The 130232-nt window shown below is 32.3% G+C and overlaps 3 protein-coding genes and 1 non-coding gene across 4 annotated transcripts; 3 read left to right on the top strand and 1 right to left on the bottom strand.

Moving 5' to 3' along the window:
* The first annotated feature begins 42294 nt into the window (after positions 1–42294).
* LOC132745013 (major facilitator superfamily domain-containing protein 8-like) lies at positions 42295–58322 on the top strand. Its single transcript, XM_060733843.1, has 10 exons — positions 42295–42418; positions 44495–44633; positions 45215–45458; positions 45896–46009; positions 53291–53479; positions 53785–53935; positions 54338–54472; positions 55410–55528; positions 57141–57637; positions 58028–58322. Exons 1-10 carry the CDS (start codon positions 42336–42338, stop codon positions 58220–58222), a joined length of 1866 nt encoding a protein of 621 aa, XP_060589826.1. The 5' UTR covers positions 42295–42335; the 3' UTR covers positions 58223–58322.
* On the bottom strand, positions 51125–51197 carry Trnat-ggu (transfer RNA threonine (anticodon GGU)). Its single transcript has one exon. It is a non-coding gene; the product is annotated as a tRNA-Thr (tRNA).
* Positions 58323–63790: 5468 nt separating the features above from the next.
* LOC132745015 (major facilitator superfamily domain-containing protein 8-like) lies at positions 63791–67183 on the top strand. Its single transcript, XM_060733844.1, has 3 exons — positions 63791–63929; positions 64463–64959; positions 65347–67183. The coding sequence occupies exons 2-3, from the start codon at positions 64510–64512 to the stop codon at positions 65539–65541; spliced, it is 645 nt and encodes a 214-aa protein (XP_060589827.1). The 5' UTR covers positions 63791–63929; positions 64463–64509; the 3' UTR covers positions 65542–67183.
* Positions 67184–100787: 33604 nt separating this feature from the next.
* On the top strand, positions 100788–107078 carry LOC132745012 (NFX1-type zinc finger-containing protein 1-like). The gene is made up of 2 exons (XM_060733842.1): positions 100788–106350; positions 106512–107078. Exons 1-2 carry the CDS (start codon positions 100788–100790, stop codon positions 106706–106708), a joined length of 5760 nt encoding a protein of 1919 aa, XP_060589825.1. The 3' UTR covers positions 106709–107078.
* The last annotated feature ends 23154 nt before the right edge of the window (positions 107079–130232 follow it).

The raw sequence follows: 130232 nt of genomic DNA, 5'->3' as shown, positions 1-130232 counted from the left end.
TAAATGCGATTTTCGTCAACGTTATTAAAGGGTGTTCATTGTTTTTTCAACTTTATTACGCTATAGAAATTATAGAAAACAACATGGGACCGGTTATGTAAAGAATCTTTTTTTGGATCATAAATAAAATACTAATGATTCCAAATTTTAAAATAATAAAGTATTGTTTGATTTATAATGCGTTTTACATGAATATTTAATATGTTTTGTCTATTATCTTAATTTTTATTAACATCGGGTCTAATAGACATCTGTATCACTGTTGATCCCATTTTAATTCATGTACCAAGCTTTATTTTATAGCATAAATATTTGTTTTCTACATGTTATCATAGTTTTTGCCCTAAACGCCTAAGGTTTTTTCGCGCTTTTACGCTTTGTTCCTTTATGACGCCGCTTCCGGAAAATTTTATTATTTTTTCCCACTGAAAAGGGCCCATATACCGAAACTTTTGCAATAAATTTAATTCAAAATGTCGTTTTTTTGGGGCTTTCGGGAATTAAAAAAATTTAAGAAAAAACTATTTTTTGTAAAAAAGTACTTAATATGGGGAAACCTATTTTAAACCCTACCCAAAAATTTATTTTTACTGCTTCATTTAAAAATATCAAAATTAAAAAAAGGGGAAGGGCCCTAACTCTTTAAAGCAGAAAACCCTTTAAAGCAAAAAACTATTTCTTATTTTCTTTTTAAAATTTTTCTTAAAAAAGCATTTATTTTTTAAAAGAATAAAAATAAAAATTTCCCAAAATTTTTTAAAAAAAAAAACATGTTTTTTTCCGGGAAACCCGGGAAATTTTCCCTTTTTCCCTTAAACCGGGCCCATAAAACAGGCTCAATCAAAAGCGAGTCTAAAAAATTATATTTTGTTAAGATTTCTTTTTGGGATCAAGAGTTGGTATATTTTTTATACTTCATTTCAAGCCTTTAATTGCACTATTGACCCGTTGATTAACTTCATTATAATTTAGCCGCGTCACGATCCATTCTATTCCCGCTATCATAGTTCTCTATTTTGAAATTTGGTTTGTAAGCGAACAGCATGGATCCTGATTTAAGACTGGCGCAATGCAAAGGCTGGTCTGGATCCATTTGCTGGCCGAAAAACCCATCATGGTTGGTTTATTGTCGGTGACGCGAACTCATATATTTCCCCCTGACAAGCATTGCGGTGAATATTGGCTTCTATAATTTAATTCAAGACGTACAACACTTCATACTTTTTATGCTGCAGCAACCTTTTGTCTCAAATTTTCTTAATTTTTTGAATGACTTATGATTTAAGATAATGTACGATAATGTTTTATTATGGTAAATTACAATCATGAAAGTCCCGAAAACTCTCAACTTTTATCCTTTGATGGTCGAAAGAGTGTTTCAAGAATGTTAACATGTGGTTGTCCTGAATCAAGATCCTGCATGTTGTAATTGAGGCTGTATACACAACTAACATGAAATTATTATAATATATGAACGAGTATATAATTATGCTTATAAAACAATTTTCAAACATATAACTGGCATTCGAGCAGTTCCGTACAGAAGCAGTAACCCGTATTTTTCATTTTTAAACGCTTGATTTTTTACATGCATTCTTCAAAAATTCATTTCAAATCAAAGTAAGCAGATACATAATACGAGACAAAAATCTAAAGTTTGTCAGTTCGGCAGTAGTATAAAAAGTCTCATTTTAAAAAATCACTTTCACCTGTGCGTTGTCAAACGTTGACCTTGTTTTACTGGGGGAATTCCGTCCTTGCGCGCATGCGCAAATATACTTACACGTGAGGCATGTTAAAGGGTTTTTTCCACTAAATACCACTTGTTTACAGATAAGAAGGGCAATGTGATTGAAAAACTTGTTAATTATCAGAAATTTTGACCAATATTACTATATAAAAATAATTTAAAATGGCTTTTGATTTGCGCAAAATATTATGCATACAAGCATGCCATCGCATAGTGAAATGCGTTTGGGGTAATGGTACCGGGTAATAGATACACGCGTTTAGTCTGCTTTCTATTTCCTGAATTACATCTATTTATCTCTTAGAAAATAGTTCGTTCAACAATTATAAATTGAAAAAAAAGGTCCGATATAATAAAATTGTATAATTATAATGGGTTATTTTATGTACGGGAACTACTTCTCTTCATACAAAATAATGGATAAATTTCTGTACCCCCATATGAGGCCTCAATAACTAAGGGTTATTCTCCTGTTTCAGAAACATGAGGAATTCATGATTTTGTGACGAGCTTGAATATTCGATGTGTAACATTTTAATTTTGGTGAGTGAGCGTAATAAAAAATAATTGTTTAATAACTACGATTTTTTGTACGGAACTGCTCGCATGCCAGTATTACTGCAAATATGTGAACATATTATATCAAATAATTAAAATATATGCATTCATTTCTTATAGAAAAAATTGACTTCCGTTTTTTTATAAAAATAAATCATTTATAACCTCCCTTATTATCATGAAATGTTAATTTTGGTTACTATCTTTTTTGTATTAATCGCTTTTTTTGAACTAACAAAATTGCTAAACCTAATTTGAGCATATATTTATGATAAAACCCAAACAAAAATTAAATTGTGTTTCAGGATCTTTAAACAAAAATCCTTATGCATATGTTTCGTAACGATCATCCTTTAAAGCAAAACGTATGTTGTATATATTGAGCTTTGTTTATTAAGATGTTTGAATGTGAAAGTGTGTTCCCAGATGCACAGTATCTTACCTGCATTTACAAATAAATACTTTCTGTCTTGTCATGCAATACATTGTTTGTTTTTTATGGAGTATATTTACAACCTCTAGTTTATATATACCTTCAGTCAGTGATTATATCATTATCTGTATAGACAATTATAGATACACATGTTTAATATCGTACCGAAATAAATATATTTTGGCAAATCCAAAAGTCAAGTTTTAAAATGATTTTGTTGCAAAAGGCCTTGTTCATATTGCTTGATTATTGAACATTAAATGTGACACATGTTAAACGACATATAATCATCCACTGTAATTGTTAAAAAAGGTAAAGATTTAGTGGTGTTGTTTGTTTGTATTGGTTTTACATCGTACCGACACAGCATAGGTCAAATGGCGACTTTCCACCTTTACTCGTGGGTGCCCTTCCGTGCAAGATGGGTACCTGAAAAGACTTAACGACGTCCGTAAACTAGCTGGAATGCTTTCTCGTATGAATCAATCCAAAGATAATTACGGGATTCGAACCCACAACCGTTAGGGGCAAGAACAAGTAAAAACAACTAAAGGCTGGTAAATTGTTGCAACTCTCAAATAATAAAATTACCATTTCATTGCTGCCATTTCAATTAAATATCAAATCCCAGAAAAGTACAAAAACAATAAAGCACCAACTATAGGAGTATGAAATCAATATGTTTCCCCTAAATCATGATTTTTCACTGACTGAAGTGTTCGTTTTTTTTAACCGAATATATTACTGAATTATTATGTACAATTGTAAAAAGAATACATTCCATTTTTTTTAAATATATCATGTAAACTTTATGTAATCATTGTACTTCAGTTCACGCCGATCTTGATGAAGGTTAAAGCCATAATCATCAGAGATTGTGTAATTATATGTTATGAAGATTAGCATATAATCTAAAGAAGACCGTAGTGCGATTGTTTAGGCATACATGTTTCGTCACATTGTCATTCCTAGATAAACTTTTCGGCATTCGATGCTGAATTACATTACATTTTACAGAATATATTCTTACTAAATAAGCGGTCTCATGATAGTCATTAACTTTTACTCTAGTTGAAAATGATGTAACAAATAACGTTACTCACTGTTGCGCTAAGATTTAACGTATTTTATCAGAAACAAATCAAGATACAGGATACTGGCCGACCGAGATAAAAAATACAAAAAAAGAAATGAATCAAATTAGACCAGATAATGTACAAGTTACAATATTAGAGGGATCCATTATTTTCGGGAGTTTTCATATAGGCAAAATTAAAGCTGTTTTTTTTTTTACTTGGCACGATGAAAAATATGATAATAGATACATTTAAGCGAAACTAATTTGGGGGGTCCCCGTTATCACTTCTGAATTATCTGCCCTTGAATCCGATTTTTTTTTTACTAATTTGAGGTCATCTCAAGTACAGATAACTTATACGTATGTATATTAAATATTGTTTTTACTTCAAGATTATGGCTTTTTATTTGTTTTTTATTGTTGACCACAATACATATTACAGGTACATGCTATTCCGTATCCTATTTCTGATAAAAAAAATTAATATGAATGAAGGGCTTTAAAATTCTTTAAATATGGACCTATTTTTAAAGAAAAAGTCACATGTTTAGAAAAGAAGGAAAAAAGTCAATCAACTTTTTATTCTTTATTGAAACTCTGCACACTGACTCAAACAGAAATAAACTATATAAAATAAGCAAATAATAAGCATTACTTACCTTGATTGAGAATTGTCTGTCCCCAATTTAAGCAAAAAAGATCAACTCAGAGGTAGATACCTCAATTACGAGTGCGGTGACCCCCCAGGTATTTGGCTTTAAATGTTTTATCATCATATTCTATAAACATTCCAAGTTTTAAAGGAGCTTTACTGAGGTGTGACAGGCTATTAAATGTCCAAAAATTGTAAACAAATTTCCACACAGATCACAATATAATAACTAAAATAACAATACTTAACATAATAATCAACCCTTTAACAACAATTACGCTAGAAAATGCATTTTTTCACATTAGTTTATGGTGTACATGTACAGAAATTACACACAATTCAGCGGGTATGGCTAAAATTCGCAACGTATATATTTTGGGGGTAACGGAGTAAACGGCGCAATTTTTTTTTTTTTTTTTTTTTTTCAAATCTAAATTACCGTGCTTATTTAACTTGAATAAAACGAGTAAACATTCAATGTAGCAATACGTCGCACAAAAACAGTGTAGGTCATTTTACAGAATCTTCAGCTTTACTGGTGGAAAAAGAACTTATGTGCCACTCTTTGCAAGAACATTTTTAGTACAATGAGTGACGTTTCGTAAGCTGCCTTGATAGTATGTACAAACATGTTCCAAATACACACATTTCTGAACATTATATCAAAATATGATAAAAAAGATCAACAAGGAATGGCGGGGTTCAATGAACGCAAACCCACACGATCCATCAACAAGAGCCAGTGGCAAGGAGCCCAGGAGGACATGAAGTGTATGTTATTTAACGTTTATGATTCTGTTAGAAACATGAATCTTTATGACGTTTCGGTTAAGTTGTACTATAGATAAGATCAAAGTACCGAAAGCACTGAACAAGACAGATAAAGTAACAAATTTTCGTTCTAGTTCCACAGGTAATAAATTCTATATCTAAGGGTTTATGTCCTATGAAAACTCCATTTCATTTAATTCTGCCCATTGTTTTCTCGTTTAGGGCACACGAATTATTTTAATTGGGGGCCATATGCCGTTTTTAACGGAATGACACTTACGTGTCACTTTAACGGTTCCATAATAACCGCCATATGAAAACATCTGCGGATGTTTCAAATTTCCAAATTATACCAGTTCATGTCAAACTCTGCATAAGCTGGTGCTAGGGGCGTGAAAAGTAGTTTGCACTTGACAGTACCGTCCATGTACAGGCTCAATTAAAAAAATCTGGTAACAAAATGACCCCTGGGAAGCATTTATCACAAAAAAAATACAAGAGAATTGCAGACTCGCTGCACATGAAGGATAATGAATACGTGCAACATCCCAAACGCCCATTAGCATCTGCTTGAGCGGTACTCAATTCTCAACATTTAAACCGAGCCTGCAACATTTTTAATTTTGCCGTGTTGGGCTTTCTTTAGGGATTCTTATTTTCTCTGTTTTATGCTCCAGACAAGATTTTTCTTAAAGGGGTAATAATTCAAAACGGAGCAAAATAGAGTTATAATTCTTTAACACTGCACTCCGCCCAAAATGCCCTCTACCACTGTGTGCAGTTTAAACAAATTATTTCCAAGGTTTTTGAAGTTATGCTCCGGCAAGCACAACGGATGGACAGACGGACAAGGCGGCGACAATATGATTTATCTTCCGGGAGCATAAAAAGATTGTATAACCACTTTTGATACGACTTTCCAGATTTTAATTACTGGAGCTGCATCTGCAGCCTGACTACTACAAAGTGCGAGTCTATGTTCCATACAATGTATTTGATATGAGATTAGGCTTAAATCTTATAAGTAAATCTTTGTCTGTCATGAACACACAACACTGGCTCCATCTGAACCGACGCCATCGATATAAATATCTCTTTGTTAAATTCACCAGTAACAATGTGGCCATACCACGTGACTTTTCGGGTACGGAACACGCCGATTTTTCACCATATTCAGGTATGTTTTATTCACAACTTATTTATTACTCAACCGATTTTTGATCAGATAAGGCGCACAGTACCCGTAATTATATCAGTTATCCACGGTATATAAAAATTCTGAAAACCCCTGAATGGTTTTTGAGAACATTCGAGTACAGTTTTCTTTTCATAGCCTTGGCCGAGGGGAACGGTACACACTCATTTGGCATAACAGGCGATTTCTAGCAAGTCATATGTTTTTTGACACTATTTCATAGAAAAATACATGTTAAATCTGATATGTTTACTATGTCCAATGTGTCAAGTGAATGCAGTGATGTTTAAGCATATTTTCATAAAGTTATGTTGAAATGATACGGAACACACTGTTATTTCAAAAGATACGGTACACACACAATTTCTGTCTTTGAAACAATTCTGAAATAAAATATATAGAAAAATTAATTTAAATTATAATGTGAGTGATTTTTTCATAGTTATACATTTTATTAATTTAAACGAGAACCCTTGGACCTGTTTTGCAAAGTGTCATTATGCCTACAGTTTGAGGTAAACAGGATTATTAAAAAAATAAAAGAACATTTTGAGAGTACGTTGCACAAAACTCGATTTTATATGTTGAGCAATTAATATTTAACTATAAAATGTTAAAATTTTAGGGAGGGATACGGAAGACATTCAAAATTTTGTTTTGTTTTGATTTTCATTTGAAACGATTAGGTATATTTTTTTGGATTATAAAACGAATTGTGAAATTCAAGGACATCTGTTATGTGCGATTATTATTTCATTTAATTTGTTTGTTCGAATATATAAATGACTATCTAAACGTAGTATGAATATATAAACAAACAAGAAGTTAGGAGTAAGTTGGAAATATATGTTCCTTGCAAAATGTTGTTTAAATAATCGAATTTGGAGAAAAAACGCTGGTTTTGATGTAAGTGGATTTTTTTTAAATCACGGAAAGTTTTTTCGGCCACATGATATTTAGTATGAATCATCTGCCAGGGTCCCAAATTAACTGCATGTATCTAAATTATCAAATTATCTACATATGGACAAATATATTTCGCAGTTTTACGTGCAATCAAAATTAATAATTTGATAATTTGAAGAACCCATATGGGAACAAATTGAAGCCTGTTATATAACGTAACGTAGTTTATTCAAGGTAACCTTGTTACATATACATGTAAGGATATACATGTTAGGAAATTTGGTAAAATAATGCTTATCTTGGACTTTCATTTCAAGATGCATTTAACACTCGAGTTCATGGATATGTGTGCTTGCGTGTTTCTGTTAAAAATAAAATGATATTTTAATAGTACCCATTTTGTCAATCAAATGCTATGGATTTTGGAGGCTGCGTTCTGTCTTATATACTACATGAAGTAGGTACGAGACCACAAGTGACTTCGATGTTCCGACTTTTTTATGTGAGAAAGTTTTCTTACTACAGTACAGAATGTCGATCGTTTTACTCAGGTGCCCGTTCGTTCTTTTATTTATACCCAGAGGGGCACTTGTAAAACTCGAAAGTCGCCACATGATAATGTCAGTTTTATGAGCCGTGAAACCAAACCAAAACTGACCTAATTACATGAATTAAAAGTTATTTTTGATTTGATTTAATTAAACATGACCATGATATTGCAAAATTGTACCTAATAACTTGCTTATTATTAACAAAACATAAATATATATAAATTGTTATCAAGTAATGATACTTTTCAGCGATTTAGGTCATGACCTTGTTTTATTTTTTCAGGATGAAGCAAAAAGACATATCTTACTTCACTTAAACTAAAATAAATAAAAAACAACAATAAACATAGCATTTTATAACATTTTCTTTCTATAGAGCGCAACTACCTGATTCTGTGAAGATCGAAGTGTTTAACATACCCTAGGTGATTTTAAATAGGACAATTACATGGAGGTTGTAAATGTTAAGCGTGATCTCTTGAAATATAGTGTACAAATACATATAAACATTAAAAGTAAGCATTATGATACATTGCAAAACAGGTCCCAGGGTTCTCTTTTAAATTAATAAAATGTATAACTATGACAAAAATCACTCACATTATAATTTAAATTAAATTTTAATATATTTTATTTTAGAATTATTACAAAGACAGAAATTGTGTGTGTACCGTATCTTTTGAAATAACAGTGTGTTCCGTACCATTGCAACATAACTTTATGAAAATATGCTTAAACATCACTACATTCACTCGATAAATTGGACATAGTAAATATATCAGATTTAACAAGTTTTTTTTCTATGAAATGGCGACAAAAACATATGACTTGCTAGAAATCGCCTGTTATGCCAAATGAGTGTGTACCGTTCCCCTCGACCAAGGCTATGAAAAGAAAACTGTACTCGAATATTCTCAAAAACCATTCAGGGGTTTTCAGAATTTTGATATACCGTGGATAGCTGATATAATTACGGGTACTCTGCCCCTTATCTGTTCAAAATCGGTTGAGTAATAAATAAGTTGTGAATAAAACATACCTGAATATGGTGAAAAATCGGCGTGTTCCGTACCCGAAAAGTCACGTGGTATGGCCACATTGAGTAATAACACTTTTCAACCAAACAAGGTGCCATCTTCATATCCAACATCAAGTTAAAAATAGTTTCGGGAACAACAGTTCAGAGTTTATAATTTTTGCATTTAATGCAATTTAATTACTCGCGCACTCGATGATTTCATCTGAAAGTATCGTAACGAAGGAAGAATTGTGTATTTGCACGTCAATTTCTGTGTCGGTATGTTAATAATTCATAACCTTTATAATAACAACCATACAACACACGATAATTATATTTTAAACTATTCAAATCATTACAGTAACTGCTATTTTCTTTCAAAAGATGAATTAAGCTTTCAATTTTAGAAAGTTAATTAAGTTAATTAATGATAAATGCGTGGTACATGTATTTATGTTGCTAATTACATATACTGCAATAGTAAAATGTCTCTTGATATAAACTATGCCATAAATCTATGACAAAACAGGAGAATGAAAATAAGAGCTATTTTTGGAATAGAAAGGTTACAGGAAATCTGGGACTAGAAAAAGTAATAATTAAATAAATGAAACATCAGAATGATTGATATGTTGAGGTAACGTAACCCGATATCGTACCTTATTCAACATTCTTGGTCTCTCTCTCTCTCTCTCTCGAAGTTTGTTAAATAGATATAATGATTGAATATAGGATATCATACCGTGTATATCTGAAGAAACAAGAAGAAGCTAAATCAATCGTTGTAAATCTGATATTGTAAGGATTGACTTAACAAATGTGTGCCTAAGGGTGAATGTTCTAAATAAGTGCGCTAAGTTTGAACGTATTGTTGAAAAGAACGTGATGCAGCTATACGATATAGATAAATTGCGTTTGGCAAAAATAGCTATTATAATAAAAAAAACGTGTATTTCACCCTTTATATTAAAATGAATTATCTTTTCCTAAGTAGAAGGGACAATGTCAAAATCCCAATTGACAGATTATTAAACGAAATTTGAATATTTTAAGTCAAAGGTAGGTAACTGATGACGGAGAATGTGTCAGTATGAAAGTAAGGACAATCCAAACTAGTGACACTATTTGCAAGGAAAGAAATGATTAACTTGAACATCTTTCATGCGGAAAAAGTATAGGTGTTTTTTGTTGTTGTTTTTTTGTGTTTTTTTTTTTTGTTTTTTTGTTGTTTTTTTTTGCCTTTTTTTGGGGGGTTTTTTGTTGTTTTTTTTTGTTTTTTGTAAAACAGACATACAGAATGACAGACAGACCAAACTAATACAGATTCACGAAGCATAAACAAATGTTTGCAGATAAGGCTGCAATTCATTTAGCTTTGTACCACTTTCATATAACAGTAAATACTACGGAAAGTCACAAATTTTATCATAAAACATGAAAAAATTGTGCATTATTTAGGCAATCCTAGTACAATATCAGTCAAGTGCACTTATGTCATCAAACAAGTAAGACAAGAGTCCATTTCATTTTAACCGATACATTTTTCTTTTATTTACGTTGTTTTACTATATTAATACCTGCCACGGTTAATTTAATAATTTTATGAAGTAAAGTAAATTATCAAATAAACATGTAAAAAGGCGTATGAATTTATTCTTTTTACAGTAATATTAGCTTAGTAAGTCGCACTCAAATTTTTACGAATTATGATTTTCCTACACTGAACTGCATATCTGTGTAAATTTATTTGACTTCCACAGGCGGTTGAAAAAGTTATGGAACGGACACGAAATATATACTCAATAAGACAAAGGTGACATGGGTGATTAGGTTATGGTTGTAATGCACTATACGTCTAGGTAAAAAGTTATGCCTAAGATTGGTAATTTCAAAATTCCTTGATAAACGGACCGGACACGAAATGTGACAGACAGACGGACGGACGGGCATAAAGACGGAGCCTGTTTAATTTTTTCTTCTTTCTTTCTTCTTTTTTTCAAAAGCCTGTGGACAATTAGAATGTCAGATACCTGTAACATTCATCTTTAAGGATTATTTTGTATATATTTTGCTAGTACATGACACCATATATTCGCAATGTAATTACATTTGAGAAAAGACAAAATATCATAAAAAATGTTTTAATACCAATGCAGCGACATTTCATAATAATGTCATTGAGGAGGAGATGAAATTGGAATTCAAAGACTGCTATCAGATTATCCATAAATTGTTTGATGTTTGCATTTATTACGCCAAAAATGTTGCAATAAGTTTATTTGTTTTCTCCATTAGTTAATTTGACATGAGCAACATGATTTAATATGAGGGAAAAATTACTCTGGATGAAATGAAAACATATAACAACATATATGAAATGCAGCAAGAGCTTAATAATTCCAAAGTTGATATGATAAGAAACATCTTATAAAATAATTCTATTAATTGTTTTTTTTAAGGTATGACGTCAAACGTGTTATAATAGGGTTCAGGTTGCTAATAGTTAATAATGTGCAAAAAGTGATAATGAAAAAGAAAAGAAAATAAGCATGTTATTTGATGTCAGAAAAACAAATGAGCTCGAATTTGTTACTATTATAAATTATCACGAAAAGGTCATTAATAAGATTAAAATCGGACGTCCCTTATAATTACACTCATAAGAAAATATTGATGGCATTTTTATGGTTTTTGTTAAACATCTTTAATTCACTAAAATCTTAGTAGAAAAATTGCTATCTAATCTCAAAATAACTTTTAAATCTTCAGTGTTCAGATGAAAAATAGTATCATTATGCATATTCGTCGAGATAAGGCCTATTTTAATTTTTTAAGGCATAAAAAAACCTTAAAGCGGTTTCCTTTACTTTACTTGAGAACACTGGATTTCAAAATAAATATTAACATATAATTTAGCATTAGCAAAATAACTTCCACTTGATCGAGTTAAAGTATCAGCAAAAGCTGCATCATTTTTTATTAAGTTAAAATAAAACACATACGTCTTTCGTTTTCAAGTATCTTATATCTTAGTGCTCGGACCAGATAAAGTATTTATGTAATACATTGTAATGACATTAAGGGATAAGCAAAGATAAAAGCAATAAAAAGAATTTATGATATTTGAGTCACAAAAATTACTTTTGACATTAATTTTGTAATTTCAATGGTTGTGTCATATATTTATCCGCTCAGATGAGACTTTGGTCCAAGTTCCAGGAAAATGAATATAATCATGATGAACTTCATTTTGCTGCACATGTTTACACGTGTCACTGTTTGTTTGTTTGTTTGGATTTTTACGGCATGTGTTAACATACATTTGTCTATGATTGTTAACGTGAGATCATTTTTAATCCTACGTTAATGGATATACATGTGTCTTGGACCAGCTCGTGATTTGGGCACAATCTTTTTAGTTTGCATATTCATATCCGAAGTTAGCTGCTATTTATAATGGTAAATTTCATATAATAACAATATTTATGCATGCAGTTTATCTTAAAGAACATCCTTTTTTTTCAAAAATTGTTCACAATTTATACTAATTAAAGAACAACCATGCTAAACAACCTCAGCAATATCACTGAAAATATTCTTCTTTTTGGAATAGAATCTCTCGACTCGACAAAAACGAAATCGTCATTACGCATCTGCATGTCTTTATAGCACATACACAAAGATTTAAGCGCTAAATAAAACTCACTATCGCTTTGTCCTTGAAAAAGACTCCCACTTCTCAAATCTTTTTCCATCCAAACATAACTTCGTGGACTTCCGTTACTTTAACCTCTTACTTTAGCTAAAAAAATTATATGAATAAATTTTTCTTTTTGTATTTTTTTGGTGTGTGACTTTTATCTTTTTTCTTTTTTATTCAAAATCAGGTCTACAAGTTCGTTTATTTATTTTGTTCCGGTTCATAATTGTTTCAGATGAAGTTACATCGTCAGTGCAGATTATTATGATAGACAGAATCGAGGCTTAGCATAAGCTACAAAGCTTTATCCTCTATTCTGTATGCTTTACACACAATGACTATTTTTATTTTATATCTATTGTTATTACTCGACTGCGTATTATTATATAAAATGGGTGTAAATATATTTGGAAAATAGATATTGTTTAAAACAAGTATGCAGTAATTTAAGAATTTTATTATGTTTTTTTAATTGATTAGTCTTGACGTTAATTTATATTAAAAATAGTTTGCATCATATTTAAAATAATACTCGAAAGTCAATGAAATATGTTAAATGATAAATCAAAAGCTTAAAACAAAACCATTGTGTAACTCATATAGAATACATGTATAACATTACTTTAAAATGAACTTTCACTGTTTCTCCGTTGCAGACACCACACGTAATATTTGCCAACCAAAGAAGACATAAATAATTTGACATTTGAAAGGTGGAATTATGTTTGAACTAATGGAAAATGGGAACGTCTTAAGAAAAGAAGAAAAATATAAAAATCAGGAACATATGCGTTTTGTTATTTAATTATAAATTTTATTACGCTGGCTATGTTTGGATTCAAAGAGAAAAAACTAAGAAATTTAAAATATTCTATGCTCATTTTTTGAGAAAAATATTTTAATCACAGAAATTTATTGAAATCTATGAAATTCATATTGAATATGTCTTCTTTCAATAAAAGAGTGATTAAAGTATGTATGGGAAGCAGCGTTTATAAGTACAGACCATTTAAAGTTGGTACTGAATTTTTTTATTAATATTTTTGAATAACAAATTTGTGAATAGTATATTTATGTGGTAAATCTCCTGTAAGCCTTGTAGTTTGCAAACGTTGCCGAAGGTTTGGAATAGAACGGCTAGAACAGCCAACAGTGTTAGCAACCTTATTCGTCGCTCATTACCAATATCAAAAACACTCATTTTTATCATCTGTTTTTTTTTTTTTTGTTTTTTTTTGTTTTTGTTTTTTTTGGCACCGAAGTCTATTAAATGTGATTTAAACTCCTGTGTGTGTTTTCATTATTTTAGTCCTTCTTTCAATATTTTATCCTTGGAAAGGCTCATTTTTGGTTACGCTATATATGTATTTTATGAATGAGATAAGTTCATACGCTTAAATGCCATAAAGTGGGGCGTCCGTGGCCGATCGGTTAAGGTTGTTGACTTCAAACAACTTGCCCCTCACCGTTGTGCGTTCGAATCCCGACAGAGACTTTGGATTCTTTCATGTGAGGAAGCTATCCAGCTAGCTTACGGAACGTCGGTGGTTCTACTCAGGTCAAATGCATATGTTACTTAGTGATTTAAGAAATTTAAAATTGCTTTAAATATGGGCGCCCTCGTAATTTGAAACATGTATTACATACGTTACATCCATAATTCATATTGGGAACAAAACCGCTTTACACAACAGCATCAAAAAGGGTTGTTTATGTAAAATTGAAATTCATTTGGCCTTGCCTTAAATGAGACATTAATCTTCTAACTAAAGTCAAAATCCATAAAAAAGTAACCAAAACATTTACAATAAAGACTTGGAATAATCAGGCAAAATAATTTCACTGTAAGTTAAAATGCTGTTTTTGGAAATGCATTGAAATCCATAATTGTTACTGAATATGTTTAATTTGAATAAAAGAATAAAAAACTATGAATGGGAAGCTGCATTCTTTATTACGGGTCAAGTAAAGTTGGTCTACTGGCAGTTTTTTTAACGACACTATTGAGACCACCTATAGTGCGTAGAGTTAAAAACATAACATATCTACTTTAAATGAAGTCGAAAGATGTTCATTTTATACATACAAAGAGATTGTTTAGCAATTGTCAATAATTTCAAAAATCAAATTTGAGCATAGTATATCTTTAAATAAGGCCCAACACGGTTAAATTATAAAAGAAAATGTTGCAGTCGCTGTTTGATTGAGCCTGATCATGGACGGTACTGGAAAAAAACAACAGACGTTGATCTTGCAGAGTTATGGTAACGTATAGTCTTTGTTACAGATTTGAATGATCGCTATGAACCGATATTATAAAGTAAAAATAATAAGTTTTCTTATACCCGCAGATAAATTATGGTTTTATAGATTCGTTTCTGGGTGTGGGGTGATAAACGCTCGTATGTTGTAGAATGAGTAAGGTAAGTTTTCTACTTCCGTTAACTGTCCATATCTTATGTAAGAAAGTTCACCTTCAGAAGAAAGTCATCTTGTAGTGTTATATGTCTTTAAATAAATATATGTCTGATCATGAAATACATGCACAAACTATTATATCATTTATCTAATCTATAATAATTTTACCCTGTTTCGTTTAAGTAACTTTAGTCTGCACCAATTTACATTCATGGTAGATGGCTGTTATTGGTACATTCTTAAATTTCTGCCTTTTTTCATAAACTCAATACTTGCAAATGTTTTACGAATTTATCTTGTCTTTATTGTGATAAATCTTATGGATCCTATTTTCAAAAATTGATTTTAAACATATATTTCATGAAAAAGAAATTTCTTAGGGTAATATATAAAAATTGAAAACATTTATAATTATTATTTTATTATTATTATATACCACATTTCTATAGCACTCTTTTCATAAATAATAAATGTTCAAGAGTGCTTTACATAAATCCGATAAAACATAATCATATATATATATAGACATAATGTACAACATTAATTAAGTAAACCTATTAAACAATAATGATAATCTAAAACCAGTAAAGGATGGTAAGAAATACAGACACATTTAGTTTAAAATCAAGGCTCAATTAAAATTAACACTGATAATATAGCAAAAGTAGTACATGTATGATGATTTATGAACTAACGTCCATAGAACTTTATGAAATAATGTGAAGTAACAGTGCATTACAGTAGTCTAACCTAGAAGTAACAAGTGAATTTACTAGAGATTTGGTTGCTTTAACAGTAAGATAGGGTCTGATGTGACCGATTTGTCTTAATTGTGCATAACAGTTCCTACAGACATTATTTACATGTTGTTCCATCCTCATGTTCGAGTCAAGAAATGCACCAAGATTGCGCACACTAGATGATTGGCTAATTTTCGAACCGTCGACTGTTACTGTAACATCTGAAACAGGTTGTGCGTTATGTTCAGATGAGAAGATGATCAACTCTGTTTTGCGGGTCATATGGGGGTTGCGTTCATTGAACGCCGCCTTTCCTTGTTGATCTTGTTTTTCATATTTTTTGAGAGCTCTCTTAAAACATGGCAAGGTATTACAGTCTCTAATGTCAGGTGGTAACGAGTTCCATAATTTCGCTGCGGCTGTCTGGAAGCACCTGTCACCATATCGTACTGTCCGAGATTTAGGCACAACTAATGTCATTGAGTTATTCTGGGACCTCAGGTTTCTGACTGGGATGTACACGTCTATCATGTCTTTTATATAGGCTGGTGATTGATCGATGAGGGATTTATATGTATAAGTCAAAATTTTATATTCGACCCGATACTCTACCGGAAGCCAGTGAAGCTCACGTAAGATAGGTGTTATGTGGTCATATTTGAGTGTTTTGGTCACAATTCTAGCTGCTGTATTTTGAACATGTTGTAACTTGGTCATTGACTGCTTAGAGACTCCATATAACAGTGCATTACAGTAGTCTAACCTAGAAGTAACAAGTGAATTTACTAGAGATTTGGTTGCTTTAACAGTAAGATAGGGTCTGATGTGACCGATTTGATTTGTCTTAATTGTGCATAACAGTTCCTACAGACATTATTTACATGTTTTTCCATCCTCATGTTCGAGTCAAGAAATGCACCAAGATTGCGCACACTAGATGATTGGCTAATTTTCGAACCGTCGACTGTTACTGTAACATCTGAAACAGGTTGTGCGTTATGTTCAGATGAGAAGATGATCAACTCTGTTTTGTCGCCGTTTAGCTTCAGCATGTTGGCATTCATCCAACTTACAATATCTTCAAGACATCTTTCAATACGGTTTATATTCTCCTGAATTGAAATATAAGTCACTGGTTTGAAGGGTAGATAGAGTTGTGAGTCATCTGCGAAGAAATGGTTGTTTAGATCATGTTTACGGCAGATTTCTCCGACAGGTTTCGTATACATTACATAGCTCTTGGGTCCCAGGACAGACCCTTGAGGTACACTATACTCCATGTGGACTGGCTGTGATAGTTTGTTGTTTATGCATACAGTCTGGTATCGGTCGGTCAGGTATGACGTCATCCATGCGAGTGGCTTGCCTGTAATTCCAAAGTGTCGTTCAAGGCGGCGAAGGAGCGTTCCGTGATCAATTGTATCAAAAGCAGCAGACAAATCAAGCATCACGAGAATAGTCACATTGTTATTATCCAAACATCGTAGAATGTCATTTTGAACTTTTAACAATGCAGTCTCGGGCGAATGGAACTTGCGATAAGCAGATTGGTTGACCTCGTGTAGATTATTTGTCTTCAGATGGCTCTCAATTCGTATGTCAACGACCTTTTCCAAGATTTTAGACAGGAATGGCAAGTTAGACACAGGCCTATAGTTTTTCAGTTCGTTAGGATCTAGATTTGGTTTCTTTAGAAGTGGTCTTATTCGTGAGTGTTTGAACATTTTTGGTACATAAGCAGCATCCAAGGACACGTTTATAAAACTGGTTATCACTGGTGTTAGTTCATCTAGGCATTCTTTTAACAGCCATGTTGGAATGGGATCTAACTCACAGGATTTGGTGGCTGATTTTTTAATCAATGCTTTCACTTCTTGCTCTGTGGTTGGAGCAAACACAGTATATTTGACACCCGTATATTCAGATTCCATACCTACATTATCAGGTACCGATTGTGTTTGAGAACGTATGTTATTCCTTATTGTTTCAATCTTTCCGATAAAGAAGTCACTGAATGTCTGGGCAAGGCGCTCTGAAGATGAATCAAATGGTAGAATCACTTCATTTGTATCTCCAAGTAGACCTTTGGTAATCTTAGATAGACTTTTATGATCATTGCCACAAGACTCTATTTTACTTGTATAGTATTCTACACGAGCTTGTTTTAACATCTTGTTCACACTAGAACAGTGTGTTCTGTAGATCTGATGGTCTATTGTAAGTTTAGTTTCACGCCATTTCCGTTCCAGTTTACGTTTTTCATGTTTGGCTTCGTGGAGTTGCTCTGTATACCACGGACAAGCAGGTCTCAATGTAATAGTCTTGTTAATCATCGGAGCATGTTTATCCAAAATAGAGGTTAGACTGTCTGAATACTCCATCATAAAACCATCTATGTCAGAAGGGATACACTCTTTGTTAAACAATTCCATTTTCCGTATGTCATCTCGAAAAGAATCAATGTCAATTGCGCGAAGTTTTCTGTAAGAAACCAATTTCCGTACCGGTGCAGGTTTTGAGGCTTTGACATCAAACGTAACAGCAAAATGGTCACGTAAGATATTTCCACTTGAATCAGAGAGTCCAGGATCTACGACCTCTATGTTTGATACAATGTTGTCTGTTTCCCTTGATATCATAACGTCCAATGTATGACCTGCAACATGGGTTTGTTCTTGTACATGCTGATGCATACCACATGCATCAAGGTTACTTGTAAATTTTCTCGTATCGTTGTTGTCTGGTATATCTAGATGAAGGTTCAGATCGCCTACTATGATTGCAGAATTGTCAACTGTAGCGTTCTTAGTCAAGAAAAGGGGCTTCTCATGATCAAGGAAAGTGTTTGTATTCAAGCCGTTCTGTTTAGAAGGAGGTGGTCTGTATATTACCGCTAGCCTCATAGAGTACCGCCCAATAACTACATTACAGTCCATGAACTCAAATTGTGAGAATTCCTTGCTTTGACTTGACGACTCAGTGGTGACTTGTATAGAAGCTTTATGGATGATAGCTACACCACCACCTCGCCTACCAACACGCGGGACATGTTTCATTTTGTAGCCAGGAGGTACAAGTTTACTGATACACACATTATCAACGGAACTACCTAGCCATGTTTCAGTTATGGCACATATATCAAACTCACTGGAGAGAATAAAGTCACATATGGATAGGGTTTTGTTTTTCACTGAGCGTGTGTTCATTAAACATATTTTATGTTTGTTTGGCCTTTTACTGTTGTATTGTGTTCAAGATTTACCCGGATTAAGTTTTTCACATTGCACATGCTGAGTGATTTTTCTACAGGTCTTCTCTGATTAACTTTTGTTATTTCTTGGGGAAGTAACTGTAAATTGTCAACATTCACACCATTGTTACTATCCCAGGCTCGCCTAATCCTATATTGCCCACCTCTGTTTCCTCTGTATTGCATTAACTTAAGTCCTTTCAAAGTGTTGATAATAATAGGATTAAGTCCTTTTATACAGTTACAACTTTGTATTGATGTACAGAGGTAATAGAAAATATTCATTATCACCATGAGGCTGAAATTCCTGACAATAAAGAAGTTTCGGTCTTATTTAGGTTTCCCTTTTTTCTATCTGTTATGCTTATATGGTCGATAATTTTGATATAATCGAAGCTGACTTATCATTTTCGTTTTTCATTATCGTCAGATTTTCATTATCCCTCATTTACAGACTCAGTCTGTACAATTCTCTTGTAATTTTGTTGTGATTAATGCTTCCGAGGGATCACTTTGTTACTGTACAACAGCACGTGTCAAGAGCTGTGTGGCAGCTATAAAAAGTTGCCCCGTACATCACTTCAGTGTTGTTATATTTTTCTGCTCCTTCAGAATCAGTGATGTCAGTAATATTATGTGTTGAGAATTGAGTACCGCTCAAGCCGGAGCTAGGGGTGTAAAGGATGTTGCACATTTTCATTTTCCCTCATGTACAGACTCAATCAAACCAAGTCTGAAATTCTCTTGCAATTTTGTTGCGAGGGATCACTTTGCTTTAAAATTTTAATAAACACAGAAATAATAAAACTCGTCGGCGTGCAATGATTTCTTCTTTTTCTTCTACGTCTGATACAGATGCAAATTATTGCCACTGAAATAAGAGATGCAATCGAAATCTGATCGTCCTTCACGAGATCATCAACGTTTAGAAGACAATGATATGGAACGATTTTTTAGGGAAAATAGAAAATCATTTGTTTAAACATATTTATCCTTCTAAAGGAAGTAAAGAAAATATGTTATCTTTGCAATGACGTTCCTTAAATTATCATTTAATGTAAATTAATACAACATTTACTTCTGGTCGTTAGCGCATCTATCTAATTAGGAAAAAAATCTCTAATTTATTATGTGGTTCGGACAGAAAGCAAAAGATATCTATCTATTGTCGAGTATCAAACTTATTTCTGTTAAACAGATACATTTGAGATTGTGGAATAGCAGCAAAATTGAAGGGATACCTACAGGTGAAAACAAATCATTTAGGATTATTTTTGTCCAAAATTAAGTAACTGTTATTTTATACAAAAATAGATCATGCAAGTCATCGAGTTAAACGGATGACATTTAAATATGTTTTCCTTGAGACGAAATTCCGTTAAAAGTCAAAACGATAATTTGATCATAAAATTAATGTAGTTGAAATGGCAATAAAACTCCCTTAAAGTTTCTAAAAGAAGTTTGGTGTTAAAAGGAATTCACAACAAAAATATTATAAATATTAGCTGACAATACTAGTTTTGAACTTTATTGCTTTTGATTGTTTTTATAGTCGTTTTAGAAGATAAAAAGCTTTTAGAAGGAAACGTTTTCCAGTTAAGTAGTTGAGGACACTCTTAATACTTACCTGAAAAATGTCGTCTTCTGTGTTTTATGAACAAAACAGTGCTTGTCATAATTCTTATTTTCAAAGAAATTAAAAATATGTGTCAAGCTCTTAAACTTTTTTTTTTCGTAAAGCTACTAATCGGTAAAGACTTATTATAACCTTTTAACTGTTATATTTAATGATATCAATAAACGGTCTAAATAATTAATATAATAATTATATTATAGCAAACAAAAACATATTTATGGATATAGATACTCTGGTGTTAAGAAAATATTGCCTGAGTAATTAATCAATGAACTACAGTTGAACTATAATCACTGTTGCCATCGTAATTGATTGGTTCAAGGCTGATATCGCTTTACGTTTTACTTGCCACTTAGTGTCTTAAGTATTCCTTCCTGCAAGAAAATACGTAAAAGTCACCATATGACCTATGTATTTTTATAGATATCTCCTCTCTCACTATCTTAGTGTATGTTTCTTAATATCCCGTCATTAATCAATGCCCTTGAACTCAACAGTAAATAAATATAATTATATCGATCGAGTAAAGCAAAACCAATGATTACTGTTTATAAGCTATAATTTAAATAAAAGACTGTATTAATAGTAATGGTAAAATAATACGGAGAGATAGGTTGTGGTTTGCTAGTCTATTTTTGTAATTAAATTGCATTTTAAATTTTGTCATAAATACGTGAAAATGTTAGGGTTGTCTTGACATTTACCGCTTCTGATTGAACAAGATATGGTCTGAATACAAAACTGTGTTTAATGTGAAAAGTATGAAATACGTTCGCTTTAGCGATATATTACTAAACCAGGGTTGCATTATAAATAGTAAACACATTTTATGTGAAAATGTTAAGATTCGAAATTCAACATGATAAAAAATATAATTGTATATGTACCGAAATAATAACAACACATCTTTGCTCTTGAATTCAGGCTTAAATCTAATCAAGTAAAACAATGATAGAAAAAATAATATACTGAAGAAAATGTTTCTATAACTCCATTATTAATTTTAATACGGGGAATGCATTGTGACATATTTAAATGAATGATAACGATGATGTGTGCGTGGGGGCTGCGTGTGACCTAGTCTTATTATGAATAACGTTTTCTCATAAATTGGAAGATAAAAGGGTGGAAATTTTATTATAAAGGCAATAAAAAGTAGAATGCCTTACATTACTTATGCACTTGCAAGAAATATTACAAATATTTACCAGAAGTCGCCGAGTGTCTTTAAATGGAAGATTTACAGACAATTTACTGAAAGAATACTACCTTCAAAATAGATTTGCCATGTCTGCATCACAATGAATGTAATATATGTGATTACTTTTGTACTGTTTAAAGTACTGTAATATTATTTTATATTATTTCTATTTTAATCATTTAAGCAATATCTAACGTGGATTGACCTTTCTTCAGAATATTCATATTCGACCTGACCATTATAGATTCAAAAATTGTACGTGATTGTTTTAACTTGTACCTGTAAGTATTTTATGCATGTTTATAAAGGTGACAACACTTGTACTACAATTTTTGTTCTTATTTAGATTTGGTTTGTTACTCATTGACAATCGTTAATCTTGCAAAATTATAAAAGCTTGAAAATATCTTGAGTATTTTATATTAAAAGTAATCGTTTCATTTAGTAATGATTGTACATAATGCATGACTGTCGGCAATTTTTGCAGGTTAAGGGAAGGATACTGTTTTAAATATATTCAATTATTAGCACAGCGTTAAAATAAAAAAAAATTGATAGCGCATTCCACAACATTGCTTCAACCCATTAAAAACACGTATCTGATACAAAATATTGGACCTATATAAAGTAAGAGTATGATATAGTCATCAAATAGGGAAAGTATGTAATTTGAGATATCGTAACATTTTTTTTAGCTGTCTTCAACTTCTTTGGCTTTCTTTATCTTTACATTGAAATATCTTCATAAAATAATGTGCTTGAAGTTTTATTTCACATCTATTAAACAAAATAAAACTAAAATGGTTTTTAAGCTGTACGAAAAGACAATGGAGTTATAATTGTTCCTAAGAACTTTATTCCACATTTTGCCTACTTTTTTTCTTTTGGTTAGCAATTTTACATAAAACATGATTGTAATAGCTTACAGAACATAGAAAACTACTTAAAGCTTAAAGTTGTCGACCCATTACCTTCTTGCAAATTGCAATTAGATGCTTTGTTCTCGTTTCTTCATAATAAACACATACTTCCGCCATATCTCTAAGATGGCAATTTGTTTTAAGTTATCCATATATATTATTCTTTGTAGAAATAAATCTGTCATTGATATATGATTACCTACATGTATATCCAGTACAATATTGTTAACACCTATATAATTACATATTGTTTTCAACATTGATTGTTATATTGCTGCATGTACGTGGGCAATAAATGGCTTACTACTTAATAAAAGATTGACTTAATAAAAGATTGAATTGTAAAAAGAAAATAATTGTATAAACAAACGCGGAGCAAGTGCAATCTAAAAACATATTACATTCTATTCTATGACTAAATAAATGATTCCCATTTTGTACAAATATACTTCTTATATAATATATATAATAGCGCTGATATTATGCTTGACGCTACGTATTATATATTTGTTCAGAAATCCCCAACGGGATCTTAAAAGTCTGGTTTCAGGCATTATTATATGTGTATTATTGAATCATTTGCAGCTCAATAATTGCAAGAAGGTTAATGGCTTGTTTATTAATCCCCATTGTAGCATGTCATAAACTCGCAGCTGGTCTTCAGACAGTTCATGACCTACAGTGTTGGTAAAAGTTAATATTTGTTTGACCGTATCAAAGATAAGAACTGTTAATCATCCCGTGATTTTGTTTGTTTGTTTGTTTGTTTGTTTCATTTTTACGCCTTTTCCAACAGTATTTCAGTCATATAGGTGGGTAGTTTCCTAACCATCGTTCCTGGAGAGTTACACCAGTACTAGACTACCTTCTTCCGCGCTAAACTACCAAAGCATCTCCCGGGGATCGAACCAACGCCAGAGAGGTAACTTGATTAGAAGTCATCGACTCTAACCCCTCGACCACGGAGGCGGTCAATCATCCTGGGAAGTTGACGTGTGAAATTATATATTCATAGTAGTTTAATGACAGAAAAGTTAGTTTTTAGTTTTCTTTTCATCAGATTCCAATAACGTTGTTAATATATATATAAAGACAAGAATAAAGATCAACAAGGCAAATGCAACGTTCACAGGACACAGCCTCCGATACACCCAAAACTGGTATAGAAAGCAAAAATAGAATACATCACGAGATATGTTCGACTGACATAAAATGAAGATGAAAAAAAGAAGTTTATATAGCACGTCAAACAATGGGAATTGTAATGTCAATGTTGGGCCATATTCGCTGCACTGTGTAAAAGAGAACAAAAGTTGCTTTGCAATTCCTTTATTTCTCAAAAAATCTATTTTTGTTTTTTTGTTAAAGATGTAAAAAGAATACTCATTTGCAACATAGATGAACTGTGTTTAACTTCTTTTGCTCTGATGGAAATGTGTAATATCAGTGCAAGACTATTGTTTTTGGAAGTCAAAAAACTACTTTATTTACATTTTGCTTCCTTAAAGACAATATACGCACATGCTCTGCAACTTCTTTTTCAGTTGTTAAACATCTAGTATGCTCTAGATCCATTATTAAAACATTACTAAACACATGTTTCACATGTGTCTGAAGATTTTTTTTAAAAAATATGGATTTCTGAGGCATAATGTGCCTTGCCTTTTATTTTGTTTAGATAGATATTGATATATATATGTTAATCTTATATGATTGATACAATACATTACACTTTTATATTGCAATGCTTAATTCTCCAAGTAATCTCGATTAGATTTAATCGATACATGTAACTGATCCAATTTTGTACAGAAAAGCGCTCTTGATAAAAGATACGTTTGTGGTGCTTAGATGTTGAAAGTTGTCTTTTAAATATTTGATAAATCTTTGAACTTAAAACCATTTCTACGGGATAAGTTACAATCCTAATTGCAATAACTCATTCAAATCATTCAAATGTCATAATGCTCATTTGTTTTTTCATTGACAAAGTAAAATATATTGAGTATTTATTTCAAAAATATTAGTTGCCATAATGGTGATAGAAACCAACATTCGATATAGGAAAATGTTAAGGATAAAATGTAAATATGATTTTGATATAAAAGGACTGCCCCATTCTTTCAAAAAGTTAAACGTTACAGGTAAATACCGACGGATATTTACAGAAATGTCATTGGGTCTCGTAAGGTTTTGATTGTTCATTCATTCTAAACCTGAAAGTAATTGTTGCAAAATGTAAACCTATTTTTATTTTCACCAGTTCCCTCACTATATACCCTTGAATGGGTATGTCATTTTAAAATGGAATTATAAATGTTTCAAAATACATTTACATTTTCGGCAACAAATTTACATTTAAAACTCTTAAACATATCTTATTAATTTTAATGTGTCTTAAGATACTACTTAAGAACTTTAAAAAAAACGATTGTATTGATACTAACTAAAACTGAATTGTTTATTTGAAGAAAGCCTTTAATTCATTTCATTGACAAACAAGTTATGTAGAACATGGTCAAGGGTCATAAAGATTTTTTTTAACCCCAAACCAAGATCTCGGTTATCTGACTGGTTTAAACATCGCAGAATTAATGACCACTGAAAATATGAAGAACTAGAAAAAGGTTGGCTGGATGTTCAAGTCATGGCGATAGTGATATTGCATCAATTTGTAGAAAAATATAGAAATTTAAACATTGAATTATTTATGATGTGAAATACAACATAACAATATCTAATACATCTAGAGAATTCTGTCTTGAAAACTTATTTTTAAGTAGTTGCTACTACTTTACATTCTATACGACTATTTATCTAAATAATTTCCGAGAGTTGTAAAGGAATCAATTATTTTCCTTTGTTGCAAGAACAAAGTATAATGACACAATGGTGTTCATTTGATATTTATTGAATTCACTTTATTCATCTGACAAAGAGTAGTATTTTTGTATACATTTGTTTTTGTCAAAATGAATCTATTGTTTTTTTCTTGCCAGACTGTATCAAATGTATTCATTTGCATGACAAGGTCTATTATATTCATTTAACAGAGCAGACTGTATTTATTGTTTTATTTTGCGACACTTCAGAACTTTAATCTGAATATTTAAAAAAGTATATAAAATAATTGATATTTTTTTCAATATTCTTTCCCATCATCTTTGCATAAGTGGGCACCTCAAAAGAGCCACAAGCCTTCCGTAAGGTATCTGGATAGCATTAAGAAATAGAATTCCCTGGTGAGATTTGAATCAACAGTTGCCAAGGTGAAGTGGTTCGAAGTCATCCGTATATTAGATGGTGTAAAATCGTTTCTTATTTTGAAATACAAATGTATGTTAAGCAAACATTAAAGATATGTGGTTTACTGTTCCCGACATTGTAGAGGCAACCATTAGCAAATTAATAAAATGTTGCGCTAAAGCATTTTTAAACTGAGTACAAAGATAGATCATTGTATCAAAATTTGATTGGGGAACTTTTTATTATCGTATAAAAGGTACATTATGCGCAGTGACTAGCTCATTATTTCATTTTTTATTCCAAAATACAATCTAAAATATATGGTAACAACAAATTTTGTCTTCGCCCCATAAAGTTTAACTAGTATAAAGTGACCACGCAAATATTACTGCTTACATTCGAACGTTAGCAGTATCAAGATAATTTTGAAAAACAACATTCACCTTTATAGAACTTTATTCTGAAGATTTGATTTAAACAATCAATATAATAATCATTTATATAATATTATAATTTTACAAGCTACAACTTTTCTTGTCTGTTGTGCATATCACATGCAGCCTAGAATATAATCTTGCAGAATACATCTTCATGACCTTGAGTACAACATTACATTCAGATTTATAACATTTTGCCCTGTTTCTGCTTTACAATCAATACGTAAGTAAACAATCTCGTCTAACATTGATGGCATGTTGGATTACATATACATGTATACATTTTTTTGTTTTTGTTTGTTCATTGCCACACCGTTAACCAAGGTTGTCTGGCGACTATTATTCATAAATGCAAATTTAATTAAATATATCTCAGACCGCATGTTGTTGATTTTTACAACCAATGACAAAAAACACCCCTATTGTTTATTATCTGGTTAAATAAATGTCTATACTTTCCAATGACAAAAACAATGTGTTGAACACTAGCTATTAAAGTCAACAGAAGTTTTCTCTGTTTATTGTGTTAAATTTATTAGCAAGCTACAAATACTTGGACTTGTAGCTCATGTACAAGTACAATATAAATGTAATAGAGCTTAAGGATTTGAGCATTCCATTTATAATAAAAAAACACTCTTTATTATTTATTCTTTTGTTTACGGTCAACGTTTTGTTAATGAAACATACATAAAAGCATAATAAATGTATTATTAGATAAACATGTTTTTAATACAAACCATTATTTTCAAAAAAGGAGACTAGTAATTTTTATCCTTGAAGAATACTGAACGCCGTATCTAAAGCTGGGGATTGCAAAGTGAAGTAATATCGCAATACACTGCGATATTATCAGACGTATTGCAATATATAACGATCTACTGTCGACTATTTAATATTAATGAAAATCAAGGTAAAATCTACATTACCAATGTTTAACTGTGTTAAAAGTGACATTTTTATGAAGGAGTTTAAACAATTGCAACTTTGTGCAAATCCAATTAGAGGGCAAGTTATATAGAAGTTGAGAACACACTTCTATCTTAAAACTATGGGTACTCTATTTAAATTTCATAGCTTCGATAAAGTGCGAAATCTGAAATTTATTGCGATATGATATTGCGAGATAAAATATTGCGATATATATTGTAATATGATACATTGCTCCTTCATTCTTTACAATGGGTGCATTGTTATGTATTAAATGTGGTTTTGAACTTGTTTGTTCCTGAGCTATCATCGTTTGCGTTAGAACATATTTCTTATGTTGTAAATCTCGTCGACAATCATCTAAATACTGAATTTAGAAATAAGATGTGATGTCGTTTCCTGATTATTTAAAATGATGTGTCTATCTACTATGTAACAGCATCATATAACTTCATAAGTATTTCATCATAAATGTAAAAGCTTGATTTGTTAACCATTTACTAAATTAAATGTTTCAGAGACAATGTTATCATAAAATAAATGAACTGCTTGCATAATATTCTATGTTGCATGTAATGAATACTATTATAAATTCCATTAAAAACTGTTGCCTGTTTTACAGAGTATATTATCTGTATGAAAATGACATATGCCCATATTATGTTATAATTTTCGGCTAAGCTTGGTACAGATACACAATCAAGGCCAATCATTTAGCAGTTTTATTTAGGGTTGCCTACATTCACAAACACAACATTTCAACAAGAACATGACGATGATGCAATGCAACAACATAACATAGCTTCCTCTTGGGATTATGAATTTAATTTATATTTAATTTAATGGCATTTTCTTTATGTCTAAATAAAATATTTCTTTTCTCGTATTTCATTTTTAATTATCTTTCACGATGATATAGTTACTTTTATTTCTAATTTATCTCCTTAAAAATGAAGACGAGAAGTGAGAATATAGGTATTGGATATACACCGACTTGTTTAACAATTTTGATGATTAATAAGGACACAGTTTTATGATACGAATTGCATTAAAACATCGCAACTCATATCACAATGAGTGGATAGAAGCACTGACTGTCCAACTAGCTGGCTGGATAGCTTCCATTCAAAAATAACTCAAACTGTTCTGACAGGATTTCAACCCACAACAAAGGGGTAAGTTATATGAAGCCGACGACTTTAACAACACCAGCGGATTTTTTACACCATGTTTATGCTTAAATTTTTCTGCCTTTCTCCGTACTAGCAGAGACTGGCGATGGATTGCATTTCTTACTTCTTTCAACATTTGAAATTTTGCCATCTAAGGCACTCTATCAGTTTTCCATGTTGTTAATTCAACTGATGAATTCATTGCAATAGCAAACATCAAAATAATTTCAAATGACTTATGAATATAACGATTGGATACAAACTGCCAAATAATAGCCATGTACGGTTGCACTGTATCAATCAAATGTCAATATATATAATACAAAATTCTGCTAACAACAAACATCACGGAGAACTGACGTCATGAATTTGAACTGATTGACAACACAAATTTTGAATGCATTTCATCACGGTATGTAATCGTTCCGGACATATTTGGAACATTGTCCCGTTGCTTTTAAGCATCGTATTGATTTGAGATATAAATGGATTGTGCGTTTGACGAGGAAACAAAATATAAAGAAATGAAAACATATACAGCTTCAACTCATTGAATATTCTAGCTGCACGGAACACTGCAATAATATAGGATATCAAATTTAACTTTATAAGGTTTCCTAGCATAAATACGACTTTATAAGGTTTCAAAACGGATTTTCATGTGTTGGAGAACAATAACGAATTTAAACAATTCGACCAAGATGTAAATTGCCAAAAGGTGATTAATGTTTCTTGTGATTTTTCATGCAAAACAACTAAAACAGGGCAACTGACTACTTTGAGGCTTATACGAACTTGCTTCAAACTGCCAGTTGATTGTTTAAACATTCGTTGAAAACATATATGATTAAATTTTTTGGTTTTTCTATTTTGTGTGGGTACACTCTAATAAGTATAAAACGCTCAATCTCTACTTTTCAGAAAGACCAATGAGCAAATGATAGGAATATACATATCAATAAGAATATTAACATTAAAAACAATCGATAATCGACAAACGGAAGACAATAATATCTCATGGGTGTGATTCTGATAATACATGTAAGGGTAAACTATGTAATGGAGCGCACTGTTGAGAAACGAACAAACCTTTTTATGATTTCGAGCGTTTAATATTTTTCTTTGTAACAAATAAACTTGAAAAACAAGTTGAAATTCTATACGGCTCTTATATTATTTATCCATAGTAACTTTACCAATGTATGCCTTGACATTTTTTGTTATTTGACAATGACTTTGGGAAATACTTGTGTTAGTGGTTTTGGGATGTGTCAATACATGTCCGAAACGCCAAACAATGTAGAAAACATGCATGCAAGTCATTTTAATAAAATAAAATGCGCTGCCCGTTGGATAAATATGCACAATATCGAATATCAAAACTTTGGAAGCTGATGATTAATCCAAAGACAGAGATTGAAAATATCTGATAACAAGAGCTATCTGTGGGATAGCACGCTCGACTATTCCAAGTATTTGATAGAAGATTTCGATGATCCATTTCTTAATGTCAGTATCATAGAACAGTGAACAGTGAACAAAAATATAAAACCAATTATAATTACAGTTTAATACTTATAAAAAAGACGTTATTTGTTCAGATACCGATTGCATTATGTAACTTGTGCAATGACGTTCTATACGAAGAATAAATATCTTGTGTAGGCACAAACAACGCTATGATAACTATTCCGATATGAATATGATAAATAAGACATTCAACATGTTAAAAGATTGGAAAAAACGTGTTTATAAGAATGTAACGCTGCAGAATGTCACATATTTGACATTCCCAAAGGGAATTATTGAAAATAACGAATGGTATTGAAAAGTAACACTGTTTTGTAATCCTTCGAATATTATTGCTGAGTAAAGGCTTATATATACAAAATTGAATAAGGGCCACTTTTATCGTGTTTGGCTGGATTGTCATACAATTACTACTTATGATAAATGCAGGAAAGATACAAATATAAAAGTCATCTCCCAATACGAGTACAGCTCAATCTTGAAAACTTGTATATAATTTATCGTGACATACCCAATCTTTGTCTTTTTATTTGGATTTCTAATATGATATACGTATATAAAGCATCCTACTAATGTCTATATGGAACGTGACAACTATATAATTCGCAATGTAATGAAAACAAATCGCATACAAATATAGAACAGACGAGGACTTGTTTGAAAATTACAGACCTAAGTTGCGTACATTTATTTTGTAGGGAAATGCATTATGGTTATTTTCATCGTTATACATTCAAAACGTGTATGATGGAACATATCTTTCAGCATCATATTTCCAAAGTTGCAAAAGTATTTGCCTTGACGTAGACAAAGGCATTTATAACATTTTCCTTTTTGTAGAGTGCCCATGTTAGACAAGTAAGTATGCTCTCACCAAGTATAGTTCAATCATTGTGCAAAATCAACAAGACACTATACGTCAAGGGGTTTTATAAGAAAAAGAAACCGGTTAGAAACGAAAAGTATAAAAGTAAATATTTGCACAATTAAACCCTTTCTTTTAAAGTTAATTTTTAAATGAAGTTTACAGTATAAGTATACGTAGTTGATACGGTGTGTTGCTGCGTATTATATCTTCCATATAACAAAGTTTTAATATTCATCGTGTTTAATTGGATGCTTATTTTCTTAATTTTTGTATTTTATAATTTCATAGCTCACGTTTCAGAGGTACTTGACAAAATCTAATTGAAAACTGAAATAACACACTAAGACTTAGCAATGATAAAAGAGCGACATTTTGTATTATAAATAAGCAACGAGATGATGCAAATAAGGGTCAAAATAGTTTTTCTTATTTTATAAAAGCAGGATATTATTATAATTATAAAGGATATCGAAAGAATGGGTGTCGATCATAATTACTTTGCGATGCACCTCCCTAAAAAGCCAGTACATAATGCTGCTTGATACTGAGAATTAATTACATTTAAAAACGTAACATTATGAGCAAATCAAAGACTGGATATGAATTACATACATTGTTTAATTGTATCTATATTTTGTCTCTTTTTTGTTGGTATGGGTTAAGATGATAACATTAGAGTGTTTTTATTTAAAGTGACAAGTGTAAATATATGGTTATTGCACATGTAAAACCGAATTTATTTGCCATAATTGTGTACAGATTTGTATTTCACTATGCATAATTACCTGATGATACGCTTGATGGACAATCAGCGCTAACGAGTTCATGAAGGATTGTAGTTAGTGCAAGCTATTGACCGCGCCATCTAATTCAGCTTCAACTTTTGATGTAATAATTAGAAAATTTTAATTCAGGGACATCCACAGATGTGTTCATATGGCGGTTATACATGACGCATTATTTGAGACACGTTCGTGCCATTCACAGGCAATATATCCTTTAAGTGATTATTTAGGAATAAAGGCATAATTTGAGATGGCAATGCAACATGCAACATCACACTGGAGGTTTGAGTCTTAAATGAGGAATGAGGATATGTAGTAATGGCTGAAATAGTTGTAGGACTAGTTACATATGGTGAATTTTTCTAAGTATGTAGAATGATGCAACGATTTAAGCCGAGGTCGAGTGGTAAACGCGTCGGACTAGTAATCTAAGGATTGCTAGTCGTGCAGGTTAAAACCCCGTCAGGGACAAACCATTTTTTCAGCGAGTATGAAATTTAACATCAATTGCTGAATACTGATAGGTTCCGGGAGAGTGATTCGAGAGTGTTTCAATAAGCTTATAGCTTCCAACACAATCCAACTAAAAAATTGTATAATTTAAGTTTAAGCACTATTTGTGAGACCATAGTTATCATCTCTGAAGTCTAGATGCCTCGTTATGAATTTTATCAGCCACATCACAGACACTTGCTATTTTGAAAGCTTTTCATACAATACAATGGCCATGACAAAAAACAGCTCATTCATTTGAAAAAGTCATAAAAAGGCGTTATTTTGATACTGGATTGTATAACTGCACTTGTTGATATAATTTATCAAAATCAATGCCATCTCAGTTAGAAAATGTAAGCATTTACATGCTAATATACATGTATATAATAGTGTAATTTTGTCAAGTTTACAGTTTAGTGCCCATCGAGGGCGCCGAACTGTACAATCTTCCCAGTTTTTACATTTTTGGTAATTCATGTTTGTGAATCCATCAAGCTGGCATACTATTATTACAGAACAATACATCATTTATAATTGGAAAGAGAGTGAGAGTATTTGTGTCGATTTTAATCGGTTCGTTGTCCTATATATCTTAATGTCTGTCTACCTAGGATGGTATATTACAAAGGAGTGCAATGACTCTTTCAGGCGAATGATATTTCCTATTTCTGACGCCTGCTTTTGAAAGAAATCTCATCTAATTTAACTGAACACTTTTTAAGCTGAAATAAATACCAATTTCAAGATAAAAGACAAGAAATCCTTCACATGTCTTTTCAATGTGTTATTTTAATCATAGAAAGAGATGGTATGTTGAATTTAATGGGATAGAAGATATCGACAAATGTGTTATTATCCTTGTGATTTAAATTCACAATACATGTTGTTTGTGTACGTCTAGCTTTTCATTTTTAATTTACTGAACCGATTACATTTCAACTGATAAAAGTTGAAAAAAATAATTGTATATTAATCTTATAGAAATGACTTTTAAGAATATGGTCAACCAACAAGTTTTTAAAGGAAATAAATGTTTGGGAAATTTTCGGTATACGCTGATTATTTGTAATATGAATGTTAACTATTTCTGTTACCTTGATACATTATATTTTCAGAAAAAAAACTTTTGCAATCTTACTTACCTTTTGAATTATACAGAGCTTATTTAGGCTATTCTAAAATTTTATGATTTTTGCATTGAAAGCAATCGACAGACTTTATTGAATGGTACTGCGAATCCATTTCATAGAGACTATATCAATATTATTTTATTCATTGCAAAGCAAGTGTGAACTTAAAGCTAACCAAAAGCAAAATGTGGAGAAAAAAATGATTTAAGTGTTGAGTTTGTCCCAAGCCCTGAACGCTATTATATGTAATTTAAAAATAATATAATGTATATTATACAAAATTATCATTATAAATACTGGAATAAGAATAAATAAATGGTGAAAATGTGTATCGGAATAGAAACGGGATATAAAGCAAGATTTGCTCCTAGAATGGGCCATTGCATAGCTGTAAAACGTACAACAACAGGAGTTTCCAAGTTTTTATTGATACTTTAAAGCCCACCTGGACAAGTGAGAAGTCAGCAATATAACAATTCATACAAAACAAAGTGACATATAGTTAAATGAATAATGGCAATATTATGAACATATGTGCATTAGATATAGAAATAATAGAAATAACACTTCTTGTTCCCTTTCAGCTAAATGAACCACTTCTTCTGCGTCTGAAATACCAAAGAAACAACAACAACAAAAACAAAAAACCTGACTTTATTTCCAAAATAATTGACAATTTTATGGATGTAATTGAAACATATATTTTGGTGGTGAAATGAATTCTAATTAATGTATATGTTTGTATTTTATTTTTGTATTTTAAATACTTTTACGCTGATGTACACGTGTGTTATCAAAGCAAAATACTATTAAGATGAGAATTTATAGCAAGCAAACTAAATTCATTTAATTTAATACTTCTTCCTACTTTTCACTTTCAAATATCATATTTGTATGATTTCAAAGACAGGAAGCGTGAAACAGGCATAGTTCAATGAAAGATTTGACGAAATAGGACAAGTAATAAAATCGTTCGGTCATTGTACTCGTTTTTAAAAAGATGCACAACTTTGTTATGCAACCTTACAAAGGATGGAAACTGTTCTTGAAGGGCAAACTTCCAAATGTGCACAAGATGTCATTGCTAATTTTGCTAAAATGCGTTTCTTTTACTGAAAACAACGTATTTTAGTACCTGTTTGGCCATTGTACTCATCACCCAAAACAACTTTTTCTACTTTCAGGCCTAAACAGAGAGAGCTACAAAGTAACCAATAACAGAACAGTACGCGGTTTTTATTTGTTTGGGTCGTCAGACCAAACAAATAATGGTAGCGAAATTTCTGAGTCTAATGTTGTTAATTGCAAACGCCGAAAGTAGTCCACTTTCTTGAAGCGGTTACTTCCCTTTATATGTACACTAACACCGAAAAATTCAGGGGGAGATCACTGCGTAAAGATGGTCAAAGACAGGCGAATTAATTTTCAAGCAAAATAATTCCCGAATGGTCGAAGATTTCTAATATTGTTTTATTGTATTTTCTAATCGAAATTAAGTTAATACAAAGCGGACATTCAACATCTGACACAGAAGTTCACAACAAACCTAACAACAAGTAGTTCTCAAAACAGCTTAAAACTAGCGATTTAAAAGAAAGAAATATTTTTATTTTGTTACAAGTATCCAACAAATAACAACGCATTCAAAGTTTAAAAATAGCGTTGGCTAATAGAATTGTCAATAAATGCACAATCACAAATTACGCGGATGAATATGATTTTATCAATGAAAATACTATTTTTAGCGATGTTGATTACCGAATACTACACAAACCGAGTAGTGGAATATATAGATTCTACATGTCGGACTGTTTGGGCGAGAAGATTTTCGCTAAATTATTTACTTCAATTTTAAACAACAGGTTTATCCTGAACAAAATACCTCGAAATTAATAAGGATAACAAACCCGAAATGCAATGGAAGTTCTAAATCTAGAATGACCTGATGTTATTCAGATAATATATGTATAACTTTTCCGTGTGCAGGGGTAACGCGCTCGCTTCAGGAGTGAGAGGTCTGGAGTTCAAATCCAAGTCGAGGAAACTTTTTTTTTTAATTCTCTTTTAAGTGTCTTTGTTAAGGAAGTAGCCATGATATGCAAGGATAAAGTGTGACTGTCGTAAAAAAATGAACATAAATGATTATTTGATGCATCTCTAGTTATGCAGAAATCCGTATGTATCAAACTCTGGTGTCTTGCAAAATGAATTATAATACATAAAAATAAACTTATACAGGAAAATGCATACAGATATACAGTACGATTAAGATTGCAAAGATCAGAAAATACCACAGAACTTGTATCCCTTTGATTCTTTATAAATATACATGCTTATAGTAAGCTCCAGGATTATTTACATCTGTGTTAAACAACAGTTATAGTCGTTACAAGCCCTAATTTAGAATAATATGGTTTTCTTCAGGCCGTTCACATATAAATTCACCGTGGCTAAAGGGTTTTCGCGCTCGCCTATGAAGTCTTGAGTTCAAATCCCAGTAAAGGCAACTCATTTTTTTTTTCAAATTGTTTAAGTCAAATAAACATTGGATTGCATATCAGTGTTGCAATAAGTCTTATAGCCAATTTACTACAATTAAAACGCTGGAAAGCATTGGTGGCACTATACATATAATCTCACAACCTGCACCTTTCTTACTTTCTGAGACCAAAACAAATTCAGCGCCTTCTGTGCTTTGATTATACAGGGGGTTCCATGCGGCTTAGTTTTAAATTTAACGTTAACTGTATGCTTACCTCAATTTCACTGCTTTAACCGACCGTTTAGGCCGCCATTTTATGTACGATTTTGGTCACGTGATTATCCGCAGTATGTACATCCTATCCAATCGAAATAAAATATGATTTAAACTTCGACCTTGATAAGCATTACAAGACGTTTGCAAAATTTAGTAAAATTTCAGTGTATGTACAATTCTGTATTTATTATGAGATTTGCCTTAATTTTCTATCTTTTTATTTTTTTATTCATTTTTATATATGCATTTGTTTCTATTTTTTATTTTGTTGTAAGAGAAGGGGAAGGATGTACTCTACGACTTAAATAAAGAAAATGTCACAAAATCTGATTCAGTAGTGTCGATCTTAAGAGATTAGATGAAATAGTGAAAATCTTGATCCACAAATTTTGTGTTATTGTTCAATGTTGAAAAGAATCCACAAAATAATGTTCAAAGATACAATTACTATTTTGTAAAATAATTCAATAAACTATTTAATGCGATATACAATCCGATACAATAAAGCTTCCTAAGTTTATATTTTGCATTAAGTTAATTTTTTTAGTATAGTGAATATAATTCACACAGAGTTAGTAAAAGTAGCAAAATGAGTCTTAATGATTGATGAATAAATAAATAATAATCAGTAATTAATCTTTTGTTATTTTAGATCTTACTGACTAACTGATATTAATAATTTTGAAATCTATTATATTAAATATCAAATTTATTGTTTAAGTTGAAATGTACTTCAGTACATAAATGTATAAATCAATGAAATATAAAGATCTTTTTGAGTTGGTATTTTATGATTACTTGAATTTGAATATATTCAGTGACAAATGGGTGACTAATGGGCAAAACCTCTTTTTTTCTTGAGATTAGAACTTGAGTATAAGTAATTTAATTTTATTTCAGCTTGAATGACCATGTCGTCGTATACAATGGCAAAAATAAATTTGGGAGAATACTACTACATCGGCTTTTATCAACAGCATTACAACAATTGTAACATTTTATGTTGGACAAAGTTTAAAGCATTTTCCATCAACAGTAAACCGTAAAATGACCAACCTTAAACCGGACGGCTTTACAGTTTATTATTAGATATTTGAGATGTAGCATCAATTTGCAGTCTATTAATCGTGACATTGCGGACAACATACTTTATGCCGGCTTATTTAGAAGAAAACATATTATTATTATTATTGTAAAATGAAAGAGTTAATTTGACACGAAGCATTGCCTGATTGACATTTAAAGAAGTCTCCTATATTATACAGAATAGAACATAATCTTATTTCCAGACTTATACATATGTACATCGTCTTGTTAACAAAAGATTTGATTAAACACAGTCACATGGCATGCGAAAACATACAAATTATTAACATTTTTTTTAAAAATAAACAATGATTAAAGAGGACAAACTGTTTGGCAAGATGATAATAACATTCAATTATGTTAAGAGTTAATAATTGTGTTTCTCAACGATAAAGATTCTTGGACCTCACCTAGGGAAAATAGCCCGCCTTTCTCCAAACACATGTGTTATATAAAGTCATATACATTAAATGGCATTAATTGTTATACAATGTTTTAGTGAAACAGGTGTCACTAAGACTTAATATACAATTTAAGGACTGAATGCTGAAATGTTATTGAATTATACAAAAGTATATACATGAATGTCTGAGATTCGCCTTGTAACATAGGTTACACGTTTAAATATTGCCTTGTTTTGAAATGCTTATCTAATTTGAAATGCATTTACTAATTTAAATTCAAGCTAACTAGGCTGCGCTTTATATGAAAAAAAACTGTACAAAAGATGTTTATGACAATAAAATCCTTTTTATAAAATGACTCTTATATAAACTACTCTTTTGTTGAAAGTGGAAATCGGTAAATGAAAATCGTAAGGAAAATAATCATTGGCCTCATTGTGAACTATTCTAAATAATGTCGCACATTAAATGTATGTCTAATGGAATCTCCTACCATTTTATTTCTTCATCAGAAAGGTCATATCTGGCAAAATATGAAATAGTTATTGCAACTTAATATTAGGATTGACATGTACTATTTTTATGCATAAACCGTGCATTCACCTTAGCGCCAGCGACGATGGATGTTTTCTCTATTCGAACAATTAAAATGATTGGAGATAATATATAACTGCTAAAAACGCCTGAAAGGGCAATTTTAAAGACAAAGTACTTTGTGAAAAATACTGTTAACTTGGGAAGTTATTATCATTACGTTGTTTTCTGTAAAATTACATTTTATTTAATAATTTTATAAAAACAAAATGATTTAAAATCTCTTTAAAGCATGTTTATATTATATCAATAAACCAATATGCATTGTAAGAATAAACCAACAGCTACGCTTATACAAATATAAACAAATACTGATTTGTATATTATATATTTCATAAAAGCAGAACGTTAGTCTCTGCAGACCATCTTAGACTGATTTTTGAAGCCTAGCATTTTAATTTTGTTTACCATAAAACAAGCTTTTAAAATATTTATTACGCGTATTTCTCTCTGATGATTCAAGTATTGTGGCATGCCTAATCACACAATCTCAATTTTCTTCTTGGAAATCTAACGAATTTCATTAGTTGACTTTTTATAATAAAAAAGATAAATTTCAACACGGTGTATAGGTTGCAATAATTAAAATCAAATTGAATTTTAGAAGTGGCGAAAAGTTCAGTTATGATTAATTTATAATCACCTAATATTTTCCTAATAAAAACTGAAGTGCGTGAATAAATAATGTCATAATTATGCTTTGTTTAGCTTATTTTATGACTGACCAACACTCACTCATTTTAAGCAATCAAACCAACAAAAAACACGAAAAGTTGAAACGCATAAATTAATAGCATCCAACAGTCTTTACACAAAAATCTGCCGGTGTGAACCTAGCTTATTTGCTTTCCGTACATCATCGTTTTTTAATCGATGATATCACAGGCAAAAAAACAAATTAATATATAAAAATTCTAAATGAAGCACGGGACATTTTTTTTGTAAGATATATCATGTCGCATGTTATTTTAAGATTTCTTTAACGATAAATCTTGTGTCACAAGAAAGATCCTATCAATAAATGCAATCTGGAGATTAATTCAATACTTCTTGATTTTTGTCTGAGAAAGAAATATCATGTTTTTTCATTGTATTTGTCTTTTTAAAAGAAAACGCTAGTGCACACTCAAATTAGAGAAAAGCAATGAATCTGTTTGATTTATTTCTTCCAAAAAACACACAGTTCAAAGTTCCAGTAATTTAATGATCATGCGATGTTTTAAAATAATTTTTGCCTCCTCTAATGTTTCTTGCTTTAATGTAATTGTATGTGTGCAAAGTCAAGCATACAAAAATTTATATCAATTAAAGACTTATGCATGATATAAGCTACCATGTAAAGTTATACTGTGTTATTGGTACTAACGTTAAAAATTTTCATTGGCATAAATGTCAAAGCCTAACAATGAAGCATTATAAAGCCTTAGAAATTTTCTTTCCTATTATTCTGACATGAAGAAGGTTACATAATGACAATAATGTCATATAAAATAACTACATTCTGGATAAATATTCTACCAAACAACCTAAAAAATTAACTTATTCTTTGAATTAAACAGATACTTGTTTTAATTAAAATAATTATATATATGTTACTGTATATAAGTAACTTTTCGGAAATATTACAAGACAGCAAAAATAATAAGTGTTTGAGATATAGAAATGAAAGCATTTCTTAGGCATAATTGGTCTTTCAGTCAGGCAACAGCTAAGCGCCTGGTTAGGCTGCACGGATAAACAAGCTTGGCTGAATTCACATTAGTGGGCAAATGCTGGTCATTTTAAGGCAAGACATACATACATAGCATTGTTACACTGCACTTTGAGGTCTAACATACTTTGGGGTCACACCCCAAAGTGCGTAACGTAATTTTGGATCCGAAACCAAAATGCGTTATGCACTTTGAAGTTAATTTTGGAACCAAAAGAGTCTTACATATGTGCAATTTTAACATCACACAATCGACTGAAGTTTTGGGTCATACAAAATCATAAAAATAACTTTTTGTGATATTTTAACGTATTACCATGTACTTAAACACGAATGGTTAACTAGAAATAGGGAATGAGGTAGGTGAAATGTATACCTAGCTGGACAATAGCAGACGATTTTAAATTTATTCTGTTAGTGTGCCATCATCTGATGATATTGAAAATTATTGTGTTAAAATTAATTTTTGTGTTTTAACGAGACATTTTATTTACAAAACTATTAGAAAAAAGATACTACAAAATATTATTAATCAGAAATAGTATATCAGTCCTTAGTAATAGTATATGTAAGGATAGTTCAGTTTACTACTTGAAATAAAATATGTGGTAAAGTTTCGGGCACACACTAAAAATCTGCCCGGTTGAGCGTTTTTGCGACAGACCATTTCTGATACAAATTACACCAATATGGCTAATTTCTATACTAAAAGTTATCAACAATTAGACAGCAAATATGCATAACTATTCATAAATTTTATGAAAACATCACAAAGACATGACCTGTTAAAATTCTGTGTTTCAAATGAAAAATTAAATGACCTTTTTAACTACTTTTCACTAGTACAAATTGCGTGTTTTACCAAAGGGTAAGTGACTGTGTAAGTCCACCACTTAATATGAAGGATACTTATAACGTATTCGAAATAATTTTTCATTACATTAAACGCAAAACGAATATATTTTGTTATGTTTTATGAATCAGATATATGATTTAGATTGTATGGAGCATATCTGATACATTAAGCTCTAAAGAGTGAAAAATGTGTTATTTTTCAGAGCCCGTTGCGTATTGTTTACAATTGTTTTTAGGCTAGCTACCGTTTATGGAAATATTAAGTACATGGGGCCTAAGAAACAAGGTAGAAAGAAAAAAACGCGAATGTCTTGCCCGCACGACTGTTGAAGTGTAGTTTTTCGCCTGTTAAAATGAAATACAAAATTAGAGACGTTGTTTGGTGGTTGGTAAAAATGAATTGGAGTAAGTTATACGTTCGAAATTTAAGTTATGTATCAATTTTAGCTTTGGTTTGCTCTAATAGTCCTGGCAATGTCGGAATTGTAAGCCAAAAAAAATAGAGGTACCACCACATGGGGAAAAATAAGACTCTTCATTGAAAGTATGAAATTATAGTTCGTTAATTTAACTGTGAAATTATCACATGTAAATCAGTAATCCACTAAAAAGCATAAAATCAATACATTTTCTATTGTATGCATACATGTTGTAAAATTATAGAAACATGACCTTTCAAAGCGTTCGAACAGTGCATACTCAAAACAATTTCAATGACAGTTCTTTTCTAGTTTTATGTTAATCTAACAACGTCACGACCTTACTTACATCTTACTAACATGTTGAAGGAAAGGAATATTTTAAATGCCCATTTTGCCTCAAAAATGCTATCATTTTTATTTCTCAAAAACCTTTTTTTTGTATCTTGCTACAATTCCCTAAAATATACTCATAAGCTATAAGAATAATTATCTTTTTTCATATTACGTTGACAATTGGTATAATAACAGTGAATTATAATTTTGTATTAAGTCAAAATACTACTTTGTTTACATTTTGCTACCTTTACGACGCATAACTGCATGTTCAGCGCAGCCTTTTGCATTTGTTAAACACCTAACATGCACTTTATCCATTATTTAAACATTAATAAAGACATGTTTAACATTTCTAAAGAATTAAATGATACAGGTAGCTGAGACATAATGTGCCTTTAAACACAGTTTATCGAGATTAATTCGTAAAATTTAATATAGATTTCTGACAAGCATTAGGGATTATAACTTTAATAGTGATGATGATCACATGACAAATCCTAACAGTTTAGGTTTAAATCACTTTACAGTTTGTCAGAATACTCTTATGTAAACACATACATGTAGTTTGTATATCTTTACATGTATGTAAACTCACATGATGTACAGCGTGGCGTTATGAATTCACTATACATTGTATCATCATCTATTGGTTAACATCGATTTATCATTTTGGTGAATGTAACCGTGTGAGGCGGGTTCGTTTATATGTTGATTTATATAAAAAAACATGATTATGCAAATTTAAAATTGCTATCATTTATATATTTTCAGTAATGGTTAAGTAGCACTATGGGGGAATATGGAATCGTCGGTTCGATATATAAACGATGGACTAAGCGAGAGGACTTTACTTATTGGCAGATCAACACGTTCATTAGAAAGGTAATATATAGGTCTACCACACTAAACTAAGTGTACTTTAATTATGACTGGTTGTTATACTTGAATACATCATCAAAGAGAGTTGATTGAATTTATTTAACTTTCATAGATAAGGCAATTGTTAAAAATTCCTTGACATTATGCTTATATTTTCATAGTCAAAATGAGCTGAATTGACTTTTATACTTTGATATTTCTAAAGATTGACTGTCAAAATGGCGTTTGACCAACAGTTGATGTTGGAAAATGTTAAGGATAAACTTAAAAATCTGTCAAAAATCTAAAAAGACTTAGCGTAATACGTAAATTCTAACGGATAATTACTGAAATTTCATTTGGATTTGTGTGTTATCTATTGTTTATGTGGACTTAATTATTAAATTAAAAGGGATTATGGCCAAATTAAAACATATTTTGATCTTCACCTGTTCACTCACTATATACCCCTGGATGGGCATAATGTCCCTATAACAATAATCAGGGTGAGGTTTGAGATAGGAGTACACTATGACGCTAGGGTGATAACCTTCCGGAAACGATTCTTGGTGCGTTTTGGTTTATATTCAAAACTAATAATTAAAGCTAGTTCAAAAAGGAAAGAAAGTAACTGATTATTTATTTTTTTCACTTTCCCGGAAAAAAATGTAGACCATGGACAACGTACACCGATGATAATATAATAATGCTAGAATTGGACAGCAGCTAACAATTTTGTACAGTACAGGGGGCGGCATGGATTCTCTTTATAACGTCTTGTCAATACTTTATTTCATTTCATTTCATACCGTAACATAAACGTATGTAACTATCTTGGTTAGCAAACCCTCCCTCTAACAATAGAAGACTACGACGAAACATTAGAACTTTATTAGATTGTGTTTTTGTGTTGGTTCCACTGATGTCAAAAAGCCGGACAAAAACATATTACTTAAAATTATTACATAAATCGATTGATGAACTTAGAATAGAATCTCAAAAATAGCTGCAAAAATATACTCTGGGTTAGATAGAAATTAGTGTCTTGTATGACTCTTTACTCAGTTTCTATTGGGCTGGGGATGGGGGATAAGAATAGTCGGCTGCACTGTTATCTGACGTTTATAATATATATCATATGTTGCGGTTCAGATCCGAGTATCCGTCCCGATGGGACCCACCCGATGCATGCATAGGGACGGATTTTCCATCCCGAACCACAAACATAGGCAAGATATTTGTTTTTGCATTTTCAGCCATATTCCATCATATTTTAATTTCTTTACCTTAAAGGGACTCTACTGGGGTTTAAAAGCCTAAAAAATAACATTTGAATTTCTTACATGAATGAGCTGGGACACTTTAAACAGAAATATATGCAAAGATAGTTAAGAAAAATACAATAAATTTCTTTGCCCAGTTTGAGTGAAACGTCAATATACGCTTTTCATTTTGGGTCATTTTTTACAATTTGAATAGCTATTCTTGAAAATCGAAGTGCGCGAATGATCTGAAAGAAATTATAGCACAATAATTCATGTAATAAAACGTCAACGTTGTTTTTTTTTTAAAGAAAGTTAGAAAAAATAAGTTTTTAAATTACCCATCAAGGACACCTTATACAATTTAAGCTTGTGTCAGTTTAATCTTTCAATTCCTTATGAAATTTTAGCTGGATGACTTATCTAACTGCAATGATCACAGTTCATGATACAATTTAAATACAACCACGTGATTATACTATATTGAATTGAAAAATAAGGTTCAGAGGCAGTTCAAAAGATGCATGCCAAAATCCAACTGTTAAAAATTTAAGCAGACAAAATTAGTTTAATTAATTATATGATTTATCCAAAATTGAACTCATAATAACACCAGACAGGCACTCTTTCTTAAATTTTTTCTATCTAAATAATATTATGTGTTAGAACATGTTGTAGTGGCAAATCAATCCACTTCTTTTGATTTAAAATTTCAAAATTTTCCTTTTTTACCAAAAAGGTTCGCGGTGTGTATGAAACACAAATTAACGGATAGCCACCTTTGATTATTTCATCTCTTTACTCCAGAGTATAATAAACAATAATTATTTATTTTCAGTACGAATAGACACGCAACGGAATCTAGTGGGACATACAAATCAAGATGCCGGTCCATCAGAGTTATGTATTTAACGATGTTTCTGAGCAGCGTGTCATTTTCTATCTGCATGTCGTCGTTGTATCCATATCTCAGAGTTGTAAGTTTAAACCAGCTGAACGTCAAACTTCCGGTCATATACTAGACATAGGCTATTTTTTTATTTTATTTTTTTTAAATACGAAAATTACTTGCCAGTTCTCAGTATTTTATCTGATTGAACGTTTCATTGTTATAACTACCTGTAGATGAAAATTATTTTCATTGTCAATAAAACTTTACAGTCAAATAATTACTCAAATATTGCAAATTGAACATAATGTGATTAGACTTAAAACTAGTTGTATTTAGTTTTTCCCATGAAAGACATATGGTGCTTTATCAGCCAAGTCTATATCATATTTGTGGGGGGAGGAGGGGGAAACAAATATGAAAAATAGATATGAAATAATGAAGAATAAGGTGATATTTTTCCGTTGTGTGAAATATGGAATATACTTTCATTTTACATTATAAAATTCTATATTTTTCACCGGTCCGTTCCAGCTGGAGAAAACTTACATAAAATTTTATCATATTTAAATATATTCCATATTTCACTCAAACGGAAAACATCTCACTCATATTCTGTCCAGTTTGAAAGTAATAATATACATATTTGATGTTACTTTTTAATTTTAGCTTGACCCTAGTGCAGATACAGACTTCCTAGGTTGGGTAGTGGCAGCATACAGTGTTGGACAACTAGTAGCCTCTCCATTTTTTGGGGCGTGGTCAAATATTCGATGTAGAACACGTGAGCCTCTGGTTGTTTCCATAGTAATCAATGTACTAGCCAACGTTTTATATATGTATTTGGAAAGTATACAAACATCCCCTCAAGTTTATTTATTGCTTGCTAGAGCGTTGGTGGAATTCGGTGCAGGTGAGTATATATGACACGAGCTTACACTGAACTATATTGATGAAGTTATCAAAACATGTATTTTGATTGGTTAGTTTTGACCAGATAAATTCAAATACTGAAATAAACGCAAGTGCATACAAAGTGCAGAATTTACTAGATTATATTTGTCGAGATTCAACCTTCACAGAACTCGTCTTGAACCTTCCAACAGTAAACTTCTTTTTTATCTTGGTGTCAAAAATGGTCACATTATTTATTTGAGTAACAAGTAAGTTTTCATTATAATAAGATAACTTGGTTAATGAGAAGTTTTCACGTCAATAGTTAAATGGCAAGTAAATAACTTTTAAACAGACTTACTACATTTATTTATTCGTTCATTTAACTAAAATATATTTGAAAACAAATATATAAATATATAAACATTTGTGGAAAATGACGGTGTTTTTTCACAGGAAATGTTGCAGTCGTGAGGTCTTATGTTGCGGGAGCGACACATGTATATGAAAGAATCTCGGTTATGGCAAACTTATCCGCATTTCAGTCGGCTGGTTTTATATTTGGTAACCGTAAGTAAGTTTACATTTAAATGTCCTTAATTAGATACGTTTAGTCTTTTAAAACAACAACTGTGTCATAATTGAAAACAAAGCCTGCAACATTTTCAATTTTGTGGTTTTGTGCGTTCTTTAAAGATTCTTTTTTTCCCTCTTTTTAAAAAAAGGATGTGACCTTTCATTTCAATTTCATAACATTTCTGACAGGCGATTAGTTAAACATGACATTTCTTATAAAGGAGAGGCAACGGTGGTTTTTTTGTCATACTATCCGCACGATTGGGAAGGTTTTTTTATGTACATACAGTAGCCTTTTCTCGCAATTCATTTGAACCAATTGAAAAGGTTAGACAATTATTAAAAATCAAGGTTAATAGTTAATTAATTAATAGTTAATAATCAAGGTTCATTTTTTATGTTTTCTAGGAACGTTTTAAGCATAAAACATTTGAGCCGCGTCACGAAAAAACCAACATAGTGCGTTTGCGATCAGCATGGACCAGGCCAGCCTGCGCATCCGCGCAGTCTGATCAAGATCCATGCTGTTCGCAATCAGTTTCTCTACTTGTAATAAGGTTGGTAAGCGAACAGCATGGATCCTGATCAGACTGCGCGGAGGCGCAGGCTTGTCTGGATCAAAGCTGGTCGCAAACGCACTTTTTGGTTTTGTCGTGACGCGGCTCATTTATCATAAAAGCATGCCCGTAAAACAGTGAATCAGGAATGTACATCTCATAAATGCGGGGCATCTCGAAAGACTTAATTTTAAAGCATCTTTTACGCAATATAAGCAGATTGTATAAATAAATACAAAAATGTCTTACATTAGTTTGATGTTTATACAATTTCATATAGAATTTAGTTTGATCGTAGTTTCAATTTTGCATTAAACATGTTAAAATATCGGTCAATAATTATTATTACATTTTTTTTTCTCATTTTTTTAAACACACGCGTGCATTTTTCTTTTGCATATTGTTTTATTACTTGAAAGAAATGTCTTTCTCTTATATATTTTGTCATAATATGTATTCAATCTAATAGGTTTGACATATTATCAGTATTTGGTTAATAGATAATCTTGCGCCTTCCAATTTATTGAATAATTTTGTTAGACGTTCATTTTGCAAATCCTTTATCATTTGTTTGTTCAGAATCTTATTTTAAAAATGGGGTCCCTCATTACATCTAGTCTTCATTTAAAACAATTTTATAACCTTATACTAGAAATTCATTACACACCGATGTAAGCTCAATTAATGCCAATTTCATTCTATAAATTGATAGTTTTTTAAAAAAATATCTTAATGTTACATCTAGACAGGACTGATTTTGAGTTTTTGACTCTCTCTAAAATGCTAGAGGCATTTTGAAGTACAAGTGGTATCTTGGTGTATTTTGCCGGCTCGCCACGGCGAGCCGGTATTACGATAGGATTTTACTGAAAAACAACCTAAAACTCCGAATCCATCCAAAAATTTAATCGAAGCTTGGCTTCCAGCTTTCCACAAAATTTATCTATCAGGGCTAGGATCCAAATTTATTTAGCCAATCAAATTTAATCTTACATAGCGTCAAAAAACCTTCAATTTTCACGCCATTTTTAAAAAGCAGCAAGTTTTATTTTGAGCGCAAAGATATAATGATGATTAAAATGTTTGTTTTCATGAATTCTTTTCAAAAAATCATATTTACACTGACTTTTGTTTTAGCGATCTCACCTGTTCCTCTGTAGTAAGTTTTCGTTTGGTTAATTAACATAAGTGTACATCTGGTTCTGTGCATTTGTTTCTTTTTCCTTTTTTCCGGTCATTTTATCCTTTATCGGTATTTAGTGTATATATTTACTGGCCGGGGTCCGGGAGGCCCGGACTGGCCGGGATCCGGGATCGTATAAGATATAGAGGAAAAACTAATAAACTATATTTGTGTTGATTATTGTCGTAATGAAAGGATATTAAACGTTAAGTTTTTTTATTGTATGTAATGAACGTTAAATTAATCAAACTTAGGATATAAGTATATTTAGAGGTATTTATTAACAAACTTAAAATGCGGAAATCCAAATATAATATAATTATAATTATATGCCTAATTAATTGGAAAAATCAAAGACTACATTCTTGAATTGGTCAAATCCCGGGATCCCTTTATGTTTTAATGCGATCCCAAGCTTTTCTGAAAACTATATTCTTGAACTGGCAAATTCCTGGGATCTCTTTATATTTTAATACGATCCCGGCTTTTCTGAAAACTATATTCTTGAACTGGTCAATTCCCATAATCCTTATATGTTTTAATAGGATCCCGGCTTATCTGAAAAACATCTTAGACTGGTCAAAATCCGGGATCCCTATATTTTTAATAGGATCCCGGCTTTTCTGACAACTTGTGTTTACTTTAGGACTTGTGTCCGTCACTCATTCCAATACTAAATAACATATTACAACTTAACTTCGTATAAAGAGACATCTTTATGAATTCTACCTATCTAAGATTTATTTGGTCAAGGTCAACAGGCCATACAGTAAATGTGCATAGACATAGGGACTTCATTCTATCTGTTTACACGCATCTTCATATATACTCATATGCCTCTTTGTTAAACTTAGAGAACTGGCTTCCATAACTTTATTTCACTTTTATTTTGATGTTCGCTGAAGTCTCTTCAGCTAACAGAACTATCATTTTTACATTAAACGCACCCCTGGAAAAAAAACGAAGCGAGTCGCTACTAGCTTTTTTAAAAGCTAACCTTGTACCTATTTAAGGTATGCTGAATCCGATAAAGGTGGATACCAAACTGAAAACCTTGATCTTGACCATTGAAATTGCCATTTAAAATGACCAATAAAATGGCCGCCAAACTTCTTTATTATAATTGGATGACATATCAAATAAAACTGTTAAGGAAAGGAAAAACCTGAAATTTGTCACAAAGCATGTTCAGGTAATAACAAATTAGACACCAAAACAGAGGTAAAAAAACAAAACAATCCCATTTGGCCGAAAACTCCAAGATGGCGGACATTTTTCTATAGGCCAATATAATAGTAATATAGAAGTATTAAAGATAGTACTGATAATTTTAATGCATTAAAACATATTTAGGGTTTACGCAGCGAACACTACACTTTTTCCTGCGCTATCTGCTAGATATAGAGCTTTCATGTATATTAATCCTGCCCTCATATAGAGTGGCTACTCAAATGGCACAGCGTGCGTATGAGTGAGTGGGTTAAAACGTGTGCATGCACAATATACATTAATTAAAGGCACCTTTCTCTGGGTATTCTTTGGTTTTGGTGTTCGTTTTTTTGTTATTGGTCATTGTCTTCGTTCTTCTGTTATCGGTATTCGTCGCATTTCTCTGCTGTCAGTTCTTTCGTTATAGGTCGTGATCTTCGTTCTTTTGTAATCGGTCCTGGTCTCAGTCCTTTTGTTGTTTGATGTTTTGTTATCGGTCCTCGTCTCTGTTTTTCTGTTATCGGTTCTCGTAATAAATTCTGGTGTCCGTTTTCTTGTTGTGAATTATTCTGTCATCGGTTGGCGTCTTCGTTATTCTCTGTTCTCATATCATCGGTTCTCGTCACTTTTCTTCTGTAATAAGTCTTATCGTCAATTCTTCTGTCAACGGTCCTCGTCTCTGTATTTGTGTTATCAATCCTCGTCTCTGTTGTCTTGTTGTCAATACTTCTGCTATTGGTCCCCGTTTCTGTTATCGGTACCTGTCTCTGTCCTCCTGTTCTTGATCCTCGTCTATGTTCGCTTCTCGTCAGTTCTTGTCTCTGTTCTCCCGTCTGTTCTTGGTCGACGTCTCTGCTAGCTTCTTGTCAGTTCTTGTCTCCGTTCTCCCTTCTGTTATCTGTTGTCAGTACTTCTTTTATCGGTTTCTGTCCTGTTCTTCTGTTATCGATCCTCGTCTCTGTTTGCTACTTATCAGTTCGTCTGTTATCGGTCCCTGTCTCTGTTCTCGATCCTGTTATCGGTGCTCGTTACTGTTCGCTTGTTGTAAGTTCTTGTATCTGTTCGTTTCTTGTCAGTTCTTGCCTCCGTTCTCCCTTCTGTTATCGGTCGTCGTCTTCGGTCTTGCAATTTCGGTACTTGTTTCCTGTTCCGTTAAGGTCTTCTCTTGTATCTATCGTTGCCATTATTCTGTGTCCATGTACTGGTTTTGTCAGTCTTGTAGACTTTTATTCGTTCAGTGGAGTAGCGGGGGATCGAACTCACGACCCCTTGATTTGTAGGCAGACAGTGTTACCACTGCACCATAGCGCCCGCTCTGAATAATAACAACTTTTGAAAGTCCTTTATACATTAAATACTATCTCAATGTCTAACAAAGGGTGTATAACAATTATATTTTAACACCTCTACTATGTAGCGAACCCACGTGACTTTTAAAAATGGTCAAAGGAAATATAACTCGATATATTACAAGTAATAGTTTCATAGATAACTTTGTTGTTACTTTAAAATATCCTGGAATCTTATTGGAAGGTACCGGGAATTCTAATGCATATCAAATGATGTGATAATCTTCTTTGTTGTATCTGTATTTTTGTTAAGAATGTGATAAAGTATACACTTCATAAGTTTATGAATACTTTTTAATATTATCGATTATTCATCGTATACCTTAATGCAGTTATAATTGAATCTAAAAATGAATTATGCAGATATTATTTTCGACAGAAAAGAACAGATACAAACAACACACAAAAAAACTTACATGCAGCATACCTGTTTAATGTTCACAATGTGCTGAAAAACGGCTCTTTTTTAAAGCAAGTGACACATTTTATAAAAGAATGGGATAGAACTGTTGTTGTAACCATTTAAAAAATAGGATTGTGTCACAGGGTGAGAAAAATGTGCAGCCTGACCGGGACTCGAACCCGGGACCCTCGGAATACCGTACCGTGGCTCTACCGACTGAGCTATCCGGCCGCTTACACATCTTCTACCCTAAATAGTGAACAGTTCTGAACCGTGACATACTCCCCTGCTATATTGAAATTCGTCCTCGAATTTCACAGAGTTACAGAGCAATGTAAATTAAACTCTGAGCTATATCAGTCACGGCCCCACGTTGGGCGCCAAATGTCACAGGGTGAGAAAAATGTGCAGCCTGACCGGGACTCGAACCCGGGACCAACGGAATACCGTACCGTGGCTCTACCGACTGAGCTATCCGGCCGCTTACACATCTTCTACCCTAAATAGTGAACAGTTCTGAACCGTGACACACCCCCCACACTGGCCACCAATGTCGTATGGTCCTTTTTCAAATGTAGGAATGGTCTGTTTATGCCTGTAAGGACATAAGCATACGCCTTGATAAATAAATAAACAAGATAAACAATTTCTGGCGCAAACCAAGAGAAATATTTATACCAAAGTGCGCATGCGTGAGGTGGATTTTCCGGGAAGTTTGTAAAAACTGAGGCCCGGCTTGCAAATTATGTCAAATGAAATATGAGAAATTAGTTGTTATAATGAGATGATGAAATGGAATGATATAGGAATGATATGGGATGATGGAGTGTATATCGGACTGTAAACAGACAAATACAAGAGATATATATACAAATACAAGGACAAAATGATACATGAAAACGATATTCAAAAACACGAATATCGACCACATGACAATTGGTAAATTTGTAAGTTGGATATTTTTTACCTAGTTTGCTCAACACTCAGTTAACACATTTTTATATATAAACCTGAGGTACAAAAAATAAACAGAAAACAACTTTCATAGATTGAGATAGAGCCATAATGTCGTAGATATTTAGGTTACAATAGAAGTTTTTGATCCTGAAAATGTTTTAAGTAGGATAAACATATTACAAGCTTACATTCTTAATATTGTGTACTGCCTTAATTCATTTTTTTAAAATACGTGCAGTTATGTAATTATTATGACTTTAGTTAGTTTTGAGGTGGTATCTTTTATTCTATAGATAAATTTTAGAACGTGTCACATGTCGCCTTAAAAAGATTTTGTGGTGATTTTGCGCTTACTTAATCCCGCTTTTGCATGTTGGAACGACAATATTTTAATTGTTTGTATACACAGCCTAATTGCTTATTTTGTATAGTTTTATTCTATTGGCCTGTCAATTATGAATACATTACAGCACTCATTGAAATATTAGATTCCACTTCGATTTCGTTAGTAAAGTTTGTAACGATAATTAATATGGAGTATATTGAGGATATTTGTTTGTTTTTTTTGTGTGTGTCAGATGAAATTTTATTTCATCAAGGCGGCTTTAAATTCCGAAATTCCCACGATAAAAATATTTGTAAAGAAGGATTTGAAACTCAGTTTATTGTTATAATAAGTCAAGTACATTTTGTAAGTATTTTTTTTTCAATCTTAGTATCATACCTTAACGCGCAAGTAAAACAGTACTGTAAATTACTGTTAATTGAGCCATAAGGCTTATAATCGTAATATTTGGTGGCCAATCTCATTAAAATCAGAACATATTGAATGATCATTTGTTTTTGACAAGAATGATTAATTGCATCGTATTGTATCAGTTTTAATGACTAATTTAAGTATTTTTAAACGGCCATTTTGAATTGACCTTTTGAAGGTCATGGTCATTTTTTTTCTTGGTATCAACCCTCATCGTGTTCAGCATACCCATATAAGGTTAAAACACTCAAGCTATTACTTGTACAATAAAATGCCTCTAGCATTCATATTTTCTTAAATTCAGTCCTGTCTAATCCTCGTATTTTGATTGTTTGAATATGTTTAATCTATATTATCCTTTGTTGAGGTCCTCATGGAAGATTAATGTATTGTTCAAACGCGTCCTCTCATTAAATAAAATCTTCATTATAATACTTTATAACTATAGATAGTGATATCCAACATTTCTAGCGTTAGTTAAAAGTTATGGTTCTTATGAAGTCAGTTATCACTAAACGTAACTTATTCATAAGATATCAATATTTGACGAAAAGGTGTTTTACAAATTATTTTATTCATTTCCTTTGCGATTATATTCATAATCAATTTTAACATTAATCTTTAACACCTACTGGACTCTTTTACTGAAGCCGCTTGAACGGAAAACGGAAAGTGCATAGCCTTTTCCTCCAGTAAAGAGCTAGGCTGGCCTGACCGTCTGTGCAATGTGATCAGGCTCTATACTGTTGGTTATTTAACTAACTTTAATTTTTCATCTTGGCTTCCCTTAAACTTAATATATACTTGAAGAATCCATTGGTCAAACGCCATATGATTGATGGTGCCTTTATTTATTCCAGTATTTCAGACAGCAATGGTGCCACTAGGCTACCCCGGACCAGTTCATACACTAGAGCTTCATTTCGACATGTACTCAGCTACAGGTCTATTCAGCGCACTTGTAGGCATCATAAATATACTTCTCCTCGTCCTGGTCTTTAAAGAACATAACATTGTCATCGACGAGGAATTTATTTCTTCAGATGAAGGTAAATAAGTTGAAAAGTTAACAGATTGTGTTATTAGTTTTTATGGTATTTGATTCAAGTTCTACAAGAATACAATAGCGAGCACATTTTTCCTCAAGACAGCGTGTGTTTCTTACAAAAATTTTCACTCATTTAAGTTGTAATTATATTCTTTTCATCCTCATTCAGATAAAGATCCAGTCCGGCTACTATGGAAATAATAGGTTAAATATTCACCGTAAAATATAAGATATAATTTCAATTTCCTCTGAAAAGCATATACTTATTACAGTTCACATAATCATACATGTCATTTTTGTTTTAAGGTAAACAGTCTACTACAAAACAAAAGATTCAGACTGAGTCAGAAACGTCCACAAACGTTATTTTGTCAAAGTATTCTCCCGATTATGTAGCTGTACTGGCGACCATTTTCCTGTTCTTCTCCGTACTTTTCATTTTTGCTGTCTTTGAAACGTAAGTTCTTTTATATCCGCATGTCTAATTAAACTCAATAAAACTAAAAAAAATTTAAACCATTTTATTTTATCTATATATTAGACATACTATATTTATGATATTTATCTATCAGATATACTACTTTAAGATATCTATATATCAGATATACTATTTGATGATATCTATATATATGATATACTAGTTTAAGACATTTGTATATGTGTTTATTCACTGATGAAGAACATACTTGTTCGAAATCGATTTGAATAAAAAATAACTGAATGTACGCGTGTGGTTGTTCTTTTTGGATTCATATGATATCTATATATTTGATATACTAGTTTGAGACATTTGTATATCAGACATACTATATTCATGATATCTTTATATCAGATATACAATTTTATCATTGTATTTTAGAATCATTACCCCATTCGGAATGGATATGTTTGCCTGGGAGAAGACTAAAGCAACTTTGTATGTTGGAATTATGTTGGGCTGTGCTGGACTAGTAGCCATTGTCGTTTTTATCGTTATAAAACTTCTGACAATACGGTATAAAACATTTACATCACTTAGTCATGTTTTTATTTACCAATCATAAACTTTATTAACCCATTACTTGATAAGCACTTTGTGAAAAATGGCTGTTTTCATTGAAAAGTCTCCCGTTTCAAGATCAAATTGCTATAAAACTTTAGCATCTGCTTCAATACTAAACAAAATTGGCACAAATGTTGACTGGAACATTGCCATTGTAATGACATGCTCTGTCTTAAATTTCCTGTTACCATGGCAACAAGGGGACATCTATCACTATTTTGCGTTGATATTTTCAATCAAAGTTGATTTTAAAATGCTGATGGGGACTGCCACTCCCATTCAGCCCCCACCCCCACCAACAGAAGCTGGCATATCCCCCTTCTGGCAACCCCCTGATGTACCTGATAGGGGCGGCGCCGAAAAAGTGGTCACTTTTTAATCAACATTTCGCAAACAAATACAAGTGTTGGGGGCCTAAATAAGGCATTTTCCGCCATATGAGACAACAAATAGGGGATGAAAAGGCGTTAGAGGGCGTGTATATCGGGTAATATGGGTTTGTAGTTATAAGAAATTTGCTTACAAATACTCTTACAAGATAAGACATTATAACGAAAAAGAAATTTAGCTTTATATTCTTCATATAAGTTATTGTTTCATATAAAATAGCATGTACATGTATGGCAAGGGTTTGATTGAGGACATATTCTACAAGATATGCACATATCGCTATTATACAAATATACAGCATTCCTAAGCTGCACGTTCTGGTTAACTCATTTGGTATAACCTTAGACAGTGAATCGGGCAACCCGGGTTCGATTTCCGGACGGCGCATGTTCCTTTCGTTTGGATTGATCATAAAATCCTTTCTACGGCTATTCCCACTATACTTCTGCCTTGGCATGTACAGACACTTCTTAATTTCTTTTATTTTTATCTTTTTCAGGTTTAATGAACGGAATTTACTTTTTGTTGGTTTTATAATTTGTATATTCGGATACGTTTCTTATCTACCATGGGGATCAAACTATCCGGCAATACAATATGCTGAAATCAAACACGCAGGTCTGTCTTTATTTATATTATTTTGTGTTTTGTTCAACTCCGAAATCCCTCTCGCAAGCCCGACTATAAATATAAAATATAAAACTATATATATAAGCATGCGAAAACTTTTAGTTATAGTTGAGGACATGTTATTTCAGCAGCAAACTGTAGTTAAAACGTTTATTTCCCGTTTCAAATGAATAATAATTTCACAGTGAAAATTATCAAAATATAATTTCACACTTTTCAATGCCGAAACTACTTTTTTAAGATTTTTCCCATGGGGTACCTCAATTTTATTTTTGCTAACAATTCTGACAATGTCAGGCTGTTTAAAGAAAACGCAAAGCTGAAATTGATAAGTAACTTAAATGTCAAAAGTAATAAAAAGAAGAAAACTTACTTCTATTCATTCAAATTCCAATCACCAAGTTTCATTTCTAAATTGTTTGTTTCATTTTTACAGTCTGAAAAATACATTCCTTCCTCATGCAAACTGCTCTTGATGACATTTGGGCATATTAAAGTATCCTACAAGCAATAACTGCCGTATGCTTTATGAAAAAATTGAAAAGCAATGAAAAGCTAATCAGCTCGTAGAACAAGTTAAATACCCAGCGGTTCCGAGCAAGTTCCAAGTTTTCCATTTTCATAGCTGCTTTTTTCTTGTTTTCACATATGTCAACACTTATTTTTTGTCTGTTTCAATCCACAAATATGTTTTCTTTCTTTTAAAAAGGTGTATGACTAGCAAATCCAAATGATATCCCTCTGAATCAAACACAATTATTTTCCTCCCGTGAAATACACAACTTTAAAAAATGGCTGCCGCTTACATTTAACAAAGCCAGGTCTAATATAAATTCGAATTAAGTAACAGAAATATGGACGGATGGTTGGAATTTTTCTCCTACATGAATTGTTTGTTTTTATTATTAAAACAAAAGATCATTCATATTTTTTTAACAAAATAAATAATATCACTGTCATTTAATGTTGATTGTCGGACTTATTTTTCAGCTCAAGACTTCTTGTTTTTAATGAGAAATTCCGACTAAATGGGGCTCTCAATAGGGAATTCATATTTTAATATTATTGAAAAGTTCGTTTTAACTTGTTTTTTAGCATAAAATAAAAAGAAAATTTGTTTGTGTGTTGTGTAAGATGTAATTTTATTTCATCTCGTGAAATTTAAAAACAGTATTCTCACTCGTGGCTACGCCACTCGTGAGAATACTGTTTTTGAAGCCCACTCGATGAAATAAAATATCATCTTACACACAAACAAACAAATATCCTCTATTTATTAATAGATTTGATTAGAAAATTCCTTAAACCTTAGCCAGCTGGCGGTAACAGATTCTAGTCAAGTGACCAGAGTATACTAAAATCATGCCGGAACATCCGCGTGCCGTCTTTACAAGATCTGCAATTTTGCTATAATAATTCAGGAAGTTTATATCTTCAAAATTTCAACAAATGATGAATGGTTTTGTCCACATTGGAAGATGGAGTAGTCCATTTAACGTGATCGGGGTAAATGGTATTAAATGATAACGAGATTTTTTAAGTAGTGTAACTTTATCAGAGAAGTAAGATGGTTCTGTCATAGGTGTTTCTCTGTCTTCAGATAAGGTGACGAACAACCAAAGAAATCTAACAGAACTTATCCAGCATATGATGTTGGCGGGGGAAGAAACTCTACCATTATCAACCACCGACTCTTTCACTAAAGATCTGAACAAAATCAACGATATTCTAAATGAAAAAGAAAACACTAGTTTGAATTTACCAATAAATATAAAAGAAAATAGTGATTATGTAAGGAATGATTTTTATCAAAAATTAACGCAGCTAAATGCAAACACTGAAAAATCTCCAATTGACGTGATGTGGAACAAAAGTTATATTATGAAGGAAATAAAGAAACAGGCTTATTGGGGAAATTCAAGTGATTTGGAGAATGAAGATGTCGGATGCCCGTATTATTTTTCCTGGTGTACGTACACACCGGCGACCACCTTGTGGCAGTATCTTCTTGGAACCTTTTTTATTTCTATCGGCTACCCTGCATGCAGTGTGATATCTTATACAATCTTTTCAAAGGTTTTGGGACCAAAGCCTCAGGTAATTGATAATACAATACGATGTGTAAGGTATATACTTTTCTCGAAAGTGAAAGGGGAAAAGAATTACCTTACATTTATTTGTTTGAATACATTGATATACATGTGTAAGTTAAAAGATCACTTTTTTGTTTTAATGAATATGAAATTTTATTTAATTTAGAAGCGAGAACATTTATCTTGTAATCGCTACGCAGTAATGGTTACATTAGGAAACATTTTCAGCGGGATATTTTCTTATAATTTCTTCAAACGTAAAACACATTTCTCTCTATATATATATATATATTGTTTCTTTTGCTCTCATTTGAGACAAAATGTTATTCTCTATTACTTTCTCCAACAGTTGCTACTTTCCTTTATGTCTCACGTTTGTTTGAACCTGTTTCAGGGATTGTGGATGGGATGGCTTACGGCTGCAGGCAGTCTTGCTCGAACCCTCGGTCCTGTCTTTGTGAGTCAGGTGTATGATGCATATGGACCAAGAGTAGCATTCACAGCCATGACAGCAAATATCTTTATCACGCTTATTATTCTGTTAATTGTTTATAAAAGACTTGTGCCGTTTAAGGTACTATCAGTATGAACATACTTCTTATATCAAATTAGGGTCTACTTAAATTGAGCCGTGTCACGACAAAACCAACATAATGGGTTTGCGACCAGCATGGATTCAGACCAGCCTGCGCATCCGCGCAGTCTGATCAGGATCCATGCTGTTCGCTTACAGACCCTCAAAGTAGCGAAACTAATAGCGAACAGCATGGATCCTGATCAGACTGCGCGGATGCGCAGGCTGGTCTGGATCCGTGCTGGTCGCAAACCCATTACGTTTGTTTTGTCATGACGCGGCTCAATTAATTTTTGTACTGGTATGACACAAAAAACACGACGATTTGTAGAACGCTGGGGTTTTAGAATATCTCATATACAGTTAGTATCCTATCACCAGGCATTCAAAAATTTAATGCGCAAAGGCAACCTATTCACTACTAAGACCAAATTACTTTTAAAACCACTTTGATTCAATACCGTCTGCAACTTTAATATAGATATTTTACTGTATTTACATTTCTTAAACGCTTTTATTAAAAGTAGGGTTCTTAGTATATAATTAATTAAATTCAATTTAGTACTTGTATGACACAAGGACATAAAACTGACATATTATGCAATGACATAATAAAAAAATGATATCAGGAGAAAGTTCAAACTGACGCACATAGATCAGAAGCTTGTTCTATTCATATATAAACTGTATAAAGCTAGAAAGTGCTTTAATTTATTTAGTCATGTTGTTACAAATGTGTATATTTATCTTACAGCAAATACATATGCAACAGAAGTATATTATATTTCTTTTGTTCTTTTTTTTGTTTTCTTTATAAGACACTTGGCCTTGGAAGATGATATGAGCCGCGTCACGACAAAACCAACGTAATGCTTTTGCGACCAGCATGGATCCAGACCAGCCTGCGCATCCGAAGTTTTTAATTTCATCGCTAAACGGCACAGTCGACATTATTTTCAAGACAATTAACGATATATTTGCGTATTCCGCCTGTTGCAAATAAAACAACATTCAATTAATTTATAATTATTATTATTAGTAAAAACTATGTTGTAATTATATATATTAAAGACGATACATTTAATCTTTTCTAACAATTCACTGCACCTGATGCCACATGCTTTAGACAATATTTACGATGCTTGCTATGTTAAGTACAAAAAATAATGTCTTTATAACTGGCATTCAGAAAGCGTCTTAAAAGCAGAGACTATAGGAGGCTGTTGCAATTGTAGTTGTGTGCACGTGCGGTATAATAAAATGTCATATTATATATCCTACACATATTAAGACAACACACAACACTACTACACTGAGAAATCAAAATTGATACAATGTATATAAGTTAGAAGCATGCAATGTTAACGTTTTACTGGCACATAAAATATCATATTCTGAATCACTCCTGTTTTCAGTGATACATTAAATTTGCGTTCGATATGATTAAATGCTTTTGCTTTCCTGACATTGGAAATATCATGAATTATAAAAATTCTAACAGACGTTCCTAGAATACTCTCTGATTTAGCTTGTTTCAATAACAAGACAGTCATGTAATTTGAACTAAATGAAGTCAATATTGTTTAAATGCAAGAAGAAATGTCCGACTTCGTCATACATCTTTGCCATATGAGCAGCTAAAGACAGGTGATTTGAAATTGATTTGAACTAATTATTAATTTTTTTTCTAAACAATAAAATTCACTGGTTTGCTGTTAGCAGGAAACGAGAGAATATTAAAATACATTTTCAAATCATACAGATAAATAGCCCAATAAATTGTGTTGTGACAAAAGAATTCCCACTATGGAATATGACTTCCTTCATTTTCGATTTTTATATGATCATCACGGGGGAGGAAGTGTTACACGAAGGATGGAGTTCTTATGATAACTTGTTCAGGAGTTCTTGTGATAACTGTCACGGAGTTCGTCGGAAAACATCTGTATATACTACAAAAACACTCGTTAAAATGGTTATTTTCATCGTTCAAAAATGAGTTTTAGGTGCTAAATTAAATTTTAATGATTAAGCTTGTCTTACATCTTGTATTATGTGTCAAAGCCTAATTCACAGGCCATTTTTAATCGCCTCTTGCTTCAAATCTGGTAGTTTTCAGTAAAATTTCGAAATAACTTGCCAATTCACAAGTTTTGACCTGTTTATTTCTGGTCTTCATCCTTGCCATACATAATTACCTAATTATAATGCAAAATTGCAAACATAAAGGACCGGCTAACAGATTTATAATCGATTTTTCAAATGTCCCGGAGTTCTTGTGATAACTCTGAAGATGTCACAGATTTCTTATGATAACTTTTGTTATTGTCAGTGTGTTTCTTGCGCTAAAACATATCACGTTTTGGTGTTTATTTTTATTCAATAAGATTATAAATCATTATGAAATGCAGTACGATCATCCTTTGCACAAAAATGTGGATAAAAAGTTGGTTTTAAGTGTCTGCAAAGGATAAATAGCTACAGTAAAAATTGAACCAGCGGTCACTGGTATTCAGCAGTATAATGGCTTAAACCACAAAACAAAAATGTCTCAAAACGTACACGTTGTTCTTAGTTTCACATGTTTTAAGCAACCACCTTTCTTAAGCAGACAATATATAGGCATGCTTCCCTTACCTAAGGGCTAAGTAATTTGTATCATTTTATACCATAATAGATAAGTATATAACCAGGATAATTTCCACACCTATGTCTTAAAAAAGTACGATACATGATAAACTACCGATCTCTCGAACAAATTTGAACTGTCCCTCCAGGTTCAAGCAAACTAAGTTTGACTATATATTTTTGTTATCAATTACAGCAAAAGTAGCAGAGTTTCCTCCACTAAGATTACATAGGGGAAATACTCATCAAACATCGACAGAGAAATATATATGAAAATACCATATTTGAGTATATCAAAGCGCATTTTATCACGTACATAAATGCCCTACTGGTTTCATAGCAGTTCCCGGCACCAAATCGCACTTTAAGTGAAAGTAAAAATCTGTCTACCAAAGAATGCAAACTTTGACAGAACAAAGTTAGGTACCTGTCCAGCATTATCATGGGTTAATGTTGCCTTTTTATTTTACATTTTGATGGAATAAAGGCCTGAGATGTAACAACTTTGCTCACATTTATTCAAAATTTCATAGCAGTTTTTCGAACCTTTTTTATTTTGAATATAATTCAGTACCAATTAATAAGCAATGTTAAGCTGGGTTTTCAAATACACATGTAGATAACTTCCCAAACTTTTCCGTGTCGTCTGCAAATATATTGTTTAAAAGTAGTGATTTACCTAGAATGGGATTTCAGTTATTGTGCATGGGCATTCAAACTAGAATTCTCCAGGTGTGCTTGTAAGTGTCGCAAGTTCTCTAATGTAACTAAAAACAAGAGACAAAACTTTGAAACATATTAATCGCTGTACTATTATAACTGCTGTGTTACATAGAAAACAATTGTTTCTCTGACTGATGCAGTAACATAGATGCTTAACTGAGAAAAAACAGTTTGTATGCCTGGATGAAAATGATAAAGGGCCAGAATACTGCTAGGAGCTGGAAACTGCTAGGAAACCAGTATATAAATCCTTTTTCCAGTCTACAAAATCTGCGTCAAACAAAACAAAATACTATGAAAAAGAAACGGGGGTGAGAAATAATATCTCTTGAACTAAAATTCACTCAAAACCAACATTATATATCCTATTATTTGCGCAAAGGATGAGCGTACTACATTTCATAATGATTTATAATCTTATTGAATAATAAAAAACGCTAAAACGTGCCGTGATTTAGCGCAAGAAACACATTGGCAATAACAAAAGATATCATAAGAACTCTGTGACATCTTCAGTGTTATCACAAGAACTCCGGAACATTTGAAAAATCGGGTATATATCTGTGAGCCGGTGCTTTATGTTTGCAATTTTGCATTATAATTAGGTAATTATGTATGGCAAGGATGAAGACCAGAAATAAACAGGTCAAAACTTGTGAATTGGCAAATAATTTGGAAATTTCACTGAAAACTACCAGATTTGAAGCAAGAGGCGATTAAAAATGGCATGTGAATTAGTTTTTGACACATAATACAAGATGTAAGACAAGCTTAATCATTAAAGTTTAATTTAGCATCTAAAACTCATTTTTGAAAGATGAAAATAACCATTTTTAACGAGTGTTTTTGTAGTATATACAGATGTTTTCTGACGAACTCCGTGACAGTTATCACAAGAACTCCTGAACAAGTTATCATAAGAACTCCATCCTTCGTATAACACTTCCTCCCCCGTGATCATGGTTATTTGGAAAAGAGCTTGATCACAATCAGCATGACCAAGCGGCTGAAAGCGAGAAAACTCTTATTAGCACAAGACAAACAAGTCTTTTGGCATTATTTGATTGTATTTAACAGGTTAACATTGAGGTCAAGTGATCTCTTGTCTATGTACAAATATATATAACATTGCTGTTATTTACGGGTATTCGTTGCAGACATTTAAGATATTAAGATGAATACATACATAAAACGTTCATAGCTTGCTTCTTAGAAAATGTGTAAAAGTTAAAGTCCAAAGTATATATGTATACTTGTTATGACAATAATCATATATGAAACTTGCCCGAAACAGGCATTATATTAATGTTGATGCATTAACCTGTATAGTGTCATGTGGTCGATATTCGTGTTTTTGAATATCGTTTTTATGTATCATTTTGTCCTTGTATTTGTATTTGTCCGTCTTACTCTATACAAGTGATGTGTACAACATATATTTAAGAAATGGACATACAAAACAATTGATAGTTAATCAAATGAGCCGCGTCACGACAAAACCAACATAGTGCGTTTGCGACCAGCATGGTGGTTTAACCTTCGCCATTTGGGGTACCGGTTATATTTAATGTTATAATGAAGGAGACAGACCTTTTATTTTATAGACCATTATCCGTGTCTGCAGAAACAAACACGAAGCGATTTTGTCCAAAGCTATCCGATACAGAAAGTACACATGCATTGCATCCACGACATTTTCAAACCTGAACAAATGTCAGCCTAAAATATTGTGGATTTCTCAGCTTTTCCGACAATTAGAGTAAAGCATATACACTACTTCAATATCAAACCAACCAGTGCGATGATGTAAAATATTCAATGACAATATCGAATTAAAAATTGCCTGGAAAATGAATTCTAGTAGTAATGAAACAATTTATAGTCTTTCAGACAATGAAGTCAGTGAAGTATAGGTAATTGCAATTGTATCTTGTGTTAACGACGTTTTACATCACCTAAATTATGTAATAAACCATTAAATATATTTAAGAAAAAAATACCAAGCGAGCGACATACAACAAGATAGGCACATATCGCTATAATACAAAAAACAGCATTCCTAAGCTGCATGTAGGGTAAACTCATTTGGTATAACCTTGGACTGTGAATCGGGCTACCTGGGTTCGCTTTCCGCACGCCGCAGGATCCTTTCGTTGGGATTGATCATAAAATCCTTTATGCAGATATTCCCACTGAACGTCTGCCTTGGCATGTACAGACTCTTCTTAATTTCTTTTATTATTATATTTCAGGTTTAATGAACGAAATTTATTTTTTGTTGGCTTTATAATTTGTATATTCGGATACGTTTCTTATCTACCATGGGGATCAAACTATCCGGCAATACAATATGCTGAAATCAAACACGCAGGTCTGTCTTTATTATCATCATTTTGTGTTTTGTTAAACTCCGAAATCTCTCTCGCAAGCCCGACTATAAAAATAAAATATAAAACTATATACATAAGCACGCGAACATTTTTAGTTATAGATGAGGACGTGTTATTTTAATTCAGCAGCAACTTGTACTTAAACGTTTACTTTCCCGTTTCAATTAAATAATAATTTATTTCTTAATAGATTTGATTAGAAATTTCCTTAAGCCTTCACCTGCTGGCGGTAACAGATTCTAGTCAAGTGACCAGAGTATACTAAAATCATGCCGGAACATCCGCGTGCCGTCTTTACAAGATCTGCACTTTTGCTATTCAGTCAGTTTATATCTTCAAAATATCTTCAAAATTTCAACAAATGATAAATGGTTTTGTCCACATTTGGAAGATGAAGTAGTCCATTTAACGTGATCGGGGTTAATGGTTTTTAAATGATAACGAGATCTTTTAATTAATGTAACTTTACCAGAGCAGTAAGATGGTTCTGTCATAGGTGTTTCTCTGTCTTCAGATAAGGTGACGAACAACCAAAGAAATCTAACAGAACTTGTCCAGCATATGATGTTGGCGGGGGAAGAAACTCTACCATTATCAACCACCGACTCTTTCACTAAAGATCTGAACAAAATCAACGATATTCTAAATGAAAAAGAAAACACTAGTTTGAATTTACCAATAAATATAAAAGAAAGTGGTGATTATGTAAGGAATGATTTTTATCAAAAATTAACGCAGCTAAATGCAAACACTGAAAAATCTCCAATTGACGTGATGTTGAACAAAAGTTATATTATGAAGGAAATAAAGAAACAGGCTTATCGGGGAAATTCAAGTGATTTGGAGAATGAAGATGTCGGATGCCCGTATTATTTTTCCTGGTGTACGTACACACCGGCGACCACCTTGTGGCAGTATCTTCTTGGAACCTTCTTTATTTCTATCGGCTACCCTGCATGCAGTGTGATATCTTATACAATCTTTTCAAAGGTTTTGGGACCAAAACCTCAGGTAATTGATAATACAATATGATGTTAAAGGTATATATTTTTCTCGAAAGTTAAAGAGGAAAAAGAGAATTAATTTACTTTTGTTTGTTTTGAATAAATTGACATACATATGTTAGTTAAAAGATCACTTTTTTGTTTTAATGAATGTGAAATTTTATCTAATTTAGAAGCGAGAACATTTATCTTGTAATCGCTACGCAGTAATGGTTACATTCAGAAACATTTTCAGCAAGATATTTTCTTATAATTTCTTCAAACGAAAACATATTTTTCTATATAATTTCTATATATGTATTTGCTCTCATTTGAGACAAAATGTTTTTTGCTATTACTTTCTCCATCAGTAGCTACTTTCCTATATGTCCCTGTTTGTTTGAACCTGTTTCAGGGATTGTGGATGGGATGGCTTACGGCTGCAGGCAGTCTTGCTCGAACCCTCGGTCCTGTCTTTGTGAGTCAGGTGTATGATGCATATGGACCGAGAGTTGCATTCACAGCGATGGCAGCAAATATCTTTATCACAATTATTGTTCTGTTAATTGTTTATAAAAGACTTGTGCCGTTTAAGGTACTATCAGTATGAACACACTTCTTATATCAAATTAGGGTCAACTTAAATTAATTTTTGTACTTGTATTACACAAAGACTACGACGATTTGTAGAACACTGGAAATTTAGAAAAGCTCATTTATGGTTAATATCCTAACACCTGGCGTTCCAAAATTGCATGCGCAAAGGCAACCTTATAAAGCGGCCAATTCACTACTAAGACCAAATTACTATTAAAACCACTTTTATCCAATGCCGTTTGTAGCTTTAATACAGAGATTTTACTTTATTTACATTTCTTAAATGATTTTATTAAAAGTAGGGTTGTAAGTATATAATTGATTAAATTCAATTTAGTAGGACATAAAACTGACATATTATGCAATGACATTACAAACAACTGATATCAGAAGAAAGTTCAAACTCACGCACATAGATCAGAAGCTTGTTTTATATTCATATATATAACTGTATAAGGCTAGAAAGTGCTTAAATTTATTTTGTCATGTTGTTATAATTGTGTATAATTATCATACAGCAAATAGATATGCAACAAAAGTATATCATATTTCTTTTTTGTATGCTTTATAAGACACTTGGACTTCGGAGATGATAATTGAGCCGCATCATGACAAATCCAACAAAATGGGTTTGCGACCAGCATGGATCCACACCAGCATGCGCATCAGCTCAGCCTGACCAGGATCCTTGCTGTTCGCTTACAATTTTTTTTTTCCAGAAAATAGCGTTACATTACAAGTAGTACATAAGAAAATGGATATTATTTTTAACACTTAACAAAATTCAGGGAAAGTTTCAGATAACATACATAAAATGGCAATGTTATTTAATAATTTAATGCAAAAGTTGCAATCACTTGACATTACATGTCAAAGGTCAAGTCTCTCGAATCTAGAACACAAGCATAAAAGCAGTAGGAAACTTGTTTGTCTTACATGCAAGAGAAAGCACATTTTGCCCGCCCGCACAGGCTGTTATATTTTCACTCTTGCCTAGACAACTCGTGTTAGTAGCGCATCTGGTGCTACCGCATATAACCTGCCCCAATCCAACAAATAAGACATTGAGGATATTGAATGAGTGTAAGTTCAATACTGAATTTATTGCACGAGTTGAATAAAATGATATTATGCGAGCCTCTGGGGAGCATAATATTTTTTTTTATTCAACGAGTGCAATAAATTCAGTAATGAACTTACACGAATTTGATATTCTATTTATCACATACCCAAAATAAAATTATATTTGTCACATACCCGAAATAAAGACCGTTTAAACTGAAATAATAGTCATTTTCCATTGACGCCTATAGTAGAACGCTAACATTAAGCGCGCCTTTACACTATGTTTCTTGCATCTCAGACAGGATTATCTACCGTCTACACCGGTGCTAGGAAACTCTGTCTTACACCCCCATGTAAGATAAGTCACGTGCTTTAAATGACGTCATTGACGCGCGACTTTTATGAATGAATCGCGTTCTTAGGATGACGTCATTTTTCCGTTATGAATGAAGTTGTATGTTCATACGCTGCTATAAGAAAAAAGTGAGTAATGAGAATATTTTTCATAATTCTGTTCCGAAAAAAAAATTGATATTTAATATGCAAGAAAAAGAATCAAACACCGGCTGTTGGTACAGACGGGAATATCTAGCTCTAAGTTTCATAAATGCTTTGACTAATTGAAATAACAAGTTGACATAAAAAGTATGCATATTGATATTGCTCCCGAGAACATATTTGATTAACAATCATTTTTTTTAAGTTAATGCAAAAACATTTATATAATGCCTGTTTCGGGCAAGTTTCATATATTCTAATTGTAATATCAAATTGTCATAACAAGTATACATATATACTTTCGACTTAAAATTTTACACATTTTCTTAGGAGCAAGCTTTGAATGTTTTATGTATGTATTTATCTCATCATGATTGTTTGCAACGAATTCCCAGTAAATAACAGCAATGTTATATATATATTATATATTTGTACATAGACAGTAGATACTTGACGTCAATGTAAACCTGTAAATAAAATCCAATAATGCCAAAAAAGACTTGTTTGTCTTGAGCTAATAAGTGTTTTCTTGCTTTCAGCCGCTTCGTCATGCTGATAGTGATCAATCTCTTTCCAAATAACCATGATTATATGAAAATGGAAAATGAAGGAAGTCACATTCCCTAAGTAGAATTGCCTTTCGTCACAATACAATTAAATGGACTATTTGTCTATAGGTTTTGAAATTGTATCTTAATAGATATATAAAGTACTTCTTTTTTCATATATTTAATGTTTATTCACCACCTTAAAGCCATTGTCCTCGTTATCGTTTCCTGTAACAGCTACTCTCCTGCGCATCGGTCGAATATTCCACTATCGCTCACTGTATTCAGTAAGCTGCGAAGGGAGCGTATGTAACAGCAAACCAGTGAGTTTAATTATATAGAAAATATAAATGATTAGTTCAAATCAATTGCAAATCACCTGTCTTTAGCTGCTCATGTGGCAAAGATGTATGGCGAAGTCGGTCATTTCTTCTTGCATTTAAACAATATTGACTTCATTTAATTTAAATTACATGACTATCTTGTTATTGAAACAAGCTAAATCAGAAATTATTCTGGAAACGTCTGTTGGACAATTTGTAAAACATGATATTTCCAATGTCAGGAAAGCAAAAGCATTTAATCATATCGATTGCAAATTAATGTATCACTGAAAACAGGAGTGATTCAAAATATGATATTTTATGTGCCAATAAAACGTTAACATTGCATGCTTCTAACTTTTATATCAATTTTGATTTCTCAGTGTAGTAGTGTTGTGTGTTGTCTTGATATGTGTAGGATATATAATATAACATTTTATTATACCGCACGTGCACACAATTACAATTGCAACAGCCTCCTATAGCATCTGCTTTAAAGACGATTTCTGAATGCCTGTTATAAACATCATTCTATGTACTTTACATAGCAAGCATCGTAAATATTGTGGCATCAGGTGCAGTGAATTGTTAGGAAAGATTTAATGTATCGTGTTCAATATATCATAATTACAAAATAGTTTTTGCTTATTAGTTATTAATTGAATATTTTTTCGAAACTGGTGAAATACGACAATATTTTCAAGACTTAATTATAGTGAACATGTTATAAGGTTATTTGAAATTTAGTTTTAATTATTTACTGGAAAGTAAAAATAAATATCGATTTTCTCTAAACATATTATAACTTATTAAATAGATTAATTAAGAATTCAAATAAGATATTTGATATTGATCAATTGCAAATATTGTTACTTTCGATGAAAGTTTCCTTTTTGAAATTTAGGTTGATCTTTTACAAATAAGAAAATAACATTCGAGTTTGCTGGAAACGCTATGAGAAGTATTATAATATAAACTTATTGATATTCTGTCCATTATAAGCAACAAAATGATTTTAAATCTCTTTAAAAGCATGGTGATATTTAATACACCAACATGCATGGTTAGATTTGATAAACCAAACAGCTACGCAAATATGAATATAAATAAATGCTTATCTATATATTGTATATTTTATAAAATCAGACAGTTGATTTCTGCAGATTATCTTAGAATGATTGTTGACGGCTGGCAGTTTGATTTTGTTTACCATATACCGTATCAGTTGTACTGGAATACCTTATTATATATTAGTACGAGTATTGATTGTGCTATCAGTATTAAATCAACTATTGCCAACCAAATTATAAATCAGTGTTTTCTGGTGGTTTAACCTTCGACATTTGGGGTACCGGTTATATTTAATATTTTAATGAAGGAGGCAGACCCCTTATTTTATGGACCATTATCCATGTCTGAAGAAACAAACACATACCGATTTTGTCCAAAGCTGTTCGATACAGATAGTAAACATGCATTGCATCCACGACATTTGCAAACCTGAACAAATATCAGAACCTTAAATATTGTGGTTTAATAGCTTTTCCGACAATTTAAACTACTTCAATATCAAACCAACCAGTACTATATTTGATGACAATATCGAATATAAAATTGCCTGGAAAATGAAATAATGAAACAATTTATAGCCTTTCAGACAATGAAAACAGTGAAGTATAGGTAATTGCAATTGTAACTTGTGTTAACGACGTCTTTCATCACCCAAATCATATAATAAACCATTAACTATATTTGAGAAAAAATACCATTGCAAATCAACTCATTATGTTAATCAAAGTAAAAGCACTTAGTCAAGCGAGCGACATACAACACGAGCTATCGCCATCAACTTTACAAATTCTGTCATTTCATTTCACATGCACTTTGATATCTGGTAATTTTGATACTAAATTTTAGTAACAAAGGTTCAAAATACATGTAAAAAGAGGTAAACTATTGTGCCATTTTATTTTGCAAATGATGCTCAATACGTATTGTAATATGATGAATGTACAAAAGCTTCTAGCATTTTCTATAAACTGCGGGGTCTTATGAAAGCTCGAGATAAAACTAGGATTTATGTTTATAATCAAATCTGTAGTATTTATGGAAATGGTGTAGTGTAACAAGGAAGATAAATTAATACAAAAAAGACACGAGTTACTGATGATGCACGCAAATCTTGCAAAAACATTCTGCTTTGCGTAGAAAATACATTTATCATTGACAAAAAATGCTAGATTATAACTATACAAGAATCTGTATTTAACAGTGATTTCAGAGAATCTATTTACTTCCTTAGATTCGGAGAAACATTTACGTATTAAGATTGCAGACTCGTTTGATTGAGTCTGTACATGAGAGATAATGAATAAGTGCAACATCCCTCACGCCCCCTAGCACCGGCTTGAGCGGTACTCAATTCTCAACACTTAATAGTGCTGGCATCAATGATCCCGAAGGACCAGAAAATATAACAACACTGAAGTGAAGTACGGGGCAACTTTTTACAATGAAAAGAATGCCTGTATTTAACGGATTTCAAGAGAATCTATTTATTCTTAGATTCTGGAGAAACATTTGGTATTAAGGCGTTCATGTTGTACAATTACAAATGATACAATTTACATATACACTAATGACAGACGGTATTGTATATAGTTTATTGTTTTAGAGTTGCTTTCTATTTTTTAACACCAGATAACAAAAGTTAGAAATAAGACATGACTACCAACATATAGCCGTCGACCATATATAGCTAAACCTTTTGCCAGTATTAATTTATTATGGTCGACGTATTTGTCGACATACGTGGAGTTGTAGCCCAAAAAATTGAGATTCCGACCGTTGATCTCTCACGTTTTATTATTATAATTATTATTATTATTATTATTATTATTATTATTATTATTATTATTATTATTATTATGTTCTTGAATTTTAACTATTTGTAAGACCAAAATAATCTAGTCATAACAATAAGGACATTTCAACCTACATATCTTTATTAACTCTGATTTCTTTGATTATCACCTCTTGTTACGGAAAGTGTAAAAGGTACCATACATATTGTTAAATATCCTAAACTCATTGACTAAGTAAAACTTATTAACTATAATTTTCACAGTGGTGGACTATACCTGAAAGCGGATGATACGAATGTATCTTGAATAAGTCGAAATATCGTCAGAAATATACGACAATGGTATTAAAATATTTTGTGCTTGTTTACGAGTTGACGTGAAGCACATGAATAGAATATCTCGAAATATCAATTGAAGATGTAACAGAAATCTGAAATTTTACAGAATTATTTTTAAAATGACTTTAACAGACATGTAATAGATTTTTTTTGTTTTGTTTTTTGTTTGTTTGTTTTTGTTTTTTTTTTGTTTTTTTGTTGTTTTTTTTGTTGATTGGTGTTTACCATGTTCACTCTGCAAAACAATTAAATATTCTCTTTGCAAAAAGTGTGGTATCTTTGAAAACAACTAGCATAACTTAGCCTGTTACAAAAATTACTAGCCAACCATGTGATGTGGTAGAAATTAATTGAACTACAAATATAAGACACACAGTTGCCAGGCAGAGCATCACTGGAAAAATAAACCACTCCATATGACAAATTGACTAACGTCTTATATGTATACATTTATAAGCATATGTTATAGTTTCAGTCTTGTCCAAATTGGTATTATGTATGCTTTACCTTCACAGTTGAAATCGTTATCCTCATTAATTTTCCTAAATGCTCAAACATTACATGAAACACTTTTGCACATTATCTGGAAGTTGGTTGTTGTTTTAAAAGAATTTGGAAGTTAGTTGGTTTTTTAATCATTAAGAAGTTAGTTTGTTTTCATAATCAATGTAGTTTTCATGTATTCCTTGTGATACAATTGGAAAAGATGAAAAAATACCCCACTGATTATATAAAGATAGACAATGAGTTGTTTATTCAACTTAAATCTTTGTCCGAATATATCTGACATCGATTCAAGTTTGACAGTTTTTATTTTATTTTAGGCAATGATTTAAATTATGAAAAAGGAAATTATATGATTATGCTCTGCTGAGTTTTCTTGACGTTGCAACTTTAGTCGACATTATTTAGCTTTTGTCTATGTAGGATAACAATGTTAAAATTAAATCAAACCAGAAATTAACCGATGAAATATAAATATAATTATTTCAATAAAAGCGACTGAGATCGTGTTTTATTGTTAACTCGTCATGTAAAATTTCTTACAAACTTAAACATGTGTGGTTGAAACTAAATGTCAACAAAATAATTTTAATTCCAGATGCTATTATAGAATAGTTATATGTACATTATGTAAAACATTGGAAATCACAAAACTGGTTTTAATTCATTTTCATAAATAACATTGTAAACATACAAAACAAGTACATTTTCATATTATAGAGTACAGTTACTCCCATAAATGCCCCAGTAGTGTTTGGTTGCCAATGTCTACACCTTTCGAGGACAGGGTCAGGTATAATTTCTCGTCCATGCCATCCTCTTTTCCATTGTTGTGCTCTACCTTTTTTCTCTAAATATCAATGGTGCCGTCACCAAAGCTGACTGCCCAGAATCTTCTGTATAATGGCTTCCTAACACAGGTAATTGGACAAGGTGGTTGATTGCTTTGCAAACATGATGTTTGCAGTTCATTTCGCAAAAACTTTTGTATTTATTGATTTGTTTATTTATTTATTCATTTATTTATTAACTTATTTATTTATTTGACTGGTTGAACGACAGAATAAGAGACATACTCATACTTTACACTCCAAATCATTCGATACAGTTTGGCATAAACAGATCTTTACAGCTTTGGTTTTAATCTATTTCTACAACTATCAAATAACAGTAGCCACACATTTTAAAACGTTATAAGGTTTGCATACTTTAGGCAATCTTAGCACAATATGGATCAGCCTAGTGCACTAATGTCTGATAACAAAAAATCAGAAAATATTGTTACAATTACGAGCGGCATTATCAATAAAATGTCTCATTAAAGGATAGCATTTCTAGAGGTTAACTTAATTATTCTAATCAACTGTTGTTTATGATGGGAAAAAACTATTTTTCAAGTCTAATGACTTTCAAGTATTGTAAAAATATAACATCAATCAAAGTTTTGTTTGCTCTCTTTCTTTTATATGCTTGAAGACGTAAAACTACAGTTCGTAGGAAGATTTGATTTGTTTTTTCGTCACTGTATCTTTTGTTAAATTTTATTTTATTGTTATAATAATCGTTGATAAAAACATATGTCATGCTTTAAATTGCTCTATGAATTTAAAGCACGTGAAACATTCTTGTACAAAAAAACTTTGATATTAAGGCCCTATATTGTTTCTCCATACAACATCGGAGAATTCTGGATTGTAATTTCAGTGATAACAAGTCATTAACTGCAGTATATTTAATTTCAAATATCTAAGGGAAGAGGAATGTTTCCTGCAACTATATTTAAACTTTGCGTATACCGTAGTCTAATAGTGAAGTGTGAAATTTTAAATGAATATACTGTTGGTCATTTTGTTTTAAACTCGTCCATATTAAATTTTATCAAGTCAATTTTCTGAGACACTTAACGCCTCTATATTTTAATTCTCACTGTGAATGAAAAAATGGTAGGATTTTGGACTGCTTATTATTTCAGCCCTGAAGCTTCTGTAAATATATTTTTTAAGACACCACAGAATATGTTTAAATACAACTACAACCAGCTATTTTTTCGCGTCGTCACACGAACATGTGGAATGATCGATGTGGATGACCTCAGTTTTATCATATACAAAAACGTAATGTCCATTCATCTTAAAGTCGGGGTCGCTCTATGTTTTTGCTTTCCCGACTTATACGACCATTGCATGGCAATATGCAAATGGTTGAATGTATACAAACTCAAAGAATGACTTTAATTGTTTTTCTTTGTGATTATTCACTTGATTTAATTGACATTAGAAAAACAAATGATGCACTAATGAAACATCTCAATTAATACCAATTTTGTCATTTTTTATCTTTAACTTCGAATTTTTATACTTTAACCATTTTCCCAAATGTTTTATAGCAATTTAGTATCTTTACAGATTTTTGTTAAGACTTAGTAAATATCTTTTTGTAAATAGGTTCATGTAAGAATATTGCCTCACAAAATGGTAAATATTGCAAGAATATTTATTACGTCTCTTTTGTTATTTTTAACACATTGATTGCGATTTTATCTTCAAAACTTCCATACTTCAAATCTTTTAGCAGGAAAATGTCCATCCAAAATTATATCTTTCAAAAATAAATAAGGTATCTTCTGCAAAGTACGGATGTCATAAAAGTCATTGTCCAATTAACGAAGCTGTCAATAATGGCAATGTGTCAAGGACTTGAAGAGTTTTATTCATGTCAAGGGAAATTTAATACTTGCTTCCTATTAAAGTCTCAATGTAACCATTTAAAATCTATTTAAATTCATGACTAGATTACGCAAACCAATGACAGCTTTTCAATTAATGTTATAAAATAAATGCTTGTGTCGTATTAGGATTGTTATAAATTACTTTTTTTCTGACGATCGTCTTTAACTGGTTAAGAAGGCTTGGCGTTTTGATTTTGTTGATTTTTAAACATGTTCTTGAACAATTTAGGGCAAAATAGTTAGCTAACAAAAATATAAGTGGCACGTGAAATGTGAATGGCATGATGCTTATTTCGGAATCTCACACATCATTGTTATATATTTGATGTTATAACGTATATGTTTCTACAGAATGAGGCATGGAATATCTTTAGTTTATAAAACATTATAAGTCATTTATAATGGAAATATACCGGTTAATATGCATTTAATATAAAAAAATACTAAATTAATGATAATTAATTAAATCCTGTATTCAGAGAAAAAACTGTAATTATCCTCTGTTTATATACAAATTAACTTGAGGTATTCATTATTTAGAAATTTGCATTTGAGCAATAAAAGTGGTAAGATTTTTGTCCTGTAGTAATAATTATTTTCATTTCTGTACTGATAAAGTTATACAATTATTGTCAAAGATTAAATGCTAATTAATCTTAGAGTCAGAGCCTTTATGATTATTAATGTTTCTTCCGATAAGTTTGCTTACTTAAATGGCTGGTTCTTATGCCAGAGAGGTTGATTGAATTACTCAATTTAAGACTTATTGATGTAATTTTCAGTTTTATATTAAAGATCTTACTAAAAGTATAATAATAGTAGTTGCAATAATGGAAAGCAGGATTTTTATTTACTCAGAACATGTTTTTGGAAGCAATAGAACTTAAATTTAAGTGTGATATGTGATATGTCTTGTTACAAATTTCCGACTATAACCTTCATTTCTTTCGGCATTTCAAATAATATAAAAAGACAAAATATGCCTTCAAATTAAATCATTTCTATGATTCTTAATTTTGGAATAATGTATCACGATTGATAATAATGTCAATTATCTTGACATATATTTGGCAATTAATATAATACGCCGCCATTCTAACAGATAGTGTTACTAAAGCGGCGTGAATTGTCTGGTATATATAGGTCTCATATGCTTTTTTATTCAATTTATTTAGCCTCTAATGTAATTCAAACAGAATTTAAGATATAGTATGCTCTAATTTGATATTTATAAGTAATGATAGTTGCTTTACAGTGGGTTTTTTATGTCAAATAATCAGTTTTTGAGAACACAAATAGATGAAAGATAACGTTTAAAACTATAAACACTACAGGTAAACTCAGTGTGAATATAAAATGCCAATAAAAATAACTTTGACTCTTTCAAGAAAGGACTAAATTAACTTGACCAGTCATAGGGATGCAGCTTCCTAAACATAGTTTGTGCTATCTCTTATTCAAATTAGACATAGTCAGTCTTAATAAACTTCTGCAATAAGGTTTTTACTGAAAATGAGTATAGTATATCTTTAAAGTGATTCTTTTCAAAGCATGCTGAAATTATATGAATGGCATGTCAAGCTTTGAATATAGAACAGCTAAATATGAGTCCAGATGACTTCGACATCAAAATCTCGAAATAAGTTAGTCTAGTTTTAATACTGATGCAGGTGCATTTTGCATGTTTAAAATTACTCGTTATTGTTCTTGGTATTTGAGAGAGACAACTACTTGAAAACAAGCGTAAATTCATGTCAAAAAATCAATATAACATTCGAAAGTTTAATTTGTCTGTTTTTAAATTTTCTTCCCGAAACATTCCTAATATGATTTTTATAAAATTGAATTTATACACTTGCATGTTGTATTTTATCAATGAAATAAAAATAACACGGATAATCACAGATTGTCGATGTGATTTCCAGACCAATTTCCTGATTAATTTAATTTTGAGAGGCAAACAAACAGTGTATTTGATTATCATAAAGTTTTTTAGACATCCTACACAATCTTATCCCATTCTCATAGAGATTTGTTTCAACATATTTATTTGAGGTCGACTGCGAAACAAGTTTTTTAACTGATATTAATCACTTTCGAGTCAATTTCCTTGAACCGAAATATTGCGGAGATAACGGCTTATTCACTGTTACTTTTATAATATTATGTACTAAACGGCAAAACGTATTTAACATTTAAGTCAAGATAAGGAAACATCGGAAAATATCATTCAGTACGTTACATTTCACACAAAGATCGGTGGTTCATTGCGTTCTTTATCCTTGAAACTGTAAAAATTGATTATTGGTTTCTAAATACCATTTCACTTTCTCATTTTTGAAAAAAAGTAATAGTTAGCTCTATTGAATATTTACTCACCAAACTTTACAACAGAATAAAAGTGACAGTAGGCATACGAGTCGGCGAATAAAATAATAGCATAATGAAATAAAGTAATAAATAATAATTTATATAATAAAGCACACAGTCGCTCATAATTAATAATTAACTGTGTGTAATCTATTCAAAAACATTTTATGAAATATAATAGCGTAATATTTAAAACAAATAGTGATAAATATTTACAAACATAGAATATTTAGATAATGTCTTTTTAAATGTAACATGTTTTGTACATGTAATCACTTAAAATGAAAATTCAATTACAAAAATTCTGTCGTAAAAACAGATATTGCTCTAATATAACATTCACCAACTAGATCGAATTTCTTTGGATTACACGTATCTATAGAAACAAACAATTTCTAAGATTGTGTGGATCGTCTGCAAAACTTCATGATAATCAAAAACAATGCTTGCTTTGCTCTCGAAATTTAATTAATCAGAATATTGTCTCTGGAAATAACATAAAAACGTGTAATAATGCGTCGAAGTTCCGTTCCATTGATCTTAAAAATGTGCCACAACAAAATTTGATTAAATTAACATTGAATGAGTATCAAAAATGCCAAAACAAAACCGGGAAATAGACAGGAAGATAAAACACTGACATCACTTATTAACAAAGTTATACAAGTTTTCTTAAATAAAAAATGATAACGAATGATTTTAGAAAAATAACTAAAATGTACCAATGAGGCACAGATGTCCTGTCATTCCACTGTTTTGTCAATCTACTGACGTTCAACAGGACATTGTGACAGACGGACAGACAAAGGATGAAATTATGCATGACTCGTCCTATCCCTAAGTTGGCATAAAAACGACATCCAATTAAAACATTTGTCACAGGTTATATAGTATCTTTAGATACGAACATGAAAAGCGTTAAACATTGTCAATGTTCTTAGTTATATGTATATAACTGACCATTCTGTATGTTCGGTATGAAGGAAGCTACGTCTTTTAAATAAATTAACTGATTGAGACAACTATTGTTGCTTTTCGTCAACAAGACTTTCACTTTTGCAAATTGAAACGTTATCATTTTCAATAATCTTCATTTATCTGTCAAATTTATTTGATTTTTCCGTATCTAAATTATTGAATATTTTTATGAGTTATATATATGATGGCAAAATTTAAACTGATGTCTCAAAATCGTTTTAAGAACGCTATATTAGCAAGTACATCTAAGTTAATAACTAACATCTGTGTCCATTTTGCACTTCATTTCCTTGAACCATTTGAACTAAAACAAATATACAGCTTTAAAACCCGATAAATTGTTTGACTTACATCGATCAAATAACAATTATTTCTGTTCGTAGAACTGCCAAGTTATTTCCAGGGAAAACAGTGAAAACTATTTTTAAAATATTTGTCATTTGGGCTCCTTTTTGCGTTTCGTTGTTGAAAACCATTATCATCATGACGTCGTCTTAACTTGTGTGCGTTGTCCTTTTGGTTAAGTTGAAATTATGTTTTAAAAATACCTTGTTTGCTTTTTTTATAATATGAGAAATGAATTCAATTCGCAACAAAGTTTATCAAGCATTAGTTCTAAGAGGGTTGAATCGACCTTCTTGTGACCATAAACTGTAAATATTCTCTCTGTCAATTTATTTATAGTTTTAGTTTTATTTCAATATTCCATTGGACCAAATGGTCCATGAGGATAAACCGATACCTGATACATGTCAAGAAATTGTAAAGCATATACATAACATGTGTAAGTGGAGAAGGTATACACAAAATTGTATATCATCAATTAAAATGAACATCAGAACAAAAGAACATTCAACTTAACCTGATGTTAAATAAATTACCACTGTCTAGCAAAACTTACAGAGAAGTGAACTTCATACATAGTATTGAATTAATTTGATAAGATACATGTATACATGTTTATATAATGCATCATATGAATTTATATTAATATTTGCTTGAGTATATGTATGCTGTTCTTGTCGAATCAAAATACAAGAACAACATAACCATTTGTCGATAAATTTAGATATAGAACGTGAATCAATTAAAAAAATGAATTTGACAAAAACTCGGATGTATATACATGTATGTACTGTATCATATAAAATTATATTTATACTTGTTCGAGTACGTGTATAGAGCAAGGTTGTAGAACGAAAACGGCGCATGTGTGAAGTCGTTGCTGAACTTTTTAAAATAGCAAATGAATATTGTTTTATGTTTTCAGATACGATATCTACAGTTTTTAACATAAAATATGAATTATGGTAAAACAAGTATCTAAGAAAATTTGAATATTGTTATATCATACTTGTACATAAATATGCAGTATCGGCGGTTTTATACCATAGAGTAGTGTCTTGAACAGTGCTGCATTTGTTTATTTGTTTAAAAGATATCGATCATTGACTTTTATGCATTCGATAAGCGACTTTTTTCTGCAATCAATTCAATAAATTACAAAGGATTTTATACAAGGCCAGACAGGTTGTATAATTTATAAATGTGAACGGTATAAAACAACTCATAATTGCTTACAGATTCACATCTGAATGACCATTGGTCAGTTATCACCAGAACACCATTGAATATACATACACAAGTTTTATGCATATGTTTACATGTCAACACATTCTAACAAATTGGTATTAAAGAGACAAGTTTACACTAAGTTAAACCCACGTGATCAGAGAGAATGAGAGAGAGCATATTACACAACAATCGTCTGAAACTTTAAAATCATTCACCGACAATCCTTTATCAGTACATCGTATTTCATGCTATCAGGCGACAGTCAACGAGGTTTTTGATTGTTTTTTCTTGCATATCGGACTGGCGTTTCCGTGAGTTTTAACCATGCCGGAAATTTCATCTGGCATAGGGGGTGCCAGACGAGTCGCGTGCCAAACACCAACGTCATTTTAGCGCACTTTATGAATGAACCGCGTTAAAATGACGTCGTTTTAGAAGGGAAATATGTGCTTATGATGACGTCATTTCACTGTTGTTATTTAAGTTGTAAGTTCATACGCTATTGAAAGAAAATAGTTAGGGAGGAAATGACTTTAATTTCCATGATCATATATCATATTGAGGTAAACCATTTTAAATATGAAAAAATATGGCAGAATATGCAAGAAAAAATATCTAACATATGTTTGCGGTTCGGATCGGAATATCCGTCCCTCGGGAACCCGCCCATGGGCGGTAACTCGGCAAGCCTCGTTACCGCCCAATGGGCGGGTCCCCTCGGGACGGATATTCCGGTCCGAACCGCAACATATGACAGATATTATTAATCTTTGAATTGTGCAATCACATGCTCTTTAAGAAGCAAATCAGAAATACAATACATTACAACAAACCTTTTTGAAATCTTTTGAAATAAGATCTACTTCATTCCAAGCACAATTAAACGTCAACTTTGAACAACAGTTCAAGGACGTTACAAAAGTTAAAAGATTCAAACTAAACTGATATTTAGTTGTTTTTGTAATTCTTTATTTATTATAACAGGTTTTCATTTCTAGAGAAAAGACACACTTAATATAACGAATAGGTAAGAACCCAATAAAAAAGAAGGAAAGAATATATCTAGTTATTCTAGGAAAAAAATAATATCGAACGTTAAAATGATTTTATCAAGATGGATAACATAACTTATACATAAGTCTGACAACTCTCATGTTTGCTGAATTTTGTTTTTAATTCCATCCTTGGTCAAAATACGACTAAAAGAAATCATGGAAATTCTTTAATTATTTATGTTCCCGGTTGTTTTTTTTTTAATTCCAAATGGAGAACCATCTTTAAAAAGAGCTTTTTTTAAGACAATTGGAAAAGCTTAATTTAAAGAAAGAAACATAAACAAACTACTATTTATCAGTTCTCAAAATATTGAACAATCATTCAACAGGAAGTCGTGTACATATAATAAAGGCATTGTTATCATTCAATATAAACTATCTGTCCTAGAAATAAGCAAATATTTCAAATTTAAAGGCAGATACCCCAACTTAAAATGATTTTTTTTTTTCATATTTGTAAGATCATGCTTAATGTCTATATGTCATCCTAGCATGCGCCTTTAAACTTTTTCTTTTTAATTCTATAATTATGCTTAGATTTAATATCAGATATATTATGTATTATTACCCCTCACTTTTTTCGTAATGTTAATTTCCCATAGGCCTCTGTGAGTTATTCTTACTGTTAATGCAAGTGTACCACGTGACTACGAATTTTGTACTGGTACATAGGTAACAGTATTTTTAACAGTATAAAATCTGGTCACGTGGTCTATTTTCTAAATAAAAAGAAATAAAATGGCCGCCATTTTTCTCTCGATTCATTCTTATTTTCGACGATAGGGCATCGCCGAAGTAACTATTACTCTGATAAAATTTAGTTCTTTGCACCCTAGAGTCCCTTTCGCGTATTAAATATCTTTTTGTTGAATAGTCAACAGGAAACATCCGTTTTCAACGGAAGTAACTGTAATGTAAATAATTTTGTCAAACTTGAACATGCAGACAATTAAAGCATGCAACAAAGGATAATTTAACATTTTAACCAGTGAAACGTTACAGATAGAGTTGGTGGACAGACATCTGTAGGATATCATCGTTATTTTCTAAATGCACTTTGTCAAAAACCATGCGAAGAATATTGTGGATGCAGAAGGATCAGATTTCACAGATCATAACCTTATAAATGGGTTAGTGTTTTGTTTTCTGAATATTTCTGCTTATTTTATGTTTATGACTGGTAGATATCATCACTTGCCTAAAGAATAAAAGAAAAACAGCTTCTCAAGTAGGCCTACAGTGCACTTAAAACTTGCAAGGTAAGGACAGTTTAGTTATTGCTTCTCTTGGCTTATTTTTGTTACAGTTAGATTTAGTTGACAAATTCAGATCATCACAGTATTTGTTCGGGGTAATAAAATAAATAACACATGGGTTTGTGGGTAACAGTAAAAATATCATCCCTCGTATAAATACTGTTACCCTCGGCTACGCCTCGGGTAACAGTATTTTCCGCGGGATGATAGTTTTACTGTTACCCACAAACCCATGTGTTATTTATATAATATCATACATTTATGTAAGTGAGACAAGTATCTCACAAAAATGTTTGGTAAGCAGGTGATTCCTATCATTTAGATGAATAACATCTGATTTAAAGGGAGACACAGGCAAAATTTTCATTTCTTAGTTTTGAACTTTTCATTCATTATTCTGTAAATGCCATCAAAATGGATATATTAGACAGTCAATGGAACAAAACTTTTCTCCATATTAAGAATAAAATGTTGTTTTCCTAACTTGACCCGCGTGGGTCAGGTTAGAGCGCTATGATTTCGCAGTATTTATCAAAGTGAACTCTGGAAACATTAAAGAAGATTTAAAATGAATGACATAGGCTTGTTTCAATCATTCAATATCCAAAATATCTGTTATTGTAACTTAAGGGGTTTGTTCAAGTCACTTGACTTGTTTTAAAACTATTCGGTGATTCTTTTGGCGTCAAAATTTTGTTCAACATATATAGAATTATTTACGTTTCAAACCCAAAATATATAAAATTCAAACAGAAATTCACGGTGAAACTTCAAGAAACGTCATTTTAGCCTGATTTGAGTACATAAGATCATTTTAATATTTTTGTAATTACTTTGCCTGAATATCCCTTTAACACTTTTTAATTGAATTGCACATACAAATTTGTTCAAATGATGCTTCATCTAGAAAATACAATTAATTGTCGCGTTTTTTATTATCTCCTTTGTAACTCAAATACAAAAGGAAATGAATGTAGCTTTTTTTATTTTCAACTTTCAGATGATGGTTACAATAAGAATGACTTTTTTTTACTTTTCCTAATTAAATTATCGTGATTAATTTGTTCCATTGGTTCCCCTTGATAATTAGGGAAAACTTACGGCATACGCCTGTGTTTGTGAATGGCAATAGCAAATATTTCTAAGAAAATGGTATTGTTATGTTTAGCTTGTGAAATATAATTACTTATTATTGATTAGTCTACTTAGTTTAATCCTTAAATGTATGTTATGCTTTACTTGAGGAAATTCATTAAAATCCGGGAAATTCTTATTGAAAATATCATATTTGCATGAGAGAATGCAAAAGTATGTTTGGGTAGCTACAGTCCCTATTTCTGCTGAAGTTAATTAGGTCCTTCTTAAAAGATATGTGAGTTAAATATTACTATATCTGAACTCATTGCCAAAAAGCTTAGATAATCGGCCAATGAGTAACAATGAGTAACTTTCTGAAAAATACATAAAAAACAATAAAAAATGAAAAGCTTTCGAAAACTAAAAATAAAAGTACAAGACTTGGCAGTAGGACAGCGTGCTGACTTTTCTCAGTGCGTTAGGAAACAAGTGCCTAAATAATGTCGCATATTTCTAATTCAAAAAGGCTGCAATTTTGACAAAATCCATATTAGAGTTATTGGTCTTGGTCATGCACCTTTCAATATCCTCTCAAATAAGTTTGTGATGTTTCAACCAATATCATTTGGTAGTTTCCGAGATACCAAGTTGAAGGCAAAACCTTAACCTAGTCAAACTATCAGATGTAAAGAAGTCTTTTGCATGCCGGATAAACGTTTTCCCACTACAATATTTCTTTTTTCAAAAACATCTTATGCTCCCAAAATGAAAAATTGGAAACAACATTGTCTTTGTACCAATTTTTTTATTAAAACATCTCTAAGATAACTGAATTTCGAAAGTCACGTTATTCAAAGTTGTTCATCTTCCCGCGAAAAATCTCATTTACCTGTTACGAATGTCACCCTTTAACAAGAATGTCACCCTTTAACTAGACCGGGTCACACTGGTCTCCGGAGGATATCAATTCAAACTTATGTAGCAGCTAGGAAGGCAGATCTTCAAAACATAATATGCCGCGATAGCATGATTTTATTTCACATAGATTTCATGTCATTTCCTTCCAAAGAATTAGTGATATAATTTCGGGTAACGCTGACAGTTCAATATCAATATTACTAGTATATCAGTGTAATTTGTGTCGTGTGGCACCTGTTAAAAGTTTCCCCGTACACTTAATCAAAGATGCTATATGTTTCATCCTTGAAGGTCGTTCAGTACAACATTATTGTTGTGTATACATGTTATGTGATATTTAAAGTTTCTTCTATTTGGCATTTTACAACTTTGGTGTTTCCAGTATTCCTACTTGAATACTGTTTAATCATCATTAGGATATGTTGCCTATGCATGATTCATAACCTCAGATCCCTTTCAAAATTCCATATTATTTAGTTCCGCCCATTGTTTTCACGTTTCGGGCACACGCATTCCTTTACTTGAGGATTATACGCCGCTTTTCATGGAATGGCACTATTGTGTCACATTGAAGATTTCATGATAACGGCCGTATGAACACATCTACTGATGTTTCTAAATTCAAAACTTAACTTTTTTGTGTTTAAATGTTGAATTTTGCTTAAGTCGGTGCTAGGGGGCATTGACGGTAACTTGCACTTTCCAGTAACGTCAATGAACAGGTTCAAATAAACCGGGCCTGCAAAATTTTCAATATTGCTGTGTTGGGCTTCCTTAAGGGATTTGTTTTCTCTATTTTTTTCGTTTAAATGGTACGCCTAAATGATATCCATTGAACACCCCTGACATGCCACCGGGCAATCACCTTTTCTTGCAAATGCAGATTGTTTTTTCTAGTGGCTTGAACTCAAACACGCCCAGCATTCCCAAATACCCATCTAAATAAAAGAGAACATCATTTTCAACTGTAATACGTATATATAACTTTCAGAAGAAGTAGAATAGGAGTCAGATGACAAACGATACAAAAGTATATTCATAACGTTTTATTCACGATTTCCACAGTACGACAGTACGATGGTGACAGTACGATGGAGGCAATATGTCAGTACGATGGTGACAGTATGATGGTGACAGTACGACGGACTGTCAGAATTGGGTTGTCGTGCTACGCCATCGTACTGCCGTATTGTCACCATGGCACTGTCACCATCGTACAGTCATGTTTTACGCTTTTCGTTCTCAGAGTAAACCCCGCTGGCCCTAATAGAACACCGTAGAATTGACTTTGAAAGCATTCACCGTCAATTCTTTATCATCACATCAAATGTCGTGCTTTAAGTCTTCATACACACATGCACGTCTATTGGTGTTCTATAATTGAATTGTGCAATTGCATGTTCTTTGTCAGCAAGAGAGAAATAAAATACATTACAACAAACCTTTTTTAAAATCTTCTTTTTGTAATAAACTGATTTATTTTATTTCAAGTGCAAAACACATATTGCATTTGAATATCAAGAATATTATGTTTGGTTCGATTTCATCAGCCTTTTAAGGACATTACAAAATCAATTTTATCCATAATCTTATTTACAAAAAACAACCTATTCATTACTCAGCAATTTTGGAAAGTAATGTCTGAAATATAATTGTTTTGTTGCAGAAATTTAGGGCTATAAAAGAATTTCTGTCTTGAATTTTCTGTATAATTTTCTCAGTCTTTCGTCTGAAAGTGTCAGAAATGCAGTGTGACTTCCCTGACAATTTAAGTAAATATAAAATAGTTAACATGGGAAATATAGATCAAAACACAAAACACTACTTTAATCACCGAAAGGCATTTGAATAAACAATGTAAATATTTATTTGTATTGTACTATATAAAATAATTTTCATTTTCGTTTATTTGGTATTTGCCTATTAAACTTTTGTTACAATAGCTATATGTCCTAAAGCAATGACACTTACACTAGAAAAGATAAATCCCATCAAAAAAGAAGATAATAGAAAATGATACATTTAAACTGAAACTGGTTTGTTTATTTGGTTAAACGCCAATTCACAATGTGTGTATTCAATGGCGCTTGAATTGCAGACTCGGTGTGACGGAGTCTGTACATAAGGGATACATCCTTCACGCCCCCTAGAATCAGCTTAAATCTCGTTTAAAAATAATTTTGACCTACAGTCATGAAACTTTACAGGACAGGTTTGCATGAATAGTTGTGCATCTGAAAGTTTGCTTATTTTATTTGAGCATACTTTAGAATATAAAATTTTTGATTTGAAATACTTGTCAGTTGAGGAAAATGTCATCATTCTAAAGATTGGGTGTCGTTTTTATGTCCCAACATGGGTAGAGGAGTCATGCAGAATCTCCCTTGTTTTTTGCCATAACGTCCTGCTGCACGTCAGTATACTGACAACATTCATATTGCAATACCTACTGAATTAATCTTTCGTACTGGTAAATGTTTCAAAAATAACTAAACTAGACTAGAAAATAATAAATTCAATATAATATATAATATCTCCATATCATTTACAAAACAGAACGTTTATAATTTCCTATGACTGTTTCAACTATTGCAGCACCAACTATACAAAACTATATAAACACTTAACATTTAGTACAGAAACTGACAATCAAAACAACATCTTAATGATTATCGCAACAAAGTTTTAGATTCAGACTAAATTACAGGGATTGAGTAACGGTGGCAATTGTGGCAATTAATCAATCATGTTTATTAGCAAAACATTACAGCATTAAACAAATTACCTACATGGAAAGAATCTGAAAACACACCATGTACGATTTTTCTTTTTTGACCATAACTTACAATAACTACAAAGATTTCAACGGCCTATGATTAATAATTAGTATAGTATAAATGACATGGTTCAAGCTGTATTAATGGTGGTTTAGCTATAGCTTCCAATGTCCCCATATTTGATAAAAGACAGGTGTCAGATTCCTGTTAAACCAGAACCTTCAGTGTGGGTGCATCTTCAACACTCTGAAAAGCACCATCATCTGAAAAGCACGATGTCTTAAAGTGTTGTTCATTCTAGGTATATTAGGAGATCGGAAAACATGTTGAATGTATAGCAAAAATACATCTAAAACATTTTCAGAAAAAATATTATGGTCAAATATTTTACTATTGAGGCCCATAATGTAATTGTATAATGGTTTCATTTTTTTTTAAGTTGAAGAATATGCACATTTACCCGTAATCAAATCATTGATTTCTCATTTATGTCATCCATGTGCAGCTTTAGACACATTTTCAGAAACATTGTACAATGCTTTGGTTGACGACTCTGTGATGGTGCATTTTTCAGATGTGAGCTGACTTGCGTATCATTATCTTTGACTGAATGCTCTTGGCAAAGCAAACGTTTTTTTTTAAAGACGAAGTATCAGAGAAGCTGTTAGCATATATCCTGAGCAAAGAGCTGTTAACACTTTGCAAATTGACATTGGCGCTGACATTGCGTTCTCCGCAAGACCAATATCAACTTCACTTAAAGTAGCTGTGTCAACTTCCTTTGCATTAATGTCCATACTCATAAGGGCTGTCATGACTGGTTAAAGTTCAAGAAACCTTTCAACTATGTCAACATTCGAATTCCATCGAGTATATATTCGTCTTGAATTAGTTTCACTTGTCGTAAACCGAAGGCTTTATCTCGTCACGCAAGACTGCGGCTGTTGTTGTACTCTTATGGAAGCAAGATATAACCCTACTCATTATGCCAAGAAAACGAGATACCTTATTCAAAGTCAGACTCTTCTGTACTGCAAGATTTAAAGTGTGTACATAACTTCCTAGGTGTAGTTGACTCTGAAATAATCGGGCTGCAGGGAGGATATTTGCTACGTTGTCAGTAACAAGTGGTGGATTCTATGGTAGTTTCACTCTGCAATATTTTCTTCAGTATGACTGCATGGCATTGCTCCTGTCTGAGCAAAATCATTTGTCAATTTCGAGGACATCATGTGATGGTAATGTAAGACTCTGTAGTAGCCCTGTAACAAGGTTTGTCCGGGCATCAGTTAAAACGCTACTGTGTGTGTTTTTTTACAAACATCCGTCGACCTTGTGAAAGTTTGTGAAAATTAATAATATGTATTTACTATAAATGTTCCTATTATTGAGGTAATCAACTTCGATCTTTCGACGTGTTGATTTTCTATTTCCATATCATTTGGTTGTTGACTCTCGGATAATTTGGTAGATTAAGGTGACGTTTTCATAGTACTTGACACAGACAATGTCGTCATTTTGCGATGCCGTTCTAACTGTGTTCGTAAATTTGTAGTGCCACCACCACATTTGACAGCAATACCGCATAGATCGCAAAACGCCATATTCTCACTCATTTCATGGAACAAGCTTTCCATTTCATGAAAAAGATCTGCCACAGGGCACTCTTTCCTGTCGGATTTTTTTATCAGATCTTAGTTTTTCATCTGCCGTAGTAAAAAAGAGAAGAAAAAAAGAGAAAAAAAGAATCCTGTAAAATTGAAAATGCTACAGGCTCGGTTTGACTGAGCCTGTTCATGGACGGTACTGGAATGTGCAAGTTACCGTCCTCGCCCCCTCACACCATCTTAAGCAGAATTCTGCATTTAAACACAAAAATTGTGATATTTTGAATTAAAAAAACATCCGCAGATGTGTTCATACGGCGGTAATCATGGAACCTTCAATGTGACACAGTAGTGTCATTCATGAAAAGTGGCGTATTGTCCCTAAGTAAAAGAATGCTACTATTCACTATTCTGTAAATGTCTTCAAATGAACACACTAGTCAGTAACAGGAACAAAACTTTTCTTCTTATAAAGAACAAAATGGGGATTTCCTAACCTGACCCACGTGGGTCAGGTTAGAGCGTTAAAATTTCATAAAAGTCGTCACAGTGAACTCTGGAAAAGATAAAGAACATCTGAAATGAATGACTTAGACTTGTTTTAATCATTAAGTATCCACAATATCTGTTAATGAAGCATCCAGGGTTTGTTCAAATCACATGACTTGTTTTAGGCCTACTCTGTGATTGTGTCGGCGTCTTAATTTCGTTCAACATATATTGATGTATTTACGCTTCAAACCCAAATTATTATAAAAAGTATACAGAAATTCATGCTGGTTGAGACTTTAAAAAATGTCTTTTAAGCGTTATTTGAATACATTAGATCATTTTAATATTTTTGTCATTAGTTCGTCTGATTATACTTAAAGGGATAAAAAGGCGGAACTAGATAAAATGGAATTTTGAAGGGGATCTGAGTTTATGAATAAATCACTGAAGTAAACCACTAAAGCACTTCGATTCGTTTCGAAATATTCATTGTGTACTTTTTTATCCTACAGGTTTTTTTTTCTTTTTTCGCTCTGTTATTTTCGTTTGTACGTAGGACATTTTCACATAATTAATTAATAAAGAAAATTTTGGAAGTATAATTGGAAGTTTTCATCACATTTTGACTTTTCATTTGTGATAAAACAAAGTTAATGTTGTTAAAGCGTAGTTATTGCGTTACCTTGTTTATGGAACATTCCGCATGATCATATATATATTAAGTATACTAATTATATGACACATACAAACCAGTATCTGCTACAAACTTCATAAAAGTACAACTGGGAATCCTGATCTACATTCTCGTGTGGAATTGTGTCATTTATCTTTTTAGAATAGAATTTCAAAACTTATTGGGATCCCATATGATCCTGTATATATCGTAAGAAAACGAGATCGTCAGTACACGATGTCACGTTATAGTTATTTCTAAAATATTCTGACGAGAGCAGCCTAGAAACCCATTTTTTTAAACGTAAAGATATACTCACAAATGTCCATTTCAGTTTCAAATTACATGTATCTCACTATACAATAAGGTCATCTGTAATACATTGATCGCTTTTTGAATAGGTATACGTATCTATCTATGCAGATGTAATTCCGATCTGACCACTGCTTCGTGCGTGACGTCAAGTGTTATTAATTACAAATGTACAGCAATTTCAAAGTGTTATTTGAACAAAACCATTGGTTGCTTTGCAAACTTTTTTCAACATTTGAACTTAAAGAATGCCATAATTTGGTCAGTATTTTTATCAAAAGTGAATATTTTTATTAATTTATTTTCCAATATTCTTAGGAGTTAGCTACAATCTAAAAATTTTACGTACGACACTCATATTACATACATATCGTACCTGCCAAATATCGCACCTGCCAAATATTGAATCTAAAATACTTCCATCTAAGTCTCAGACCCCTCTTTGATTAAAAGTTGTTTTCGTTTAAAAAGAACAATACAAAGCTTGTTCAACATCTTTTGAGCCTCTGCTTTTATTTGCTTAAGATATTAGAGTAAGCCAGTATGGAACACAAGATTTAGGAAAAGCTCGATGTAATTCATTGATTACAATAGATATACAGGTCGAGCGATAGTCCAAAGCAATTATCTCACGTGCACAATCAAATTTGTTAAATAAATGCTTTAAATATTACTATTGTCAAAAAATGGTGTATATAGTATGTAAAAATGTATGTAAACATCGATTGAGAAAGATTTTTTGATCTGTGAAATTTTCTACTTCACTAGTGATATATCTGGTCTAATAAGTAAAGTTATTTCAACTGGAATTTATTATTGTTTTAAATCTTATGTTGCATACATACTATTGACACATACGACGACAAAGTGAATTATTATAAGCATGTACATTATGTACAAGTATGAAAATAACAGTTACTTAATATGTGAAAGTTAAGGATTTCGAAACAAAATACTATGTTAGTTTTTTTATCTATGGGTCCCAACATCAGATTGCGGAATAGATTTATTTTAGCAATTAAATAAGTACAAGGGTTTAACTCTATCTTGCATATATTAACATTTAAATACGGAAGAAAGCAACTCTGCATTGTTCACAGATTCAAAACCTGTGAATTGATATAGCTATCAGATTACCTGCATCATTGCAGGATCAGCACATCAAAGTTCATGCTTTCAAGCGGTAGTCTCGCAAATATCACGTTTGAATTGTGCAATGGTGTGTTTTTGTTGCATCAACAAACAAAATGCATTACAATAAATCTTTTTGAAAACTTCCATGAGACAGCTTTATCTCTTTTCGAATGCAAAACAAACGTTAGATTTGAATATCAAAAATATTATGTTTGGCTCGATTTAACTAATCTTTACCAATTACAAAATCTGTGTTATTCTCAACCTCATTTCCATTAAAAAAAGAAGTTATCGATTACTGAGCAGCTGTGTGTAAGGGAAACCCTACGGAATATTGCAAGGGCCACCATGGTTATACTTTATAATCCAGAGTGCGACATTGCAATCAAGCAATGACGGCAATACGACAGTGCGATGACGACAGTGCGATAGTTCGATATTGCGATGGCGACAGTGTCGTATCGTACTGTGAGGTTTCATTTATAGAAAGTTCTACTGACTTTTCAATACAAAATTGTCGTGTCAAAATTTACTTTAATATTTAGAAATTTCTTTATATAATTACTGTACTGTACAAAATGATTTATAGTACCTCTCCTTTCTCGCATTTGATAGTTCACTGTTTTATAAGGAGAAAAATCCAGTAAGTATTTGACAGTCTGTATCCAAACACTCATAGCATAGTTGATTTTCAAAAAAAATCGTTTTACTCCATTTTATCTACAATTAACCTAATAGTGTAAAATGTAGATTAAAAACGCTACAATGTTAACAATCCGTAATCATGTAGCATAAGAACTCTTAAGACAATACAAATATAATACACACAGATAGCTACAAACTACATTACCTACATATGGGAATATTTATCAAGACCTATATGCGCTCACTGAATTTTGTCTTTTTTCGTAATTTTCAATTCTCTGAGGAGTTTATGTCCCTTAACTGGAAAAGTGATTAGAAATTGTCTAGAAATGAGGACAATACAAAACCAAAAGAATTCAAGTGCAGTAAAAAGCATTATAATGAAGCATATATTATTTATGTTGTATTTATTTTGTGACATGCTTAAAGCAAACAGCTTGTAGTTCGATTTATTCATAAATATCCTCAAAAAGCAAAATCTTGTTTTTATATCGACATAAAAGCATGTAGAAAACAGTGTTTAGGTTAACATTGATCATTACAATACAAAGAGGTATAGACAGGTTTCCAATGAAAGTTATGATTTATTTTTTTATATTTTCGTAAATAATGTAAATATATGTACACTTATGAAATCAACATCGGAAATCAATACATCTTGATAGTCAAATAGAACAATGTATGTCATTTAACAGTTTTTACCGAATTTCACACCTGAAAGAACGCTTACAGAACTTTTTGACAGAAAGAATTCTGTCTTACCTGTAAATATTACATGATGTTTGTTCTTATTCATCAAATGGTGTTTTTAATTTGTCATCTAATATTCTATTACCGTTAAGCCATTTAAATTAATTTTTGATAATAGGCGGTTAAATATATCGCTACGCAATAAGTCAATGTCACTTTCTAATAATCGTTTATCACAAGACATAACGAACTTTTTTGAACATTTGGGATGTAGGCTTTGTTACTATAATGCGTTGGCAAAAATTACAATGGTAAATGGGAGACAACCACGATAAAGACTGGGAAAAACTATCGAGCAGCAGCATTTTCCCTTTATATACATATGTAATATGTACTTTATCCTGTTAAAACTCGAATTATTTCTATTCATATTTTGTTGTAAACATCATTTCATCACGTTACCATTATGTATACATGTGTTATAATACAGTATATAGCTTAGATGTATGTGAATGTAGCGTTATTTTACGATGGCTAACTGTGCATGACGTCAATTCCTGTAATGGCGTGCTCTTAAGCGTTTTTTTCTCGAACACCATTTAATTACATTTTTATAAAGTTGTAAGACCACTGTATCGTATGGTGGCTGATTTGGTACATAGCGACAACACAAACTATATCGTTATCGCCTTTTCTTTTTTGTCGATAGCGAAACGCGCCAAGTGGCGTGTTGTCGCACTGTCGTCTTGCCGTCCTGTCGCTAGCGAATCACGCCAATCGGCGCGTTGTCGTGCGGCGCGTTGTAATCTTGTCGCTTGGTTTATAAGCCAATTCTTCGATTTGAGTCAGGCGACAATGTGACACCGCGACAACCAACACACCGCACGACAACGTGCCGTTTGGTGTACATCGTTAGCGACAGGACAACAAGACGAAAGTCCGACAACGCGCCGTTTGACACGACACAATGCCTTGCGGAAATCTTCTGAACAAATTGCTATGGTGTGGGCTTTGGTCCTCATAATCTACAACGACGACTCTGCAAACTAATACGTAAACAAATCCGCAGCGGAGTCAGACAATATTTTAACGGTTGACTTGACAAGATGGTGCTTTTTTACGAAAGGATATATACGTTATATTTTTATACAGAAAGAACAATTAGAAGGTACAGAAAACCGACAATGACACTTGGAAATCTCCCGAACATTTTGCTTGGGTTTGGGTTTTGGCCATCATGTTTTTCAAAAAAAACTCAAAACTTTTACAAAACGAATCTGTAGCGTTATCCGACAAATGTTTTAACGGTTGGCTCGAGAAATTGATGTTTTTTACGACAATTTATACACTTCGTCTTTTTTATACACTCAGTTAAAACGAATAGCCGGCACAAAAACGGCCTAGCCAAGCGGAAATCTCAAGGACATTTTGCTTGGGTTAGGGTTTTGGCCCTCATTTTAAAATGATATAAAAAATAAAATCTGCAAGGTTATCAGCCAAATGGTGTTTGAACTGTTGGCCCTAGATTTTTTTACTATAAATTATACACTTTATATGCAAAAAGAACAAATCGCCGGACTAAAAAATGATCCTGCCACGAACATATTTCTTGGGTAAGGGCTTTGGTCCTCAAATTCTGTAAAAACACCCTCCAAATTAATGGAAATCGAATCCGCATCGTAGTTAGAAAAATGATGTTTTAACGGTTGTCCCGGATTTGTTGTTCCTTTGTTTACGAAAATTAATACATGTTTTGCAACGCTACGATGACTTCATTCAAAGTAATGTTATGTTTGTCAAAAATGAATGAATGAATCTCACGAAACATTTATATTTACATTGTAAATTGCAGTTTATATTTTACTCCTTCAAATAAAAAAAAAATAAGACAAAATAGTGTTTTTCAGTAATTTAGATTATTTCTTAAATTTGAAATAAATTAAAAGATTAAAAAGAGAACTATCATCTTGCAAGGCCTATATTATGTTTTGCTAGACTAGTCAACTTGATGAGATACGATATTTTGGATATCGACACTTCCATCAAGGGGTACCTGGCGGGGTTTTCTTACGGACAGTTGATATCGTGAATTTATGAAGATGAAGTAGTGAATTCGTGAAGATGAAAACGAGAATTGAAGAAGTTGAAATGTAACCACGGGTTTTTCGTAGTAGTTGCATCAGGAAATCATTTTCCCAGTTACAATTTCTTCATTCTCTAAATATGTTTCGCGATTCGACTTATTCATACCAATCTAAACTAGATTTATGTGTTTTACATTCAAACTCCTTGTGGTGTTGAAAATCTCTTATTATCATATATTTTACATGTAAGAACCCTTAATTTTATAAAATTTTACGTTTCTTTGTCAGAGGTATATCGCATGGCATTGTAACATCTGCACATGTAACGTAAGATATCTTCCGGCTGTTATTCGATAACTAAAGAATGGGTAGGTACTCGTATATTCTTTTGGATTCTGTCCAAACATCCTGCTACCAACTTCCGTGTACACTTAAAGCAGCACGCCTCTAGAATCATGTTAATTTTCATGAAAATTTTGGAAATGTATTTAAAAGTAAAATATTGTAAGGTGAACAAATAAGGTAATTTACATATTGCAATCGGCAAATACAATCCACGAAAATTAACAAAAGGTGGTAACGATATGCAAAAACAGTCCTTACCGCGTTAGTAACGCAGTAAAAATATGGTGATAAAATACTGCAAAATCAGTCTTAGACCGCACGTAACATGTAAAATTTAACTTGGATCTTGAATGTTTTTATCTTTCTTAAAAGATTAGTGCATTTTCCTTAATATTGATTTTCTTGAAATATTTTTGCTCATCTATAGGCATGCAGCTTTAAATATTTTTGTAGGCAGATATCTTCTAATGTTTGTTCATTAAGTATGTATAGTTTAATAAGCATATACAAGTTTCTGATAAAACCAGTAAATCGAAACTTAGCCTATAGTTCTCCTATGAAACAGTGTATGATAAATGTTAAATTAATTGTAAAAATATATTGCTTACTGACAAATTATGGCCAACATTTTAATGGTTCTTGGGTTTTAAAATTTAGAATGGCATTACACAAGTAAAATATAAGAGTCACAATTAAAAACATTCTGCTGACACAATGTTAACTCACAACTAAATTAATGAGAAAGTGTGAAACCAGTTTTTACTAGTGTTACATAAAATCATCGATAATTAGCAGACGACAGAAAGATTTTTATTTTGAAATCAGTTTTACGTGATTATGCGAAGAAAATTAAAAATATTCCAAATGTTCGTTATCTTGGTTTTACAGAAAATATAATATCAAATATTGGGATTACCCCCCTTTCCTTTTAGCTATTTTTGCTTAATCCCTTATTATGCATTGCGCCTCTTTTAAAGGAAACATTTTTTCCAAATGTGAGGCACAAATAAAAGGTAGTTTAAATTAGATATATTTGAAAACATAGCCAAGGATTCCACGCTATTAGATTATTGGTCCCATTCTGGTTTGTTCATATATAAAAACCGTGTTACAACATTATTAACGGTTCAGCATTCCAGCGTTTGCATTTCGATTTTTAAAAATTCAATAAAGTTTCTAACAGACTTCTTCTGAATAAAATTATAAGAGACTTATTGACTGGCTGTGCCGCATTAAACTTGGGCGTAGAGAAATTTGAGGCGGGCGCTTTTAAAAATATAAACTGTTAATTTTGCTAGGATTATCAAAAATTGAACAATTCCCTGATTTATTTCCAATTTTCACCGCAAAAGGCAATTATGTTTATATCGACGGTTGTGTATTTCGGCAAAGAACAAAAGTATTTTCCCCTCCTTCTCTGATTACTGAAAAGTAAAAAAAGTACACTAATATCTCTGGACAATAAAAGAAGAGCTGTCACAAAAGACATTGAAGCTCGAACTAATTAAATACTGAAACGGAAGTAAGGATGACAAAACTATGGCAAAAAACATCAAATTTTTCACAAAATACAATTATTGTAAACTTGAAATTTGAAGTCAATTTCACTTCAAAAACAAAAAATGTTAAGAAAAAAAAAAAAAATAAAATAAAAAAAAAAAAATAAAGCCAAAAAATGAGCAAAATGAATTTGAAGTTTATAAAGAAAAAATGGAAATAAAGTGGAAATAACTCTTAAAAAAAGATGCAAGAGGTATGAACATTGTCATGCATGATGTGAGTAATGACAAAGATTAAGTCTAGAGTAGATACCATTTGTAATATCAAAGATACTAAAAACAATTAATTTATAAATGAATTCTAAGTTCAAAAATTAAATGTAGATAATTCTGGGCAAACAAAATAAAATGCATTTTATAATTCTTATCTATATGACAAGAAGTTTTAGTATAAAAAAAAACATTTGTTAACATAAATTCTAAGTTCAAGGGGGGAATAATTCTGGAAATGGTCACGCTAGAGTTATGAACCTTGTCACACAACATGTGTGTAATGATAAGAAATATAAATTTGAAGTTTAAAGTACATACCTTAAAAAAATAAAGAAGTTATAATATTTCTAAAAGAAAATTCTAAGTTCAAAGGGAGATTAATCTAAAAATATTGCTTCAAGAGTTATGAACCTTGTCAAATAAGATGTGGTTGATGATAAGGAATATGTATTTGAAGTTTGAGGTAGATACCTTTAAAAATAAGGAAGTTATAGTAGAAATAATATTTTTCAAGTAAGAGAAATCCAAGTTCAGCTTATTCTTGCAATATTGGTGTTAGCGTTATGAGCCTTGTAACATGCGATATGGTTAATTATAAGGAACATATATTTCAAGTATGAAGTTGATCCCTTAAGAAATTAAGAAGTTACAGTTAAAATAATATGTTTATGGAAAATTCTAAGTTCAAAGGGAGAAAGAAATTTTTGAAAGATGGGCACACAAGGAAAAAAATAATTCGAAAAGGGTTTAAGTTTTACATTAAAAATGGAAAAATGTTATAGGGGGAAAAAAAGTTTACCCGCCAAAACCCAAAAATTTAAATGGGGAACCCCGAAAGGGGTTTTTTTTTAAGGGTTCCCCCTTCTTGAAAATTTAAAAAATTTTACTTTTAAAAAATTTTTAAAAAGCCTCTGTGTGGGGCCTTTAAATTTGGGGTCACAAAAAACTAACGTGAAAACCCCATCTGCCATTTCTTTAGGCATTGGGATTCCAAGTTTTTTAAAACCTTTTTGTAAATGGGAAAACGAAGGGAAAACAGGTTTTTTAAAGTTTAATTTTTGCTAATGGTTTTAAAATTAAAAGAAATTTTTGGTAAGAAAAAGTATAATATTACTGTATATTTCGAATGTTTAAATCATCAATTTCAAATAATATGAAGCTGTTAAGATAAAAATAGACCAAAATTGTAAATTCTCGCTGTCTCTATACGATATTAACAACGGTCAAACTTGAAAACAACGGCTAGCGTCTCGGGTTATATTTCCAAACATCCGCTTATATAAGACCATATAACATGTCATAAATCTTAATATTTAATTATATACTGAACTAGCCGTGATTTGATATAAAATTCATATCCTGAATGTTTATAGGTTTAAAGTACAAATACAACAAGATTTGTAACAGAGCTACCAACGTCCCCCGCCTCGAGGAAGTTTTATATGAAGCATAAAATTATGCTATTTCAAAAGATTGAGGTATAGATCTAAGGACTTTCAGTCCAAAATTATGATCAATGCTAGATCTGCAAATGCAACAATAAATTTATTAAAGAAGTAAAATGAAACACTGAATTTAAAAATCTATCATGTTAAGCTTTGACCTCTCTAAGTGTGACCTTGACCTCGGAGGTAGTGGTGCAGGTTGTTGTGCATGAATACTCGTCTTAATAAATTGTAAACTATTTGTACCAAGTATTTTTCAAAATCCCTTGAACTATGAAGAAAGTTATAGATGGGACACAAAATACACCCTCTACAGAACTATGTTAATCTTTTGACCTCTCAGTGTGACCTTGGAGATAGGGACCCATGTTTTGCGCCTGAACATATTGTGCTTAAATTATTGTGATTATTTTGCAAAAGTATTTTTAAAAATCCCTTGATCTATGAAAAAAGTTTATGGAAAACTGGACACAAAATTTTATACCTTAAAACAGACTATGTAAATATGCTTTGACCTTTTTGGAAATGTGACCATGACCTTGGGATAGGGATGCAAAGGTGTTGCGCACGACACATCGTCTTGGTTTATTAGTGACAATTTTGGGCCAAGTATTTTAAAAATCCTTTGATATATTTAAAAAAATTTTGGACCCAACCCCTTTTTAAACAGGACTATGTTTAAACTTTGACCTCCCAAATGGCCTTGACCTTGGAACCCTAGGTGACCCATTTTTTCGCCAAAGACACAATTCTTTTATTTTTGAAAAAAATTGTGGGGAAGTAAATTTTCAAAATCCCTTTTGATAAAAAAAATTATGGGCCCGGGGCACGCATATACCCTCAAAAAAGACAAAAGTTGACCCTTTAATGAAGCCCCGTGCGAACCCCTTTCGCCCCGAAGGGAAGGGTTGGGTTTTTGCGCCTGCAAAATTGGGCTTATTTTTAAAAAAAAACATGTTTTGCCAAATTATTTCCCGATTCCTTTTTATAAATGACAAAGTCATTGGGCCGGAAAACGAAAGTTTTGAAAGGGCGGCAGAAAGGAAAGGAAAGGGGAAAAAAGCGGACGGAGCCCTTTTTTTATATCCCCCCTTTTTTCTTTGAAAAGGCGAGGGACAAAATATATTGCTTATAATTTTTATTTAAAGAAATACATATCCCCTAGGTCTTATTTACTGAATTGATGAATTAAATATAAATTTGATACAAACGACAGCAGTTGCAAATATGCAATCGGTACACAAAGTATCAGATATCAGTTATATTATTTAATTTGAATAATTGTTGAATAATTTATTCTTTATCAATCATTTTAAAACTATCGGAGATTTCTCTTATATAAACAAAGAAGGTGCCATTTTGCAAAAAAAAAAAAAAAATTTTGTTGAATTTTGTTCTGAAAACTATTGAGAATGATAGAAAATGGTCTAACTTTATTATAAATCGAACACCAATGTCTTTAATTCAGTCATTAACGCTCTACAGACGTTTAAAAAGTTGTTTATGTGACGTCACAATGTAGCTCCAAACAGCGTGTGCAAAAACAGTCAAAACAAGAGCGCTATTTCAATGTCGCAAACCAGTTAATCTCAAAATGTTTCTGCAAACGGTATACTTAACGACAGTTATTTTCAAACGACTGGAACAGCTTTTTAAGGACGTTTCTTTTGGAAACTCTGAAGCGAAAACAAATTTAACCACCAAACGTACGCTCGTAATTATAGCCCAACTTAAAGTATATTTTTTTCTTGACGATTTAGAATGGATATAAATATTAATTTTTCGTGCATTATAGTATAATAATGCACGCTTTTTCGTTCAAATGCTTAGTAATTATTTCCTACGCATTTGAACTCAAACCGTGCATTATTCTACAACAATGCACTCAGAAATTGTAAATTATTGATAAAAAAATTGGGTAAAAAAATAGAAAAAAATTTAAAAATAATAGATTTTTCCCTTTTTTACCTCTGAATTGGGTCAAAAAAAAGGGAAAAAAATTTATATTTTAAAAAATTTTTTTTTTGTTTAAATTTTTTTTAGTTGTAAAAACTGGGGTAGATTTGTGAGTTTATTTTCTTTTGGGGTAATAGAAAACATTAAATTTTCGCTTAAAGGGTGTAACAAATCAAAAACATATATTAAAATACAAAAAACAAATTTATCTTTTTTTAAATCCCCTTCTGGCAAAGTGTACAAAAATTTTAAAAAAATGGTACCGTGGAGTTTATATTTTCCCGATTTAAACTTAAAATTTTTAGACTTTTTTAAAATCTTTTTAAAAACAGTGATACTGGGTAATGTAAAACATTTGGGAAAGCAATGAATGTTTGGTTAAAATTTAAAGTTTTCTCCCAAAAAAAAAGGATCCCCAAAAAATCAACATAACAGTTGGAAATACCTATCCAAGAAATTGAACATTTGAACATTTATAATGGTATCTTTTTTGGAAATATTTCTGTGTGATATTGCTTGGATCAGACAAATGAAAACGGCCATGGAAATCATTTTATAATTTAATGTGCATAAACAAAATGAATATGAAAAAGTTTATTAAACTGTAAAAGACACTAGAACTGGTTTAATGAAACGAAAAGAAATGTGGAAAAAAACAAAAGCAGGGGGACAGGTAAGTGGCCTTGCTGAAATGGAAACCGGAGACTTTGACGTGCTGTTTCCTAAATTGTCTACACATTCTGAGACGAGCATCCAGGATATTTCTTCTGCCCATAGTGTAAAGAACTCGCCTTTTCATCCTGATAAAGCTCACACTACTTTACCTTCACCAAAACACACTGGAAAGCATACAATGAAGAAAAAGAGGGTTAATTTTAACAAATCGTCTTACACATTTGGATTATCGCACAGAGACAGAACAGGCAAAGACCATTCCGACTCACTGAAAGATTTTGAAGTAAATAAAACGTATAGCAAGCAAGCAAAAGTTTCTGGGCTTAAAAAACCCAAGACCAGAGCATGAGGACAACCTTTACCCCAGAACCTAATGTGAGGTGTTTCGATTGAATCTTAAATCATTTGAATGACGAACATAAATGTGCCACTGTCACTGTTCAGCAAAGTTCGAACAACAAAGCAAAAACCTAAAAATTGCAAAGGAAAGGCCTAAATCATTTATTTCAAACAACCTTCTTCTTCGTTTCAAAATGTGTTTCTTCGGGAATCTTTATGGCGTCCAAAAAGGACCATTTTCAGGTTCAGAGGATCAGTCGGCGTAACAGAAATTCCAGCAAGAACTACAGCAACCGGCAGCCGGCAATAAGCAATAAATGTATGCACTTTAAGACAAAGACAGATAGTTTGGAATTAGATAACGATGATTTTGATGTCGATTCTTCAAACGAAGACACTATCTTAGAGTTAATGGTTGCAAATGAAGAGATGTTTCCATTACATAGAAAGCTTGGCAACTCAAACAATGACACTGATTTAACCGACAATAAAGTTGAACGACGACAACCTTTTGATCATCCAAAAAAACATCGTGAAAATTCATACGATATGATTGAAACTGAAAAGATCGGAAGCAGAAAATCAAAGCCTGGACAAAACATCTTTTTAAAGAGATTGATAGGAAAGGAGTCAAAATATGTTCTTATTGAGCTTACAAAATCTGAAGTTGCGTTGAAAGAGTGCATACAAAAGGCAAAGATGAATAATGAACATATTGAGCTATTTTTAGAAATACTAGCCAAGGCATATGAATGTGAAATGGTACCAAATGCCATGATTATGCTATATGAAACTTTGAAAGAAAATGACTTTTTCGACACGTTGAGCCTTTTTCTTATTGACCTCCAAGATCGTTTAGAAAACCCTGAACACCGGATTGAGCACATAAAGATATTGAAAAACATTCTTGACATTGTCGTTAAACAGATAACAATAAACCCGTTTTCAGCCAAGTTCTTGTCAAGGGTTTTCAAAGTCCTTAAGCAAATTTTTGCTGAAATGAAAGATGACGACGGCCATGCCCTTGATAAAGATATTCAGATAAGGTTCACTATTTTGACAGAGCGAAGAAAGACCGCAGAAAAATTGTTGATGTCTACATCAAGTAGTAAAGACAAATTGCAACCTCCGGAAGATTTTAGATTGATACAGGTAACGCCAAGTGCCAATGAGATACAATGTGCCGCTCAGCCATTTTTGAGGCCAAACAAATTAAATGGAGGATATGATGATCTTGATCATTATTTAGACGTTCAATTCCGGCTTCTTCGTGAGGATTTCGTAGGACCTTTACGAGAAGGAATCTCACAGTATATCAAATCAAATATGGGAATGCAAAAAGGGCAACAGAAAACGAATTCAGATATCAAAATATATAATGCCAAGGTTTACTCACCAATTATAACTGAATGTGGATTTTGTTATCAGCTAAAGTTAGAGATGACACCACGTCTCCGTAAAACAAATTGGTCTGTGAGTAAAAGGCTAATCTATGGGTCTCTGCTTTGTTTAACAAATGACGATTTTGCAACTTTAACGTTGGCAACTGTTGTTGGTAGAGATGAGGAAGACATATCACGTGGATTATTTACAATACAATTAGATGGAGGATTTCACACAACTGATTTCCTTCATCAATCATTTAAAATAGCAGAGACATCAGCTTATTTTGAATCCTACAAATATGTCCTTAAAGGATTACAAGCTATTAAACCAGGCGGAATGCCATTTGAAAGGTATATAGTCCACTGTGAAAGCAAAGTTGATAAACCTGCTTATATTTCTACAGAGACAGTTTTTGACCTCAGTTCTCTTGTTGATCAAAATGCAAAAATATCAAATACCAGGAGATTACCAGACCTAGATGTGACAAGAAAAAGGGACTACATGATGCAACAAAGCATTCCCGGGGCACAATCATTAAAGGAAGCTTCTGAAACTGCAAAGGCAGTGAAAATTCTAGATACTCATAATTGGCCGGATAAAGAGACCCTAAATTTAGACGAGTCTCAGTATGCTGCAGTGCAAACAGCTCTGACGAAAGAATTTTCAATCATTCAAGGACCCCCGGGGACAGGAAAAACGTATATTGGACTGAAAATAACAAAAGCTTTGCTACATAACATACACTTATGGGGGGAGTCAAAAGTTGACAAAACCGTTAGGCCGATGTTGATTGTGTGCTACACGAATCATGCATTGGATCAATTCCTTGAAGGAGTTTACAATTTTTTTAAAGGGGATATTGTTCGTGTCGGAGGACGAAGTAAAAGCACTATTCTAGAGCGTTGCAGTCTAAAGGCCTACCGTAAATCTTATGCGGAAACCAACAGAGCAGTACAATTGCAATTGAAGGCTGAACTTGAACAAAATTCAAGTAATGTTTCTTTGTGGGCAAAGTCACTTGAATTGTATCAGAGTGAAATAGTACATGAAAATTATCTATTTCATGAAATGAGTAGGCGTTTCTATAACAATCTCGTAAACCGCACCCGAAAAAGAAGGAAAAAATCCGAAGGTAACTTGGCAAGTATTGCGAATTGGTTAGGCATTGCTCACATAATAGAAGAAACCAAACGACAAACGAAAATGAAGAAAAATGAAAAGATGTTTGTAAGTGTAGATGATGAACAATCTGAAAGAAGAAATAAAAGTCTACTTGAAGGAATGGATGAAAATTATAAAATATCTGGATCTGAAACTAAACTGATAAATAAAATACGCATGAGTACCATTGCATTTTATGTTGAAGACATTATAATTCCAGAAGATACCAACATGAACCCGGAGCTGCTAGCAGAATTAGACTTCAGAAGAAGCTTAAAGGAGAGGCTTCAAGTAATGATTATGGCACCTGAGGTAATGAGTCGAGAAGAAGCGGACCGTATAGGAAATATTTGGAACATGAATTTTAAAGATCGATGGCGACTCTACCGAATGTGGTTACGACAGCTTTGTAACAATATCTACAGTAAAATTGAAAGTAAAAAAATGGAATTCGAGGCTGCCTCAGAACGATATCGAGACTTTATCCTTGAACAGGAAAAGGAAATTATGCAAAATGCTACAGTTATTGGAATGACGACGTCGTGTGCAGCAAAATACCAAGCTACCTTGTGTGAAATAGAGCCAAAAATAGTTATTGTAGAAGAAGCTGCTGAAGTTCTCGAAGCGCACGTAGTAACAACATTAAGCAAAGGATGTCAGCATCTCATATTGATTGGAGACCATAAACAATTAAAACCAAATCCAACTGTCTACAAACTTGCTGTGAAATACAAACTTAATATTTCCCTTTTCGAACGAATAGTAAGTAACGGAATTCAATTTAACACCCTTAAATTGCAACACAGAATGCGTCCGGAAATAGCTGAAATAATAAGGCACATCTATCCCGAATTAAAAGACCATGATATTGTGAAGTCCTACCCTGATGTAAAGGGTATTTCGTCTAACCTATACTTCATAGATCACAGGCATTCAGAAGAAAGCAACGAAGACTTAAGAAGCTATTCAAATTTGCATGAAGCATTATATATCACAGCATTGTGTCGTTATCTGCTATTACAGGGCTACAAAAGACATCAAATAACAGTGCTGACTACCTATACTGGCCAATTGATGTGTTTGCGGAAACAAATGCCTCGTGATGAGTTTGAGGGAGTAAGGGTGACTGTTGTAGATAACTATCAAGGTGAGGAAAATGATATTGTGCTTCTTTCGTTGGTTCGAAGCAATCAGGATAGTAAAATAGGGTTTCTTAAAATAGATAACCGTATATGCGTAGCCTTGTCAAGAGCCAAAATTGGATTTTATTTAATGGGAAATTTCACTCAGCTAGCATTGAATTCAAATTTGTGGAAATCTATTGTTAGTGATATGAGATCACAAGGCAAGTTCGGTGATCAGTTAAAGTTGTATTGCCAAAACCATCCAAATGATGACGCAATTGTTGCAAAAGAAGGAAAGGACTTCAACAAAGCTCCTAACGGGGGATGTTCAAAAAAATGTGAAACTAGGTTGAATTGCGGTCATGTTTGTCCAAAGTTTTGTCATGTCGAAGACAAAGATCATATTCAGTACGAATGCATGAAGCCATGCCAAAAATCAATATGTGTAGATCACAGATGTCCTGACTACTGTTTTGAAGTTTGTAGACCTTGTCGAGTGCTTGTCAGTAAAGTTGTTCCAAATTGTGGACACGAACAAATGATCGAATGTTCATTACCACCAGAAAAGTTCATTTGTCAAATGCTCTGTGAAGCAATTTTAGCATGTGGTCACAAATGCACACAGCTGTGCGGTGAGAAGCATACAAAATATTGCAAAGAAAAGGTAGATCGAGAGTTGCGATGTGGTCATACCATCTCAACTGATTGTTGCCAACCTGTCGATGATATAGAGTGTCCTGAATCATGTCAAACACTTTTAAAATGCGGTCATCTTTGCAAAGGAACATGTGGATACTGTAATTGTGGCCGTTTTCATATGCGATGTAATAAAGCTTGTAAGCGCATTCTTGTCTGTGGTCATGAGTGCAGTGATGTTTGTAACAACTGTCAACCATGTACAGCAAAATGTGAAAATAGGTGTGTTCACAGTATATGCCAAAATAGTTGCGGGGAATTATGTGTTCCGTGCCTGGAGCCATGTGAGTGGAGATGTCAGCATTTCAGATGTTCTCAGCTGTGTAGCGAACCTTGTGACAGACCAAGGTGCGACGAACCATGTGATAAATTATTACAATGCGGTCATCCGTGCATGGGTTTCTGTGGTGAACCTTGTGCAGAATTCTTTTGCAGAGTATGTGATTTTGAAATTGTTACAGAGATACTGTTTGGCAATGAAGACGAACCAGGTGCAAGATTTGTTTATCTTGAGGACTGCGGACATAACATTGAATCAAGTGCTATGGATACATATATGGACGCTCAACAAGATGAGGAAGCTATACAGCTAAAAGGATGTCCAAAATGTAAAACTCCAATACGGAAATGCTTAAGATATGGGTCCGTGATAAAAGAAAATCTACATCAAATCGAAATGGTCAAGCAGGCTAACGTTAAGAAAACTTCCCTCGACAAACTTCAAGATGAGCTTAAAAAAGCAATTCAAAGTTCACCACTTCGAGAGGGTCGTTTATCACATCTTAGGTTGCCAGGTTTCGGATTTGGTAGTTTGTCAGGTTTCGGATTTGGTAGAAATGAGGAAAACCATGATGATGATAATATAACAAAAATCAGTTGCTTAAATTTACTCAAATCAAGAGTGTCAAACGATAAAAGCAAATTGTGGACAGAAGTTCAGATTGCTACCATAAGGAATCAACTTTCAATTTTCGAGGCACTTGATGATATCAGCAGAAAAATGAAGGGAATGAAATCGCACAGCCTCGAAAGTGAGAAAGCCCTTCTATCGTTTTACTCAATGCTAAAGTTAGATATATTAAATGAAAGAAATTCTCTAACAGAGCAAGAAATTGATGATTTTCAAAGAGAGATAGAGAGAGGTCATGATTACAATAGGGCTCTAAAATTAAATGAAACAGTCATTGACCTTGATAATTCAGACAGAGTTTTAGAAAGCATTAGGAAAATAGAAAACATTTTGCTTAAGCACGAAAGATATACCGAAGATTTACAAAAGTGCGTGAGACAAGAATTTGATATAATCAAAGACCTTACAAAGATAGATGGACTTGAAATCAGCGGTGAAGAGCGATTAGAGATTGTCAAAGCTTTGGGATTATCTAAAGGCCATTGGTTCAAATGTCCTAATAGTAAGTACAATGTATATATATATTTTTACTTGATGTTTCCGATGTAAATACACATTTATTTCGTCAAGATTTCAGTTTGATAATGTTATAACTAGAGTAAAAGGTAAACAAATACATTTTATTATGTAGCATTGGTGATTTACTATCTAGATTTATTTCAGATCACATATATGCAATTGGAGAATGTGGTGGAGCTATGGAAAGGGGGGCATGTCCTGAATGCAAAGAAGAGATAGGAGGCAATCAGCATCGTCTGACAGATGGAAACTCACTGGCTCCTGAAATGGACGGTGCTAGGTTTGCTGCATATTCGGAGGAGGCAAATAATATGGCAAACTTTGATTTGAATGATTTATAGTAATGCCATGAAATGGATGTAAAAATTACATAATACTGGAAGGAAAGCACGAATGATCGGTCGGTGGTATTCAAAATTTCTGCATTTCTATGTCGTAGTTACTTAGTTCACGAAGCATATTTTATATTAATGACTTATGGCGTGGCTCTTTTACATAACGAAGCATGTAAACGTATAAGTTGCTTTCCTCCAGGAGCGAGTTCATTATCAATGCTATTCCTTCAAGTTTGGTATTCGTGTTTACAGTAATACAAAGTCGCCTGATCAAAATGGCAGAAAATCCTAAATATTAATGATTTAATGCAAAGTTATGCCCCTTTTCAACTTACATTTTAGCCCTGGTTAACCTATCTGTTAAAGTCTATTTTCTGAAAAATAAACATAACTGAAAAAATGCACTTAAATTAATTTTAAAGAATCGTTTTGTCTTTTTTATTACTTTTGTATTTGAATAGAATAAAATTCTGACATTTTAAAAGATAATTTAACTTTGACACTAATATTTTATTTGAAAAAGTTGGAATACAATATTTTAAAGAAGGTTAATAAATAAATTTCTTTATTCATTTCTAAAGTTATGCCCCCGTTTTGACTTTGTATTTCTTTGTGAAACCTTTTGTTTAGGTATAATTCTCAACAAAAAAAATTAAGACATATGGAGGACTTGTTCCCTTTGAAATTTAAAATGCATTTCTAAGGGGCAGATAATCATGAAAGCCTTTTATTGCTTAATTATTTCCCTTTTTAACTCAAAATATTAAAAAGTGCCTTTTCAAACTTGAAATATTTTAGGACTATCAAGAGCAGGAAAGTCTGTTTATCACATTTCCAGAATTATTCCCCTTTTCTATGTCGATTTTCTTTAACTATCCAGCACTGAGAAAAATGGAGACCGCTTTCCTTTGACAGGTCTTGTTTTTTTGGTTTGTACGGGGGTTTTGTTGTTGTTGTTGTTGTTGTTGTTGTTGTTTGGGTGATTTGTTTGTTTTTAGAAAGGGACTCTACAGAGTTTCGTTTTCTTTTTACATGACAAGACTGGAATTATTTTTCCAATATTTGTATACCACTTGATGTTTGTCTAGACCAATAACCTACATAATGTACATTATTTTCAAGAATCAACTTTTTATTGTGCATAATAACCCAAAAATGAAAATGGAAAGCTTTGCAATCGTTGCAGTTGATTTTCATTTTAATTTTAATATTTCTTCATTATCCTTTGTAGATTTTTTTTCAATTTAAGTGTGTCACTTGATTTATGTAAGAATTTTAACTGTTATATTTTTGAGATTTTTATCTTAGTTGAGTTATATGTTCATGTCAGTAAATATTCGTGCATTTGTCGAGAATTTTTGTTGTTTTTTATGTTTTCAGATAGCACATACATAGTATTCACTTGAATAGTATTTTACATCTACACCGTTTGGTAATTTCAGCAACCTTGAAGATTTCTATTCTATCTACTCCATGAAAATAAAATTAAAGTATTTATGAATAAATACTTGTAAAGCAGATTATTTTTCAGGAGCTGCAGTAATGATTTTTCATTTGAATAAAACTTGTTAAAGTTATTTGTATAAAGAACTATCAAATTTCAGTTTATGAAATTTGTGCAGTATTTGAATGCGTGTGATTGTAGAGATTTCATGCTTTATTAACATTTTATTATAGAATTTTTGATTTTTGTATGATAACATTTAAAAGTCACAAAGACTTATTGTACATGTTGTACACGATATTTAAATATACGTCAATTCTTTTTGTTGCTTTATTCAATTAAGTAAGCATTTGCAAAGAGCATTTAAGCGTTTTGCATTAGCTTAACAACCAAATAACTAGACTGATTAGTAGCAGCCAATTTCCTAAAGTAAATGTTTTGCGATTAATTTGAAATATTTCAATCCTTTTGGACAAAAATAAAGTATTGAAAAGCGGTGCGTTTTTCCTTATTAATAAATAAGCGAAATAATTATATGTTTTGCTAGTTGTAAATTCAGCTAATTAAGAAGACTTTTTCGTGTAACCATTTTCCGACAGTTTCAGTTGAATCATCAGGAAATACACTAATAGGCCAAAGAAATGATAAATGTATATTTATAATGATAAATAAATCATTTACAATTTTTATGACATTTCTATACAGTACTTGATTATGATGAAGATCTGAAAAATCAAGATTGTTTTCTAAACATGAATATAGTGCATGTCGATATATATCTGAAGATGGCATACAATGCAAAACCCAAATTTTATTTTCTAATGATAGGGGTAACTTTATCTCCTAAGATTTAAATGTGAAAAGTAAATAAATAAATACATGTATATGATAGAAATTGTTTGTTTGTTTGAAATATTCCATTCCTAACAAGGAGACAATTTGTCACAAAGCACCTGAGGACTAGAAATATCAAGATTTATCAACATAGAAAGAATGAAATCCCTTTGTATATAAAGGGTTGATCACAAAACTGCTGGTAGTCCTCTAAATTTCATTCAAGTGTCACAGGGTGAGAAAAATGTGCAGCCTGACCGGGACTCGAACCAACCTAGGACCCTCGGATTACCGTACCGCGGCTCTACCGACTGAGCTATCCGGCCGCTTACACATCTTTTCCCCTAAAAAGTGAACAGTTCTGGACCGTGACATACTCCCCTGCTATATTCGTCCTCGAATTTCACAGAGTTACAGAGCAATGTGAATTAAACTCTGAGCTTTATCCAGTCACGACCCCACGTGGGCGCCAAATGTCACAGGGTGAGAAAAATGTGCAGCCTAACTGGGACTCGAACCCGGGACCCTCGGAATACCGTACCGCGGCTCTACCTACTGAGCTATCCGGCCGCTTACATATCTTCTCCCCTAAATCGTTAACAGTTCTGAACCGTGACATAAGATACTGAAGTTATGCGATCAACCCTCGATAAAATGCACTCACTTTATGGCCAGTTAATTTGTTTTGTTATATCAGGTCTCGGTGACCTTGACATTTGGCCTGAAAATGTGTGTGGTAGGTAGAAATCATCAAGGTGTCTCGACATATGAACTTTGAATGAGTGACAATAAACCCGACAGCCCGAACAGATGATACCAGTGTTTTTATAGTCTCAAATTAAGTCAAGCAAACATATAACTATTTGCCCTATTACATATGAATAGAAATGCATGTAAATGATTTATAGGCAAACGTTAATTAAAGCATGTCATTATAAAGATATGCAATGTCAGTTTTGTTTGGCTGGGTAGAGTTTTTCGTCGCAACAATACTGTAAAGATCATATGGCGGTCTCCGGTGCCCAAAAGTCCAAAGTAAAATGAGAACGCCAAGGTGTGCGCTGCACAACTGCATCGTTATTATCACAAAGAACGTCAAGCGACGGCGCATACTTTCGCATCGTCGTCAGTGCATTGTGAGCACAATGAAAGAGCATTGCACGCAGGCTATTGCCAACAAAATCCTAAACTTTTTCATATGATCTTACGGCGCTCTGGGTGATACCAACGCAGTGGAGACCCGGTACACAATGAAAGAGACATTATATAACTGCAATATACTGACTTATAATCTGAGACGATATTGTGGCAGTCGTGTAATTTTTAAATCATAAATACAACCAGTCTACAAATTATGCTTTTCGAAAAACAATTGTAGGTTTGTATTTCATTCCAGCAAGACGTAATTGACGCAAATGTACATAACATGTACATAATGAATTATCTTGTGTGTTTGATACAGCCTGACTTCTTTAAACCATAACCCACTTTATTATTTACCAAAAATTAAACGGCTTTGTTTGAACGATAATTTTCAGAAAATAACTTGCGTGTTCTATAAAATATGCAAACATATTTACAGAAAATAAAAAATGTTAAATCGATAATATCGTTTTCAGAAAATGAAGATGTCAAAAAGTTCAATTCAACAGCATTGATATTAATCTAAATCAATATCAGGTATTCAAATATCGATTGTAACAGAATATCAAATACCTCTCCTATAAATTTTGTAAACACATGACACTGGTTCAATATGATAGCAATAAAATATTCTGTTCAAATATTCATACATTTTAATGCATAGAATAAATAGAAGCATTTAAAGTATTAAATAGAAGCATATCATTGTTGATCCGGATATAACTGTCTTTGCTCTTAATGTCCTAACCCTGAATTATATATCAATGATGTATAAAAAAGGCAATAGGCGTATTATAAGTAAACCCATGAATTTTGTTAAAATGATTTTTTCGGCTGAAAATTTACAGGAAAGAACTGAGTATGAGTAGAATTTTACTAGTCATTTTAAAAATACAAATTGCAATCTTTGAATCTCATTTGCCCATTCTATGTTGAGTAAAATAATATAAAAGATCTTTCTAAAATGGTTTTCACGTCTATTTCTTAAAGGATAAGCGGAAATGAACTTTTCTTTATAAAGTTTCTCAGATTTTTAAGTTCTCTCAATTTCTTGTTAAGTTTTGCAAACAAATTTAAGTTACACCACTTTCAAATTACCATCCATCAAATTATTTTACATTGTTGTTGTTGTTTTTGTTAATTGAGTAATGAATTTTGTCCAAAATGATGAGACCACCAATTGTGTTGATGATCCTGTTAACACCAACACTAAATATAATACGCCAACACCACTGCATAATTTACACTTTATTATGACTGCACAATTATCATTCAACAGATCATAATACTCATGATGTTACTAAGCAAAAACACGACGTCATGACGTCACAATGACGTCACTAAAAGTTGTTTCTAAAAGAAGAGTATTCTAACTTAAACAAGAGTTGTAGAACATGAAATTAACATTCATTATATTTTCTTTTCTTTTTGAGTTGAAGTTAATAAAATAAATTAATATGATTACAGAAATTAAATTAATATGATTACAGTTTATATAAAACTCTTCTGAAAATTGCCCTCCATGAAATACTTCCAGCAGATTGTAACCAGAAGCTCCTCGTTTGGTCATGCAGTCTGCAAGGTGGTATTTACCCGGACACCATCGTACATCCTTTACTTCATTCCTGGACAAAGATTCATTGATGGCTGCTATGTCAACCCGCAGGCGCTTGTCATCAACTAACTTGGTGGAATGTATAGCATCAATGACACTTTTGTTGTCAACATAAGCAATTATTGGTATGGTGTTACTTTGAAGCTTCATAATATCCTCTAGCATCTGTCTATAGTAATAGCCATATTCAAGACCTTCTTGTAGACTTAGTGCCTCAGCAGCAATTGTTGAGCGAACGACCCGTTTGATCTTGTTTGTATGCCATGCAAGTGGGCAACATTTTCCCTGACTGTTGGCTAACCACACAACAAAAGCTGCAGTACTTCCAGTCCCGCTGCTGATGTTACACAGAGAAGCGTCTGTGAATACCACAACCCTCCAGTCACTTACATTTTGGCTAAGTCTGGGAAATGTAATCATAGATCTCACATCTTTCAATCTGTTGACTGTGTTGACTGCCCTGCACAAATCACCCACAGTTGCTTGTTTTAGCTTGGTACTCAGGTCAATGAGTTCAAAAGCCATGTCTGGTCTACTTCCTTGTACAGCCCAGTTGATCTGGCCAATAATTTGTCTGTAGGTGGATTGTTCTTCATCTGTAAGAATGTCTTCTTTCTGTTGCACCCTCTTAGTATCTAAACTTAATGTATTTATATTTCCTACGTATCGGGATTGGTCTAGCAAAATTTCACTGGACTGTTGCATGACTCTGAATCCAATATAATCAAAATTGCCTTCCTCTACTTTACCAGCTACAAACCTTTTTTGCAAACTCATCATAATTCTCTCAAGGCTTTCATTTCCAGCATGTAAAAAATCATCAACATGGCAACATATTACACCGCTCAACTGTCCATTTTTATGCAAAAAGAACATTGCAGGATCCATTTTAGACATTTGACATCCAAGTCTCAGCACTTCTTCCTTTACACTGAGATAAAACTGTCTTGCACCATCCTTGAGTCCATACAGTCCATGACGTAATTTCCAGACAACTCCTTCAGCTTTTTCACACTCCTTTGGGGGCTTAATGTACACATCCCTCTTTATCTCTTGACCTTGTAAAAATGCAGACTTAATGTCAGTGGTCTTGGCAATCCAATTGTTAATAGATGCAAAAGCAAGAAACATTCTTATAGTTCCTTTTCCCACTGTTGGACTGTCACTTTGCATTTGGAATTCTTCTTCAAAGCCTCTTACAACAAGACGGGCTTTTGTCTGTTCATTTTTTGTTGTTATGACCCACCTAGTTGATAATGTATTTTGGCCACAATCTTTGACTTCTACGTATGTACCGCATTCTTTCAATTTCTGTAATTCAGCAAGTTTTGCCTCTGAGACATTATTGTTAACTTTACAGTTCTCCAACACTAGGTTCACATTGTCATTCAATAGTTCCCAGTCAACTTGATCCAGATTGATACTCTTCTTCTCTTTACTGATGTCTTCCATAACATTATACCAGTGTTTGTTCTTCCCTGTTGCCTTTCATGCCCTTCCAAGAACTTTTGCATGGATCCAAACATCAGTGTCTTCTGTTTTATACTGAATATTATCATTGGGTTTCAGGAACTTTCTATCTTGTGTCTGTCTATCTCTGTCAGACCCGACAATTGGTATCTCTTCTAGCCTTGTTTGTAAACTATTATCAGAATTTCTTGCAGGTAGTTCTTCAGAAATCATTTGTTGATCATCTGTGTTTGTCAATTCTTGCTGAACCTTGGCCCCTCCATCTGCATCTGAACTTTGATCATGGTCTTCTCTATCCCACAAATTGTTCACTTTTTGAAGTCTATTTGGAGATACACGCACAAAAACTGCTCCGTGTCGCACAAACACTATTTTCCCATCTTGGAAAACTACCTTTCCTGGTCCAAGCTAGCATTCTCGACCCTCTCTCTTGTAAAAAACACGGTCTCCATGTTCAAACACTTGTTCTGAAGCTCTTACCTTATTTCTGAGTGCTCTTCTTTCTCTTTCATCAGCTTCAGACTGTATAAAAGCCCTTCGAGTTGCATGCAGAACATTTAAGTGTTTTGCAAAAGCTTCACTGCTAGTCGTTCCTTGTAAAGTTGGCAAGTTTTTGCTCATGCTGTTTGGAATGTTGGGGTTCTGGCCAAAGACAAGTTGATGGCTGCTGTAACCATTCCACATTTGCAAAGAATTCCTCGCCATATTTGCCCATGATAGAAGTGTCTGCAAATTTACCTTTTCATAATCTGCATGGAGCTTGGTCAGCATCATATCAGTAATTGCATGCACTCTTTCACACAATCCATTTTGAAATGGACTGTCAGCTGCAGTTGTACATAACCGAATATTTAGTATGAATGTAATTTCCCTTACCTCATCCGAATTGAACTCCCCTCCATTGTCTGTCATCAAAGATCCCATCACTCCAAATCGCCCAACCCATTCTTTCATCAAAGCATCTATGATATTACATGGCTTCTTTCTGTCTAAAAAAGCGGACAAAGTGTATCTTGACCACATGTCTATGATATGTAATATCCAGCGCCCATTCCATTGTTTTAGGTCCATTGCAACCTTTTCGTTGAACCTGGAGGCCATTGGCATACCTATCACTGGCCTTGAAGGAGTCTTGGCATAAAGTTTACAAATTTCACATCTGTTTACAATCTGGTCAAGATCTGCTTCATACTCTGCTTTCCATATTCCAGCGTCCTTCAAAAGTGATGCCAATCTTTTCTGTGGAGGATGAGCAAATTGTCGGTGCAGTTTCACAAGAGTTTTGCGCCTCTCTTGTGTGTTCAAATTCTCAAGGACAATTGAATAAACCTTTTCCACTGGAACTTCCACTGTTTTATCTATTGGAATGCAGTAATGGCCTGATGTTGTTAAGTTCAGTGCTACTTCCGTTCCCATAATGGTCGCTGTATCATTTTCAAGATCCATCTTTATTGCTGCTTTCTTCATTGCAGTACGCGAGAGTAGTAGAGGAATATCTGAATCTACAACATCAGTGGTTATGGCCACTGCCTTTCCAGCAACTACAGCAGGTATACGAAACTCACCTTTTGATTTTAGGCATGTTCCCCCTCCAAATTTAAACACTCTCTGACCTTCTGATTGTAACACTTTCTCTCTGTCTGTATTGTCCAAAGACTCTAAGTAATTGTCCATCCAACTTCTTCCACATACTGTACTGCTACAAGCACTGTCGAGGACTGCACAGTTTCGAGCATCAATCCCTAGTCGTCTGATCTCATCTGTATCATACCCAGTAAAAAGGACAGCGTGGTTTTCTACTGCATTGACTTTCTTCATATTTTCCCAGCTATCTGGGCATGCAGGCAACAAATGACGAAAAGACCCACATGATTTGCATGTCAGTGGTCTACCATCTGGTCCTGTGGGATTAATGTTCTTTGTCAATCCCTTCTTTCGATTATCAGTGGCAAACTCCCCTCTAAGATTCTCTCTTAGTTTTCCCCGCTTCCAATTTCCCCCTCTTTCACCACCGTAATTACCATGATAGCTGCTCCGTTTTGTATATCCCGCTGCAAGCAGGGCCTCTTCATTTGCCGCCAAAAAAGCTGGTTCTAACTTGATACTTGTCTGGATACTTGACGATTCGGTATCATTGCCCTTAAATTTCTTCAGCGACTTCTTGGCTTCCTCGTAAAGTGTTGTCTTATTATCATAGTTCATGCCTGTAAGGACTAACAACTTCTCTTCATTTGAAATATTAGCCTTCCTCAGCAGCTTGAAAGCCAGTATCTCACTAGGCAATGTCATTTTCTTCTTCTCTATCTTTCTATATTTGGAGTCAAACATAGCCACATATTCAGTTATTGATTGTCCTTCTAACCTTTTAAAATCTTCAAAATCCTCAAATTTTTCCAGGCTATCAGTAAGATCATCCTTAGCAAGATGCTGGTCCAAGAAGCGAATAAGAACATTCAAACCACCATAACCCTTTAACTCGTCCAATGAAAGTTGATCAAATACTTTTTCGCGAATTTGTGATTCATCATTTTCAGGAAGTGTCAATGCAACAGCAATACCTTGTTTTTCTTTGCTTAAGTCAGTAATTTCTTTCCATGCCAAAAGTTCCTGCTTAAATCTCTCATAGTTTTTCCCTTTTCCCAAAACGGGAGGATTAATCCTGGTTGTCATGCTGAATGCCAGGCTTGGAAGCAAAATTCGCTGTTAAAAATCCGTTGAAATTTTTAAACACTGATTTCCACCGAGGATATCTCAATACGCCTCTGCTACCACTTGTTAACACTTACACTAAATATAATACGCCAACACCACTGCATAATTTACACTTTATTATGACTGCACAATTATCATTCCACAGATCATAATACTCATGATGTTACTAAGCAAAAAACACGACGTCATGACGTCACAATGACGTCACTAAAAGTTGTTTCTAAAAGAAGAGTATTCTAACTTAAACAAGAGTTGTAGAACATGAAATTAACAGATCCCGTAAACTCATGCGAATGAAAATATCAAAAAACACACAAAACGAATTAATCCAGTACTTTCAATTATTTATGGCAAATAAGTCATTGATGTGTAAATTAAAATGATATAAAGTTTATAGATTTCATATACGAGGGTTGTCCAAAAAATTCGTGCACTGCAGTTATTGTCGTGAGAGTCATTGATAGAACAACATGAATTGTATATCACTTGAAGGGGAAATCTGTCCAATTTTTGTCGTGCGCCGGTATTACGTTACTAATGTAACTTAATGATTATTCTTTTACACGACACACCGGCTACTCGGCTTTTTCTTTTGTTTTCTTATTTGAGACAGATTTTCCCTTCAAATGATATATAATTAATGTGTTTTTATTAATAACTCTCACGACAATAACTGCAGTGCACGAACGTTTTGGACAACCCTCGTATATTGCATAATAATCAAGTATAATGAAATATTTATATAACCGCCAACGATCAAACGGTTTGTCAGTTGTAACTGGTTTTTAGAAAAAAGTATTTTTAGATTACACAGTTGGGTAAATAACGTTTTGTTGTTGTTGTTGTTTTCGGATTCTAAGTGTCTTTGTGTGGCGGCCGTAAAATGTCTCCCCGAACATGCAATCAATGTTGTTATATTTTCATCCTCAAGGGATTGTTCGGCGTTAAGTGTTGGTGTAACCCTCCGAGTCCAGCGTGCAAAGACTAATGGCTTATTTTTATTTCCACTTCATTATGATAATTTTCATATCCTAAATTTTCTTTAATCTTACCCTTTTGCAGGCTCTTAGTTCACTGTTTTCTTTTATTTCCTTGTCGGTTACTATAATTTTCTTTTTAAGAATCATTTAATTTATTAGCCGGTTCGTGCTCTGCCTTGTGCCCTGTCCTGTTTTTATTTGGGGGTCCTCCTGCGCTCCTTACTACTGGTTATTGTTGCTGGGTCGTATAGGGGTTACGTTCCTTAAAAGCCTTTTTTCGTCGATATTGTGTATCATATTTTTGGTATTTCTGCCGTTGTTAATTTAGTATCAGCACGTCTTTATAAACTTCCTATAACTATTTTGCTTCATTAAACTTCAATTTCTTTAGTAATTCTTTTAAAATCTTAAATGACATTCAGAATGATTAAAAATGATAAATAAACTTTGTTTCAATCCAAACCGACATTCATAATCTAAATTATCATTATTAAGTATTATATATCACTTTCAAAAGCAAATCATTACGTTATATCAAAAAATATAACAGACAAATGACAATTGAGATACAAAAAAATGTACATGTAATGCATCCATGAAATTATGCAATAATTGGTGGAAGAGTAATTGACTCTAGTGATTCAGCACTTTCTGATAGTTAAAATATTTCAACAGCCAAAGCTTTAGTCTGGTGTTCATTTTGTTTTGGGTCGGAATATCGCTTTTATGTCGAACAGGGGAGGAGATCTTGCTCATACATACATAAGTACAGTTTGTAGGTCTTACTCTACTTAAGAGACCTGCAGAGCTGTTTGCAATTACAATTTTGAATTTGCACAAATTATTACTGCCATTATTAAATCATTAAACAGGTACTTCTAGCATTTCTTCATGAATATAGAAATACGAAATAATTTTGCAAGTTAAAGCAGATCCACCTCGGCAAAATGTCTTTTTGAACAGAAAACATTTATAGAAAAAACATCAAGAAATATTGTTCTAAACAATATATATTTTATTTCTTTTTGAATGTTATTATTAAATACCTTGAACAAACATCACATCAGTTTCATAGCATACGTTAAATACTGGAGTATGTTGATGTTGATGTCTGGCCTCTTAGTATAAAAGAAAAGTCATGTTTACTATTTAAAGTATCATGTTTAAAAAGACACGTACGCATACAAAAACAATTTTGTAAATTTTTTACAAATAATACATTCATTCACTTTATGTCTTTTTTCAATAACATACACGTATATACCATATAGTGGTCGTATAATGCATACGTTATACGACATACTCTCGATCAGCAATTTATGAAAAACATTCAATCAGTATGGATAATAGTATCCATATATTGAACAGACCTCGGCCTGTATGTTGTACGAATGTTGACATTGCAATTTTCATGTACAACATTGCTTGTTCCTCACGTTTTCATTTATACAAATCATAGTGAAAAAAAAAACATAAAGTGCGTAATCATATTTCTAGTAAGTCAATAATACGTCTTAAAATGAAATGAAACATCAAATTACAATAATTCTGGGGCATTTGTACACATTTGCGATGTAAATCAATGAAACAAAACAAGTCAAATACATATGGATAAAAATTACTAAGACGAGATCTAAGTTGTCTAAAAGGATTCTCAGGACGTTAGCCACATTAACACAAAGACATACAGACAGAATGGAAACCAATTATTGACTTTATTCAAACATGATATGATTACACAACATGTTTATTGGACAAAAAATGGGATTCATTGAGATCGTGTTTGAGAGAACTGCATTCAAGCAAGGCCTAATATTTTTTCTTCTATTCTTAACGCTGACTTCCTTTAGAATGTTTTTGCAAAAATTTAACAGTTGGCTTTCTTCCTATATGTCTGTATGTTACAGTAGCAAAACGGAAGTTTACTACTGACTTTAGAAAAAAAAATATATCCTGGTTTCAACAACGATAATACAATTTCTCCTTAAAAGACATTCAAAAATATCAGATACTTTATCTTAAAGGGACTCCACTAAATTTTTTTGACATGATGGGACTGAAAATATTTTATCCAGATAAATGTACCATTTGATGTAGGTTTAGACTACTAATCTCTGTGCAAAATTTCAAATCATTCGCGCGCTTCGTTTTTCCAGAATAATTATTCAAATTGTAAAAAAATGACCCAAAATGAAAAGCGTTTAAATACTTTTAGCTGAAATCGGGCTAAGAAAGGCATAAAAATGCGATTTTGAATTTATTTCAAAGTATATTTCTCAACGGTATTTGTATATATTTCTGTTTAGAGTTCCCCAGTTCATTTATGTAAGAAATTCAAATCTTATGTTTTTAGGCTTTTAAACCGCAGTGGTGTCCCTTTAACATCGCAAAATTACTAACATATGAACAACAATCTCTCAAAAACTTATCGACTCAGTAAAATGTTAACATTATCAAATGTAGTTTAAAGGCTTACATGAAAAATATCTCTGTCAGTGTATTTTGATAAGTCATTATTGAAATTATAAACGTAGCGAAGAGTCGTGTCACATTATTATGATTATTATTATTATCATTTTTTATATAGATTAATGTATATGATTAATAATCAACAAATTATAGCATATCTTTAAGTGTATATTTCAAAAACGTAAGTGATAAATAGGAGGCATGTAGATTAAAGGTGAAAGAAAAAAACCATATAAACCATGTTGCACCGGATCTCGCTGAATTAATAAATTCGATCCGAAAGTATAGTTACAAAACAAAGTACAAATGTTTGTTCTATTACGCCGCCACACCACAACAAACATTTTAGAGTAACCAAACTACTGCAATTCACCCACTGAAAATATAGATTTGGCGATTTGCAAAAAAATCATACTAAATAAGTTTGCCATTGAAAGGCAGGACAGTGTTTTACTTCAATTTATGATCATAAATTCATTTCATAAATTAGCATAAGAATTAAGCTGTACATTGCTCAATAGTTCTAAAACGCAGTCTTAAACAACTTTATATTGCTGCATCATTGCTTTCTCATTGTAAATCGTGCATGTCTTTGCCATGTTATTTGCTTCTTCCGAATATGCTGCAAAAGACGCTCCGTCCATCTCCGGTGACAATTTGTTCCCCTCCGTCAGGCGATGACGTTCCCCTCCAATATTTGCATTACATTCTGGACATTTTCCTTGTTCCACAGCCCCACCACATTCACCGATAGCATAAATATGATCTTAAATATATACATTTGTATAAGCAGCTGTTTAATAACGAATTGCAAACGATAAGTGCGGACGTTTATCGATTAACTTGTTTTCGTAGTTTAATATGCAAATTGAAAGAACTTTTATCCTTCATAAAGCTATATCATCAATATCATTGTTGATGATTATTAAATTTTAAATGTTCGTTTTTACGCCGATTTCAACACATTTAGTCATCTCAGCGGTCGGTATTTCTAACAGGCTTCCCTGGAAATCTTACCAGTAATTACAAATTACTCAACAAATGTCTACCTGCTTATCTGACATGAAATGATTGAATTCTGACTAAAGACCATTAGAATCAATTTTCACGGAAAAGTTTCGCCTAACCACAGGGTCGAACCAGCGATTCTTGGAATACCAATCCGGTGCACCCACTAGTGAGTTTAACGTGCGAACAATACACGTTTGATATTTCATTGAAATATTTCAACATTTCATTTGATTACTATTTTTGAACTTACTGTTTTGACACTTAAACCTGTGTCCCTTCGATAGTCCCATTGCTCGAACAATTTCCAATCGTTCTTCTTCACTTGCAAATTCAGTGAAGTCTTTCAAGTTGTCTAATTCCTGTTTAACTTGACATGCGTTCTCATCTTCTATCTTTAAGGTTCTTCCAATATCTTCTCTATCCTTGAAATCTGTTCTGATGCGACTTCAGATTTTCCGACCACCTTTTTTGCTTCTTTGATTGTCAATACTCTGACGTAATCATTCCCTCTTCGGAGCTCGTTCTTGTAATCATCAATCTCTTGCTTGTATGAGGCGCACCACAAACTGCTTTGCATTGGTGACCGCAAAGTAATGCGACTGTGCATGGCATCTGGCAAACAAATTCGTTTGGATCTAAATAGCATTTTACATTCTGTTCGTGTCCACACGCTTGTGTGATCTTTGCAACAAGGAATTGGCAAGGTCTACACTCTTTATAACATTCGTCGGGGCACTTGCGGATATCACAAAAAACTCTTTGGCATGGCTTTCTGCACCGATATAAAACATGATGTGTATCTGAAACATGACAAAATTGTTGACACACGTGCCCACATAGCAGTCTTGAGTCACATCGTTTTGAACATCCACCATTAGGATCCTTTCGAAAGTCTTTTCCTTCTATTACGTCGCCTGTTGGGTGGTTTTTGGCAGTACAATTTCAGTGAATCTCCAAATTTCTTTTGTATTTTCATGTCGTCGATAATTGTTTTCCATAGGATAGAGTTTTCGGAAAATTGAATAAAATTACCAATAAGATACATACCAATCATGGCTCTTGACAATGCAAAACATATGCGAGTTTTTGTTTTCAGAAAACCTATTCTGTTTCCTTGATTACTTCGCACGAGGGAAAGTATTACAATATCATTTTCCTCTCCTTGATAATTGTCAACAACTGTTACCCTTACTCCTTCAAACTCTTCAAAAGGCACAACGTTACGTATACACATTAACTGTCCTGTATAAGTTGTCAAAACTGTAATTTGTTCCTTTCTGTACTCTTGTAGAAGGAGGTATCGACAAAGGCCAACGACAAATAATGCTTCGTGTAGATTTGAATAACTCTTCATTTCGCTATTATTTTCCTCCAGATGATTGTGTTGTATAAAAAAGAGATTGGTAGAGACACCCTCCACGTTTGGGTAGTTCTTGATATTGTCATTGTCTACAAGCTCTGGATAAATGTGTCTCAGTATTCCTGCAATTTCAGGTCGTATTCTGTGTTGTAGTGTTAAGCTATTGAATTTGATTTCATTTTCGATCATTCTTTCAAATAACGATATATTCAAATTATACCGTACGGCCAATCTATGAACAGTTGGATTTGGTCGAAGCTGTTTATGGTCTCCTATCAAAATTAAATATTGACAGCTTTTACTTAACGTTGTTTTAATATGTGCTTTTCGGCCCTATTTCTCTCAACACCGATTGATATTTTGCAGCACCAGATGTTGTCATCCCAATGACAGCTGCATTCTACATTATTTCCATATCTTCTTTCTGTAAACATTCACGATATTGTTCAGATACTGACTCATATATAGCCATCTCATTTCAATTTTGCTGTAGATATCCCTACAAATGTCACTTAGCCACATCCTATACAATCGCCATCTATCATTTTGACTAAGATGCCATACACTTGAGATACGGTTTGACTCTTCGTGGCTCATTATATCTGGGGAGGTTATTAACTCATGTATTTTACTTTTCATAAGTGTTTTAAAATCATTTTCAGCTGCAAGTTTTCGCATGTCTTCCTTTCTCCCCGCCTTATTTGGATCAACAGTATCTTGAACAAAATATGCTATCGACAAATATCGGATCTCCTTCGTGTACGCATTTCCTTCGTGTACGCATTTCCTTTTACCACATTGCCTTCTTTCTGACAGGTTATCATCCACTGAAACAAATACCTGTTTTGACCGCCATGCACGTGTATCATTCTGTAACTTCCTTCTGACATCAACTTCTATGGATATTATTCTAAGCCATTCTACAATCTTTGATGTTGTTTGTCCGTATACTTTTCTGCTATGTTGGCCAAATGTTAGATGATTATAAAAACGACTTTCCATTACATTAAATAGAACGCGTTCGTGAATAATTTCATATTGATATAATTCAAGCGATTTGGAATAATAGGACACATCTTTTGAGAGATCATCAAGTTTTGATTTTGTCAGTAATCGCTCACTCTTGATCTTGGCTAGTGGGGTACTATTGTGTAAAAAGCACTGACGAAAGTTCCTTAGATTATAGCGATAAAGAACTTCGCTGTTGCTCCTTCCTCCAACTCGTAAAATATCGCCTTCAAAAAACGAATGAACGCCTTCAAGAAACTGATCCAAGGCATGATTAGTGTAACACACGATTAACATTTGACTGATATTTTCTTGTTCGTCTGGTAATTCCGAAATTTGCCATTGACTTCTATTGAGCAATAGTGCCCGAGATATTTGAAGGCCTATATAAGTCTTCCCTGTTCCTGGTGGACCTTGTATGAGAGAAAACTCCTTAGTCAAAGCATTCTTTACAGCCTCGTACTGGGATTCGTCAAAATGAAGAGTCTCCTTATTAGGCCAACTATCATTGTCAAAAATATTCACACACTTTGCATTATCAGATGATGTGCTAAAAACCGGTGAAGGTACCGGCATGTCATAATTTTCTTCATAGTCTTGCGGCTCTTTTCTCGTTACATCAATATCGGGCAATCTTCGTTCTGCAACAATGTTGATTCCTTGCTCCATTAAAGGCCGAAGCTCATATGAAGACTCGGTCGTGAGATAGGCCGGTTTGTCCACATTGTTTTCACAATGCACTTTATATTTTTCAAATGATATATCGCCTTCTTTTATTTTCTGGAGCCCAGTTAGAACATGTTTATAGGATTCAAAATACGCTGGTGATTCTGCGATCTTGAATACTTTATGCAGCATGTCGATGGTTTTCCTTCAGATTAAAAAAAAAAGACAAAATAGTGTTTTTTTTTTCAGTTATTAAAAGATTATTTCTTACATTTGAAATAAATTGAAAGATTAAATAGAAAACTAGTATCTTGTAGGCCTACATTAAGTTCTATTAAATTAGTCGACTTGTTGAGAAACGATGTTTTGGATATCGACATGTTCCATCAAGGGGTATTTTACAAATGAACGTTAGGGTTAGTTGAAATCGTGAATTTATGAAGTTTAAATCTTGAGTTCATGAAGTTGAAATCGTGAATTCCGTATGTTCATAAAGTTGATTTTGTGAATTCGTGAAGATGAATCCGAGAATTGAAAAAATTGAAATGTAACCACGGGTCTTTCGTAGTAGTTGCATAAGCAAATCATTTCCCTAAATTTTACCATTTTTTCATTCTCTAAATGTCTAAAGGTAAAAAGGTAACGGTCGCATCTGAAGGTCAGTTGTTAGACAATTTCGTGTCTGCTCTATAAATAAATTTACCCCTTTAAGGGTTCAGTTCAATCTTGGCTCAAATGTTTAAATCAACAAAATGATGTAGTACATGCCATCACTGTGCTGCCTCAAGGCCAAGGACACTCTTGAAGGTCTCATATCAGACAATTTCATGTCAAACCCTAACCCTGGTTAACCTGAATAAATATCTATCTATCTATCTATCTGGTAAGAGTTTCTTCATTTGGCTTAAATATTCACACCAGCAAGGTGATGTGCAGAACCTGTGCTATCGGCTGTGCCCTCATTCGTATTGTTATCTTTAGAAGTCAAATGTCAGACAATATTGTGTCCGCAATATAAATTCTTTACTCCATGTAGGACTTCCTTTAAACCGGGCTTAAAAGTGATAAATGCACTGACATCAAATCAAGTGTCACAGAGACATGGTGTTGGTCACTCAAGTGACAGCTTTAGTTAGTCAAAATTAACTGATTACTAGTATATGAATGCTTTGCATATTTTTAGAACATTAAAATGTTAAATGTTTAATGTGTTATTAACGTATTCATGTGAATTTATCTGTCTAAAAGAGTTCTAGCTTGAAACAGTTATATAGAATGTTTTATCTTCACACTTTAATTTGTCTGATACTATTATTTGTACTGTTTTCTTATCATCTTACCTTTACACCATTTATATGATACACTTTACTTGGTTTGGAATATGCTAATAGGAACAAATACTTGCTTCAGATTGTTTCAATTACTGTTTGTTTGTGCAATAGTATAACATAATTATAAACTGTTTAAAGGATAAGTTATGCATCACTCTGATAAAATTAGTTAAATAAATGTATGTTAAACATATGAACATATCAAATAAGAAAAATAAACTGGATATTGTTAGGAAGATTATACTAAAGTTATTTTGATGTTGTGGTCCTACTGCCCCTATTTGTCTTTCTACTTTGCATGTCTATAAAAAAATCATTTCATACTTTCATGCAATTGTGTCATTAATGGCATATTATAAAAGGCTGCTCAAAGTTGTTAGAATAAAAGAATAAATTAACTCTTACTGTACAAGTATATAGGGTATTTTTGCATGCTTAGTTTGTTTGTAATTTCAATATTTAGTGTTTTATCTTTTATTATATAATGGATTTCTTCAGTTATTATTCCCCAACTAAACAAGTGGGGAGCATAGGTTGCATGATAGGATGGTTTGTCTGTACATTTGTCTGAACGTATACGTACATATTTATTCTTGTTCGAGCAATAACTTGAAACAGAATTAAGTCAAACTGTGGTTGGTTTAGGTCAGAAGATGACATTTTTAAATCTTGATGTCAAAGGTAAAGGCACAAAAATACCCCGTATGAAACTTTTGACTTATGTCATCTTCGTTACTATAAATAACTTATATCTTTCTATTTTTACGGCAACATAAGATAATTTGGGTTTAGCTTGGTCTCGGCAGCTTTCAGTATTTCGAAATACATATTCAAATATGCATTCCTTTATTCTTTTTTTATTTTACCTAGACCACTATATTTTAAGAAAGACAAGCAGTACTTTAGAACCAGAAAATGCATAAAAATGAGAATTAGTGCATAAAACACATTTTCTTCAATCGTATTTAATCATAAACACTGAAAACATATGCAAGCATGCATAAATGTTGAACATCAAGTGTGGCAAAATATTATGATCAGAAAATATTAATTTAAGTTAAAATTTACGTAACAAAATATACCTTAATTTAAAAAAAATGATTTATATCACTTCCATTGCTTTAAATAACTAATTTATTTCTTTTTTATGTCGACTTAAGAGAATATATACGGAAGCTTATCAGGGCCTACAGTTGATGAGTTGTTTTGCGCTAAGTCGACTTATTTTTATTCGCATTGATAAGATGTTTTTGCATGTCTCAATAAAATTTACTGACAAAGATGAGAAGTGTTTATGCATTGCAAATTAACTTTTCTCGGTATGTTTGAAGCATTTGTCTCTTCGACAAAAATCGTGACGAAACTTCGTGATATCACGACTTTGCTGAAATATTAAGTAAGACGCAAAGGCGCTAGTCGCATTGACAAATAGCTCACGTATGATCACGTAATTCAACAAAAGTTTTTTGCTTGATTAAAAAACTTCTACGTATTACGTATTAATCATAACGTCTTCGTACTACGTATTAATCATAACGTCTTCATGGAATATTTTTTACGGAAGCGTATCAGGGCCTACAGTCGTTAAGATGTTTTGCGCCAAGTCAACATATTTTTATTCGCATTGATAAGATGTTTTTGCATTTCTCAATAAAATTTACTAACAAATATGAGAAGCTTTTAGGCATTGCAACTGAATTTTTCTCGATTTGCTTGAAGTTTTTGTCTCTTCGACAAAAATCCTGTCGACACTTCTTGATTTCACGACTTTGCTGAAATATTTAGTAAGACGCAAAGACGTTACTCGCATTGACAAGTAGCTCACGTAATTTACAAAGTTTTTTTGCAATGATTAAAAACTTCTACGTATTACGTATAAATCAAAACGTCTTCACGGAATGTTTTATGTATTACGTATTAATTATTACATCTTCATGGAATGTATTTGGTCAAAACGAGAAGAAACAAGTTGACATGACGTGAAGCTTTTAGATAAGTGGAGGCCCTGATAAGCTTCCGTAATTTTTAGGTCAAAACGAGAAGAAACAAGTTGACATGACGTGAAACTTTTAGATAAGTGGAGGCCCTGATAAGCTTCCGTAAGTATATTTAAATATTTAGGCTAACTTTCAGTAATTCGATACACATAACTGTAAGTCTTTTTATTTTAACCCTACCAACCGTAACATTATAAATTAAACAAAAATACTTAAAAACAATGATAAATACATGAAATTAGAGAATAATTGCATGAAATCACATATAAAATAAAATTTAAAAAAGCAAAGAAATTAATAAGTAACATATTCCGGCGAATTCTGTTTTTTTTTTTTTTTTTTTTTTTTTTTTTTTTGTTGTTGTTGTTGTTGTTCCGCCTATTTTGTGGTGAAATTATCCCACCAGCTTTGACCCAGTATAAAACTTGCAGAATATACGATTTCTTGCATTTTTTATTATAACAACTTAAAACGCACTTAGTTTTTATGAAAAACAAAACAATATTAGAATTTTAGTAGCTACTTGGAATATGTTTGTTAGTATTAGACAAATGTGCAATAAATAGGCATTTTTCTTTGATATTTTGAAAATTTTAAAACGAAACCCTGTAAAGCTCTTTATTTCATTGTTATTTAATTTTAACTTGATTGATTCTGAAATGTTTGTGCTTATTTATATCGTCAACGGCATAATCTTTGCTGTAAAATGGACCATTAAAAGATATACCCAGTATACCCGTTCTGCATAAAATCGGCGGTCATCTGGACGCTATCTTGGATTCTAAAGTGTTGTGAAAAGATTTGGATTTTTGTAAAGGATAGACTATATACTTCCTCTGGTGTAAGTTTCAGATTTGGACAAAATTTTTTATTAAATGGCCCTCAGCTCTTAGGCTTTTTTGGTACAGTCTAATTGCTACCTCTTTAAACCATGCCCACTTAAACGGCTTTGATCAAATGATCATTCCCAGAAAATGACTTTGGCGTTTTCTGTTAAATATGCAAACATATTTACAGAAAATAAGAAATGTTAAATCGATAATATCGTTTTCCGAAAATGTTCAATTTACGTAACAGCATTAATATTAATCTAAATCAATATCAAACAATTAAATATCGATTGTAACAGGACATGAAATGCATCTATTATTTATTTTCTGAACACTTACTGTATAAATGACAGCGGTTCAATATGATAGCAAATACAAAATTCTATTCAAGTATTCATACGTTTTAATAGAAAGTCGATCGGTTTGCACAGAACGAATAGACGCATTTTAAATGTTAAATAAAAGCATTTAAGTGTTGATACAGATATAACTGTACTTATATTTTATAAATTTCACTAGTGGTTTATCGGTATATAACCATCTGATATATTACAGTAAAACATTGGAAAGCATGAATTAATGTAAAATCTTTATTAAAACCGCGAATTGTGTTTTTTATAAAACAAAATTCGGCTAGAAGCCGTCTAAAATTAGTTTGACTTCCTGTAAAATTTACAGGGAAGAACTGATTATAAAGAGAATTTTCACTGGTCATTTTAAAATTACATACTGAAATCTTGGAATCTAATTGGTCACTCTATGATAAGTAAAATAATATAAAGCATCTTTCTAAAATGGTTAACGCGTCTAATTCTTAATCAATCTAAAGGAGTTCCGGATTAGGTTTCTCAGATTTTTAAGTTCTTTGACTGTCTAGTTAAGTCTTGCAAGTATTTAAGTTATACCATCATCATCATCATCATCTTCATCACATACAATTGTGTCATCATCATCATCACCATCATCATCATCATCTTCATCACATACAATTGTGTCATCATCATCACCACTTATCATCATCATCATCATCACCACCTAACATTACGTTATCATCATGACCATCATTTTTAACTTGATAAATAGTTGCAATTATATATTTTTCATCATATACATGTATTATAAATTGTAAATATAAGTTTCTTGAGAATACATTATTCTAAAGGACAAAGGAATGCATATTGAGTAATATCATATATTATTGTTCATGATAACATAATCATAACAAGCATGTTATAGGTTATGATATTCAAATAACTTGTTCTGGTATGATTTCAGCATACTGTATATTGGCTACTCTAAGGTTTTCCCTTATATTTCAAAAGGTCATATTTATTGGTTATTTTGATGATATCTTCATTTTCAGTTTCAATATATATATTTCCATTAAAGGTCCATGTTCCTTTCACATTTGTAGTTGGGTCTTTCTTCATAAGTCTAGCATCCCTTGCTAGGTCAGATCTGAACTTTGTTAAGTCTTCATTTATATAGATAGTTTCCTTCTTGTCTCTAAGAGATTTTCTACCTTTGATGAAATGGATTCTTGTTCTATATGAGGTTATTACATAGTTTTGTTTTATTTAACTAAGCAGGATTTTTTCTTGTTGTCACCGGAAGTCTCTTTTTGTTTGAGGGTTTCAGTCAAAAACGACATTCATTATTTAAAACGAATACACGAGGGTAAAATTAATTGAAGAAAACTTTGATTACGAATAAAATTATTATATTGTTCGTGTTGGCGTCTTCAATCTTGGCTAATGTATTTAATAGGGGAATGTTAGATACGTTAATAAGGGTTGAAAAATAAACTTTTAAAAGTAAATCATTAACTTCGTCAAGAATCATTAAAAATACACAAACAAATGACAATTGAGGTGCATGAATCAATTAAAAATCAATCTTATTTGACTTATGAAATCTTTGGTCGAAGAGTAATTGACTCGAGTGCTTCAAAACTTTCTGAAAGTCAAAATATTTCAACAGCCAAAGCTAGAATCTGATGTTCTTTTTGTTCTGGGTCGGAATATCGCTTGTTTATCTTAGAGAGGAGGAGATCTTGCCCATACATACGAACAGTTTGTAGGACTCACCCAAATAAAGATTTCTGCATAACTGTTTGCAATCGCATCTCTGAATTTGCACAAGTAATTACTGTCATTATTAAATCATTAAACAGGCACTGCTTACATTTCTTCATAAATACAAAAATACGAAATGATTTTTGCAAGTAAAAGCGGATTTACTTCGGACAAATATCTTTTTAAGGATACTTCTTGTCTAAACAAAACAGATAATTTGTATAACAATCAGGAAAGTTTGTTCTTGAAATTAAATTTCGTATCTACAAACATCACGACAATTATCAAAATTGTAAGATAAACACAACATACGTTTATTGGCGACGCCGGTGAGCGGCGTCGTCTATTATGGAACGCTTTTTATTTTTGCCTATGGAAGGAGCTGTTATTATTAGCAGTTAATTTCATGTTGTGTTAATTAGTTTTATTTTGATTCGTAAAACTCAAGTAAACAAATGTGTTGTTATATTTTATATTTAATAACTTTATGTAAAAAGCATGTTGCATTGTGATATTATTTTCACGAAATTGCAGGTTAAGTTTAACAGCTTGTCCCTTAGTTTTAATGACAATACTAAAACCCCG

The sequence above is a fragment of the Ruditapes philippinarum genome, unplaced genomic scaffold (genome assembly GCF_026571515.1).
Source record: "Ruditapes philippinarum isolate M1 unplaced genomic scaffold, ASM2657151v2 ctg3257_1_1_1_1, whole genome shotgun sequence".
NCBI lineage: Eukaryota > Metazoa > Mollusca > Bivalvia > Venerida > Veneridae > Ruditapes > Ruditapes philippinarum.
The sequence above is the reverse complement of the archived record's forward strand: the minus strand, read 5'-3'. Positions and strand labels throughout refer to the sequence as shown.

Bases quoted from the DNA above. Each gene is read 5' to 3' on its own strand.
- LOC132745013 (XM_060733843.1), top strand. From the start codon at position 42,336: ATGGAATCGTCGGTTCGATATATAAACGATGGACTAAGCGAGAGGACT. The intron at 53,936-54,337 runs GTAAGTTCTTTT...ATTGTATTTTAG, and splicing joins ATTTTTGCTGTCTTTGAAAC to AATCATTACCCCATTCGGAA. The intron at 55,529-57,140 runs GTCTGTCTTTAT...CTCTGTCTTCAG, and splicing joins TGCTGAAATCAAACACGCAG to ATAAGGTGACGAACAACCAA.
- LOC132745012 (XM_060733842.1), top strand. From the start codon at position 100,788: ATGGCGTCCAAAAAGGACCATTTTCAGGTTCAGAGGATCAGTCGGCGT. The intron at 106,351-106,511 runs GTAAGTACAATG...GATTTATTTCAG, and splicing joins TTGGTTCAAATGTCCTAATA to ATCACATATATGCAATTGGA.
- LOC132745015 (XM_060733844.1), top strand. From the start codon at position 64,510: ATGATGTTGGCGGGGGAAGAAACTCTACCATTATCAACCACCGACTCT. The intron at 64,960-65,346 runs GTAATTGATAAT...AACCTGTTTCAG, and splicing joins TTTTGGGACCAAAACCTCAG to GGATTGTGGATGGGATGGCT.